The 102,422-nt window shown below is 49.8% G+C and overlaps 31 protein-coding genes across 31 annotated transcripts; 16 read left to right on the top strand and 15 right to left on the bottom strand.

Moving 5' to 3' along the window:
* Positions 1-5,541: 5,541 nt before the first annotated feature.
* On the bottom strand, positions 5,542-6,673 carry CDV56_108050 (LysM peptidoglycan-binding domain-containing protein; the record flags this gene model as incomplete). The annotated part of the gene is made up of 2 exons (XM_026761669.1): positions 5,542-5,995; positions 6,039-6,673. 2 exons carry the CDS (start codon positions 6,671-6,673, stop codon positions 5,542-5,544), a joined length of 1,089 nt encoding a protein of 362 aa, XP_026614600.1.
* A 1,771-nt stretch (positions 6,674-8,444) lies between these two features.
* CDV56_107798 (glycoside hydrolase family 18 protein) lies at positions 8,445-14,073 on the top strand (the record flags this gene model as incomplete). The annotated part of the gene is made up of 14 exons (XM_026761417.1): positions 8,445-8,612; positions 9,014-9,790; positions 9,872-10,394; positions 10,534-10,656; positions 10,752-10,860; positions 10,981-11,043; positions 11,137-12,866; positions 12,927-12,952; positions 13,009-13,290; positions 13,344-13,453; positions 13,521-13,586; positions 13,651-13,687; positions 13,765-13,951; positions 14,000-14,073. The coding sequence occupies 14 exons, from the start codon at positions 8,445-8,447 to the stop codon at positions 14,071-14,073; spliced, it is 4,275 nt and encodes a 1,424-aa protein (XP_026614599.1).
* Positions 14,074-17,089: 3,016 nt separating this feature from the next.
* Positions 17,090-17,737, top strand: CDV56_107660 (uncharacterized protein; the record flags this gene model as incomplete). The annotated part of the gene is made up of 3 exons (XM_026761279.1): positions 17,090-17,092; positions 17,144-17,345; positions 17,397-17,737. 3 exons carry the CDS (start codon positions 17,090-17,092, stop codon positions 17,735-17,737), a joined length of 546 nt encoding a protein of 181 aa, XP_026614598.1.
* Positions 17,738-18,476: 739 nt separating this feature from the next.
* Positions 18,477-19,047, top strand: CDV56_107602 (uncharacterized protein; the record flags this gene model as incomplete). Its single annotated transcript, XM_026761221.1, has 2 exons — positions 18,477-18,485; positions 18,541-19,047. 2 exons carry the CDS (start codon positions 18,477-18,479, stop codon positions 19,045-19,047), a joined length of 516 nt encoding a protein of 171 aa, XP_026614597.1.
* A 155-nt stretch (positions 19,048-19,202) lies between these two features.
* On the bottom strand, positions 19,203-20,827 carry CDV56_107532 (uncharacterized protein; the record flags this gene model as incomplete). The annotated part of the gene is made up of 3 exons (XM_026761151.1): positions 19,203-19,563; positions 19,617-20,721; positions 20,800-20,827. 3 exons carry the CDS (start codon positions 20,825-20,827, stop codon positions 19,203-19,205), a joined length of 1,494 nt encoding a protein of 497 aa, XP_026614596.1.
* A 561-nt stretch (positions 20,828-21,388) lies between these two features.
* CDV56_107444 (phosphoesterase superfamily protein) lies at positions 21,389-22,804 on the bottom strand (the record flags this gene model as incomplete). The annotated part of the gene is made up of 2 exons (XM_026761063.1): positions 21,389-22,189; positions 22,244-22,804. 2 exons carry the CDS (start codon positions 22,802-22,804, stop codon positions 21,389-21,391), a joined length of 1,362 nt encoding a protein of 453 aa, XP_026614595.1.
* Positions 22,805-23,744: 940 nt separating this feature from the next.
* Positions 23,745-25,556, bottom strand: CDV56_107316 (LLM class flavin-dependent oxidoreductase; the record flags this gene model as incomplete). Its single annotated transcript, XM_026760935.1, has 8 exons — positions 23,745-23,972; positions 24,025-24,202; positions 24,253-24,809; positions 24,854-24,913; positions 24,968-24,980; positions 25,032-25,221; positions 25,294-25,434; positions 25,481-25,556. 8 exons carry the CDS (start codon positions 25,554-25,556, stop codon positions 23,745-23,747), a joined length of 1,443 nt encoding a protein of 480 aa, XP_026614594.1.
* A 696-nt stretch (positions 25,557-26,252) lies between these two features.
* On the top strand, positions 26,253-28,829 carry CDV56_107155 (sodium:solute symporter family protein; the record flags this gene model as incomplete). The annotated part of the gene is made up of 12 exons (XM_026760774.1): positions 26,253-26,358; positions 26,404-26,467; positions 26,518-26,575; positions 26,633-26,819; positions 26,869-26,968; positions 27,012-27,095; positions 27,150-27,336; positions 27,386-27,436; positions 27,483-27,653; positions 27,701-28,019; positions 28,064-28,572; positions 28,620-28,829. 12 exons carry the CDS (start codon positions 26,253-26,255, stop codon positions 28,827-28,829), a joined length of 2,046 nt encoding a protein of 681 aa, XP_026614593.1.
* Positions 28,830-29,123: 294 nt separating this feature from the next.
* On the bottom strand, positions 29,124-31,253 carry CDV56_107044 (putative glucokinase regulator family protein; the record flags this gene model as incomplete). The annotated part of the gene is made up of 5 exons (XM_026760663.1): positions 29,124-30,024; positions 30,075-30,294; positions 30,364-30,457; positions 30,505-30,958; positions 31,021-31,253. 5 exons carry the CDS (start codon positions 31,251-31,253, stop codon positions 29,124-29,126), a joined length of 1,902 nt encoding a protein of 633 aa, XP_026614592.1.
* A 456-nt stretch (positions 31,254-31,709) lies between these two features.
* On the top strand, positions 31,710-33,200 carry CDV56_106950 (putative MFS transporter; the record flags this gene model as incomplete). Its single annotated transcript, XM_026760569.1, has 3 exons — positions 31,710-31,853; positions 31,900-32,107; positions 32,155-33,200. 3 exons carry the CDS (start codon positions 31,710-31,712, stop codon positions 33,198-33,200), a joined length of 1,398 nt encoding a protein of 465 aa, XP_026614591.1.
* Positions 33,201-33,281: 81 nt separating this feature from the next.
* On the bottom strand, positions 33,282-34,963 carry CDV56_106859 (MFS transporter; the record flags this gene model as incomplete). Its single annotated transcript, XM_026760478.1, has 4 exons — positions 33,282-33,451; positions 33,503-34,296; positions 34,345-34,620; positions 34,668-34,963. 4 exons carry the CDS (start codon positions 34,961-34,963, stop codon positions 33,282-33,284), a joined length of 1,536 nt encoding a protein of 511 aa, XP_026614590.1.
* Positions 34,964-35,781: 818 nt separating this feature from the next.
* On the bottom strand, positions 35,782-37,839 carry CDV56_106701 (Zn(II)2Cys6 transcription factor; the record flags this gene model as incomplete). Its single annotated transcript, XM_026760320.1, has 4 exons — positions 35,782-36,646; positions 36,696-36,832; positions 36,889-37,259; positions 37,314-37,839. 4 exons carry the CDS (start codon positions 37,837-37,839, stop codon positions 35,782-35,784), a joined length of 1,899 nt encoding a protein of 632 aa, XP_026614589.1.
* A 588-nt stretch (positions 37,840-38,427) lies between these two features.
* CDV56_106610 (HPP family protein) lies at positions 38,428-39,402 on the top strand (the record flags this gene model as incomplete). Its single annotated transcript, XM_026760229.1, has 2 exons — positions 38,428-38,706; positions 38,761-39,402. 2 exons carry the CDS (start codon positions 38,428-38,430, stop codon positions 39,400-39,402), a joined length of 921 nt encoding a protein of 306 aa, XP_026614588.1.
* Positions 39,403-40,347: 945 nt separating this feature from the next.
* On the top strand, positions 40,348-41,721 carry CDV56_106463 (uncharacterized protein; the record flags this gene model as incomplete). Its single annotated transcript, XM_026760082.1, has 1 exon — positions 40,348-41,721. The coding sequence occupies one exon, from the start codon at positions 40,348-40,350 to the stop codon at positions 41,719-41,721; it is 1,374 nt and encodes a 457-aa protein (XP_026614587.1).
* A 1,855-nt stretch (positions 41,722-43,576) lies between these two features.
* CDV56_106180 (beta-glucosidase) lies at positions 43,577-46,153 on the top strand (the record flags this gene model as incomplete). Its single annotated transcript, XM_026759799.1, has 7 exons — positions 43,577-43,703; positions 43,753-43,946; positions 43,993-44,045; positions 44,091-44,313; positions 44,362-44,608; positions 44,651-44,813; positions 44,860-46,153. 7 exons carry the CDS (start codon positions 43,577-43,579, stop codon positions 46,151-46,153), a joined length of 2,301 nt encoding a protein of 766 aa, XP_026614586.1.
* Positions 46,154-46,578: 425 nt separating this feature from the next.
* On the top strand, positions 46,579-47,259 carry CDV56_106108 (uncharacterized protein; the record flags this gene model as incomplete). The annotated part of the gene is made up of 1 exon (XM_026759727.1): positions 46,579-47,259. The coding sequence occupies one exon, from the start codon at positions 46,579-46,581 to the stop codon at positions 47,257-47,259; it is 681 nt and encodes a 226-aa protein (XP_026614585.1).
* Positions 47,260-47,339: 80 nt separating this feature from the next.
* CDV56_105953 (peptidase S41 family protein) lies at positions 47,340-49,551 on the bottom strand (the record flags this gene model as incomplete). The annotated part of the gene is made up of 5 exons (XM_026759572.1): positions 47,340-47,849; positions 47,894-48,758; positions 48,808-48,934; positions 48,979-49,233; positions 49,281-49,551. The coding sequence occupies 5 exons, from the start codon at positions 49,549-49,551 to the stop codon at positions 47,340-47,342; spliced, it is 2,028 nt and encodes a 675-aa protein (XP_026614584.1).
* Positions 49,552-51,368: 1,817 nt separating this feature from the next.
* On the top strand, positions 51,369-51,859 carry CDV56_105791 (uncharacterized protein; the record flags this gene model as incomplete). Its single annotated transcript, XM_026759410.1, has 2 exons — positions 51,369-51,735; positions 51,783-51,859. The coding sequence occupies 2 exons, from the start codon at positions 51,369-51,371 to the stop codon at positions 51,857-51,859; spliced, it is 444 nt and encodes a 147-aa protein (XP_026614583.1).
* Positions 51,860-54,824: 2,965 nt separating this feature from the next.
* CDV56_105499 (SDR family NAD(P)-dependent oxidoreductase) lies at positions 54,825-55,764 on the bottom strand (the record flags this gene model as incomplete). The annotated part of the gene is made up of 2 exons (XM_026759118.1): positions 54,825-55,651; positions 55,698-55,764. The coding sequence occupies 2 exons, from the start codon at positions 55,762-55,764 to the stop codon at positions 54,825-54,827; spliced, it is 894 nt and encodes a 297-aa protein (XP_026614582.1).
* A 720-nt stretch (positions 55,765-56,484) lies between these two features.
* Positions 56,485-56,866, bottom strand: CDV56_105418 (heat shock 9/12 family protein; the record flags this gene model as incomplete). The annotated part of the gene is made up of 3 exons (XM_026759037.1): positions 56,485-56,527; positions 56,591-56,783; positions 56,833-56,866. 3 exons carry the CDS (start codon positions 56,864-56,866, stop codon positions 56,485-56,487), a joined length of 270 nt encoding a protein of 89 aa, XP_026614581.1.
* A 939-nt stretch (positions 56,867-57,805) lies between these two features.
* Positions 57,806-58,387, bottom strand: CDV56_105293 (uncharacterized protein; the record flags this gene model as incomplete). Its single annotated transcript, XM_026758912.1, has 1 exon — positions 57,806-58,387. The coding sequence occupies one exon, from the start codon at positions 58,385-58,387 to the stop codon at positions 57,806-57,808; it is 582 nt and encodes a 193-aa protein (XP_026614580.1).
* Positions 58,388-59,088: 701 nt separating this feature from the next.
* Positions 59,089-59,991, bottom strand: atfC (bZIP transcription factor atfC; the record flags this gene model as incomplete). Its single annotated transcript, XM_026758784.1, has 1 exon — positions 59,089-59,991. The coding sequence occupies one exon, from the start codon at positions 59,989-59,991 to the stop codon at positions 59,089-59,091; it is 903 nt and encodes a 300-aa protein (XP_026614579.1).
* Positions 59,992-63,153: 3,162 nt separating this feature from the next.
* CDV56_104716 (putative CP2 transcription factor) lies at positions 63,154-65,487 on the top strand (the record flags this gene model as incomplete). Its single annotated transcript, XM_026758335.1, has 4 exons — positions 63,154-63,167; positions 63,230-63,898; positions 63,970-65,114; positions 65,165-65,487. 4 exons carry the CDS (start codon positions 63,154-63,156, stop codon positions 65,485-65,487), a joined length of 2,151 nt encoding a protein of 716 aa, XP_026614578.1.
* Positions 65,488-66,556: 1,069 nt separating this feature from the next.
* CDV56_103878 (ankyrin repeat and protein kinase domain-containing protein) lies at positions 66,557-74,346 on the bottom strand (the record flags this gene model as incomplete). The annotated part of the gene is made up of 8 exons (XM_026757497.1): positions 66,557-66,996; positions 68,791-70,522; positions 70,582-71,214; positions 72,888-73,061; positions 73,127-73,435; positions 73,486-73,781; positions 73,841-74,028; positions 74,147-74,346. The coding sequence occupies 8 exons, from the start codon at positions 74,344-74,346 to the stop codon at positions 66,557-66,559; spliced, it is 3,972 nt and encodes a 1,323-aa protein (XP_026614577.1).
* A 1,936-nt stretch (positions 74,347-76,282) lies between these two features.
* CDV56_103220 (uncharacterized protein) lies at positions 76,283-80,673 on the top strand (the record flags this gene model as incomplete). Its single annotated transcript, XM_026756839.1, has 13 exons — positions 76,283-76,317; positions 76,369-76,701; positions 76,760-76,918; positions 76,974-77,068; positions 77,143-77,204; positions 77,261-77,361; positions 77,429-77,843; positions 77,918-78,041; positions 78,116-78,385; positions 78,447-78,519; positions 78,798-79,572; positions 79,632-79,717; positions 79,773-80,673. The coding sequence occupies 13 exons, from the start codon at positions 76,283-76,285 to the stop codon at positions 80,671-80,673; spliced, it is 3,429 nt and encodes a 1,142-aa protein (XP_026614576.1).
* A 606-nt stretch (positions 80,674-81,279) lies between these two features.
* CDV56_103075 (uncharacterized protein) lies at positions 81,280-81,867 on the bottom strand (the record flags this gene model as incomplete). Its single annotated transcript, XM_026756694.1, has 3 exons — positions 81,280-81,373; positions 81,432-81,719; positions 81,767-81,867. 3 exons carry the CDS (start codon positions 81,865-81,867, stop codon positions 81,280-81,282), a joined length of 483 nt encoding a protein of 160 aa, XP_026614575.1.
* A 2,832-nt stretch (positions 81,868-84,699) lies between these two features.
* CDV56_102517 (putative dioxygenase) lies at positions 84,700-86,424 on the bottom strand (the record flags this gene model as incomplete). Its single annotated transcript, XM_026756136.1, has 3 exons — positions 84,700-85,692; positions 85,752-86,318; positions 86,374-86,424. The coding sequence occupies 3 exons, from the start codon at positions 86,422-86,424 to the stop codon at positions 84,700-84,702; spliced, it is 1,611 nt and encodes a 536-aa protein (XP_026614574.1).
* Positions 86,425-88,008: 1,584 nt separating this feature from the next.
* Positions 88,009-89,373, top strand: CDV56_102125 (putative endo-arabinanase; the record flags this gene model as incomplete). The annotated part of the gene is made up of 5 exons (XM_026755744.1): positions 88,009-88,820; positions 88,872-89,059; positions 89,106-89,134; positions 89,182-89,237; positions 89,283-89,373. The coding sequence occupies 5 exons, from the start codon at positions 88,009-88,011 to the stop codon at positions 89,371-89,373; spliced, it is 1,176 nt and encodes a 391-aa protein (XP_026614573.1).
* A 4,251-nt stretch (positions 89,374-93,624) lies between these two features.
* Positions 93,625-95,736, top strand: CDV56_101218 (putative MFS lactose permease; the record flags this gene model as incomplete). Its single annotated transcript, XM_026754837.1, has 9 exons — positions 93,625-93,765; positions 93,839-93,908; positions 93,962-94,009; positions 94,060-94,162; positions 94,222-94,463; positions 94,514-94,834; positions 94,888-95,145; positions 95,196-95,544; positions 95,595-95,736. The coding sequence occupies 9 exons, from the start codon at positions 93,625-93,627 to the stop codon at positions 95,734-95,736; spliced, it is 1,674 nt and encodes a 557-aa protein (XP_026614572.1).
* Positions 95,737-98,906: 3,170 nt separating this feature from the next.
* On the top strand, positions 98,907-99,704 carry CDV56_100595 (bZIP transcription factor; the record flags this gene model as incomplete). Its single annotated transcript, XM_026754214.1, has 3 exons — positions 98,907-99,011; positions 99,069-99,227; positions 99,303-99,704. 3 exons carry the CDS (start codon positions 98,907-98,909, stop codon positions 99,702-99,704), a joined length of 666 nt encoding a protein of 221 aa, XP_026614571.1.
* Positions 99,705-100,178: 474 nt separating this feature from the next.
* CDV56_100127 (uncharacterized protein) lies at positions 100,179-102,020 on the top strand (the record flags this gene model as incomplete). The annotated part of the gene is made up of 3 exons (XM_026753746.1): positions 100,179-101,158; positions 101,219-101,925; positions 101,974-102,020. 3 exons carry the CDS (start codon positions 100,179-100,181, stop codon positions 102,018-102,020), a joined length of 1,734 nt encoding a protein of 577 aa, XP_026614570.1.
* Positions 102,021-102,422: the final 402 nt, after the last annotated feature.

Below are 102,422 nucleotides of genomic sequence, written 5' to 3'. Positions count from 1 at the left end.
ATAGAACTAGCAATAGTTAGAGACACCCAGGGCTCACCCCCTGGCGGCCTTTGCCCTGATCAGGGATAGTGGAAAACGTGCAAGTCACGAGCCACGGCCGTAAAATATACACACACACACACACACAACTCCTTATAATCCTCCACAAGATCTCCATTTCCAAATCATTAGGTCGGGCGCCTGCAACGAGGATGAGATACATGCTGGAGCATGAGAGAACGTTTAAGCTGGCATAGAGTATGAAGCTGACAATGATCAATGCTAGTGTGGCGTGTTGAGGCAGCCAGTCACGTCATGGTCGGTTTACTAAGACTGAGAGCACTACGGTACAGTACAAGTTATGTGCATAAAGGACGTCCAAGATGCGGCCGGTTAGAGAGGAAAAGGACGAGGATGTCGAGACCTCTGCACAAGACATCTTCCTTAGTCCTATACTGGATCTTGGAATGGCCACCACGGATCCGTAATTGAAACCCAAGCATTTTGCTCCGTTATAGACGGGTTGGGTTTGTACACCGTAGACAGACGACAGTCACAGTTTTGCCTACCTGAATTTCCTCTGATTGCGAGGTTTGGGTTAATGGAAGCCCTCTATCGTCCATCCCAGTGTGACCTCACTGTGAGTCCGTCAATTTTTGTTTTGCTTCTTACAAGCGAATGTGAATACCCACGTAGAGCCTAGCCTGTGCCAGCATTCAGCTTCAGGTGCTGTCTTCGAGAATTGGTTTCGCAAGCCTATGGAATCTCAGGTTTTGCTAAAATAATGCCCCAGCCGATACTCAGGACCTCTAGTAGCGTAATGTTCCGAACGAGCGTTGAATCTCTGAAATGCGAGCTGCTATCGACTTTGGTGGTTGCAGTAACCTCCTTTAACCCCAAGGAACCATCTACCGTAATTAATGGGTAGACCTATCTTTGTGTTCGCCATTTTCATTATTTATCGGCTTCACCTCACCAGATAGAGAAATCGTTTTTCGACACCCCGGCCAGATCTCACGGGAGGCTTCTTCAACCTCGATTACGCGGAATAGACTTGCGGGCCTTCAAGATTACTAGTCCTGCCCGGCTAAGTGGAGTGTATGTCCTCTAGCCGAGTCCTTATATATAGGCATGTCTGACCTGCCACTGGATTCCATCAATAGCAGGATTTGCCACATGGACAGTTCCGAGGTTGACCTAGTACGAGAAATAAGCTGGCATCGGGCTCGTAACTGCTTCTATCGAACGGGTTACGCCCTACTCAAGGAGTTGCAAGAGATCATAGAAAGAGCGACTGATGATCTTTTATTTTTATATTATTCTGATCCATCCCTCCCCCAACAGCTCCCAGATTATAGAAGTGTAACTGATATTCTAACTAGGCTCGAAGAAGATTTAAGGCGTATCTCCGAGCGAGAGACTGCAGCGATCAAATGGTGGAACGAGCTGTGGGAACCCTCTAATTTCGAAACTAAGTCATCATGAAACTGTAATTCCTAGGCTCCGAAATAACAACTTAGCAGAAGGAGTGGGAAGTCTGGTCACGGACAAAGTTCACTTCGCGGTGAGCTCTGTCTCCTGGAGCGCAGGTCTCAATTCTCCAGCTTGGTAATCGGAGCTTCGACTTTGCATTGACACGTGCTGCAGAATATCTACGAAGGTGAAGCCATTCAAATAAACCTTGTGATGTAACTCATTGTAAGTCGTCGGGAGTTTATGAGACCACGACAAACACTTAAAGGGAAAGAATTGAGGGTGAAATATTTGATATTAAACCCCAAGTAGATCCAGCGACACTGTACCTGATGAGTATGATGTCTAAGGTTTGATTTCCTCCTTGGCCCACTGGATTGGATCAGTGCGGTACGTCTGGCGATTCCGTCTGGCCATCCTGAACGGACAGTAGCCAGGCAGAAGTGACTCGATCCGTTGTGATAATGAGCACAGAGCATATATTTACAGTAAGGACTTCGTCTGACCACATCCATCAAAATTGCAGGCAGTTGCGGGTGCCGGAGCATCCCAAAACACTATCCCAGACAGAATATCTACACCGCATATGCTCAACAAAGACAGAATGTCCATTATAGAACTGTGAGAAGGAGTAGTTATAGACTGGGGTGTCTCACGCGACGGCTTTACATACAAATTCAGATAGAAGGCGACAGGATGATGGCCACTAGCACTCGCCATCTCCGCCATGTCCCACCCTCTTTGGCATTTCCCGTCTAAAGACGCACCAGCCCTTACTAAGAGCGACATGATGTCTAAGTCACCCTTCTTAGCTGCCAACATGAGGGGAGTAAACCTAGTGTTATCTTTGATGTCTGTTGCAGCGCCTGTGTTGAGCAATGTTTTAACTGCCTGAGTGTGGCCTTGAGCCATAGCTATCCCAAGAGGGTTACAGGCTGGCCTCTGCAGGGTCGCGACAATCCCCCCTATGGACTGTGATCTATCTTGGTACAACCTAATAAGTATGTGAGGAGGTAGTAATTTTGTTATGCTTAGATGCCACTCCTGAATGGCATCTAAAATTAGTTCCGCACCCCAGTCTCCTGTATGTGTAATATCCAACAGAGCTCTTTGGGAGATGATAAAGCTAATAATGTCATTATGTCCTTTCTCTGTCGCCTAGGACAAAGGGCAGCAGCCAAATTCATCAGTCTGACTAAGCTAAGGGTTGAGCTGCCATAAGTACATAAACTGATTAATGCCTCCATGTTCTGCGGCCTAGGATAATGCTATGCGGCCAAGTAGGTCTACTGAGTTAATTTCCGCGCCAGCCTGGACTAGTGTTTTGTAAATCTTAATGTGCCCGCATTCAGCAGCGAAGGAAAGAGCATTACGCCTGTCTAGAAGAGTAGATTTAATGTTAGCACCTACTTAAATAAGTATTCAGACTATATCAATATCTCTATGTTCTGCAGCCTGAGCGAGCGCCTTTTTATAATTAGTTGCGCAACCTATTAGCTTAGCACCTACATGCCGCAGTTCACAAACTGTAGTAATATCTCTAACTAGCACTGTGAGCATGAGTGGAGTAGTGTTAGAGATATTTGCATGGTGTACATCAGCGCCTGCTTTAATTAGTTAGCTGCTTGATAATGGTGCTATTTCCTGTGAATGCAGTAATTAAGAGTGCTGTACAGCCTGTTATTATGGCAGATATACTAGTATTAGGCTTTGCTTGCAGAATCTGTTTAACTGACTTGTCCTGACCACACATTGCGGCAAGAAAAAGCGGCGTTTGTCCATATATATATGTCCATATGGTTAATATTAGCTCCCGCAGTGAGGAGTTATTCAATAATTACAACAAATCCATGTTCAGCAGCCCATGAGAGAGGTGTCTTACCCTCACAGTCAGTAAGGTCATAATTAGCCCCTGCACGTAGAAGCTTATTAACCACGGATTGGTACCTGTTAGAGGCCGCTATGGAAATTGCAGTATAGTCGCCGTGATTGCTTGTTACATCTATCTTCACATCTTCTTGCAGAAGTATTTAAATGATTTCATGGTAGCTGTTCTTTGCGGCAGCATATAATGGGTGATCCCACCCTTTCCAACCACTGGACAACCGCGTATTGACATTGGCATGATTTTCTAAGCAATGGAGAACAGTGCCTAACATGCCATTCTTACAGGCCTATATCTTTGTTAGTGGAGCCAGTGTAGCCCACTTAGAGGCTTCTCATCTTCCTACGGCCAGGGTGGTAGATTGATTAGGGAGAACAGTGCGAATAGCTAGTTGCTGTTATCAGGAAACAGACCACTCATGGGCGGTTGAAAGCCTATAAGTCATCTAAGTTGGACATCCAGCGTTAGCTTGTGCTTTTCTTGACAAAGATGGCCTTCCATCGATTGTCGAAATTGCTCTGAGTGATAGGGAAAGCCAAAACACATGGCACGTAGTATGCTAGTCTCCCTTCTGGTCACTCACCAATGACAGTCCGCATCGAGGGCAACCATTTTCTCAGGGCAATTGGTAATCTATGATTCGATCAGTAAGTCACAGTGAGAAACGGCTCACTCGGTGAAATATTGCTTAAAGAGTTCTCAGAAGAGCTGAGTCACTGGCGCTTCACATTTGCTTTAGCCGGAAGGGCGATCCGGTTATGTACAGCTACGGAGTACTGCCTGCTGACCGTTGGATTGGAGCATCGGCTAACGCTATTGAGCTCCCCCATAGCGATTATATTTCCGTATTCACCTGAGTCCGGGCGCTCGATGACCTCCTTGGAAAGACCAGTTGCGCCCAGTACCTTTGCGGCGCAAGTCTATGGTAACTGTGAAGAAACTTGCGGAATGATATTATGGTTGTCATGGTTGAGTCCAGGGCAAGCAGTAACCACCTATATTGGAAAGCTCAAGTTTATCAGATAGGAAGTCGTCCCAGGGACTTAGGAGGACATGCTGCTTAGGGCTCTGCCATGAGTGACATGACAATGTGGTCTGTGCATAATCAACTTGGAGAGAAGTCACAGAAAAATAGTTAATTATGCGACGAAGCATGATCGGAGATTCCTTCGTATTTTCGTAATTTGTGGTTGATATTGAATGCAACGACGGTGGCAAAGAAATCTGCGCAGAAGTAGTGTCAAGATCCAGGCCCAGTTCCTTAAGAGCAGAGAAGCCTACAAAAGATTTAAACTTGGGTGACTTTTCAAATCTCAACCATCTCCTCTGTCTTTCTAGATAGTCTGGCCCTTGAATTCTGAAGACAATTTGTTCCAGGCTTGCTTCATGAAGCACCAGCGCTGCACCTATCTCTTGTACATCAAGAGGTAAAAAATCCTCCTGGAGCTAAAAGAAAATGGAGGGAAAATAGCAGAAGCTTGTTAGATGTTTGCACACACTTTCGGTATCAAGGTCACATCCCGCAAGTGTTACACGCTCAAAAGGGAGACTGGATGCGGATAGTCCTATCTTGAATCCGTTGCAGTAATGCCCGTGTACATGCCGTTTGCTTTCTTGCCTATCCACCGTCTCTTATCCTTCTCTCCGACAATCATACTACTACGGTTTCCACAAGACTGCAGGGTCGTTCGATCATGATTATTTCATACGAGGCCAACCTTGCTCCATACTTCCCTGTAAAGGGAAGAGTCATAGCAATCGACCGTCGCCCAGCAGCAGATCACGGACACGGGTTAGGCGATACCGTGAAAGGAAGACTGGTTGACATTTTGCGATTCGGAAGTTATCTCTCCTTTGCTATATAGCTTGAACTTTCAATGTCTCTTCATAGCTGTATCTCATACTGGACAGGAACTCAAATTTCTAATTATCATTCACTTGTAATGGTAATGGCAATGTGTTTTTATGATCAGGAGAATTCCAATATATTGATAGATGTGGATAAGAACGGCCCTAAAAGTGTTTATAACACAAGGTTGTAGCTATGCGAAGTGACCAGACTTGAGATATCACTCAACAAATCTAGTACTCCATTCTCCTTTCTGAATTCACGCTTTTGAAGAACAGGGACAAGCACTAAAAAGTACAGGCATAGGTTGACTCTTTGTAAAAATGCACAGCAGCCGCTTCAACGACTACAGATGTTATTGTTCTTCGTTGTCTTTGCTCTCTTTATTCTCTTTGATCTCCGCTGCCGTAGCAGTCCCTTCCATGGCGGTGGTTACGTAGGGGTTTGCGACAGATGTAGCATTGCCCGGATAACTAACGCAGGCCTGGTGCCCGACCAGAACATTGAGATTGGTGCACCTAGAGTCGAGGACTTGATTCCAAGTGCGGAACTGCGTGATAGTAATGCCATATTGAAGGGCGATACTCGGGCAGGTGTCAGTAGCAGTAACATTGTGGGTCTGACAGCTCCCAATGACGCAGAGTGATCCCTCTGTTGGAAAGTCCATACAGCCGCTCTGAAGTCCATTATCAATCAGGAGCCGCCATGTGCTCACATTATTAGCTGCAGCAAACGTATCACAAGTGTCCCCAGGTTTGATCGCCACACTTCGACCTGGGCAAGATGCTGGGGTTATAGACGGCAAGGCACTGGTGTCCGATTTCAATGGTCAATGCAATTATACGAACGAACCAAAAGAGAAAGACCTGCCTGGTAATAATAACCGAACTTGGCGTCGGAAGCTCCAGATTAGAAAACCCACAGCTCGAAGTCAGGGAGGTGTACCGCTCAGCTAAATCTTCGTTGTAGAAATAGCCATTTTTCAGCTCTTGCTGAAACATTCGTATGCTGCATTCATCGCAGTCTGCCAGGGTAGTGGAGGATTGGAGTTGAAGAGCGCAGTAGTTTCCGTTGGCATCCTTGAGACAGCGTTGATGGAAATTAGTGATATACATGTCGGGGAGAACTACCGGCATGAATACGCCAGAGCTGCCAATGTAGCTAGTCGCGTTATTTGTGCTATGGTATTCATCATTGGCGCAGGCGGCTTCGACAGCTTGGCGGTAGGTTGCAATAGAGCTCTTACACTCATCTGTACACATCTGGTCCAGCATATCAGCCGTTAAATTGGCGGTTAAATGGTACATTGAGCCACCTGTCTCTAGCAGGTTACAAGACAGGTTTGCCGACAACGCGGCGTTGCACTCAGTTGAGAAAGGCAACCCGCCATCAGCGGCGAAAAGCTGAATCTGAGCCTCTGAGATCGCTCCATGCAGGGCCAGCAGTGCAGGCAACGCAAGCCAGAGCTGCCCAAGCGAGGGGGCCATTTGACCGTGAACGAAGAAGATTGACAGTTGAAGTTTGGGGAGACTGCGACGCGAAGGCTTTTTGACCGCTTCAGGCTGATTTTATCGGGCCTACTTCCCTCTCAAATCACAGGGGGAAAATCGAAGGTGTTCGCAACGGAACTGGAGACTTGAAATTCCCAGTTTGTAGAATCCAAGTAGATTTGGATTGAACTACAAACTACTGTTGTGTCCTTGTCTCAGGAGACGAGGGTCATACCAGTAGCCTGCTGCGCTGACAGGCCGCAACATGATCGAATGAAAACCACAGCGGCCTACCCCGAAGACCGCGCATAAAAACCAGGCCGTTGTCCCCTAGCCTCCCCACCTTCTTCTGAGTGCCGAGCTCAAATTATTTTACCTCTAGCTGAGGCTCTAGGTACACTCCATACTTGCTCTAATTAGTTACTGCTTTGTGGTTTAAGCTAGATACCGTGATGCCCGGCCTATTCACAAAGGAGCCATTTGACTCAGAACATTGGATCTTGGGAGGAGTGACACAGGTGCGCGGTGAACGCCGGTAAGTGACTATTATGTTTGAGAATTCAAGGTAGTGCAAATCCATGTCAACAATTTATGCAAGCCCATTGTGGATTCCTGCGGGCCTGCGGCTATGTGGATAGGTTGAGGTACTCCGTACGCTGTAGAGTTAGACACCATTAAAAATCTGAACTCTGAACTGATACTGTGGGCGGAAAGCCTCATGTACTAATAAACTCAAATTTATCTTTCCTTCTTGGCATATTATCTACCCTGGTACCCTGCTAGGTAAGTAAATCCTATGAGGCTTAGTGAAAGTAGTGAGGCACTAGTACTACGGAGTAGCCTCTTAGGTTTGTACTTGTAGCTAACTAACTATGTACTATTATAATAATGCATTGTTAGATCTTCAGGTACAATTAAATTAAATTTTACATAGAGGGGGGATTAGGTGCGTGCTTGGCAGTGTGGAAATTGCCAAGCACTCTCATCCAGAGTCACCGGTCACCGGAAGCTCAACACATCTAAGCTCTGACAAATGACAATACATCATACTTGGCAGATCATCGCCAAACTTTCCGGTCATGAGCTGGAAAGTATAAGACTGAGTCTGACGAATTGATCGGACTTTTGAAAGGATGTTTTCAGTTGCGAAGGGCCGTGTCCTCGGCCCTTCGCTATCTGGATAGATGAATATAAGCCCGAATGATGCTGCGAGGATAGTGCGGCATTTTCAACACGAGAATATTTCGCAGTAAACTAGCAACTCGCGCTAAAAACCCCATCTGGGCCCTGCCAAGCCAAACGAAGCGCAAAAAATCTTCCAAACATCTATGGTTCTGTAGGTATTTCCCATTTTAGTATAAAGGACAGGCTTACTCTCTATACTAGTCCGCACTCCGCAGAAGCCCCCATTTCAGGCTCCTACCTCTGGCCCTCTGGTATTTCGATCTAGCGTCGTCCATGTCACAATGAGCGGGTTAGCGGTCAATGGCGACCCATACTAAAAATGACCGGCGCTTCAGAGCTGACCAGAGTTCGGGTAAGGGATGGCTAGTCTTCTCCGAGGTTCAGAGCGAAAAGGCCACAACGAGAAGGGGGATGAAGAAGTGAACTGGCATAAATAGACGATGCTGTGCGTGATCGCCGCGGCATGGAAGGCGGACGACTCTCTAGAATCCATCTCAATGCACTATGCGAGCTCGTTATGGATTCCTGTGGCTGTTGCCAGTATTGGTAGGGGGACATCGACACTCCTCGCACCACAGTCACCATGCGAGAGGCGTTTCGCACCTTCCCTCTGTTACGCACCTGTCAGAAACTCACCTATTCACTCGCCGTACTGATGACTATACATGCGGACCGAACAAGGAGTGCAAAAACAAGGCATGCTGCGGTCCAAACAACGTTTGTGGATACGGCGAGCTCTATTGCGGCCACGGTACAACTGTTCTTCGCATCTTGATCTTTGTCACGGAAACCTAACGTATGGAGGGTAGGATGTCAATCGAACTGCAATGCTAAAGCAGAATGTGGCCAGGACGCAGCCACCCCAGGACAACTTTGCCCATTGAACATCTGCTGCAGGTGAGTTTTTGCAAGCTTTTGGTGTTAGGAGCACGATTAAGCTAATAATATTGGATCTTCAGCCAGTTTGGATTTTGCGGTGAGCGACCATACTCAAGGGATTGACCATTTAGGAGAACAGGACGCTAAGTAGAACAGGAACAACGGAAGACTTTTGTGGCAATGGTGAGTCCTTCCTGCTGCCTCAGTAACTGTCTCGCAAATTTTCTCGACTAACTTATCATTTATCTTTGAGGCTGCCAATCCAATTGTAAGGACCCTAACCGTCCTTCACCCGGAAAGGGCGGCGACGTGCGAAACAGAGTAATCGGATATTACGAGTCCTGGCGGGCAGATGGAAGCACCTGTGGAACGATGAGGCCAGAAGAGATACCCGTCGAATATCTACATCAGGTGAATTTGGCTTTCGTCTACATCGATCCGAAGACCTACCAAATCATCGACATGGACGTGTCTCTGGCAGACGACCTTTACTCTCGGGTTGCCAATATCAAGACCCGCAACCCAAATGCCAAAGTCTGGCTAAGTATTGGAGGTTGGACTTTCAATGACCCTGGGGTCTTTCAACCTGTCTTATCATCTATAGCCGCTAGCCGAGAGCACACTTACACTTTTGCCGGTAATCTTATGGAATTCATGGATAAGTACGGCTTCGACGGAGTTGATCTAGACTGGGAGTATCCTGGAGCAACAGAACGGGGGGGCCGAGATGAAGATGTCAAAAACTTCCCGGAGATGTTGAGGATCCTTAAGGATGAACTGCAAGGATCCAACCGGTATTCAAAGAAATGGGGAATCTCAATTACTCTGCCCACCTCTTACTGGTACTTACGCTGGTTCGATATTAAGGCGCTGGAAAGTGTCGTGGATGAATTCAACCTCATGGCTTATGATCTCCACGGCGTCTGGGATGAACTCAACCCGATCGGTCCTATCGTCTACGCACACACAAATCTGACAGAGATTGACTTGGCTCTGGACCTCTTCTGGAGAAATAATATCAGTCCTAGCAAGATCATTCTTGGCCTAGCAGTAAGCTTTTCCCTTTCGTTTACCCCTCCTTGTCCACCTCTAGCCACGCCCCTTCGTTAATCACCAAAGGGTTGAGTTCAGTTCTACGGCCGCACATATGAGCTTGTCACTCCTCTATGCGCTACCCCCGGGTGTGAATGGAGAGGGCCTGGCTCTCAAGGTCAGTGTACTGGGAAGGCAGGTATCCTATCCTATCGTGAAATCCAAGATATGATCAAAGAGAAGTCCCTGAGCCCTAAGTATGATGAGGAGGCCGGTGTCTTCTATATTCAATATGGCGAAGGTGGAGCGAACTGGGCATCCTTTGACGATGCCATTTCATTCCAAGCAAAGATTGATATGGCGAACCGATATGGGCTGGGGGGCGTCCTCATCTGGGCGATCGACCAGGACGATGATTCTCGTCGTGCTTTACAAGGGGTAACTGGTAAGGACGTGCCCCCAGCTCCTTCAGTCGTGGATGGATTTGGGGCTTTTTCCCTGGATCAATGTTACATGACCGACTGCAATCGGGAGTGTCAAGCGGGCGACGTGAAGATGACCACGCTCAACTCTGATAAGAGTGGTCGTGGATGTAATCGGAAGAAGGGAGAGGTGCGGTCATGTACGTCGAAACCCTTCTCTTTCCTGTCGAACCTCTCATTTGGTTCAACTTGTATTCTTCTTCGTCTTGTCTTGAAATATGGCTACAAACCTACGAGCTTGTGCTCGCTGGTCTATTTAACTGGACTAATCTGTTGTAGTTTGCTGTCCGGCAATGAATGCCCCTGACGCCTCAACTTGTCATTGGAGCTCCGATTCAGCAGACTGTCGGGGTCAATGCGGTGTCGGTGAAGTGACAATGCTTGAGGACGATTACGGCAATAGTGAGCACAGGCGATGCACAACGGGCAAAAAGAGCTGTAGGCTTCTGCAATTTCGCTTTCAATTATGTTCAAATCAAGAACTGATCTTCATGTAGGGTGTTGTCCCGCGACCAATGGCCAGCAAGCAATCGCGGCTTGTGAATATAGCCCGAGGAACAAGCCCTGTCCGAATGACAAGCCTCAAGAGTTGACATCGATTGCAGAGTGGGCCGGATCTTCTTTAGACGCATCCCTTCAATATGACCAAAAGTTTTGCTGCCCTCAAAAACCGGTATATATAGTCCAATATTCCCGCTTATTGTTTCGGGAAGCTCATTTTAGCAGGTATTTAAAAATTGTGGCTGGCATGGAGAAGGCTTCTGGTGCGCCAGCAACCAATGCCCTACGGTGAGTTCCTCCTTACAGTTGTGTCTCCGTTGACTTCAAGTTGACTCTGTCTGCTACCATCATAGGGCCAAGTTGAGTTGTTTGGTTTTTCAGGAGCACATCGTGGTCCGCCAAAGGCGTCTTCAGGCTGTTGGCTCGGCAAAGAGGCAGCCTTCTGCTGCGATCCTCCTCTAACTGGAGGTTCACCTTTTCTTCCAGTTCCGCTGGAGAATCTTTTCCGCATGCGGATTCGTTTCCCTCGAGTTATAATCCCACCTTCGCCATGCTCTTCGATAACCATCCGGATGAGACAGCCAGCAGTCCTGGCGAGGATCCGAATAAGGAAGCATTTACCTGGATTGTGATGGTTGGAGAGGAGGAGGATGTACAAAGCTTTGAAAAGCGTGACGGATCCCATCTGGAGTTATTCGATTGTCCGAATACGGCCGAAGATGACTTCAGCGTCCAGCAAGCCAGGGCCATCTGTGTGGGCGGCAGTCTGACAGATAATAACTGCGAGGATATCATGAAGGGAGGTGTCGAGGGCACGATCGTCCGCATGCCTGCTCATTGCGGTCCGGATACCTACGTTCGGGCTGTTCGCTTCGAACGTTCATCAAACCTCACTCTACCCGGCACGTTACAGAAGAGGTATGCACCTGCCAGCTATTCGATATATGATTTCCATTACGATTACAACTTCCAAAATCTCCGCCGTGACGGGAAAGAAATCTACTTTCGCGCCGATCTTTCCAGGGTGGCATCCGCTGGGCCCCTTTGCTCCATTTGGCATGGGATTCAATATCAAGGCATCTTCACAACCAAACCTTACTTCCAACTTGACGTAAGACTCGAGGCCGACGCCTACGTATCCGCCCAGGCCACTGTGGAAATGTCGCTGTCGTTGGACAAATTTCGGTACTATCTCCCTGCAACCCTTGGATCCAGCGGATTCCAGAATATGGGGGACCACCATCTCAGGGTCCTTGCAAGCCCCATATCTGGCCGCGGGGACATCGAAGCCAGGGTTGGGGGAGGATTACTCTACCATTTCCGGCCCACCGTTGGATTTGATATCAAATTGCAGTATGAGGGCAAACAGTACGTCGACACTTCCATCAAACTGACCACCGATGGCCAGATACGATTCGACACTGCCCTTTCCACCTCATGCAGCGCTGGCCTTCAGGTCGACATTGCGGGCGGAATGACCATGGACTTGAGTGTCGAAAACGCCCTCCCGGGGTGGAAAGACGAGTCTTATGCTCTCTTCTCCTTCAGTCCTCGAGAGATATTTTCAGGTTGCGTACCGTTCGAAGTTCTCGCCCGGCGCGAGCTTGAAGGGAATCTGTCGAATTTTGTGACCCGATCCGACATCACGGTTCCAAAGGACACCGCGTCGACATGCGCCTTCTCCACTGAGGGGGTGTATTGCGCTGATCGTGATGGAATCGACGATCCCGACCCCAACTGTGACTTGAGCGAACTCAGGTTGGACGCTCGATCGACCTATGACGAGGCGGATTACGGTGACGACTATCTCGCTGATGGATTCGAAGACGATGGTATGACGCGCCGCGGCGTCACAAAGCGAAGTGCGAAGGACCTCAGTTACTGCGATCAAAGAGGAGGAGGAGAGTATGTGGGATTTTTCGATACTAATAAAGGAACAATCCATTTCAGAAAGTTTCCCTCGTCCACCGAGCTGGTACGTGACTACAATCCGAATGCAGTGACTTACGACGCAGAAGATTTCTTGGACTGCAATAATTATGAGCTGGTTGATATCCCGACCCCAGCGAGGCCGGTGAGTAGGGCGGACAACAATGGTCGACAATATCATAGTAGGCTTCTCATTGCTCCTGCGCGTTATGTTTAAGCATAGGCTGATCTGCATGTCACAGGCGAGCACATCCTGGAGGCCCAGACGGTATGCAATTCTTTGTCTTTCGAATGTGGAAGAAAAGCCCTTTCTGACGGGTCCAGGTTCAACGCTTTTTCAACGCTGTGGGTAAAGCCTGGTCTAATGGCAAGAAGACAACCAAGAATCCAAACCCTCCTCCAAACCCCAACGCAAGGATGTTTACAACTCCGCTCAAGGGCAAGACTGATTTGATCCCTTGGTGCACGTACATGAACCTTTGGTGGAACAAGCCGAGTGGTCTCAAACCAAATGACGAATTGGGCAATGCATTTCCAGGATATCGATATCTCACAGAGGAGTTCGTTCTCTATGAGGGTACCTTGAACAGTGCAATCAAGCAGAATGTAAGTTCTTTCGAAGCTGCGATCAGAGCATTATTCGAGGCTCACATCTTCAGTGGTTCGCTGGTATTCAATCAATGGGTCAGGACAAAATTGATGAAGATATCGACAATCGAAAATGGGGCAAGGTTGCGAAAACATTTAAATTGCATATCCTGGGCTGGAAGTAAGTTATCGCTATTGGTCTCTATACCTCTATCTGGAGTTAGGAACGCATTGACTCATCTCAATAGGTATTATTACTTCGAGGATAATGTCAAAACACTTCTAAAGCAAGCAAGACGAGTGGAAAAAGCGCTGTAAAGCAACCTCAGTCCCTGCAAAGAAGAAGGTGATTTCTAACCATCGGCTATCTCGTTACAGGCGAAAATTAGATGACGATAACGGAATCAACGCCCTAGTAAGTACCCAACAAGTGCCCAAAGTTCTCCAGTAGTTCGCAATCCGCTAACAAGCGTCACTCTTTGCTTCCGGCAGGTCAAGGATAACAGAGGAAACTATGACAAACCGTACATTCCTCAAGGCCTCGCGGACCTTTGGAGAACCTGGGTCGAGCAAGAGCATGACCGTGTCCAGCACGAGGTCAAGGCCTGGTTGGAAAAATGGGTCAAGCTGGCCTACGACCGTAATCGACCAGCGGACCAGAGCCAGCACCTCTCTGAAGGTCAGTCTGTGCAGAAAAACCCAAATATCGTTAAGATTTTTGAAACAGCTTGGGCGGAGGTCCAAAACTTACGGGATTGGGATATCAATTGGGACTTTGATGCTATGGATACAGACGCTTGACAAGGCATTCCATCTGGATATACTTGATAAGCCGGATTACAATACAGACCGTCTAATAGTGAGCATTATTATTCGCAGTCAGATATGCACCATGCTCTGCCATTCTGGCCATCTTTCACGGGGTCGGTATAAATCATCCACCGTGGCCAGTTGCTCCCCTACGCGGCACAGCGAGAATTATCAGATCGTCTCGAGGTTCTGACCTTTCTCCTTGAGAACGTTGGCACTGAGTCAATCAACAAAGTCATGAACCAAGACCGTCTAGATGAGTACCCTCAAAAAGATGTATAGTTTGGAAAGCCGTGTTTCTCCCCCAATCATTCGTTTCCATCTGCTGCCAACGTTTCGTATTTGGACGTTTGATTATAATCGGGACGTTTGCCTTTGTGGTAATGCAAATTCAGTCATTCAAGCCTCTTAAAATTAGGCAAACCTCCATGAATGCTCTATCTATATAGCTTTCAAAGAATATTAGTATCTATAGATTGCTATACTTCCTTGGCTACAGGAATAATTAGGATTTATTCTTTCCCTTGACGACCCATTCTAGTTGTATCCTGGGGACGTGTTGGGGGTTCTTCTGCCAGGAAAAATAGTAGGCGGTAAGGGTAGAGCGTCGAATACTTTTTGCATGGTTGCACCCCACTGTAACTGTTTCTTATGTTCTACTGAACTATTTCACGCCTGCTTCCCTCCATAACAATCCTATTTAATTTTGCAATCCGACAATCTAGTTGTAGAGGACACATTCATCCTCAGAGCACTAAATGCCGTCCAGACGAGCACACCGGAAATCACGCCATGGCTGTGAAAACTGCAAACAAAGGCGGGTGAAGGTATTAAATGAAATCCCCTTAAAGCTCCATTTATATCGGCGAACGGTTCAAGTTGGCCGAAAAGCATACTGATCTTCGATAGTGTGATGAAACGAGACCAACATGCTCAAATTGTTCAAAAAGAAGTGATCAATGCAAGTACAAATCACAGGCTTTGGTGATATGGACAAACGGCAACACCTGTCAAGAAGTTTCCATGGCAATTGATCAGAAAGGCCTTCAAGAAACCGGGTCACTCATAGTGGAAGGCAGCAATCTGACGGGCCCTGCGAGATATAAGGGTTTCGGTGCTGGAGCTCTTGATGCACTGGAAGGACAGAACATATCAAACCTTTTGCCGAAGTCCGCACGGAAACACTGTCTGGCAGTCTCTTGTCCCACAGGAAGCACTTGTGGAACCATTTCTCATGCATGGTATATTGGCGCTCTCCGCCGTACACCTTGCGCGGATGAAGAATGAGTATCTGAAGCCAGTGTATATCAGCAGAGCTGCATCCCACCAGAATCAGGCATTGGCTAAATTCCGCCCATCACTTGTGAATATTAATGCATCTAACTCCAAGGCGATGTTCGCATATGCCAGCCTCATTACTGTCTACTCCTTTGGTTCTTCCCAAGAACCTCATCCTACTGACCTCCGGACAACCATAGATAGCCTCTGCCAGGTAATTATATTTGCGCGGGGTGTTCATCAAATCTCAGTGAAGGCTGCGGATACGCTGCAAGATAGTATGTTCAAGCCATTACTTCAGTGGGAAGGCTTGCAGCAAAATCTTACCGAAGAGGCACGGCTCACTTTTGAACATCTGCACGAAGCGATCCGTAGCCTGGTTTCAGGTGACGCCCGCCACGACTATTTCGGGGCCGTCATATGCATACAAGACGGCCTAGCTGAAATATTAGGGGGCTCCACGGCAGTAGCTACGGCGACCAGAGTCGCAATCAGGATGCCACCAGGGTATGTGGGGTTACTGCGCAATTACGACCACTTAGCATTGGTAATACTGGCATACTATTGCTCTGTTTTGCATCGATTGAGGCATAACTGGTGTCTCGAAGCCTGGGGCGCTCAGATTGCTAGCGCCATATGGTCCATGTTAGGTGGCCAATGGAGGAGCCTGATGCGTTGGGTGATGGAAGATATATTTGGGCCGGACTTCTCCACACAATCAGAGACTCTGTGAGACTTTCTGATACATAATGTGACCTAATCATACCCATCTAAATATGCACCTATGTGCTAGCAAAGAGCCGAGTGAAGTGTGGCGGTGGCCAATGAAGCAATAAAGAATGTGGCCCAGCAGATTGCACCAGTTTTGCATCCAGCGGTACATATCTATAATAAACACTCGAGGGATCACAAAAAGAACTTGAAGAAACTGTATTGACAGTTATTCCTTGATGCCTCCCCTCCTGCCACCCCTATCTACATCACAAGTGGAGTAAGCTTCCCTGGCCGAACTCAGGTGTCTGCTTCAAGAAGGTCAGCCTTTCACTGTGGCCATCTCTGAGATGGCCTAGCAACATGAGTAACTCCGCACTTTCGCCGGCTACTATTCAAGGTTGTTCGAGTTGCGAGGAAAGATGGAAGCTTTAATTCCCTTCCCTTGAACTCAATGAACCCGCTCCCCGATCAAGAGATGGCGCAGAAAGAGCCCACGATGTGTACTTGGAGGAATATCCAAGAGTATACTTTACAAGTTCAGGGGACTTCAACTATTCATGATCGAAGACCAGCTGATTCAACCAAGTGAATTGAATCAGAGACCGTCAAGAAATGCGACTGTACCACCTCCTCCGATGCCGAATACTCACCAGACTGGTATGAGCAGCATCAGTCCGGTCTGATACAGTCTCACGATATTTAACTGCAGGTTCGCTGGGTGTTGCGCAGCCTACATGCCATGATAGACAATGCCATAATTGTCATTCAGACTTCTACAAAGAACGCGCCTGAAACACAGGTACTGTCATCCTTCGACCTTGTGGATGTCTTAGACATCTCGTATGTCTTCTTGCTGCTATGCAGGGAGCCATTTCTCCCTCTTGAGTAGGGGTATAAATATCTCATACTTTTCGCTCTTAATATTGCTTCTCACATCGTTCAATTCTCCCCTCACCCATCTATATCACTATCTCATTTCCCCATTGCATTCAAACCGCATTTCAGCAAGTCGAATATGGTAAGTTTGACCAAAATTGAGAGTGTGAGAAATTTGCTAACCATATAGCAGGAGGACTACAGTGAAGAGCTCCAGAAGAAGATCTCCGGTCTCGGGCTGGGATCTTCCAAGGACGAGGTTCGTGACGTTTGGAAGCGGATTCTCGAATACCACTTCCCCAAGCAGAGCGCTGATTGCCTTCGTGAAGGATTCATACACAAGTACTTCAACTACGACAGCGACTTTCCGCACATTGGCATTGTCAATCCTCGAGGTGAGCATTCATACTTGCCCGTATTCCATGTCTATTGTCAGTCCCTGCCAGCCGCCGCAGCAGAAACACTCTTACCGGGTTCTAGAACGGATTGGCAAGCTTTGGAAGATGCGGTGAAATTCGAACTTGTCGGAATCATGTCACTCATCAAAGAGTGCAAGCCGAATTTCTACGCGGCCATTGTTGCAGGCCCATTGGTACGCTTTTGCGGTGTGAACAAAAAGGGCGAATTCTGGGATTTTGGCTTTGACGACGAAGAGGGAGCGTGGAATATCCACCACGATTACGATGCGATTCTCGAAGGGTTGTTGAAGATTCGGGCCAAAATTGACCCGGTGTGCTTTGTTCCCTTTGGCGTTTCGACAGTTTGCATCAAGGAGGAAGCCTGTTGAAGGACGGTGACAATGAGGCGCGGCGCGTACATGGATGTCGTTGTTGAAAGTCTTTGATCTGTCTTTACTGCTTCGTTGCCGTTGTTCTTGTTCCTGATTGTGGCCATGCTTTCGAATCTGCCATGTAGTATGGCAACCGTTCTAGAGTTAGGTGTTGCTATTGAATTTTATGTTAATTGTTACGGACTCTTATACTTGTAAATTCCCTATAATCCCAGTATTCATCCAAAGTGGCAATGTGATGAGTTTCTTGAAAATCGACTGTAAGCTATGGTACTTTCCTGTGCGAAGGATAATCTGACAACAAAACATGATTTCCTTCTCAAAATCCATCGACTCGATGATTGAAAGGTAAGACCCAGAAAGGAGTGCCATAAAATAATCTAGCAAGGTCTCTTAAACTCCTGAATATTCTCATTATCGAAATATGTTGTCTTATGATGTGTCGCACTTTTCTTTGTTGTCTTTGCAACATGCCCTACTCGAAACAATGCCACCTACAGTCCACCAAGAAAAAGAATACTGAGAATCAAACAATGGTCTTTCGACTCCTTTTATTGTCTCAGACACTGGAGATGTCTTCGGCGCTGTCGCTCAAGTCGTAGACCTCCCTGAGAAGGTCCATAAATACTGCATCACGGCTGCTGCTGGACTTTTATCTATCCAACATCCAACCTATTTCTCCCATCTTCTTCACCCTGCAATACAATAAACTTCCGATTTACAACGAGTTCAAATCATGGCCACGGTAAGTATTTGGTGCAATACCGCAAAGCTCGGAGACGTGCTAACTTGAAATCTAGGACAGATACACCGTGAGAGCGTGGGAGCAGATATCCTATCTGTGCCCCGGGTCAAGCCAGGATCACGTTCGGGAGGTGTGGAATTTGATCCTCAACCCTATTTTCCCACTCGTAACGGCTGATGGTAAGTCTTATGCTGTGAAGAACGAGGACGACCAAGATAGATTCCCTCAGATCTCCGTTGCTAATCTGAACGGTCGATTTGAAACCTCCCCACTCTTTACGGTCTACTGCATCGGATTTGCTGACCCTGACACGGATATGTGGAAGGTCTTGGAAGATGTGGTTCAGCTCGACCTACTTGAGGCCTCAAGCCTCTTTGAGGGAAAGCCTCGAGCAAGCCTTTTCGCAGCCATTGCAGTTGGCCCGATGGTACGTTTCTACCGACTGGATGAAGATGATTATTTCTGCTATGTTGAATATCGCGATAGGGACGCGTATAACGTTCATCAGGATTTCGATGTCATCGTTGAACATCTGCTCCAGATTCGGGAGGCTATGGCGTGAAGGGACTGGATGCGGGTGATCTGTGGCACCGTTGCTGGCTTTGGTTTGTTATTCCTGGTTGCTCTTGTCTTTTGTTGATGTTGTTCTTATTTCCTCAAATCCGTATACCCAACGGTCAACATGAAATCTCAAAGAACATCCATGACTTTAAAGTACTATATAGACTCTCGGTGTATTGTAGACGTGACCCTCTTCGGATCGTCTCCGGCGTCAACTGATTCCGGTTCCGCTTCGAGGTCATTCAATCTGCTCGTCGGTCCATCAAAGATGACAGCTATTTGTTCCAGCGTGTAGCCCTTGGTTTCGGGGTACAGAAAATATGCGGTGACACCGAACAGCAGCAGCATCGCAATGAAGACCAAGTAATACCTCCATGAAATAGCTTCCAGGGCGATGGGGTTGACGAAAGTATTGAAAAACGTAGCACAGATAGTGGAAATCCACGTCACAGCCAGACCTCGGGATCGAAGACGAAAAGGCCAGATTTCGCATGGATACGCCGTGAGCAATGGAGTCCTAGGATCACAAGAATAAGTAGGTGAGGTCAGTACGTCAAGACAGGAACTCACAGAGCAATGCCATAACCAGCAAAGAAGATGAAGAGGAATGGTATGACAGCGGTCCCCGTGGCTGCATGACGACTTGCTGCGAAAGACCCCGATAGTGCCGTGACGAGGACATAACTGATGAGCATGATCATGGCCGATGCAAGGGACAGTGGACGTCGCCCGAAGCGATCAATCAGCCACGCACCTACGATGGCAAACAGAAGATTCCACATCTGCAAGCAGGCCGATATCAGCGTCTGATTGCTGACGCTGGTCACCCCGACGGTATCTAGTATGAGAGCTAGATAGTATGAGATGACACCATTGCCTACCCATTGGGCGAAAAACCCCAAACTGAGGGAAATCATCAGTCGATGCCGATTTCCTGGAGTCTGGAACATATCTGCGTAACTGGCGCCCTTGTGAACGTCTTGCTCGAGAATCGTCGCGCGGATCTCCTGGAATTCGGCATCCACCACGGATGAGCGACGGCCGACGGCATGATATCGTGTTAAAATGGCATACGCCTCATCATCGCGTCCCTCTGAAATGAGCCATCGCGGACTCTCTGGAGCGAGAAGGAGTCCGGGCAAGGCGGCGGCCGGGAGAAGAGCCTGCAGAAGCGATGGAAGGCGCCAGGACCACGACGAGGGATAGGTTCGGGACGCGAATATAACCCATCCAGAGACGCTACCCCCGACATACCATCCGGTCATAAATAGCGAGTTCAAGATGCTTCGGTGGCTTGGGTGCGCTATCTCGTTGATCAGCAGGGGAGCCGCATTTCCGAAAAAGGCAGACGCCACACCCACAGACAGACGGGCCAGTAGGAACGCTGTCGGGTTTGGAGAGGCTGTCTGCAGTACGGAGCCCAGAATCAAAAAGATATAGCCCCCGTAGATTCCGGGTTTGCGCCCGAATCGGTTAGAGACCCAGGCTGCAACAGGGGATGCCACCCCGCAGCCAAGCAAGGAGATCGCATTGATCCATCCCAGTTTGGCGCCGGTCGGATAGTCCATGAAAATGTTCCATTGATCCAAGGCTTGCAGGCCATTCATGAGAGATCCGTCGTACCCATTGGCAGAAGAGAGGAGGACCAGGGAGATAATGATGTAGTTCAGGTACACTAGATGAGGTTGACAGTGCCATGCTCGATCTGCCGAAGGAGAAACAACAGCTATCTCGACCTTTCCAGCTGTCTTACTGTGAGTATTCGGGTCGGGACTTGCCATGGCCTGAGATCACCGGGGAATGCCGTGCTGGGAAAAAGGGGCAAAGCATGCAGAGAGAGGGTCGGGGACTGTCGCAGCCGTCCTTTGTGTCTGATACTGGACCTGCTATTTACATGATGAGATCAAACGCTATTGACTCGAGTACGCGTACCCGTTGGAGACATATTGTTGTCAATTTGAGGATATAAAGGAGGGAAAATCAGAACGCGTCGGCCATTGCTTAATGCGAAGTCCATTTTTGAACAAAGCAGAAAGTTTGCTGGCTCGAAGAACCAATTGCAGACAGAGAATTCAGCCACAGCGAGCTTCCAAGGCGTCCAGATCCAGTCTGGTGATCCAAGCGGAGAATGAGGAATGATTGTGGAGAAAGAAAAACCCGGGGAAGTCCGATTTAAGTGCCGAAGTCGGGGAAAGGCAGTTTCAGATGATTATTCAAGAAATAAGAACGCTCCATTTTTCTCATATTTACCTCTCGGAGAGAATAAATCGAGAGAACTAATATCTATGCTATTGTTTTGTCATACAATCCGATCACACCATATCCCATGCCTATCACCATTTCTACTTCCGGAAAGGAACTGCGGAAGGGAGAGCAGAGGGAGTGTTCTTCCGAGCATTGTGACGGATCAAGTGCTCAAACGATGCCGCATGCTCGACCCGAGGGGTGAAAGGCTCAAAATCCCAGAGATAGCCCAGTGTCCGCAGAATGGAGGCAGCCGAGTACGACACAGTCTCGCCGTGAGCATTGGTACCCTTCTGCTCGACCTTTGCTTTGGCAACCCAGGGAGAAATGAGCAGAGTCGGGATGCGACCACCCAGACGGTCAAAGGGGAAGGTGTAGTCCTCGCCACTGGGGGTGCTGAGGGTAAAGGTCAGGTTATCCGGACGAGGAGCGAGAGGAGCAGGGACGTGGTCGTGGAAGCCACCACTCTCGTCAAAGGTCAGGATGAAGAGAGTCTCCTTCCACTGAGGACCGCCGCGCAAAGCATCATAGACCTTCTTGATGAAGGCCTCACCGTCGGAGATCAGACCGGCGGGATGCATGGAGGTGGTGCCCACCCCGCAGCAAGAGGGGTTGATGTACGCCAATTCAGGCAGGGCACCGGCCGCAGCGTCGGTATAGAACTTGGCCAGGGGCTGGATCTTGTCTTGGTTGTTGGTGGCATATGTCCAGTTGAAATAGCCTGCATCGGGGCCGGTACCGCCGGCAGGGTCGACGTAGTTGATCCACGAGTGACCGGTCTCGGTCAACTGCTGGAAGATGGACCGCTGGGGGAACTGATGCTTGCCGAACGCAGCGTCGTTCAGACCGTGGCCGTAGGAGGTACCGGAAACCAGCGCAGCACGGTTGGGGTTGGTGTTCTACAGGAGTCAGATCAATCCTTCGAAGGGGACTCAGGGGTAAGGTGTACTTACGCCGGGAATATCGGAGTGCCAGTGATTGAAGGTCAGGTAGTTTTGCACCAGAGAGGTCAGGACCGGGACCTGCTCTTCGGTGTAGTAGTTCATGACCTGAGCTGCCAGAGTGGTCTTGTTCACCTTGGCGCCATACTTGCGCACTTGCTCATGAAGAAAGCCTTGATTGTGGGCAACCAACTTGCCCTCGGCGATCAATGTGTTGTCCGGATTGAAAGTACCATAGAACTCGATGTTGTTGCCATAAATGGCGTGGTCCGGGTCATTGGTGATCGAGTCAAAATCCTTGGCGCCAGTGCAGCCAACGCCCTGACTGGGGTCGGTGAGGTTGTAGGGGTTGCAGTAGGGCCCGGTGTTGACGGGGTTCTCGAGGCCCTTGATCTTCTGACCACCCAGGAGGTTGTCGAAGGACCGATTCTCCATTACCAGAATGACCACATTCTTGATCTTAGACTTGAGATTCTGGATCGACTGCTGCGAGTGCGCACTGGCTGGATGTGCAGGAATGGCCGAGGCGGCGGCCGCAAAGGCCAGTAGACCAAGAAAAGCACTGGGATGCATTCTGGCAGGCGAATCGAAAGCAGGTAAGGCTGGTCAGAAAGATGCTGCTTTCCATGACACTTGTCGAACGGTTCAGGAAGGCCATTTTATACCCAGACCCTCGTATTCCTCACCATCATCCCTACTTCAATCTCGTCCCACGTGCTCTGAAGACTCGCATTGAATAGTATCTTCGCCCGGTTAACCAAGTTCTAAGCGAAGATACAGCCTTGGCAAGATGTTGAGAAAAGAGATCTCAACGAGCGTTGGCGGAATGAGCCGATACAGCTGTAGACACTGTGGCCGTCTCCAATAAGATGAACCTGCAGAGGCACGAGGCGTCGAGAGAGTCTTGGCCTACATGGTGTATCGCTTGCCTGGAGGCGGGGAGGTAAAGTTATGCAAGGATTTAGTCGACTTTGTGCTGTCATGCTCGAATCAAGCAATGACTCTCGAATATGACCTGAAAAGGACACAAGATTGCTTAATGCGGATGGTTTCCTGCACAAGGCATGGGCCAAGCAGCCAATTTCAACAACAAGATTCGTCAAGCATGAATCCAATCACTGTTTGCCAAGACGGCTGCATCCTTTGCCCCTCACTAGACCCCAATTAGATGGCCAGAAACACGAGAATTGTTGACGCAAGATGATGGGGAACGGAAAATGGATACCAGAAAGGCTTCCCGTGCTGCTTCTCTATACAACCATTGGAAGATGACAACATCCTGCTGGGATGTCTCGGATACTAATGCAACCTCACAAGTTGACAATGACGATCGACACAAACCTCGTTTCGCTTACAGATTTCTAGAAGACAGAGTCTGTTAAGGATACACATTGAATCGACGGAGTCTCGAAGAGGAAAGAATCAGTTCAGAGCTTCAGGAAGGAAACTATAGCTCATTTGAGCATTCAGCGGGTCAACACATGTGGTAGATGTCATTGCACGTCCCAGTCTACTAGTTTTCGGGAATCTTATGATCCGCAGCGTCTACTCCCGCGTGCCAGCGGTACCTGGCCGCAGGATGATCCTCCGGGGGACCTGTCTGCCCCGGTTTGCCATACAGATTCTCCCGATAAGTTCCCCTTTCGACAGCATAATCCTCCCAGAACAGTCCGCGTCGACGAAGTTCGGGGAGCAACAAGTCGATGATGTCCTTGAAAGATCCTGGCTTGACAGCGTAGGCCTTTACTATTGTCAACTTCGATGTGATTGATCGTCCGTGTAGGCAAACTCACCAGGTTGAATCCGTCGACATCGGCTTCTCTCACCCAGCGTTCCATCTCGTCCGCTACTTGGGCCGGCGTTCCTACTGGAGTGGCACCCAGACCTCCTACTGTAATATGCTGCCCAACAGTTGACTTGGTCCATTTGGCGACTTCGGGTGTTGATTTGGACCAGCCTTCGACGGCGGAGCTACAGGCTCAGTTAGCACCATATCCTGTTTGATTGGAATGGAAGCCCACCGAATTGCGTTGCTCTCTACCTGCCGAAGCTCTTCGTCATCACCGTACGTGTCCAAGTTGATTCCTGTCCACCCGCCAAAGAGTGCCAATGCGCCGTCGATCGATCCCAAGCTGCGGTAGTACTGGAACTTCTCCTGTGCCTCTTCCTCTGTGCGGCCTAACACCGGGCATAAAAGTGCCAGGAACTTGATGCTCTGAGGGTCGCGTCCGAATTGTCCCTGCGCCGTCGTGCGTATCTCTGCGATATTCTTCGCAACCACTGCGGGACTGTGTCCTGCCACGAAGATCGCCTCCGCATGTTGCGCAGCAAACGTCTTTCCTGCTTTGGAGGTGCCAGCTTGAAGGATGACGGGCGTTCGCTGCGGGCTCGGTTGGCACAGATGCGGACCAGGGACGTTGAAGTATTTGCCTTCGTGGTTGATTTCGCGTACACGGCTGGGATCGGTGTAGATTCCGCGGGCCCGATCGAGGACGACAGCATCGTCACGCCAGGAGGACTCCCAGAGTTTGTAGGTTACTCTCACGTATTCTTCGGCGACAGCATATCGATCGTCATGCTGATCTCGTTAGAACCAAGCTAGCTGTCCAAGATCGGACCTACCTGAGGTTGCTGGGCATGGCCCATGTTCCGAGCGGCTGAGTCCAGATAGCCTGTGACAACCTGTAGTCCTTTATTAGTGCTCGAATTATAATTATAGGTGGAGAAAACGCGTACATTCCATCCCAATCTGGGAAAGCGACGTTAGCACTGTGTCGTGGCCAGATTCGAGCTCACATACCGTCCCTTGGACAAATGATCAACCGTCGATAGCCGGCGAGCCAAATGATATGGCTGCTCATAGGTTGTCGTCACTGTCACCCCAAATCCGATATTTCTCGTCGCAGCTGCCATCGCCGAAACCACAGCTAGGGGTTCATTGACGGGCCATTGCGCTCCTGAAGCAATAGCCGGAGCCAGGTTTCGGGGTCCTTTATAGACGTCGTAGCCACCTCAAAGATTTCAGTCGGCCGGGGATGGAATAACTTAGAAGGTGTAGGTACCTAGGACGTCCGCGATGAAAATGCCATGAAACTTGGCTGACTCCAGCAACTGTGCCAGCTCGATCCAGTGGTCTACGTCGTTGAACCGGTGTGATTCATCTTCTGGGTGGCGCCACAACCCTGGAGACTGATGACCGCTGCCTGTGATACATCAGAAACAGTCATGCAATGAAGGTTGAACCCATACACATCTCAACGAACGCATTGAGAATGAGAGGTTTTCGCGATCCGTCAGTACCGGAAGGGTCACTGGCTGCCGTCATGATCGAAAGAGCGACAATTGACTTGGAAAGAAGCAGGAAACAAGAGCTGGAAGTAGGGTAAATTCCTTTCCCTTCTGGTTGATGAATATAGTCTGATAGAGACCCTCACGACCGTGTTGAAGAAATCAGCATGGCTTCTCTTCCACAGAAGATTCAATCGGAAGCGCAATTAAATATATACGGATTAGATGTCTGAATACTTCCTTTACTGCCCCTCAGTTCCATGCGTATCCAAGTCTTGTTGATGGTCCCTGTTTGGATTCTCTATAGCATCAATGTGGGCCGCGATGGCGTGCTGCGCTGAGAGGAGGGGAACAATCACGGACAATCATATGAATGTCCCAGAGGAACCACCATATTAGACTATCAGACTATTTGTGGAATCTTGTATGGCGGAACCCTCGACAAAAAGAGTCTTGTTGATGACTCGTTGCATTTAGTGACCTCCCGGTGTCATCATGGGTCGAAGATCTCTTCTTTTCGTCAACCACGATCCTCATCGCGCAATTCCCTCGAGGCGTACCCCTATGCCTTTTATATCTCATCATAGAAGTGAGCGATCGTTGGCATGTTAGTGGGCGTAGAAAGGCAGACATGCCAGGTGCAGTATTCAGAGGCCCGAATATATAATACAGAAGTCTCATTAACCAGAGTCGATTGCCCACATTCATCCAACATCAATCACATTCGTCAATTATGGCAAGCCCCCGAGCCCCAGATGATGAGGTCGTGGTCCAGCCTCCTCTGCCACAAGTCGCCGGCTACCTGATAGTCGTGGTTCTGGGACTGATCATCGCATTGGGTATGTTGATGTCCCTGAACCGGGCACGACAGCTAACAGGAGCAGTGATGATGCTCATCACCAAGATTCTCAAGAAAACAGCAGGTGAAGATAACAAGAAGACAGAAATGTGATCCTCCTCCTGACACGGCAGAATTCCAAATACTTACTCATTGCCAGGTTTATGACCGCGAACCGAACCCTTCGGACTGGATTGACAGCGTCTGCAGTCATATCGGTAGGATATCCTCTCCAAGCGCCGCCACTGCATACCAAGGAGTAACCCGCTGGATAGTCATGGCTCTGGTCAACCGCCATGTTGGGCTCTGCGTTTGTTGGCTATGATTATGGCGTGTCGGGTCCTTTTTGGTTCGCCGCGGGCTGTAGTCCAATGATCGTCTTCTTCGCCCTGCTGGGAATCTCTTGCAAGAGGAAGATTCCTGACGCCCATACATCGCTGGAAGTTGTTCGGATTCGCTATGGTGAGCCTAGTCCTGCAGATGATCAAAAACGCAAAGCTGATGCAAAGAGGTCGAATCGCCCATGTGGTCTTCATGACACTCTGTTTGATCAACAACATCTTCGCTTGTGCCAATATGCTCTTAGGTGCAGCGGCAGTGATTGCAGCCCTGTAAGTCATCCACCTTAGGACGGATATGGCCTGACTTGAGTAGGACGGGTGTGCACATTGTCGCAGCCACATTCCTCTTGCCTGTCGGTGTGACTGTCTATACCTTTGTTGGCGGCATCAAAGCAACGTAAGCTGCCGATCCGAGCATATAAGGTCAATAGCGTCTGAAATTGCGATGCAGGTTCTTGACCGATTATTTCCACACTGCCGTCATACTTATCATTGCATGTTACTTTTCAATCAAAGCATTTACGGTTGACCAGGTTGGCTCCATCGGCAAGCTGTACGAGCTTGTCAAGTCGGCTTCTCAGCGGCACCCAGTTTCTGGAAATCATGATGCCACTTACCTGACGATGACCTCCAAAGGCGTGCGTGTCTTTCAAGAGTGGATTGAAGACAGTTCCTGACGATCCATAGGGCATCCTGTTCGGCATTCTGCATATATGCTCCAATTTCGGCTTGGTCATTGTAAGTCCTGCGCACAGTGTGGAATGCTCCTTGCTAAGCTCATCAGATGGACACGAGTTTCTTCATCAGAGCATTCTCGGCTGCTCCATCGGCAGTGGTGCCCGGATATACAGTCGGAGGCATTGCATACTTTGCCATTCCATGGGCTCTAGGAACCATCATGAGTTCGGTGGCACTAGGTCTAGAGAATCAGCCAATCTTCCCAACCTACCCACGCGTACGTAGCCTCCCGCATCACCATGAAAGCAGCTGACCAGATACAAGCGCATGACATCGACTGAGGTCAGCAATGGACTCGTCCTGCCTTATGCAGCCATGGCGATTGCAGGTAAAGGAGGCGCGGCGGCCATCCTTCTCGTCACGTTTATGGCGGTGACGTCGACACTGTCGGCGCAGGTTATAGCAGTCAGCTCGATCCTTAGCTTTGATGTCTATCGCGAATATTTCAACCGAAAGGCCTCTGACCGCGACATCATCCGTTCGAGTCATTTCGGTGTCATCTTCTTCGCGGCCTTTTCCGCTGGCTTTAGTACCATGCTGCACTACGTTGGCATAGACCTGGGATGGACCCTGTATATGCTCGGTAAGTGTCATTTCCGACTCCCTAGGTCATAACTAACCTCAAAGGCGTGGTCACCTGTCCGGGCATCTTCCCAATGGCCTTGACCATTCTGTGGCGCCAGCAGAACAAAGCAGCCGCAATCTTTGCCCCAGTGCTTGGGTTGGCAACCGGTCTTGGTGTCTGGCTCGGAACGGCCAAGCAGTTTTATGGCGCCGTTACGGTGTCAACAACAGGACAGATCCTGCCCTGCGTCTACGGCACCGTCGCCTCTGCCTTTTCACCCATCGTTTACTCGACCATCCTCACTCTCCTGCAACCACAGAGATACGATTGGGCGGAGTTCAAGAAAGAGAAACTGGCTCTGGAGGAACTCAAAGATGACCTCACAACAGTGCGCAGTCACCGGTCGAAGGGCCAATTGGACAACGGCCATGGTAGTTCTTCAGCACCCAACGCGAAAGAATTGAAGAGATGGGGCCGCATCGCCGCGTTCTGGTCAATAGCCACCTTCTTAGGACATTGGGTTCTGTGGCCACTCCCCATGTACGGTGCCAAATATGTTTTCGGCAAAACAGTAAGTCTTCGGGCAATCCATCTAAACAAGAGATCTGATCGTCTTAGTTCTTCGTGGCCTGGGTAATGGTTGCCATCATCTGGCTTTGGGGCACAATGTTAGTGGCGATTGTGTACCCTATCGTCGATGGAGGCATCCAGCAGATGGCACAAGTCTACCAAGGATTGGCCTGGGGAAAAGCATCGACAAGCACGCCAGTCGAGAGATCAACACCTTCGTGTCCATCAATCCTTGAGGTGGAGCAGGTAAAAGCCTAAGAGCAGCGTCGCACTTCACATGTATAAGTCAAGTCAAGTTTGGTCAATGGTGACCTTGGATACTCTACTTGTTTCCATCTTTGTGCAATTTCAACGAGATGTAAAAGACAGAGGCCTACGATGAAATGGTGCTCATCAAACCCCGAGTGTAAAGCGGCGAAATATATCCAATATCTATATAGAGCATACGACATTGCCTGACAGATTGTTTCCTTGCGATCACGAAGAACATGGATCAATGTAGAAGATTTCTATTTGAGTTGATTATAGGATTAGACCTTCACACTATACTCATCAAGACGATGTCAGATGTTTTGCGCCCAGCAGGCCTGCATCGCATATCCTCTCGACATAGGCAAACTTGACCCCTTTCTTCTCAAGGACATCCAAAAACTGGGCTTGATAAGCTTGGTTGTTGAGGATGCTGCCTGAAAGAATCAGACCAGTATACTCTCCAGGGACGTATCCAGCGCAACCAGGATCTAACAAACGTCCTACAGTTCGACTTGCCAAATAGTCAATCTGTCTACCGACAATGGCTGAGGCAGTGTCATCCCGTCCGTTCATGTTGAGCACCACTTCAGCAACACCTGCAATCCGAGTTTTGATCGTCTGTTTGTGCTGCTGAACCAGGATCTCACTGACAAGATCAATCTGTTTTGGCCCGCAGATGGCACATCCCAGTCGTTCAAGTACTCTTTGCACCAAACGTTCGAGAGGCTCGATGCGTATTCCGAGTCTCATCTCTTCGAGAACGGCTAATACATATTTGATAGCCTCCAGCCCGATTGCATATCCGCCCCCTTCATCACCCAGGATGTGTCCCCAGCCGCCGGATCGAGCCACTTGAGAGTACACGTTGCCATTGTCGCTTCGGTTGTACCGCATGGCGACGCTCCCAGTCCCAGCAATGACGATGACTGCAGATGAACAGTCTCGGTGGGGACTCGCAGCGGCCACCAGCAGATCCACGTCGTTTGTCAGTCGGACCTCCTTCTCAGTCAATCCAAAGCTCGCGCAGATCCTCGGCAGGAGGGACTGTCGGAAATTCTTCCGGTCAATGCCCGCCAAACCAATCCAGACTGACTTGAAAAGCGACTGGAGATTGCACTCTGAGGAAGAAAGGGCCGACAAGGAGTCTTTCGTAGCAGTCATGAGTGTCCGAACGGCGTCCTCTATGCCATTGCCATCAGTCCTGTCGCCGTCAGCAGTGGTTTCAAAGGAAAATCAGGTAAGAGGGCGTACAGATTACATGGACCTGTCGTCCCTCGCCCGACAACGGTGCCTTTCAGGTCCGCAATCACGGCCGCACACTTGGTAGCTCCGCCATCAATACAGAGTACATATTGTCTGTTTGTAGCAGGCGTCTGTGCATTCGTGACCTTGGCCAAAGGCGTCTCTAAAACCTTGGCGAGCACGCCACCAGCAGATGCCAACCTCTCCTCGCAGTGTTCAACCGGTTGTCCTGTTTCGGTCACGAGAAGAGCTAGTTTCACCCTCCCTTTGCATCTTGCCAGCAATGCGTCTAGATTACCGTCTGTCATACCACCACAACGGGCACTCAGCCTTCGGAGAATGTTGCGCGATCGTTGTTCCAGCTTCAGATTGGAGGCCACGAGATCTACCATCTTATTCCATCAATCCACGTTCTTCCAGCGCTGCTGCAAACACATACCATATTTCCATAAGTCTTGCCCGTCCGGATCATGATGCCAGTGCTGAGCATATTCAGTACCATCTTGGTCGCCGTTCCCGCCTTCAACCGGGTGCTGCCCGTCACAACTTCCGGCCCTGGCAGAGGAGCAATGAGGAAGTCGACTGTTTCAGACGTCCCCATTGCCGAGGGAGAAGCGCAAACCACACCGATGGTGAGGCAGCCGGTCTTTTTCGCGAATGCCAAACATCCGAGGACATATGGCGTACGGCCGGACGCAGCTATGCCGATGACGCTGTCCAGATCCGGGCTGAGCTTCAAAGCTTCCATATCTGCCTCACCAGCAGCGACACTGTCTTCGGCTCCTTCTTGCGCTCGTCGAATGGCAGCGTCACCGCCGGCAATCAGCCCGACGAACTGCGATGGGGGAGCAGCAAACGTGGGAGGAATCTCGGATGCATCGAGGATCCCGAGTCTGATCATCGGGATTCGGTTATCCACATGTTTCACGATGTTTTCTAGGTCGGCATGACTGACCTTCCACTGGTCCCTGCACCCACGTAGATGACTCGTCCACCGTTTCGCACGCGGGGAGTTAGCGCGTCAATGGCAGCGGCAATTTCGGAGAGGCACGGTGTCACACTAGGCGCGACACGGAGGTCCTCTTCGTTGATCAATCGGCACATCTCCAGGGTTGAGATCTGATCGATCTGCGCCGTCCGAGGATTGACGGCTTCGGTCTGCAGTTGTGACAGACTGGTTAGATCCATGTTGCACTCGTTCCATGCATATCCAAGAATTGTCTGGACGGAGTGAATGGAAAGATTCGCCAGTAGCTCCAGGAAGTGTATGGTTCTATATCCTCGGCTAGCCTCGTGGTCGCGCGGGGGTCACTCTCAGGGTTGCATTGTCTCGGTTAAGGGTGCCAATCTGGGGTTGTACAGAACACGGGCTGTGGAGAATTATAGGAACGGACATCCAATCTGATCAGGAGTGGTCAGTCATAGCGGAAGGATCTACATTCGAATATCTCTTATGAGTTAGACTTATCATCGCCCAAGGGATAGGCAAGCCGTGGCTGATAACTGGCTGGTTTCTCCGCGTTTTGATAGGAAGGGTCAAGGGTCACACAGGGGCTCATCATGGTGAATAAAACCGCTTTCCTCCCTCCTGTCTTCTTTTCACAATCGAGTGATCTGCCTGCCTGACTCAGTCTAGTGGTCAATATGGGCCACAATGAAATTCATCAAGATAATGCCGCCGTGGAAACTGGCGAAGGCTCCCCACCACGATCCCTTCCATATCGGATCTACACACACTCGTGGTTCCAGATCATTCTCATCAGCATGATCTGTTTCTGTTGCCCTGGGGTAAGATTTCCCTCCAACGACTCAAGTCACTCACTGAATCTTGCAGATGTACAACGCTCTCACCGGTATGGGAGGCTCCGGACAGGTCGACCCTACGGTTGCCGCCAACGCGACAGTGGCCTTGCTCGCTGCGACAGCTGCTACGGCTTTGTTTGTCGTTGGACCTATCTTCGACCGTGTCGGACCTCGAACGTGCTTGCTGATTGGAGGATGGACCTACTCCTTGTACTCGGGGAGTCTGCTGTGCTTCAACCGTACGAGAATAGTTTCGCCCCCAGTCATATATACTGACCCTGATTAGATACCGCCAACGGGGCGTTTGTCATCAGCGCCGGCGCCATTCTTGGTATCGGAGCCTCCTTCCTCTGGGTGGCTCAAGGGGCCATCATGACGACATACGTCCCCGAAGCCCAGAAAGGCCGGGCCATCGCCGCGTTCTGGATTATTTTCAATCTGGGCGGCGGCGTGGGATCCCTCGCCAGCTTCGGTCTCAACTATCACTCTCACAGCGGGACCGTAACGGACGGGACGTACATCGGACTGTTGATCATCATGGCCATCGGCTGGCTCATGGGTCTCCTGATCTGCCCGCCCGCTTCAGTCCGCGTTCACGGACTGCAACGCACCCCGGAGAGCGAGAAGAACTGGCGTCGAACCGCCAAAGTGACTCTCCGGACCATGTCTGACTGGCGGGTGCTCTGCATGATTCCCATGTTCTTCTGCGCCAACGTCTTCTACTCGTACCAGCAGAACATCGTCAATGGGATGACCTTCAACATCCGCACGCGATCCCTCAACGGGGCCCTGTACTGGATGGCGCAGATGCTGGGCGGTCTCATCATGGGTCTGATTCTCGACATGCCGCGGGTGAACCGACCGAACCGTGCACGGGTGGGCTGGGTCTTCCTCTTCGTCACCGGCATGGCCATCTGGGGCGGCGGATACGCGTTCCAGAAATGGTATGACCGGCGGAGGGCACAGGGCCATAAGCAGGACATCGACTACACGCAGGGCCATCTGTCAACTGGTCCGATGTTCTTGTATATCTTCTACGGGGCCTACGATGCCTTCTGGCAGGGATTCTGCTACTGGCTGATGGGGGCTCGATCGAATTCCCCCGCCGTGGCTGCCATCCTCGTGGGCGCGTACAAGACTTTCCAGGCGACTGGTGGTGCTATGGCCTGGAGGTTGAACGCGCTGGCCAAGCCGGCCATGACGCAGTTTGCCATGGACTGGGGACTGTGTATGGGCGCGCTGGTGGCTGTCATCCCGTCTGTATTGGCTGTGACACTGACCAGCGAAGTGCAAGAGGAAGTGACACAGGAGACGAAGATTATTGATGAATGATTGATAGTGAGACTTGAGCAGGGAAGCTAATGAACTATCATCGAGTCTGTCATTATCTGTATTGTGAAGCTCAGCTTCAGTCTATGTTCGAGGTACAGGTCCGATCCAAGAGACACAAAGGTTGGTCCCTGCAACAATCGCCCCGATAATCCACAAGGCACGGTCGTAGTGTGTGCCGTTGTAGCGGAAGACAATGGCAAAGACGATACCTCCAAAGTTGCCCATTCCTCCAACGATGCCAGAGACGATGCCTGAATCTGTTAGCGTACTGATTGACAGGATAGTGTCATTCGGTGGCTTACCATTAGCAGTTGGGTGCACGTGAGGCACAATGGCAAAGTTGGCCCCGTTACTGGCAGCGATGAAGAACGCCATCAACACCACCAGTCCAAACATCAGTCCCTCACTCTGTGGGTTCAACTGTCCGACAGCCAGTGCTGATGCTCCCATACAAACCCCTAGACAGACCAGCCACACTTTCTTGCCCCACACCGACTTGGTATACCGATAGATGAGATCTGCCAGGAAACCGCCCGCCGGACGGAAGACGACATTAACCAGTCCAAACATGGCAGCCCACCGGCCAGATTTGGTCTGGCCTAGGCTGGGAAAGTTCTTTAAGTAATAGGCGCCGAGAATGGAGTTGATTGCCAGTTCGGCGCCGAAGGAGCAGGCATACGGCAGAGCGAGCGCCAACGTTGGCAGGCTGAAGACCACCTTGAGTGCTTCTCTAAGTGTGGGCTTCTGGACCATTTCGTTGTTCTCAAGGCAGATACCAACAACCGGTTGCGCTTCGGGGTCGACGATTTGCGGCGTGGAGACACCTTTCTTCTCCGGCAAAGTGGAGACGTCGTTGCTGGACGGGGCGCCAGATCCGCTGGACCGGTGGAGGTCGACGATATTGCTCTGTACAATGAGATTGTTGTCTTGTCGCTGGGACCATTTGCCCCTCGGGGTGTCCTCGCAGAGGAACAGCATCGACAGGGCGAGTGTGACGATGATGATGAAGGGGACCACGTATGCGACACGCCAGGCGCGGTGCGGAGTCAGTCCTTGAGAGTGGACGAGGGAGTCATAGATGGCAGGCATAACGAAGCTGATGATGTGAGCTTCGCACGGAACAGGACTGGACGGGAGAACATACTAGGTGATCCCACCACCGGCATTGCCGAATCCTCCAGCCAGAGCGTTTGCAGTCCCCACCACGTTTTTATCGAAGAAGCCCGTGCACCAGACCTGACAGGGCACAAACGTCGCTCCGAGGATCCCGATGAAGAAACGTAGGGCAATCAGTCCTTGGGGAGAGGTGACGAGTCCGGCCATGACGGTAGGGATGGCACCGCAGAGGAGACATCCGACAAAGACATATCGGGGACCGAAACGATCGCACAGCGGGCCGGCAATAAATCGCATGAGAAGGCTGACTGTTTAGCGGAGACGACCTGGAGGAACTGCAAGGTGACTTACGTTCCCAAGAGAGCCACGATGTTGGAGTTGGCGACCTGGTCTTGGGTCATATGCAGGTCCTTCTTGATGGTGACGCTCAACTGTGCCTGTGAGAAAGGGCCATTCTTATGGATGTGGACACTGCTTACCAATGGAGGAAATGCATACCATGAGAGGAATGCCACCATGAAACCTAACCAGGAGAAGAAGAAGACACGGCCATAGCGATCGACCGGATTCAACAAAGGGATCGACTTTGCTTTGCGGTTGACCGGGTTGATCTCGGGGTTGGCAAATGCCAGCTTCAACAGTTCCATATTTTATTAACTCTGTGGACAATATGTGCGGAGTGAGCTTCAGTTGACGACTGTGTTTTGATTGTCTTTGTGTTCGGCTTGCAATTCATGATAGATTGCAACCGAGATGGCCGGAAACTATATAATGGTAGGCCGAAGCACCCAATATCGCAGTCATTTCATAGATACAAAGCGCTTCTATCTGCCACGGAGATGATGAAAGCTTTAGCAACAGAAAAGAGATGGAAAGTGGCTTATCCTCGACTCCTAGGAGATGCAGCATGAAAGAATCGAGTCAGAGCGGATGCCAAGCAGCCCGGGAAAGATGGAAGAGATCGGCCAAGCGAGGTGGAAAAGATTCATAAAGCATGCTGCAAGAAGCAAAAAAGTCAGAAGAGAAGAGAGAGATAAGGTCAGTCCTCAGGGTGAATGACTGCACGCTGGCAATATCCTAGCAAATCTAGGTTCATTTGTGGCAGCAGTATAGCCAGGAACCCCTTCCTTAGTAGTTCCACTGAGTCGCTAGTCTTTTGAATTATGGCCCTTTTGACTGGTCCATGAATCCAAGTGCTTGACTTTCGTGATATTGTGCTTGATAACAGTTCCCAGGGCTTTATTGGCAACTGCCTGGCTGATCTCCGCGGAGTCCAGCATTTGGGTTAGTGATGGAAACCAAGATAAGAGAGATAAAGACAGAGATAAGAAGAGGGCTTAATATATTTCCTCTGTATTTGTATGTACTTAGCGCCCTCCGAATCTAATCCATCACAATCCTTCTCATCGGTGTTAGTCACATTGCATGGGCGCGAACACAAAGTCAGCAATTGACTATCTCTCACTCAGAAAAAGAAGAGACCATGCACGCCCATTCTTTCAAAAAGGTCGTCCCAAGTGAGCGCTCCTTGCATGTTCCCTGAATGACTCTCCTTGTCTAGACGCCATGCCGACTGGAGGAACACTGCCGCATCAAGGGCGCTCAGGTCGCCGAGGCATCGACAAAGCTCCTGCAAAGAGCCGACAATGAACGGCCTCTCTGACATCGCCTCAGAACTACAGGCACTTTCCAGCCCCGCCATGAACACGGGCCAGAACATGAAGCGGCCCATCGACCTGCCTTTTTGGAGCGGTTGGTCCATCAAAGGGTGAAGCGTGCGGAGAAGGTTGCTCAGAGTCATGTTGACAAGGCACTGAACATCCGGGACGAGCCCTTCATAAATGTTGCATAACAACTCGTGAAGGATGTGCCCTTTTCCATGATTGAGGACTAATGCCCTGAGGCAGTAGAGCAAGGTAGCTGCCTGGAATGCAGCGCCAAGATCGGCCCAGCCCTCGCCTTCAGCGGCCTGTGAAACAAGGTTCAATCGCCTCCGTGGTCTCTGCCTGTCAACCCGTTCCTCGAGTCTCTCATTGTAGGATTCGAGGGCCCGTTCGACCCAAGCCGTGGGAGAGAATGTGATGATGCTGCGAACCAGGTCCAGAACAGCACTGTTCACGTGCACCATGTCGTCACAGGGATGGTGTTGAAGGATCCATCTGAGGTTGTTTGTATGGATGATACATGCTAAGAGCTCATTGGGGCATGGGAATCCTTTTTCAAGTCCGTCGCAATGTAGCCTCGGCAGCCAGTCGATATATCTCAGTTGCGACGGAGTGTCAAGTGGCAAGGACGAGGTGGCCATGAATACTGAGCTCATTACATCGATTCTGGATCTTCCATCAGTATAGTTGGATTGAAGAGGAGGGTCTGACTTACAGCATGAAGTTCCCTAAAGCATATCCAAGATTCCCAAGTCTTGTGGATACCAGCGCTTCAAATCCACCTTGACACGCAATGATGCTCTTCAGACCTTTAAAATGGATTTTCCAGCTGCAGAATGCCGATTTTTGAATCTAATGCCATATCCTGTGTCAGGACGCACACTTTGAGAACAAAGAGACATGCATACCTCGGCCATGAGCATCGCAGTAACAGTATGGAAAACCAGATCTGACCCCTCGGCTCCTGCTTCGGACAGATACCGATTCAAACCTCGTAACGATTGCGACCGGTGCTTGTAGATCAGAGCGCTTAACGGATGGCGAAACGACTGGAAAGGTTCCAATTCGCCATCGTGGACTTTGGCACGTAGAGCCCGGGATCGATTGAGGGAGATCAGACGCCAACTGGCCTGGGACCGAATTACTTGGTGTATTGCACAGACAGAGATAATGAGACTGAGCAAGAAATCGGGGACATGGGGGAGTATGTCGAGATCCATCCGGCTTGGGTTCAGAGGAGAATCTACAATGACCAAATCTGGGCAGACGTGGTCGTTGACTGCACAAGTCAGCTCTGCAGATCATGGATCCTGTACTTGCGGCCTTCTCATACAGTAATTGGAGAACTCTAGGACCAGTTTATGCATCTCGTAGTCTCTTGAAAAGAACGACGGAGGGATCTTTGGATCTGATCTCGAGCGAGCGACGAGCACGCCTGCTGGCAGTTCCACGGCGATTAGATCGAGCTCTCCAGTTACGACACCATCTCGACGGTGCTTCCACTCATGCGTACCTTGTTCCGCTTCGAGATTTTGATCCGATCGATGCGGATCTGATTGGGAACCGGAGGGCTGCTGAGGGGCTCCCTGCATGAGGAATAGCTTTGGTCGTCCTCGTTTCCTCTTTTCCTGCCCGTTGTCAAGGCTCTTGTTTGAGAGTCCTGGTGTTTCCGAAGAAACGGTGGATGTAGGCGCCACCCAGCGAATAGGTGTAGCCGAGTATCCCAGACATTCCACTCCTCGGGATATACATCGCCTACAAGACGGCTTCTCGGCATCACACACGATCCGTTGCCGTCGGCATGTGTAACATTTCGCCTTTGATTTGACGCTGGACCGAACAGGCTCGTTGCTGAACATGTTTCCAGTCACCAGAGCAGATTCTGGTCTGTTTCTGGTGTATTCAAGTTTGACTCGAGAAGAATGCTTAACCAGATCATTACCCCTCGCTTTCCATACTGCTTCTGACTTCAGCTGAAGCATCAGTCATTCCATCGTGGCTGCGCTCGTAAAAGGTCACGTGAGAATGTCTCAACCGCACTGTGGCTCAGCACCATTAAATATATTCTATTTTTTTATTGGACTCTTGCTGCTATTAATATTGAATTAGAATTTGCGCCAGGCTTGACTGCCATTTCCAGAGTTCCAAGGCCTCTGGAAAATCCCACTTTTTTCTTGCAAGAGCAAATTCAGTTTACGCACAAGAATATGACATAATCACTCCGTAAATTAATATTGCACCGTAAATCAATTGCTTAAAGAATTCTTAATGACTCCAAGGAACAACTTGAATTGGTGTTGCGCCTTCCATCCAATTCGATTGTGCTTTTTATGCTCTTAAAGTCTGCGCCTACTTTTCGTTAAGCCGAGATTGGACCGACATACCAAGACAGTTCATCTCCTCCTTGTCATTGAGTCAAACACGTGTTGGGGTCTCGATCGGAATGGATGATACATAGCATGAAGCTTCCCAGCGCTCAAGAGATTGATTTCGACATTGATCGATATCTCAATCGGTATCTTCCCCGATCACAGCTTCATCGCCTACCACGGCCCATCTCGCGGTTCCTAGGGTACCGGCATGTCCCTCAACCGGAAGTAGGCAATCTGCTGGTCTGCGCGTGGGCATTTGTGGGCGCGTTTACCGGATTGATTCTGGTGATGGGTGTATTCAAGACCAGCGAGACCATTCAATCGCATCATCCTCCGATCATCGTTGCCAGTCTAGTATGTCTACTCCTGCTGCTGAAGGCATCCAAAACACCATGCTCATGTTTCTAGGGCGCAACGGCCATCCTGGACTATCAGACAATACAATCACCGCTGGCACAGCCTCGCAGTTCCATCCTGGGGCAGGTGCTCGGAGCCGTTGTGGGAGTTGGGATCACGAAGCTGTTCATGCTACGATCAGACTTTGAGAGCCTACGATGGATCGCCGGGGCAGTCTGCACCGCTCTGGCGTCGGCCGTGATGGGCCTTACAAACACCGTCCATCCTCCAGGGGGCGCCACGGCGCTGCTGGCGGCGGTGGATCCCACTATCAGCGCGATGGGTTGGTTCTTCGTCCCGCTGGTTCTCATCGGGTCATTGTTGTTGCTGGGATGCGCGGTGGTGGTCAACAATATCCAGCGTCAGTTTCCCATGTTCTGGTGGACACCCCGGGACGTAGGTAAACAGAGGAAAGGCCCCGATATCGAGAAGTCCTCAGAGGTTCCCGAGGAGCCTCAAGTACGACGGAGGAGTCGCGCCGTGGAGCTCCTGCGGGAGAATGCAATCATCATCACGCCGCAAAACGTGGTGATCCCGGAAGGGTTTATGCTGGGGCTCGAGGAGAAGGGAATTCTCGAGGTGTTGAGGGATCGCTTGAGAAATCCAGTCGAGTACGATAGCAGTGTAGAAGACCACAGCAGTAGTGATAGTTAGCACTGCGTAAGGATACATCTAATTCGCAATCTTGCCATGTTATCCGACTGGTGGCCTTTACTTCGCCGGCTTGCCCGGACAATTGTCCGCTGGAGTGTCAATCCACCTTGCAGCGGTTTCTCATCCGAATATATATATGTAATGACTATGACAAAGTATTTCCCGTTTGGGTAATGATGAAGCCCTCCGCGGAGGCGCTGTACATTGCTGCCCGGCTGCCTGAGAAATCGGGCATATACTTACCTTATGCAAATGTCTGATTGGACATCCCTGATCACGTGCTAGTTGCCGGAGACGGAACATCCGGTTTTTTCCACTCGCCCGTCGGATCGGACAGTCTTTTCTAGAACCTGATCCCCTGGATAGGAACAAGAATGACAAATACTCGTCCCGTTGTGGCGTACAGATGGCGGATGAGTCAACTCGGTCTTATGAGGAAAACCGAGAAGATGCCGCTATCACTCCCTGTCTCATGCGTTATTCAATCCACACAATAATAGACTAGATTGATGAGACATCTCTCTCGACGAGACTAACAAGCATCAAGCGGGTGACGTCCATACAGTACCATGATGACAAACTGCCAATACCGTGGATTTGATTCATCGACTGACATCAGGTGGATCTTTTCCCATCCAGCCTAAGCCTTTAAGCCTCTTATAAGCAGGTGTAGATCCTCCCCCGCGGAGATATACTAGCCCGAAGCTCTTCCCAGGCACTAGAAAAGAAAGAAAAAAAAAAGGCGTCAAACGCCACTTGCTCTGCCTCGCTAGGGAAGACCTCCCAATATCCCGCAGTCGGCTGGCTTGGACTGGGGGAAAATGACCAATCTCTTCCCGAGTCATTCTCGTTCAATAGCTCATTAAGTACCCGTCGCAACCATCCCCTCCATCGCTTTTACTTCCACATACCTATCTTCTCTTACACCAAACTTCGTATCCCATCATGGACCGTCGTGTCGCAATCGCATCGCAAGTCGCCATCGCCGCTGTGGCCGGCTATTGCATCTACAGAGCTTTCAATGCTCAGCAGCAGCAACCCTCCCTCAAGGAAGCTGCCCCCTCTTCTGCTGCCCCTCTCACTCCCAAGCAGATTGAGATCATCAAGGCCACTGTGCCTGTCCTACAGGAACATGGCACTGCCGTCACCACTGCGTTCTACCGAAACATGCTGACCGAGCATCCGGGACTTAACAACGTGTTCAACACGGCCAACCAGGTCAATGGTCACCAAGCACGCGCGCTGGCGGGCGCCCTTTTCGCATACGCTTCCCATATCGACGACCTCGGTGCCCTCGGTCCGGCCGTTGAATTGATTTGTAACAAGCACGCTTCTCTCTACATCCAACCGGATGATTACAAGATCGTCGGGAAATACCTGCTGGAAGCCATGAAGGAGGTTCTCGGTGATGCCTGCACGGATGACATCCTCGACGCGTGGGCTGCAGCATACTGGGCGCTGGCGAACATCATGATTGACCGCGAAGGCTCCCTGTACAAGCAGAGCCAGGGCTGGACCAACTGGCGCCAGTTCCGTGTGGCCAAGAAGGTGCGCGAGTCGGACGAGATCATCTCATTCTATCTCACGCCTGTCGATGGCAAGCCGCTACCAAGCTTCAAGCCAGGCCAGTACATCTCCGTGCGCGTCGATGTGCCGGAATTGAAGTACCCCCAGGCCCGCCAGTATTCCCTCAGTGACACCCCTCGCTCGGATTACTACCGCATCAGTGTGAAGAAGGAATCCGGCCTCAACCCCCGGGCTCCCGGCGCCAAGCAACACCCCGGATATGTATCCAACATCTTGCACGACGTCACCAAGGAAGGCGACCTCGTTGAAGTTTCTCACCCCTGCGGAGACTTCTTCTTGTCCAGCACTGAAGCCTCCCACCCTGTTGTTCTTCTGTCGGCCGGTGTCGGCGTCACACCCCTGATGTCCATCCTCAACACCATCACCGATTCCGCCTCCAGCCAGCGCAAGATCCACTTCGTTCACGGATCTCGCAGCAGCCAGGCCCGCGCCTTCAAGGACCACGTTCAGGCACTCGAGAAGAAGTTCCCCAACCTGCAGGTGACATTCTTCACCAGCGCGCCGTCCGATCACGATCAGCCTGGCGTCGACTACCACCACATGGGCCGGATTGATCTGGAGAAGCTCGACCCCTCGGCTGACCTGCACTTGAACGATCCCCGCACGGAGTTCTACATTTGCGGTCCCGAGTCGTTCATGACCCAGATGGAGGACTCGTTGAAGGCCCGGGGTGTGGGCGATGATCGCATCAAGATGGAGCTGTTTGGCACGGGTGGTGTGCCTCGCAACTGACGTGCTCCCGCTTTTGTACTATACTCTGTTATGATTCCGTGTATATTAGATGACTTCCTTGATTGAGCTCATTCCCCGCTCTCCGCTGCTATATAACGTTATGATTGATGACTTCCTTGATTTGGTATACAATTGCTGTACGTCATTCGAGATCATTCATTTTCATGAAATTTAGCTACTCACCTGGTCAAAATAAAGTCCACATAGTGATAGGCGCGCCATGCCCTTTCAACCGCTTTGTGGACAGATCGCGGTATTGGTCGGTTGCATCCTCGGCCAGCAGTCATATCCAACTCACCCTTCTCAAGCGGTGGCGGTGTGTTCAACATTATACCTCTCTTTTGATTGCTCATTCTGTGCTAATTAACGGCACTGTGTTGTGCACAACATCATCTGCCCGCTTAGATGCCTGGCTATAGAACCAACCGCTATATAGTGGTGGGTTCAACTTGCAATTCTCTTCAGCCACATTGAGTCAATGAAGTCTGCTCGCTCTGGCGAATGAGCCGCAGGTGTGGCCGAACAGAGGCGTGATGACCACATAAGCTAGGCAGCGGCTGTCATAAGAGGAATCTTTCAGCGACGGGCACTTTCTCAATGGCGTGCCACACTCCACTTGTGATTGAGGTGTTGCTGTCTCCATCTCGGTGATCTAGCTAAGGTCTGATCGCCATTGGTAAGAGACGGTTCGAGCAACTTTGTGCCGAGGGGAACATCCGCTCCATCGGGTGAGAATCAACCCGACTGGGAAGATGTGGGGAAATCTCGGCAGAGGCTTCATCACAAGCTCGCTGACATGTTAGTGAAAGCTCCCAATCTGTCCAGACAGCCTGCATCTGTCTTTTGTAGCCAAAGTACTTTGTAGGCTGTTGCCTTCTGCTTTGACGATGCCAATTCCTTCGATCTCGGTGTCGATAAGTTTAGGCTGATGACTTACAGCACTACGAGCGAGCTATCAGGACCCTCAGTATGGTTACCGATACCAAGACGAGTCGATTTCTCCCTTTGCATGCGTGACCGGGTGGCATACTACTCTTGGTCATCAAACGCATCGAAGCATGCTTCGCTTTGAGCCTGGTGTTACCACAGTGGAGAAATACAGTGAACTATTGAAGCCTGCATTCTTGCCATTGGAAAGTAGCTCTCAGCCGAAGTTTTACCGGGAATTCCATCAGTACCTTATGTTCCTCGAATTCTCATCATCAGTGCGGAGTCAGAGACAGTCAATCGTCTCGGATGGCAATGTTCCGTCTGTCAATGCGAGCCGTGGTGTCTCAGCACGAACTAAGAGAAGCAAGGAAATGGTATGTGTCGATCGCATGCTGCTATTGGCATTGTTCATGCTTGAATACCCGTTATCGCCATGTCGGTGAATTGTGGAGATCTGGGGTTTGCGGGGAAGATGACAGGGATTGTTATGTGGAGATGCAATCAAGGTCATCAGGAAGAGTGTCAGTCGATTTCCACGTTAGTTTCAGATGATGATTGATAAGAATGTCAAAGAGGAGAATAGGGAATGTGTTGCTGCAGAGCACTTGACAAAACACAGGGCCAAAATAGGTTCGATGAGCGCCAGACTCATTTCGATGCGAATCTTACAGTCACCCTAAGTCAAGATGGTTGCCAAGCGCCATCAAGCTTATTCTAGTGATCCTGCCCAGTTTGGCACACTCCTTTGGTCGAATTCTGCCGGTGATAGTCCGAGTCATGCCCGGCTTTAACAACCGGCAGACAAAGTGGCACGGTCATGTTACATACCTGACTGAGTCGACATGAGGGGTAAAATGCACGACTATAAAGGGGCGATCTCGCTCAGGACTTCCTCACCAGCAGCAGGCAAGAAGTCAATATCAAAATGCACTCAAAGCTCGGACTCGCAGGACTCTTGGCCACTGCGTCTGTGTGCTTGGCTGCTCCAAGGGAGCAGAATATCACCAGCGACACTTACTTTTATGGACAGTCGCCTCCCGTGTATCCATCGCGTATGTCACTCAGCTTTTGCGTAGGCCCCATCGCTAATCTGCGAAATAGCTGAGGGAAGTGGAACGGGCTCCTGGGCTGCCGCTTATGCAAAGGCAAAGAGCTTCGTTGCCCAGCTCAGCCCAGAGGAAAAAGTCAATCTTACTGCGGGAACTGACGCCGATAATGGCTGTTCTGGCAATATAGCGGCTATTCCGCGACTCAACTTTCCAGGATTGTGTGTATCTGACGCCGGCAATGGTCTTGTGAGTGAATCCATGCAGCAATGCTGGAAAAGGCTAATCTCTGTAGAGGGGGACCGACTATGTGAGCAGCTGGCCTAGCGGACTACATGTTGGTGCCAGGTATGGTTGATCCCCAGTCGACCGGATAACACTGACCGTCCGCAGCTGGAACAAAGCTCTAGCGAAGCAAAGGGCAATACATATGGCCTCAGAGTTCCGTAAAAAAGGTGTCAATGTCATACTTGGACCCGTCGTCGGTCCCCTGGGTCGTGTGGCTGAAGGAGGACGCAACTGGGAAGGCTTCTCGAATGATCCGTACCTGAGCGGTGCCCTGGTCTACGAGACCGTCGATGGAGCACAGTCAGTTGGTGTTGCGACTTGCACCAAGGTCAGTCACCTCGACGGACTCCTGGTTCAGCAACTGACTTCATAACAGCATTACATCTTGAATGAACAGGAGACAAATCGTAACCCGGAAACCGACGATGGCGTTAATATCGCAGCAGTCTCTTCCAACATTGATGACAAGACCATGCACGAGCTATACCTCTGGCCCTTCCAAGATGCCGTCTTGGCTGGCAGTGCTTCCATCATGTGCTCATACAATCGTGTCAACAACTCCTACGGCTGTCAAAACAGCAAGACTCTAAATGGTCTCTTGAAGACCGAACTCGGATTCCAAGGTAAGTCTTCATCCCATTTTGCAGTTCAAGCTGACCGATTAGGATATGTGATGACCGACTGGGGCGCCCAACATGCCGGAATCGCCGGTGCCAACGCTGGACTGGACATGGTGATGCCTAGCACCGAGACATGGGGAGCGAATCTCACCACGGCTATTTCCAATGGGACAGTGGTCGCTTCGAGACTGGACGACATGGCCATAAGGTAGTCGGGCCCTGCGAATTCTCCAACCTCAAACTGACAAAGACAGGATCATCGCTTCGTGGTACCAAATGAACCAGGATTCTGATTTCCCATCTCCTGGCGTCGGTATGCCGGCTGACATATATGCGCCTCATCAGCGGATAATAGGAAGAGAAGCGTCTTTCAAGCAGATATTACTTCAAGGCGCCATCGAGGGCCATGTTCTCGTCAAAAACACCAACAGCGCCTTGCCACTAAAGTCACCTCAGCTGCTCTCCGTGTTCGGATACGATGCCAAAGGACCGGACACACTCAGCGCAAACTTCAACTGGTTGACATACAGCCCTGCCATTCAGGAAAACCACACCCTGTGGGTTGGAGGCGGCTCTGGGGCAAATAACGCTGCGTATGTCGACGCTCCTATCGATGCCATCCAGCGCCAGGCCTACGAGGACGGCACTTCCGTTTTGTACGATCTTTCATCAGAGGATCCTGACGTTGACCCTACCTCTGATGCATGTCTGGTCTTCATCAACAGCTACGCCACAGAGGGCTATGACCGTCCTGGACTCACTGACAATTCGAGCGATGTCCTGGTGAAGAACGTTGCTGGAAAATGCGCCAACACGATTGTCACCATCCACAACGCCGGAATCCGACTGGTGGGCGACTGGATCGATCATGAGAATGTGACTGCTGTCATCTTCGCTCATCTACCAGGCCAAGACAGTGGGAGGGCATTGGTAGAGTTGCTCTACGGCCGGGCCAATCCGTCCGGGAAACTGCCGTACACGGTGGCTAAGAAAGCCGAAGACTACGGTACTCCGTTGCATCCATCCCTGCCAGAGACCCCATATGGACTGTTCCCGCAGTCGGACTTTGACGAAGGGGTGTACATTGACTACCGCGCCTTTGACAAGGCCAACATCACCCCAGAGTTCGAGTTCGGCTTCGGACTGTCGTACACGAGCTTTGAGTATTCGGGCCTGCAGGTAAGCAGTCCTAAGAGATCTTCCCAATATCCTCCACCAGCCACTATCCAGCAAGGTGGAAACCCCCATCTCTGGGATGAAATCGTCACCGTGTCTGCGGCGGTCAAGAACAGTGGAGGTGTCGCCGGTGCGGAGGTGGCACAGCTCTACGTCGGCATCCCCAATGGTCCCGTACGGCAATTGCGTGGATTTGAGAAGGTCAGTGTCTCAGCAGGAGAGACTGCACAGGTGCAATTCGCATTGAATCGACGGGATCTGAGTACATGGGATGTCAAGGCGCAACAGTGGTCGTTGCAGCGGGGAACGTATCAGGTGTATGTTGGACGGTCGAGTCGGGATCTCCCTTTGACGGGGTCATTTACTCTGTAAATAGCGTCACAGTCAGTATATGAGAATAATAACAGAGTCAATGTGATAGGACTGTTCTTCTCGCCTTCTCCCTTGGCGTGTCGAGAGGCATGACGTCATTCATCGTGAGGTTTGTCATTCCTCCCCTCGATACCTCTCTATTTTCACCTTATTATCGATCAGTGCATGAAATTTAGGATAGCCATCACTACGTTGATCAAGAGCCTCGTTGAGGAAACACAGTTTGACACCCCCTGTCGAAGACTCGATACTGATTGTTGACGGATACTCTGCCCCCCCGCCGAGTCGCCGACCGACACGAACACGCCACGACAACACGTGAGACTCACCGCTATTTCTCTCGATCTGCATTGCGGTGATTGCTGATTTCCCATACCCACTCGCCCGCATCAGACGCATGTGTCACACGGTATAACAAAAATACTATGCCAACCGCCCTCGTCCTCATCTACCCCTCTGTCAACACTCTCGACACCAACGGCCCCATCGGCGTGCTCTTCCAAGGCGGCTTCTCCACCTTCATAGCCGCCCGTGACGAACTCACCACCTCCCAGGAAAATGTGACCCTCAAACGCGATCTCTCCATCGCCGAAGCCAAGGAGAGACTAACCGAGTATGATGTGCTTGTTGTTCCCGGGTCGCGACCGAACCATATCCTCCCGTTCATCTCCTCAGACGGCCATCTACACGAGTTGTTAGAGTTGATATCTGCGTTTGCGAAACTCGGCCCCAAACGTCCCGGGCCTTTGGGCGAGAGGGTTCTTCTGTCTATTTGCAGCGGGTCGTATCTTCTGGCGGCGGCAGGAGTCCTAGATGGTCTCACAGCGACATCACACCGGTTGGGGCTCGGAGCCCTGCGACAGCTATGCGACGAGTACAAGAGTCGGACACCAGGGGCGAAAGGGACAGAGGTGGTGCCGGAGGGCCCAGCGGGCACTGTACACTATGTCGATGCAGGAATGAACGAGTCTCAGGTGCACATTGTCACGTCCGGGACCGTCACCAACGGCATCGATGCGGCCTTGTACCTCATTTCGCTGCGGTCGGGGAGACCGGCCGCTGTGGAGGTGGCGGCGTTTATAGGGTATACATGGCGGGAGATGTGAGATCCGGGATTTGGGCGTATCGGAGGTCATGAAATGCTATTCTTGGACATACATATCCACTAATCTACGGCATTCTTATTCTACTGTCCCGCATCCCCAGTGGACTCGGACCCCGGGACACAGCTGCTATTCCCTCCAGACAAAGCACCTGCTGCAGCTCGCCACACCGCTTCTTGCGAGAACCAGCTCTCTGCTGTGTAGAACAGCCGACAGCCCGCCGCCCTGTAGGTGAACTGCTGGGGCGTCTCGTCGTCTCCGGGCGCGTACTCGTTGCGCAGGTTGACTCCTCCGCCGAAGACGAACGGGAATCCGTCCGGGTTAATGGGGATCGATCTGTTGAATTGCGCCCATTCTTGCGTTGACATCAGAGGGGACGAGCCATTCCGTAGAGACTCCCGGATCAACCCGTGCGCCGCTTCAACATAGGAGTAGATCCCACCGTAGGCCAGATTCTGGCCGCCGCGAGTGCCGCCGATGACCTGCATGGGTCCATACTGAGGTCTTCCACCGAACGCGACCGTCCGAACGCCTTGCCGCTGCATTCGATCTACAAAGTAGGCACATGTCGAGATACAGTTGCCATCCGTGATCTGCCCTGTTAGCGTTTGCCTTATCTTGGGCAAGCCGGACTTACAATGACAATATCCTCAGGAGCGAATAATCGCTGCGAAGGGTCCAAAGGAATCGGCCCGTATCCGGTGATCGGAGAGTGCGTCGTGGAGATGCTGGTGAAGTTGAAATTTGCATAGAGATTGGACAATGACGCCCCATCAATCTCATACGGTCCATACCAGTCCTCCAGCGATTTGTAATTGCCATCCTGGTTCGGCGTCACTGCGGCCTGCCAGGAAAACGGGTTCCCCTCCCAGAGCTCCAACTGCAACTTTCGATGCAACTGTGCCAGTCCGGAGAATGCTTTGCTCAGGAATTCTGCACCGGTGTGAGCACGTAGCCGAGTCGCTGTGTATGGCAGCACATCTGGAAAGAAGATGTGAAAGAGGTCCAGGCCGGAAGTCAAGCTCCCCCCGGGGTTGCCGGACAGGTCCACGAGAATCCTCTTCTTGCCAGCTTCGGTCGCATTTCGCAAGAAATCCACACTGACCTGCTGCAGGGTCGCGGGATCAACCGAGAAGGTGGTGACGGCTAGCACGCCCACGTCTTGAAGTGCCTCTTCCTGTGAGAAATATCCCGCTATCCCTCCGCCGTAGCTAGACCAGGTAGTGTTGGGATAGCCTGCGCTGTCGGATGCTGCCATGGCTGTCGTTGGAATTGGTGCTTTACGACAGCGGGCGTCGAACAGTGCGGTGCCATTGCGGAACGGGAATTCCAGTGGAATGAGGTCGGCTGTTCTCTGACTCTCGATGGTAGAGCCGTTGGCAAAGGTGAGGTTGAGTCGGTCGCCAGTCCACTTCTCTCCTAAATTCCGTGACCATAGACCATTATTGCGGGGCGTTCCCAGAGCGATTTGACTGGCTAGAGACGGGAAATTTGTGTTATACCTGGGTAGTTTGTTAGATTCCATCTACCTGAATGAGGTGTAGAGCTCACTGAGCGTCCGGGTCATGTAGAGCTGCCTCGGAGGAAAACGATTCAAGATATTGAGCAGCGTCCTGGCCATCTATAGAGACTACCGGCGAGACTGACTGGACTCCTCGGATCAAGAGTTGTGCGTCATCTATCCAGTCAGCTGGCTTCGCTTCACCGTTGAGAGAGACCGACCGAGCGTGTATACCTGCGGCAGCTCCAAACCATCTGAAGACAGAGAGACCAGAGGGACCGAGTTGGAAAAGCGAAAGAGCACTGTAGAGCAGAGCTGGAGAGTCAGATGGGCGTCATGTGCTGCATTGATGTGCTGCCGCAGATCGAGTTCGAAGTCCCAATGGCTGGAGTAGTCGTGACCCTGAGCCTTTTGCCTGATATTGTCCAGACCACCCAGTAAATCTGTCGACGGCATGGAATATTGATCTGGGGGATCTGCCAGAGTCAGCAATGTTTCGTCTGTAACGGTCACAGGCACATACTCTTCAAGTTCTCTATCGTCGATTGGAATTGTAGGTACTTGCGATATTCGTCGACAAACTTGACCGCATCGTTGGCATCGAACGGCATCGAAGTCAGACACCCATAGACCAGGTTTCCCGGGATTCCTTTGGTGGTCTTTGCCTGGGCAATCCAATCCGAGACTTGAGCACAAGGCTCGATTTGACGTCCATCATTCTGTATCCGAGATGCTTGAGCTGCAAGGCATGTTAGTGCCAGTATTTGCGATGAGAAACCCCATCGATAATGCATCGCGATGGTGAGCGATGGAAGATGGGGAATGAAAGTGGTTTCGTTTGTTTATCTGGGTTTTGACAGATGTTGCCGATATGATCCGTCATATTATTCACAGCCAGCTTCAGGGGCCACGAGGAGACTGATCGACACTTGATCTGGGGCAAATCTTTCTTTTTATAGCGTATGATGCGTTGCTGTGGAGTTGAGATCCACAAGAAAATTGAAACCATCATCTAGACCTGATTCCCGTGTTGATTTGGTGTAACCGGTTACAGGTAAAGACCTTGTCGAGACCTTTTGGTATAAGGTTGAGTAACCAAGTGAGGAGAAGTCTCCCTGACAACCTGTTGATTGCCTTGTCAAACAATACATTCTCCTTTACAGTCAATAATTGACTTTCCTATGTCACTTAAGGCGGATACCAACTAAACAACATTACTATCATATGTTGAAGTGACAGAGGATAGGGACTCTCACATCGCATCTTCCATCGTACGCTAGTCCCCTTCATCGCTCAGTCGAGGAACTTCCTGAGCTGATGAACTTGCTTCAGCGATCATCAACGCGCTTCTAATGTCCTCCAAATTTGTTGAGTCAAAGAGCCTATTATCAATCTTCCCAATCCTATCATGCTATGTCCACCTGGGAATCATCCAGCCAGGCGGAATGATTTTATGATGGCTGTGAAACCTGTCATGTCGCCTTGTGTACCATGGACACAATGTTCAAGCTGATGAAGGTGGTTCTCTCGTACTTCATCATCATGAATTCTTACTGACTTTCGCGGTCAAAAGCGCTGGGGAGCAGTTAGGACCAACGATACCATACAGATATCAAGGGAGGCGCCTCCTTGCTAAAGGGAAAGAAGGACACAGTCCGTTCCGACTCTCCCTCCATATCCATCCTGTTGTGCTCACTAGAAGAGGTGCTTGTTGAGCTTAGACTTTGCTTATATGCTGATGGAGAAGATGGAATCTTAATCAGCACAGCTCCCATGGCGCAAGTCAGCTAGAACAGAGGCTGACTGTTACATTGATATATCTACAACGCAAATATTTCTAGAGGAACCTGCAAATTCACGACGGCCACATCCTCAGTGGTTCAATGACACCTCCATCTTCGTCCCAAGCTACCACATCAAAGCCACAGTTGACTCTTCGAGTGGTTGAGTAGTCAGGGACGTTCCGGTCTCGCAGTGATTCTTCCTGTATCTCTTCTTCATCCGCGGGGGAAGAAGACAGCGTCAACATTTGGGAGCTTTAAGAGTGAACAACCAGTTCAGGATGTGTATATATTTCAGTGGCGTGTTGGAAATTTTGGTTTTTTTCCGTAAATCTTTTCAGTCAGGGGCAACCAGTCATTACTCAACTGGACCACCAAAATCTGCTAACATATTCAAAATTTCCAGTTGAAGTCAGGAATCATTTCCTCAAGCATTCTGACTGATTCCTTTATTATGGTGGTACGTATCTCCGAATCTCGGCTTTTTCTTACTCCCCGCTTTGATCTAAAAACTACCCAGACCCACGATACAGTCTAGTATCCAATGATAACAGAGAGCTTTTCTTTAGCCGTCTTGGCGCATGGGTAGCTCATGAGCCCACCAATCAACCGCAGCCATTCTGGGCCCTTGCTCAGGGTTCGCCCCCTCTTGAATCATGCGGCTCAGGGGAAATCCCATGGCAAAAGTCTGTGAGATGATGTGATGAAAAATATCGTCACCGACCACGCCTCAAACTATTATCCGAGGCTGAATCTATCTATCAATCTTCCATTCTTTCTCAGTTTATAAATCGTTCTCACCTTGATTATCTCCCACTCTCCCTGTCAGCATGCGCTCCATCTTCTATCTCCTCCTCCTCACATTCAGTGCTACTGTTCTGGCCAGCTCATCCATATCCTACAACAAATGGGTCAAGAATCTTCCCTCATGCATGCAATCTTGCTTCAACGACTTCTTTACGAATTTTGCTCAAGATAAATGCGGCAAGGGTGCCAGCACCAGCAGCAAGCCATCTGACATAAACTGCATCTGCCAAGCGGGCAGTTTTACGTCGAGTAAGGCGAATGCGCCGTCCATCGCCGACTGTGCATCGGCGAAATGCTCCGATGCAGCGTCTCAGTTGCAACTCGTCTTGGGTTCCTATACCCAGTTTTGTTTGAGTCAAGTCAATTCGGATGGATCGGTGCCGAGTTTAGGTATGTCGGTTCGATTCTTGCCGTCGAGTCATGCTGATCTTTCTCAGGGAGCACAGTGTCGGTGTCAGGCTTAGATGTCATTCTCGTGTCGGGCAGTATTGCCCTTCTTCAATGCGCCTTATAGCCGATTGTGTCCGTCGTGCTTGCTTTCTTGCCCTGTTGGTACGCTGCATAATGATTGATCTATTGCTTGGGTATGCGCGTCTCGAATGTTTTCATTCCTGTGACTCTCACGCGCATCTGAACATAAAGCAGGCAGTGCAATGTTGTCCGTTATTATGGCATTTCTCCGTGGTGAAACCCTGCATCACGGCACTGTCGAATGCTACGACCGACCATAGCAGAAATGAGATGTTGCCATGCTGTTAATGTCCTTTGAACCACACTATAGATAGGTAGCGATGTGAGAGTCAATGCCACATACCCCAGTGATCAGTGCCACTGACCGAATGCCGACGCCACCATCAATCAGCCTAAGCTTCTGTTTTCCAAATACCTGATAATCCTGCATTGTGTCATCCGGGACATCATGATCAGCCAGCTTGGAAGCATCTGCTTCGCTCACATGAAGCAAGCCTCACGCGCAGGCGGCACCAGGAAAATGCTTCCATTGTCATTGATCGCAGATAGATCCCCTCCATCCAGCCTGCGGATGAGAGTATGAGATTCCTGTCTCACCCTATCTGCAGATGCCTTGGCCGTTGCAACCTTGTCCATGGTAGATTAAATTTAAACCTCCTACAAGCCTCATAGGTATGAGTCGTGCGTCTGGCATTTAAGGGAATCATCAACAGCTTTGCTCCAATCCTCCATTACTCGGACGTTCGTTGGCTACCCATCTGGTAGTCATGATGGGGCCATTCGAGATGCCATTCTGGGGATTGGGGAGTTCCAAGCCGCAAAGAAACGAGAAATAGAGAGTCAAGATGCCCAAATATAGGAGGAGGGCGCTAAACCCAACAAACCGATATCAAATCCAAGGAAGTACATTTGATAGGCTCTATTGCGCTTGACCTGTTCTTACGCAGATTCCACTTCCATTCATTTGTAAATGGCAAGGCAGATTGCTCAATCTCTTTTTGAGAGCCTCTCCTCTTCTATCACTAATTGATGCACTTTGATGAAACAGAAAAAATATGAAATAACCTCCATGACTACCCAAGTAATGCATCTATTGTTGCACAGCCCTGTGGCTTAGCAAAGAGCGTGCCACGTGTACCGCCAGAGGGGGCTTCAAATTAACAGGCACCTGAACAATTCCAGAAGCTGAGAAAAGGACTGGAAAACTGCCAGATAAGGGACATAATTCTGCACATTCCAGCCCCAGCCCCAGAGAGATTGTCCGGCCCCCAACGGCCCCAACCTCACAGCTTTAGTGCTGATAGCCTGGCACAGCCCAAGCCAAGGTTGCTTCGAAAGCTTAGTTGGGACGAAATGCTTACATTTTCGATCTTAGGTTGAATTTCACGAGGGAGGTTAGCCGTGTCCATTCCTTCAGTATCTCGCAGTAGAAAATAGCCGTGACTATGTTGTATGATAGACATCCTCACCAGAAAAGTATATAGGGGGGCTCAATTCCAGTCCCCTACCATAATCAGACATCTAAAATTCCTCAGTCCTTTCTCTTCGCTTTTTTTTGCCGAATACCCGAACGCCATCATCAAAAGAGTCCAAATGTGTCTCCTTCTTCCACTCCTCTTCGCCAAAAACAAACGGGCACAGCAGAAAGCGGGCGACTCTGATTCCTACCCAAGACCTCGACCATCAATGAGAGAGCGACCCAGTTCACAAATGGTCAGAGAACATCATCATCAGCCGTATTCCCATCATGTCAATGTACGATCAGGAAGCAGCCGCTGAGCCACATCCATGTGAGCAGTCTGTATCTTCTCCGTCAGGTTCACTGCTAATAATGACTAAAGCGTACTCGTCTTGAAGTTACATTGAATAATGACCCTGGATCTATGAAGTCAACCATAGCTGGGCGGCGATGGACATCGGAGGAGTGGGACGGCCGATTGATTGAGACAACGACTTGAATTGTATACACTTTATCTAAAATGCATTGATCAGCGTGCAATCAGCACAAAATCAATTCTACCTTTTTAAACTCAGTAGCTGTAACGCAAGTAGTCCTTCGAGAGGCGACCCGTAATTTAAGATGAAGTGTCTAGGTTGATGTCTTGCTTTCATCGATGTCATTCAGACCAATTGGCACAGAACATTCAGCTCTTTGGGCAATGAGTATGCCATAATTATGCGGATCCAGTTCTCTGGTCAGACTCAGACCGCTGCCGCCCCTCCCATCGCTTCCTGACACAGTTTGTATAGACACTAAGGGCGAAGAGCGTGGCGGAGATTGCAAACATCAGATCATGCGTCCGTCGGTCACAGTTTACGTCCGGACCCAAGATGGTGCACCCTTTGTAGAAGAGGAAGCCGAAGGCAAAGATAGAAAGGAGGAATCTAGCCTAGTCAGCGCTGATCCGGGGATAAAAAGAGACGAATCTTACAATAGGACACTTACGAAAAAATGTTATTCCGATAAATGATTGGAATCGTATGGCCCAGGGAGTGCCTGGATGGGCCGAGTTTTCGGTACGACAATCCTCATAATCCAGTCCTGACGGTGACCCTGAGTTGCTCTCATTCCCATCAATATCGGAGATATCCTTTTTGTCGTTCAAAAAATGGTTTTCCATGCCGATCATAATGAGGGTCTCGCCGTGGATAATTTGAAGATGACGGAAAACAGAGCAAAGAATGAGAGGAAAGTCACTATATAAACCAATTCGCATCCCTGCTAGTAGGCTGCGCTCTCCTCAGGCTAGACTCGATGTAGGAAGGACCGCTGAAAAGCCTCAATGTCTCAAATGGACCCACAAGGCTTATACGAAGAGGTACGCCTGCTAGTTGGTGTAAAACCGGTAGCAATTATGATTGATAACAAAAGCAGAGTCGATTGGGGGGCATAGAATGTCAATGCCACAATTACGGTTGATCGAGTATGATCAGCAAATACTTAAAGCGTAGGAAGATACTTTGTGCATTATCAAGTCATCATCTCATTATCATACAATGGAATGAAGTTAAACAGTTCCAGCAGCAAGAACATAGCCACCATCAACCACAACAGTCTGTCCATTCAGGTACTGGTTGCAGACGGCAAACAAAATAGCGCTCCCCATGTCTTCATCCTTGCCGGGTCTTCCAGCAGGAACCTTGCCCTCGTACTGTTCCTTGGGAAGGGTACTCTTCTGCTTCTCGTCGCTTTCTTTGGCGGTCATTTCGGAGGGAAACACGCCTGGCGCGATGTTGTTGACACGAATCTTTAGGTTGGAGTCCGCGATCTCATGCGCCAGCATCTTTGTAACGTGGATCGCAGCCCCTTTGCTGGCGTTGTAGTGGAAGTGGTGCTGTGATGTCTTGACAATGCCTGAGATGGAGGTGATATTGACGACAGTGCTGGACCAGCCATGCTCAATGTCGGTTCCCTTGTTCAACAGGGGCAGGAACGCAGCAGTGGTGAAATAAAGCTGGGACACATTGGTGCGGAAGATTTTATCCCACTCATCAAAGGAGTTCGCCTCGTCTTTGAAGAGCTTTTGATGCAGTTCCTCAGCGCTCTGGCTGTCGGTGTCCTGTGTCTGACCAGAGATACCTGCATTGTTGACGAGGATATGCAGTGCTTTTTCCTTGGAAGAGATCTCGTCGACGAGCTTCTGGATAGATTCCTTGCTAGTGATATCGGCGGAGATGGGAATGATCTGCCCGGGAATGCCATGCGAGTACAATTCTGCAACACGGTCGAGCTTTTCTCCCGTCCGACCAGTGATGTATACCTTGGCACCATTTACAGCCAATGCCTGAGTGATCATGAGGCCAATTCCGGAACCACCCCCAGTGACGAGAGCAACTGTGCCGGTCAGTATCCATATCTGCAAACAATATGAGCAACATACCTCGGCCCTTGACGCTGAAGAGGTTTTCGAGCTTGAAACGCTGGTTGTGTTGCTGAGCGTCCGACATGTTGATTGATTGACGTTAAGCTTTTCTTCTATGCAATGGGTCTTGATTTGTGGTTATGTGGTGATTAAGTTGCGGTCGATCTTCATAGGTTTCGGTAGGGCACTGCCGTTGGCTCTATATAGATGCAAGTCTATATAGTGCAAGAACTCAAACAGGACCTACGTAGTATCATCATATTGGCGTAATTGCAGTGCATGTGAAGCCAAAAACCTGACTCAGTAGCTGGTGACGAGTCTAGATGTAAATGTGTGGAGAAGCTGAAGCAGGCTGGGCTTCATCAGCATGACGTATGCCATCATAGAGGTAGATGAATCTCATAGTATATTGCATTCATATATTCAGATAAATACATCCATGAGGATGGATAATAAATCATATCATTTTGCTTTCATGTGTCAAAGCAAGACATTAATCATAGGGTTAAAAGTAAGACATTGATCATAGAGGTATGAGCCCTAATTAGCCTATATGCTAGTATATGAATTCTCAACACAAACCAATTATGTCCCATATTTCCAGTATATTGTCTATCTGCATTCTCAGAGCCTATATCTTAACACTATTTTAGAGTGCCACAGGAAGTCGAAGAATAACTACCAGGGATAGAGGCAGTGGTTGCCAACATATGTTGAGAGTTGTCACGATTGATAGTCATTAAATTCAAAATACGCCGTCATAATCCTTGGTTACATCTAATATACAGTTGGCCATTTCTCATACTTAATGATCACCAAGTCCCATAGCATCCTTTGCCTTCTGGCCCCTGTTTCCAGACAAGTTAGCAGCTGATTAGCGTTAGATCTTTCTCCAGATGCGGGGGACGTACATTGTCTGGGTGCTGCTACCATGGGCCTGGTTGTCCTTTTCGCCGCGCAGGGAATCGTAGGCCTGCTGTGTGTACGACTTCTGGTTGTCACTCTGCGCGCTACCGGTCATGCGGTCAGTGGCGTCGGTGACGGTCTCCTTCATTCTGTCCATAGTGGACTTTTGGGAGTCAGGAGTCATCTTCTCCTGAGCCTCTGCAGCGGAATCAGAGCTGATCTGTTGGTTATGGGCTGAGGGACATACTGGTGGAGAAATCCTTGCGGCCGGTGTCAGACATGTTGATAGTAGTGGTGGATTGACTTTGTGGGATGATTCTTGATTTGATGATTCTGATTTTGAATTGAGAAGGCAAAGACTGAAAGGCATCCCTTCTTATATGTCCTGCAGGACGCAATTGACCATCAAGCAAGTAAGAGACAAGACGTCATTGCTTGTGATAAAGCATAATCAGGTATAGGATGAATCACTAATTTTCTGGGGAAGTCAATTATTAGGCTGCATCTTGCCACTCCAGTGTGGGGTAGTCAATGTGATGATTCTCTACGTCACCATGATCTTCGGTTAAAGTATGGTAGATCATTGATATCTTTAACATAAGCTTCTCTGCAGGGACTCCGCTAGAATCTATTACATGCTGATAGTGTCACTTGATCCACATTTGGAAGAGGATAGTACTTCATGATATAGAAGATATGTGTAGCTTGCCAAGGTACCTTGACTCATTGCAAATAACAAGTACCTCCAAGGCCTCCTAGATCATTGAATATGTCTATGAATGCATTTTTGCATCTCCCACTATTAGGTATTGAATGACGTCACCATTTCTGGATATCCCAAGTTGGATGCCCGAGAGGATAACCACTAATTACGTGAATAAGTAGGGATCATGACTAATTATGTATAAGCTATTGACTCTGGCATGAATCATTGCAGAATGTCAGTCGAAGTCTAGATTCAGTAGAGTATTCCCTCGCTATGCTTCTGGACAGGCTACTCTCAGAGGTACAATGAACAGAACCAGACCAAGAACAATTATTTTCTCTGTGGGAACTGAATAGGGTCAGAGCTGCAGGATAATAGATTTATCAATAAGATGTTTTTTGTATTCTAGTAGTTTATATGGTCCTTCTCATAATGACCTCCTCGATAAAGAGCGAAACAGGTAGTCAAAGTAGTCTGCAGGCTCTGGCACATAGACATCACCAGACGGAGTATATCACCGTCGCCGTCGCCCAAGCGTCCGCCTCCGAGACACAAAACTGGTCGGCACAAAACAAATGCAACACTCGTACTGCCCCTGGTCATTGGTACTGTACCGCACACAGGTCAGACAGACTCGATGCCCACACTTGGTGAGAAACACCTCACGACCATCGACTGCGACGCACGAATGGCAGAAGCTGGTCGGGCCGGGCAAAACCCCCAGCTGGATCCTCCGCTCCATCTCAGCGACAAGCTCCTTGCCCTTTTCCGCACGGGCGCGCAGCAGCCGCACGCGGTACTTGAGGGCATCCATTTTGACATCACTCGGCCGTTTCGATTTTGACCAGCCCGTCGGCGTCGGGATCGGTTCAAGCAACGCGATCGGCCGCAGCCTCTGTGCGACCGGGGTGGATTGCGCATGCTTATGCTCAAGGAGCCAGCGCCGGCGCAGTTGCTTGTTGAGGAGGAGGGTGAAGAGCACTTCGGCCGTTTTCCATGCGAGCCATTGCGACCGGTCGTCTAAGTGCAGTATCCTCGCATCTTGCTTTTGCTGTCGTTCTTGCGGCGTCGAGGTGGTGCCGAGGGAACTTGTCATGGGGGCCGCGAGCAGGCAGACAGACATGTAAACGAATGACAAGAGAACAAGCCCCTATGGCCCCGATTGACCTTGATGGAAAGGGAGACAAAGGGTCAGTTACTCTTCGGCCACCTGGGTTGACTAGCAGTGATTGAGCATTCTTTTATTGTTTGAATGCCATTGTTATATATCCATTTCTTGTCACTATTCCCGCTGTGGGTTTGCATCATTGGCCGATCAGCCACACTCCTTGCAGTTCCGGCCGGTTTGGAGCCATTGAACAGAGGCCTGTCCATCCATGGCTGTGCTGGAAGATATGTCCACCAGAATATCACCACAGCCATTGGCGGAAAGAGGAAATTCTCGCCTCAGGCATTCAACCATTTCGATGACGTGGTTGTCATGTGATGAGTTGTGGGGAGGCTCATGATTGGTCAATTGGGGCAGCAGTGGTGCGGAGGATGAATTCATCGATGAACTCATTCAGCTCAGCGAAGTCACACAATGCAGCGGAATTGGCGTAATAGACTGCTCGCAGCATTCGTTATGCAACGCCATATATTTCTGTTTATGGACAGTATAGCAGCCACCGTGTGGCTTGACAATCCAACCGCCATATGTCAACCTCACCGTCCCAGTTCCAAAGCTGATGTACATGCGATGTACGCCAGGACCAAACTCCATGACAGAAGACTCGCTACCAGGGGTACTGTAGCTAATCACAATTGAACAAAATCCACAAAGTCAGCACCCGACGTGGTCCACGGTGCGTCTGAAGCGATAGATGTCTTCATTGTCGGGGACTGTTGTTGCAAGGCATCATTGCCATTGAATAGAAGGGGCTGCGCCTGCTGCTGAGGGCACACAGGAGAGTAGGTACTCATTGATCGGGCTGGCGCTACAGCCGCACCGGCCTCCTCGACCATTTGAGCAATGTAGAATTTGAGCGGTGGGTCTTCGCATTGCGCGTGTTTCAGCAGTTCATCTTTCAGAGAGAGGAGTTCCGAGCGCATACGGTCGCGTTCCGAGAGAAGGCGCTCTTGCTCTGCTGACTGTTTGCGATAGAGGTTCTCCAGTTGTTGGTTGCGCTCTTTCTTCTGGCGGCGGCATTTGCTGGCTGCGCGCCGGTTGCGCTCGAGATATCTCTCGCGACGGGGGTCGTTCTTGTCGAATACCTTTGATTTTGAGTTGCGTTTGCTGGATTTGGCAGCTTTTCTGGGAGAAGTGGTTTCTGATCCTGTGGCAGCGGAAGTGGAAGTGGAAGTAGAAGTTGTGGATGAAAGGCTGGCGATGGACGAGCGCGAGGGTCGGGCGGAGTAGATGTTTGGAGTAATCTCAATCTCATTGGCGGAAGCTGGCTTTAGCTCCGGAAGTTGATCGTAGGTGGATTCCAGGTTGTTATTCTTGTCATTAATATTATTCATGCTGGTGTCTGTGCGTTTTGAAAGAAAAGCGGGATCGAGGATCTGGAGACCCTCGTCGCTCAGAAGAGCAGGGTCATAAGAGGAAGAATCCGCTGTGGGCAGGGAGAGAGCGGTTGGACTGAGGGTGGCCCAGTCCAGAAGATTGCCATTGGCTCCACTGATGGGCGTCTGCTCGGTAAGAAGTGTGGTGGTCGTCATGATACAGGTGATGCACTCGAGCTATGCAGCTGAGCAGCTGGTTATGTACAGGAGATGAAGAAGGTTTAGATAGCGTGATGGGAGCAAAGCTAGGATAAGAGGTAGAAGCCTAATTGAACAGGCTGATATATATGGAGTCAAGCATTCGTCTGTGCATGAGGCCGTAGCTGTGGTGGTAGCTATAGAGAATGTTTGAAAACCACCGAGTATCAATTGTCGAACCGGTTGCTCACTCTCTTTTAAGGATTCAGACATCCCAAAGAAACAGGGTGGAACAACCTGAAAACTCATTCAAGTGCTGGAGAATGTTTCCTACCCTACTACGGAGTATGTTATTCTGGACCAAACGCCTCCTCCCGCGACACTGGAGTCATCCAGATAATATTGATGTAACTGGACCCTGAGAACTCCGCAGAGAGAAGTCTAAAGAGCAGTCAAGCTCAGAACCAAGGAGAAGAGCTTTAACCCAGTAAGTAACCCAGTATTGCCATTGCCAAAAGAACCTGGAATAATCTTCAAAATTATTATGATAGGGGACATGGACTGACAGCTGCTCAAGGTAGGTGTTACATTGATGGAGGGGTGACGCAAGATCGCAACATCAGCCATGATTGGGCGGATGCGACACCCGGAATGGCGCTAGCGTTGGATCAGCGGGGTCAAGCTTCTTGGCTTACCAATCAGTAGTTGTCATTGGAGCGTGTGTGTGGATCCCTTGTCAAGAGTCAAAATGACAGCCCGTTTTCATGGATTGTGGCTGGCGAGACATCCGCGCTCCAGTCTCAAAACCAAAAGTTTATGATTTTGCTTCAGGAGCCTCATGAGTAAAAGGTCACGTCAGTGTGCTTGGGACACACTTTAGACAGAGTTATAAACCGGAAACAATCCTACATCTCTCTGCCACATGAGTTTTCGTCCTGAGGAACTGGGACAGACAGAAGTCAGAGCAAGGAAACAGAAGAAGAATCCTCAGCCTCTGATTCGCCGGATCTTCTTTTGGCCACTGGGCTCCAGTGACACCTTATCTAATCCATTTGACACTTCCGCTTTCCATCAGACAGAATTTCAGAGTTCCAGGAAGGACTCTGGGTAGGATGTGAGTTGACGTCACAACAGACGGTCAGTGTCAGGTTATCATGTACAGAGACTGGTTGTACCGGTTCCATGACCCGTCCGCTCAACGACGAGAGAAGGTCAGAGTGTGTGGAAATAACTCGGTATCTGCTTGTAGATCCCGATCTGGATCTGAACTTTGATTCTCGGCGATCATGGTCCTTCCTGTTCCAAATAGGACTAGAGAAAGACAGAACGAGGCATCTTTGATACTGCAAATCTGCAATGCACAGTCTCAAGGTGCAAAGGCAGATCAAAAGGAGTAGATTGATAATGCGGAGGTGGCGCAGATAGATAGGATGGATCGGATCGGGTCAGGGTCACTGTAACCACCGCTGCTCATGCCACATAATGGAACTTTCCAGTCTCAGAAACGTCGGAAGACCGACATATCATGACATCATGACACATCGTCTGCATGTGCTAGGTTGTCCTGTTGTACACGAGGAGTAGCATCCACATAGCAAACAATGAATGAGATGAGCGGGAAAATAACTCCAGCGTGGACTATGTCAGTTGGATGTCACTACAGTACTCGTAGTCTAGGGTTTTGAGTCGCTGTTTGTTGTTCGGAGGCCATTTGATGTCATACAAGACGTAGGACAATCTATGTGGATACATCTCTCGTTATTGCAGAGGCAAGGGTAGTAGTACCTTGAACGCAGGCCAACCGACCGTCCCTGACCGTTTGGGATAACACGGATCGATACAGAATCCTGCTGATAGCTCGAGTCAGGTGGCAGTTTACAGCGAGGGGCGTTCAGTTGACCTTGGCTATGCACGGAGTGTATTTTGCGCCAAGGCAAGCTCCTCTCATGTTGAATTCAGGGACAGATCAAGCCACATTATTGTGGAAATTAATGCTGTCATAAGATAGTCCTTTTGAGCTTTACCAATGTGCAGCAACATCTGAATTCGGAAGTGGCAAAGATCTAGATCTCTGTTGGCTGTTGCGCACTGTAACCGGATGAGTTCTTAACTAAATACTTAAACTGATAGATATGTAGATAGTTGGACCGAGAATTCTCCGTATATAAAAGTCATCGGTATCCCCAGAGTCAGACTATGAAACAGACCAGTGCGTGGCAAATGCAAGTAAGTCTAGACTTCCTTCCCCAATACATCTGGATATCCTGAGCATCATATCGTCCCAAAGGGCAAGACCCCTTGCATAAGTCCAGTCAGGTTCGACAGCCAAGAAGGGTGAAGTCAAAGTGGGATCAAGGAACCGTGCCATTTGCCGTACCCAGATAACCAACGGTCCTCCGGGATGACACTTTATTTTCTTTTTTCTTTTTTGTCTTTTTCCTCTTCCTCAGCTCTGTTCTTGGACTTCCTGTCTCGGCTGGAACTTCCGTCCCAATCAAGCGACTTTGTCTAATGCTACTGTCCACGAGGCTAGAGAAAATGCCCCACTGGCCATTACGCTCCTTTCCACTCACATAGAGAACTAGCAGAAGATAGATACTCTACAAGAGGCTGGCTTGCACTTGCAGACTGTAAAGCGGAATGGATAGATAAATCACAATCTTGAATTAAATAATAATCATATTTTTTTACCAACCGAGTTCGTGTCTCCTCGCCTTTTCCCCCCTCCCACCGCCGATCCCCAGGTACGTTCCGCCTCTTATAGTACCTAGCACCTTCTACCTTTCGAGACCCAAAGCATGTCCTGTTGTGCTGGTGTTTGCTGTGTGTCTGTGAGCCTGACTGGGCCCAGGGATCAGAAAAAGGACTGTGCCGTCCAAGTTTCCACGGTCCATGCCATCTATATCCAGCTGCCATTCCCTCCTTTCTGCTGCCGTTTCATCACTGGATGGGATGCTTCGCCTTTCGCTCGTTGTTCGCTCGGAGGAAGTCGCTCATTTTCACCTCCAGACTTGATGTCTGCCGGATAGGTTAAATTCTAACGGTCTACAAAATCGCCCCTGCTAGTCTACAATCCTCGTGTCTGTGGCATATAAGTCCCCCGGTCGTGGTGTTTGCAAGACCGTCGTTGTTGAAACACGTGCACGTCAACTGTTGGTGGTTGCTCCGGACTTGAGGAAAATGTTTGGCAAAAGGTTTGTTTATTATCTGGGATAGGAATGAGGTTTCGTTATTCCTCGAACCTAACCACCTCCAGGACGACGTCGCGGAAGCCTGGAGCAGAGCTCATCGGGGAGTTTCAACAAAAGTTTTCCCATGTCATCGCAGACCCCTTTCTCACGCAGGCGCCACTCGAGCACGCCAACGCGAAGCTCGCAAACCCTCCCATCCTTCCATCACAACAATACCATGCCCCGTTCAACGATTCCCTGGCGATCCCGAACGTAGTTGACTATGTCACTCATCCAGGTCAGCAAGTCGGACATCTTACTCCAACCGCTAATCAGATGTGCGCCGTAGTCCATAGTCCTGCAGGTGACCTTCACACTCCAACTGTTGAATGGAATCTGGCCAGCACGCCTTGGATATGGGATCAGATGCTCAGCGTACAGCCAGACCTTCAGAATCAACAACCACAACCACAACCACAACAACCAAATGGACACGCGACGACGGCAACCCGAGGTGTGGACGTCTTCGAGTCGCATTACCAGCATCATCTGTTTCAGAACATGGACCCGTTTGCGTCAAACCACATACTACCAAGCAACGTGTCGTTCGGTGCAAACTCAGACTACGATCCATTGGATACGTCGAATCATCAAGACTCATATACAGAATCGTTGGGACATGCCACGCAGCTTCCACTGCCGGTGGCCTCGGACGCGATCGATCGCGCCGACTTTCCCTCCAAGCTAGAGACTCCGTAAGTCCACTAACACTGCCACGACTGCAATCGGCCTACTGACTGCTCACCCCCCTCTTTTGACAATGTAGATTCCGCTACCGTGTCACTCTCCACGCTCCCACCGCTATTGCGGATCATGCGCATGAACCGCCAGTCACCTATCTCAACAAGTCCCAGGCATACTCGGTATCCATTGTCGACTCCACGCCCCCAGCGCATGTCCCCCAGCCAGTGAAATATCGCACGAGTGTGAGAATCAGCTTTGAGGAAGCGGCGCATCGATCGAACCCCGCCAGGTGCTGGCGGCTTTGGAAGGAAGCGCGAGGGGCGGTCGAGGCCCAGCAACGAGGGGGAAAGATGCGAGCGTTGGAGTTTGTGGACCTGCGGTTGGGATCGAAGAAGAACGCGCCCCGTATAAAAAAGGTGGACAGCGCCTCCTTTGATGGGTTTTGTGTAACCTGGACGGGCACTCCGGGAGCGGGTTCTTCCGAGTGTGTGGTCAATGTTCGCTTGAATTTTCTGTCTACGGATTTCAGTCTTTCCAAGGGTGTCAAGGGCGTTCCTACTAGGTTGTGCGTCAAGACGGAGATGATTGGCCTCGAGGATGGCACGCCTGCACCGGGAATTGGTACCGAAGCCGAGATTTGCTACTGCAAGGTCAAGGTGTTCCGGGACCACGGAGCGGAAAGAAAGCTGTCCAACGATGTGGCGCATGTGCAGAAAGCGATTCACAAGGTCGAACGACAAATCGCGCAGGGAGATATCGACGGCAATAATGGTCTTGGAAAGCGGAAACGCCGAAAGGGCGTGGGACACGGGTTGACCAAGAATCATACCGTGTCGATGAGCCTGTCTCCCAGCCGTTCCAACAGTCTGACGGGAATAGACGATCTGCATCGGGCTCTGTTCGAGCTGCGCAACCTCTTCTCGTCCTCCCAGCCAGTGAGCGTGCTCTCGCTGCAGGGCGATGTGCTGGATGATCCGGATCAATCACCAGTCTCTCTGCCTCGGGACTCTTCCACGCCTGTGTCTCTTGGACGAGGCAGTGTGTCGGAGACTGATGCAGGGGTCAACTTTCATGGCGACCTCGTGCAACTTCCTCGTCGTCCTTTCGGGAGGGAAGGAAGTACCGTTGAGCCGAAGACGGAATCTCCAGATCTGGTCTTCAGCGATCTAAATGGTCGATCTTCGCCGGAGTCGGATAACGGTGATCGTGCATCCAGCTATCGGCATGGTAAGTTTCGCCAGCACTATTGGATTGGATTTATGAACTGACCACGGCAGTGGCCTGTTTCTACGTGCGAATCCAGGACAACAAGCAGCAGGAGCCCTACTACCGCGCCGTATACCTCAGTGAGCGAACAACATCCGACTTCATTTGCCAACTGTCAAAAAAGTACAACGTCCATCCAGACCGTATCCTCCGTCTCGTCCATACCACGCCGAACAGTCTACGTATCGCCGTCGACGATGATGTCGTTGCGGAAATCCCCGAAGGACAGGATATGATTGCTCAATTCACCGAGGTTCCTGCTCAGTTGAGCAGCGACGGACAGGACGAGGGAGAGGGATATAGCACCGGGTACGAGGTTCAGTTGGTTTTTTAGACGCGTTCTGCATACTTGACATATTTTAGCCTTTTGCACATTCAGGGAACCTTTATATGACTCACCCCGGACGGGATTTGCATGACTGGTGATGATGTACCGTTAGACTTGCATGAGCATCTAGATACACCTACTGGATGGGTATGAACGCAACGACATGAAAGAAAAGATTCAGCATGTATAGCATAATTTCATGATGTACCCTGCTAGCAAGAGAAATACATAGCATCCATGCTGTGAAGAAAGTCTCCCAAAGCACACGTAGAGTCAAATTCCCAGCTTGTGCCGTACTATCACTAGTGAAACCTGAACCTACCTGTTGATGACAGCAGCCATACCCACTGCCATCTAGAATCTAGCTAGCTATGCTTTTATCGACGCAATCGGCATGTTTGGGAGTGTACAGTTTAACATGGTCACGCAAGAGCAGACCTGTAAGTCTAGAGAATGATAGATGCTATGGATGGACAACCACGGCAGGGTCCCCCCAAGCACCTCACTTTCTTACATGAGTCCATGACAAGTTACTTCTACAATCAGAACCCGGCTCAGTAAAGGCGTTTGACCTCACCCCATGGGGACTCCACCGTGGGCGTTTCCGTCCCTTCTTTGGTTTCCAAAGAGCCTCGCACTCTGCTTGACCATCACCCTCCAGCCGCGCTCCCTGAGGGCGTCGACAATGGCCTCAGAGCTTCCCATCAAGAGAGCCCGCTTCATGAACGCCGGGGTTTGATGGAGGTCGGCGGCTGACAGATGAAGCGTTTACGCCGCCGAGATGAACATCGCTTAGGGAAGAACGACAGTGTGGCGAGCAGTGCTGACTCCGACGGCCACTCGGATGCCACTTTCGAGACAGATGTCACTGAACCCGATCCCCAGCCGCCGGCGAGAAAACGGCGCAGAGTTGATCAGACTGACCCTCCCGTGCCAGCAACGTCCGACGGGCACCGGAGTCGATCTGTTCCAGATCCCTGAAGACTTGACAAGGCGGACGGAACGACTTTGCGGCGAGAGCGGATCAAAGCTTGGTGGAATTACACCAGTGTTTCCTCGTACTGACGGTGTGGTCTCAGTCTGAGTCGTCTTCGAAAGCTTGTCGGAGGTTCTTGTCATATTCTTCTCTGTCCGCCAGTTTGCGACCTGCAATATATCCAATGTTCTTTTCGAAGAAAAACGGCATCACCGACTGGAACTCCTCCTCATTGTCTTTGCAAAATAGAGGCCTGATATGCTTGCTAAATATCGTAAAAAGTCCTGAAGGGCTTGAGAGAGCCAGTGAATACCAGAAAGCTCCTGTTTCCCAAGACCGTTTCATGAACTCCGAGAGACGTAGCTGGGATGTCCCAAAAGTACTGCGAAAACTCTCTTCTTCCGTCGTCAGGGCTTCCATAAATTCCTGTCGGATTGCGTCATATTCTGCTGGATCCAATTGATCGACACCTTTGTCTGTGATCCAGTAAGGAGGTCCGAACATCTCGACTGGCTGAGCGCAGGTCCATTCCAAATCCACTAAGCATGTTATGTGCCATTCTGCATCAACAAAGATGTTGCTCCGATGAAAATCTGTAAAGACAAAGACAAAGGGACCCCTGCGAAATCCTCGATTGAAAATAGACTGGAAAATCGTTCGCATAGCAGTTAAAACGGATAGTTGGTAGGCACAGTCTCCAAGATCGTTGACAGCATTAGGTTGATACCGAAAACGATTGTCATGGAACCCAAGTATATCAACCACAGGAATCAACAGTCGAGTAGGTGTAATTGCGGGGTATCTCAGTTGGGATCCTCTCATTCTCCAACTGCTGGATCTCAACTGAGAGTGGCCGATTTGTAAGATGCAAAAACCCATCATTATCGATGATGAAGGAACCAATTCTGGGCAGGGGAATCCGGGTAATGCTTAAGAAAAGCCGGGAGAGGTCACGGAAGAAGTTTACCCGTAGCTTTGGGTCATGTTGCCCTTCCATCCATGTATTTGAAAGCATAGATCCACGTGTCTCTTCGATAAACTCAATCAACAGGTAGCCCTGGTCAACTATAGGATCTGTGCTTTGATGGCGGACATAATTTGACGGAACTGATTTCTTCAGCCATGATACGAAATACTGATGCAGGAGTTTGAAACAGCGAGGGAAGAATGGCAGGAATTCAAGTCGAGTGAACTAGAAGTTAATAAGCACAAAAATCACATACATTGGCTAGGGTCTATACCGTCTCGCCAGTGGACAAACCAAAGCCATATAATTTTGGGATTGGCACATCTGGACAGTTCTTTTGAAGCCATGCATAGGATCCTGCTTCGCATCGGACTTTCTCATCGCAATTTCCGGGCCTGAAACTCTCCCCGACGCGATATGGTAACGGAAATCGCATAAGAACACGCTTGCCCCAACTGTCAATCGTTATAGGGACACAGACGTTAAAGCTACCATGAAGCCAATCTTCTGTGTCTGCCACATGGCATTCTGTAGACGATCTCAGGCCAAGATGGTGGGTAACAGCAGCTTTCATCCATTCGCGTTTGTCATAAAGGCGAGCAAAGAACCCACTCTGTTCAGAATGGTATCCAAGCTGATGAAGAATATTGAATTCTTCGGTCTTGGCATCTGAGTACGTGATCTTCCGTCGAAGAAGTTGTCGGGTTCTAGGCATAATGACGAATTTTGGGCAAGAAGTCTGTGTTGACTGTTGATTCATGAATTCAGGGGATGCGAGTTCATATCCCAAGTCACGTGTTCCAGCGCCTTTCCCACGATGGCTGACCAATCAAAGTATCAGCTGGCCAATATCACGATGGTGAGGACTGATGAGAAGCTCCAGACGGTGATGATGGGCATTCCAACCTTCGAGGCTGACACGAGAATCGGTGAGTCCACGAGTCGGATGATGTTTGCAGAGTGCTTCAAATCGCTAAGCCCACCTTCCTTACTTTATCTTTCTTAGATCGTTTCCCAGGCCCAGGATATCGGACAGGTGATGTCCCAGGATAGCGAGGCAGTTAGAGATACGACGTTTCCTCTTCCTTCTTTGAGATTCAGCACTTGACCAGTCTGACAGGAGACATATCGTTTCTACAGTAGGTAGGTAGATATATCTCAATGTATGGCTGAGAAGTCAATAGATAATAACAGTTCAATGCTAACAGACTCACTACCTGTCCGGGCGGTATTCAAGGGCAAACTCCTTCGCTCGATATCCCTGACGTCAGAAATGATTCAGAACAACCTGCCGTGCAAACACAATTAGAAGGAAAGAGAAAAGACTAATGGTCGCGTCTCCTCCAAATGGAATACCACCCTTTACCACTATCAACACTCAGCCGTCGTGGCGCCCAAGCCCTTTCCAACAACTTGGTCATGGCGCGTTTTTTGCTGGGGACCGTAGAGAAATCTTCCTGCTCGGCGTTGTTCTCAATAAGCAACTTGGCGGCTCTGATGGAGTTCTCACTCACGGCACATCGCAGCGGCGTTGTTTGGAATCCATTGGGTCGGTTGACGTTTGCGCCGGCGGCAACTAAGGCCTTGAACTTGTCTTCGCACGAATCGTTATCGACAAAGTGCTTGATTAGCATCATCAGGGGTGTCTCCTGCTCGGGCCCTTCTGTCGGAATGTCGACGCCGACGGACTGAAACTGTGGAATTAACAGTCGAAGAAGTCTCACACTGACGTTATCCCAGGTCGCATAATGAAGACACGTGAGTCCCTCATCCGAGTAGACCGTACAATCTGCATGCCTCTCCAACAGCAGTCGAGCCATCTTGGTGTCACCGTTGCGTACTGCTATCATCAGGGGTGTTTTACCCTTTGCGTCCCTTGCATCGACACTGGCGTTGGCCTCGAGCAGACGCCGAACAACTGTCTCGTTTCCCAGAGTGACGGCAATTCCTAGGGGTGTGTTTCCGTCCTTATCGGGCTTGTCAATGTGTACATTCTGACCCAAAACTCTCTCAACGCCACCTAGGTCGTTTCTCTTTATTTCATCAACCAAGTTCTCCGTTATGATGGCGAGGCCCAGGTCGAGACCGAATGTAGTCTGGGACAGCGGATCGGACACGGACGAGCTTCGCGATTGAAAGGAATCCAGTCCTTCGGATTGGTATTCCGAAGTCGACTCCAGCGAGGACGCGGGTCGGAGGGGCCTGTGAAGAGCAACTTTGAGGCTCCCTAGGGCATCCTTGACTTTATTTGCATCCGGCCGATCGTTCTTGTTAATTTTCAGCATAGATAAAAGTAATTCTGCACAATTGCGAAGGAACTCGTCACTGTAAGCTCGACGGTGATGTGGTAGGTTCTTGATCCAGTTCTCGATATGCGGATTGAGGACCGGCGGGTCTCCTCGAGCGAAGTAGTCATCGTGATAAAGCCCAACCCCGTCGTCGTTCTTCTGACGGAGTTCATCCAACCTCTGAAGTCCCTCGATCCCGTCCAGCTTAAAGGCGAAGACCCGGACCAAGACGCATCCAAATGACCAGACATCGCTTCGTCGACTTATTCCACGGCCGGCGCAAACCTCCGGTGCCTGATAGGTGCCTTCCATTCGCTGTAGCCGGGTCATCGTCTCAGTGTCAGGATCCCTAGGAAGGCCATCAGTGCTATCTCGCCAGTCTAGGCGTTCGATGATTGAGAGACCGAAGTCGGTGATCATCCATTTCCCAACCCCATGCTGTCTTTGGGGCTCAGGGTGCCCATAAACCAGGATGTTGGCGGGCTTCAGATCCATGTGGTATCCCCGAACGAAGACGCCTAGTCGATTATGCAGGTGGTCTAGCGCATCTGCCAGATGTGTCGCTTCGTCTATCAGTTCGTTCATGTCGCACTGCTCCGGGGAAATCAGTCCACCCTCAAGGAATTTCTTGAGGTCCATTTTCGCGAGGGGGAAAAGAATGTTGAACTGGTGTCCGATGGTAACCGTCGCAATAGGGAGAACGATGCGCCTGTGCTGGGCGACGCTATCTCGAATCCTCTCAAGGTTTAATCTCTCTCGATCGTAGTCTAGCTTGGACCTGAAGAGTTTGCGAGCAACCTCGACGTCGGTCTAAAGGGGCCATGAGGTCAGCTCCACGATCACGACACACGCAGACACAAGGTTCATACCATATCATTCCCAGAGGGGTAATAATGTCTCGCAGCGATCACTTCCCTGGTGATCCGTCCAAACCCTCCACTTCCGCGAAGTTGGGATTCTGCTGGAAGAAACGGTAATCTCCAGCCATCCTCGAAACTCAAATTGCTACCTTCTTCAATATCTATCGGACAGAAAACATAGCGAGTATCGAAGAACAGGGATCCGAACACTGGGCCTAGAAATCTCTCGCTGGTCAGGGTCTGTAGAGTATAGTGTCGAATGCTGTGATCGGTCCGATCCAGCGTTCCATCAGACCCCCGATGTGAGAAAAGGATCTCATCAAACTGCGACCAGTCATCCCAGTTGACAGAGATCAGAATCGATATTGTCTGTAAGAAGTTTTCCCGGATATCTTGAATAAACGATTGCCGCGAGAAAAGGTCATGGTGGAAGAATCTCCGGAGCATCTCCGGGGTCCAAATCCTCGCTAGGCTGTCGCGAGGCGCGAAACGCTCTGCTCCAGAGTTGGAGGATTGGATGGCATTCCTCACTTGTGCTAAAAGCTCTCTTTGGAGTTCAGGAGGTGGATAACGTCGAAATGACCATTCCATTCTTCCCCACGGGGTCGGGAAGTCGCTAGATGAAGCTCCGCGGACACCAAGCTAAGGGCGCTTATTCTAGCCGTGTTATGTCAACACTATGCCCCTTATGTAACTGGACAGAGAGAATGGACCAAGGTGGGGCATACTTCCAATACAAACGGCTTATTAGTCCATGGCGGTTCTAGGGGGAGGAGTGGTGAACGCGCTCTCAGATGTCTTGATGATGTGTAAAACGAGCTGAGGCAAATCCAGGAAAACGCAGAGCGTCAATCAGAAGGAAACGTAGGCAGACATCCTTCCATGATCTTTCGCTACCTCAGCATGGGCTGTGGAGCCAATGTCGGGGGATCATGTGGGCACCAGCCACACAGCCAATGTCCTCAAGTGGCCATTCCCCCGTTGGGGACTTGGGATGGTTTGACGGTTTGACTGCACTAATGGCCACTAAAACAACCCAAGAATCCCCCCCCCCCCCCACGTTCGCGAATCGCGGCACTGGTGATGACTATTTTCCTATTCATTAGCCCAGATCGACTAATCTTACAACCTCCTCTCTTCAATTCCGTAGAAAAGGCAGACTTGTTATCGCCATTGCGTCCGCCTCCTGTCTGATATACCATATCATACCTAATTTATGATCATCGCTCACGGGCAAGGCGGAGTCCGAGCGAGCTTGTTCCATCATGAAACGCCAAAAGAGAAAAGTAAAAGAGAAAAAGAAAAAGAAAAGAAGAGACACAAAATAGAACTGATATCAATATGAATGAAGAAGAGGGAGAAGGCCCCGCATCCAATATTAGAAACCTTCAAGAGCGTCACTGGTCAACATTAACTAGTTAGTTACCTCGACAGCTGCTGACTCACCCTACTGCTTAGTCAGCACGCCGCGGTGCCAAGCCCTCCTTAGCGAGCTGGCACCTATCTCACCACACAGTAGAAGGATAGGTGAGTCCTTTTGAATATAACTAGGGTGGACATTGTTCCATTGCAGGTTGGATTGTAGATGGGATCTTATTCTCATCAAGCAAGCTGAAACCTCCATGCGACCGTTTTATGGCGTTGTGGGCATACAACCTTCCAGCCTGTGGACGTCTGTGCGGACATTGAAGGGCTTAACGGGGACAAACACACCTCAAAAGCAGAACAATCGCATAGACTGTCGTCTCCTGCAACTCAGCGCCAGTTTCTTCCAGTTTATTATTGGTCTTCATCGTCGTGTGGAAACACCCTCTTCCGTCTCGCGACACGATTACTTGTATGAGAAAATTACGAATCCGGCTTGATTTTGCCATCCCTATTTGAAGGAGAGGCGAGCGAGAGGGAAGCAACGAAGTCTATATATACGTGTATATGTATAAGCAAAGGGAGTTGGTGTTCGGGTCCATCATCATATGCAACCATTAAAAGTACAGGAATTATAAAAAACAGAACTCTTGTATAGACGCCAAATGTCTAGAGTTAAACCATACACTGTGCGCAGCAGAACTGCCGCATTCCAGCCAGCTCTCCAAATCTGTCGCTCAACTTATATCTTTCTGATGCTGTCACCGCCGACTAAAACAATACCAGGACCCAACTGTTAATATGGTCAAGGGGACCGCGAGTGCGACAAAAATCCAGAATCGATGCGAGATCTCGAAACCGCCAGCGGAGCCGTAACTAAAGAGGTTCATCCCAAGGAAGCTCTATCTCGAACGTCAGAATACCTTCCTTTGGTGGGTTTGGGCACTTACAGAGATAAAGCTGGCCGGCAGATATATCAAGGTCACCAGAGTCACGATTCGAATCGTGGCATTCCCATCTAACGACTCGTCTGTGAGCTTGAGAAGCTTGTTGTTGAGATCGAGCATCTTGTTGCTAATGTCTATCGTTACAGCTTGGTTTTCCACAGTCAAGGTAACTGCCAGCTACATTCAGTCAAGGTTAGGTAGGTAATCAGCGGCAACAATAATAGACGGTTTAAGTAACGCACCAGATCTGAGATGCCCCGAACTTTTCGTTCCAGCACATTAACACTTTCCAGGTTTCCCTCAAGAGATGTTATATGATAGGTTAGATCATCCGCCACAGTCTGGAACTCTTTATCAGTTGAGAATCCCTGGGAAAGGAAGAGTGAATTGATCTTCTCTAAGCGGTGCAGCGTTGTCAAAGCAACACCCAACCGAGAAGCCAGCGGGGCGAGTTTATCTTCCAGGTACTGCTGTTTGAGGAGGTGGACAAGTCCGTTCTTGTGGTCCTCTGTTCGGGGTTTTGAAAGGTCCAGAGTAAGTGCTAGATTCACCTGGCATTGTGTTAACCATTGGTCTCAATCGAGGATTATAGAACACATACAGTCTTTTCGATCTCATCACCTAGTGTTCGAATGCACCAGCGCCAATTGCCTAGGTAAGTGGAAAGAACAAGCAGATGCATAGAGAACCACTGTCTAAGAAGAGCTGCAGGGTCTGTCGATAGCATCTGTTCTATTCGACGCTGGAGCTTCGATTGAGGTTTTGCGTGAACTAAAATCCAGAGGTTCCCCGATCCCGACGGGTCATATCGATGAAAGATACAGACTTGGCGGATTCTCCACGAGGCGATTCCTCCTCTGTTATCATCTTCTGCATAGGTGAAGAGATAATGCATATCTAAGAATATTAGTGCGAAATGTCAAACCTAAGTTAGGCTGAATTGGGCAATACCGTACCGCACACGCCATCTTCTTTCTGCTTCACGTTCATACCTCCATGGCCAGCATCAGAGCTACGTGGTTTATCGCCAAACGAAACCACAAGGTCCAAAAATGAAGTATCAATGTCGTATTGACTCATGAGCTTGCGCAGGGCCTGTTCGGTAATGCCGGAGGGCCGCAGAGAGTTTTGACAGCATATTGACCTGGGGAATTATCAGACTGGATGCCACTAGAAAGGGGTCAAAGGAAACATGCACTATGCGGGCGGCTGGCTTCTGGGTATTTGCGATATGGGATTCAAATATCCGGCTGTCGGTTAACGAATAAGTCTTCTCCTGGTGTGAGCTGTCGAAAACATAGATATCGGACTTCTCTGGCTGAGAAGTGAAAGCTGGATAGCGCAGATATGGTCGTATTGACTCATAGTAGTCAGATCCAAGACCTTCCCTATCTTGTCCAGAGCCGATCGAAGGAATATCACCACGAGGAGTCACACGGTCCAGTTCGATAGGAACGGACATTATAGAGGAAGATCAGGGTTCCTAGAATCCATCTAGAAATGAACTGAAGTTTGAGTTCTGTTATACTGAAACTCGGCTGCTCTACCATACGGTGGCTTGGGAAGGCGGCCTACAAGGCATCACAAAAGGCAACTTTGAAGGCTTGCTTAGCGCCAGGAATCAACCTCTGACACAGTGGCGCAGTTGCGGAGTACTACACTATGATACATACACGAGGTCGCATTTCTTGAAGTGACTAAATGGGACAAACTCAGCTCAGTTTTTGTCTGCAACAGAAGCATACATACATGCAAACTGCGGCTACAGAATCAAGTTACCACTGTCCAACATTCGCATTTCACGGTCCGAATTCACACTGATCTATTGGCGAAGGTCACTACATCACCCGGGCGTCAGTAGGCGTGGGGCTGCATCGAATAAGGAATGAATGGAGGCGCATGCTAGAATGTCTTACGCAATTTCATCCTATGGGGAGGGCATGGCCCACAGATCAGCGATTCTCGCACAAGACCGTCACCACGGGAACTTACCGTAGTTACTTCTCTGGGGGCTTCGAAGCAGTATCGCCCATTGACATGCTTCATGGTACAAAGTGTGAGCGAGATGACAGCATTTGAGGAAGGCAGTGCTGGGTTGAACTTCTATTACCTGAACTTTGATGGGATACCCGAATAACAAGCGCAGACGGGCCTCAAGCTTCTCTTTCAGGATGTAGCTTGTTTCTTCCTCGCTGATAACATTCCTGACTGTTTGGTTCATGATCATAGAAAGATGTTTGGAAAGGTACTAGTGAACGATAAGACGGACAGGCGAAGGATCTGGATTCCTGGGGAAATGGAGCGACTGCCAGGTGGGCTGTGGGACCAGTGACGAGAAACTGGAGTAGTGGAGTACTTCCATACCACGGCAAGATCCGCCTGGGTCTCAACTGACAAGGTTGGGGGAAAAAAGGGGGCAAATGGGGCGGTTATAGCAGTCTCACCTCGGGGTCCCCGGGGACCAAGGGTCGGCCCTGGTGGGTTCCCGAGTGACTGTTGACTCGTTGATTTATATTATTGCCCTCCTTCGCGTCGGTCTCGAGTCCCTCAATTGTGACTTGTCAGTTGTCAAACGGACAGCCTCGTGCCTCACGAGGCGGATTCTTTTCCATGTCAAATAAGGCGAACTAGCAAAATTCCACAACCAATGAAACGTCAGAAGAGTGTGCTAGAAGGTTATACGCCTCGTATTGCAGCCTCTCCTGTCCTGGCAAAGTAGAAAAATCATACTCACAACATAGACGTCAATTCATTCTTTAATACTGATTTATAGGAAGAGAGTGGGCGGTTCAATGCGGTGACTTTGTCACCTCCTACCTAGTACCTACAAGTATACGTTCCCAACCTCCTCCAGAAGTCAACTGTAGTCTCCTTATGTGAATTACTAAAATGGCTAACCCACATATGGGAGCAAAAAGGTGTTTACTATGTCCGAAGTTCCAGAGGGCTTCGAATTTCGGTTACTATGAAGCTTGGCCATCCCATTGTTACAACAAACTGGGACGAGGAACCAAACATTGACTACGACTTTCCCCTGACCACCATAGGTAAACCGTAAATCATAGTTCTTGGGGTTGAAAGCGGGGAATGTCCATGTGCCATATCATGCATGCAGGGATCGTTCCCATAAGAGGACCAGGTTCTAGGCCTAGTGGTGAATGCAATGGTCCTGGGCCAAATTTGCAGATCTTGGTTTCAGCCTTATTTCATGATCCTCAGCTTCTGCCGCCTGGGATTATTGCTCTCTCTAGTGTAGTTATTTGTTTCTGCCAAATCATATATGGGATGAGGCATGGAAAAGTTTTTGAAACCCCAAAACCTTCCTGAGGTTGAATTATAGTTGCACCATCAATTAGTCCCTTGCTTACATAGAACGTGGTTGGGACACTACCCCAGACATGAATGGAACAGCTGGCGCCTATGCGGACCGACGGTGAATGCATTTTTCTTTTCTTCTATTATTTGCACTGAACTCTCGCTCAAGTTATCCCGATGACTTGGCTGATCTACCGAGCTTCTGTCTTTTGCTAACCACGCTCATATCTAGCAACCCCAATCCGTTGAGGGAACGAACAAACGGCGAGCTTAGGGACGATGTCCACAGGTTTCACCGCGACCACCAACTGGAGGATGTGGTCGATGTTAAGCTACTCATTAATGGAGCGCTCATAGCCCGGGATCGGTCGAACGTAGAAACTTGTGACCTGACCGTCCCCGAAAAGCTTGCCATAGAGTCCGAGCCGCGTTTAGGGCTCTTCCAACAGACGAAGGAGCTCAAGGTAGTCATCCTTACTACTGCATGCGCCGCGATTATCCAGTAAGCGAGTCTACACGAATTTTATTATGCTAGCCCCATTTACTAACCCCTGTTGAAGAGGCTGGCAACAGTCAACCATCAATACCAGTTCCAATGGGTGGAAATGCGACCTTCTCTTCGACTCGAAAACAAGGAAAAGCGATATTTCACTAAACACGTATCACAGCTACATTGCTTCTTTAACTGATGCAGCACCATGGATATCAGCAAGTATCATGTACGTCTTATTGCAGATCTGATATCATTCACCCACTAATGAACCTGGCATACAGCGGGACATGGCTAAGTGATCCCTTACAAGAAACCAAATATGGCCGCCGCCCCGCCCTTTTTATATCAGCAATACTCTGTGCAGCTTGTGCAATTGGTACGTTCATTTGCTGGAAGTGGTCTAGGCAATGAAAGCGGATGAAAACATGTCACTCTAATCTAGAGGTGTAGGGACCGCCCATTGTCCTACTTGGCAGACACTCCTGGTCTGTCGTCTCCTACTTGGGATTGGGGTACGTAAAGCTTACCACATACATATGGGTATTGGATGACAGTTGATTTCCGTCAGATCGGAGCAAAAGCTTCTATTGCTCCTGTCTTTGCAGCAGAGGCAGCAGCAGAACACCTACGAGGCCGCCTGCTGATGATGTGGCAACTATTTGACACGTTGTAAGTACTGGCCATGGGCTCCAGGCAGCTCCCCGCTCATCGGTCCAACCATTGAACTATTTTACAGTGGGATCTTCGTCGGGTTTGTCTGCTACTGGATCTTCGACCGCAGCTGGAGAGGGATTTTAGGGAGCGCTGCAGTTCCGGCACTGGCCCTCGTTCTGGTATTTTTGTGCCCCGAGTCGCCGCGGTTCCTCATACGAAAGCGCAACTACGCCAAAGCATTCATCAGTCTCCGTCAATTGCGAGGAACAGACATCCAGGCCGCCAAAGACCTGTACTACATCCACAGCCAGCTGCAAATAGAAACCGAGCTGTTCCAGGGTCAGCGACCAGAGCAATGGTGGCGAGCAGATTTGTACCAGGACGCGGTCGAGTCACAAACATTCTTCCAGAGGGTTCGGGCTCTTTTTACGGTTCCACGCAATCGTAGAGCCTGTGTAGCGGCATTCGTGGTGATGGCGGCCCAGCAGCTTTGTGGGGTGGGTATTCTATGCCATCGATGTCTACCTATGATATAGACCCTCATTCCGTTTCCGGCTGACAACAACCACAGATTAATGTCATTTCATTTTATTCTTCGGACCTCTTCCATAGTGCAACATCGCAGGATGAAAAAATTCGCCAGCTCGATTGTACACCTCCAGGAAGGAATAACCCGGTTGCTTGGCTCAACTTCGGTAAGCGATACAGATCTCCAAGGATCCCGTCTTTTCTATCCTGATAAATGACTGGGGAAACTGAGACATGCCAGGATTTGGGTTGGCCAATTTTCTATTTACGATCCCTGCCTATACATTCATTGACTGGAGGGGTCGCCGGGTTCTTTTGTTAATCTCTCTCGGCGGAATGTTCTTTACTCTTCTTGCGATCTGTGGCTTTTTCCGTATTACAGGATCCGACCAAGAGCGAGAAGGCCTAATAACCGCTTTCACGATTGTCGTTTTCACTCTCTTTTATGGCATTGGTGCCGGACCAGTCCCCTTCACCTTCAGTGCCGAAGTGTTTCCCCTGGCTTTTCGAGGTAAGCGTGTCGGCAGTCGATCAAGCTGACAATGCAACTCTGCTAATAACCACGATTGTAGAGGTTGGCATGAGCTTCAGCGTCATGGTCAATTTTCTCGGTCTGAGTCTTTTGATCCTGTTCAATCACGTCTCGTGAGTGCACTGCACTGCCACGTATGTAAGCGACGCTCAGCCTCGCCAATCTCATCAACTAATTGCTTGAGATTTATTACTCAGACTTATCCACTTTATCTCACTCCACCATTCCTTTGTTGAATTTCTGCTCGAGGTCTTCGACTTTTCCCTTATTGTGAAAGATTGCGCCAGCCATCAGGATAGACCACCATGGCTGAGATACTGGGTGTTGTGGGGAGCGCAATCAGCATTTTACAATTGGTGGATCAGACGATCCAAACCATAAACCGTGTGAGAGCTCTACGGGCTTTTATGGGAACGGTTTCAGACGACCTGGAGGAGTTTCTTGATGATATTGAGGTTGTGCAGGAGATCCTGATGGCACTGACGCCGGATATGCTTAAGGTGCTCAGTCTGCCGTTGGTAGAGCGCCGATTGCAGAGATTCCAAGCGGACCTGACAGTACTTGCATCTGTGATACAAAGCGAACGGGACCGCGTCGCAAATCGAAGATTGGCAAAGTTCAAGCTGTTTTTGAAAAAGGACAGACTGCAGAAGCAGAGGGAGAGCCTCGAAAATATCAGAAATCAGCAGACTTACTTCAGGTTGGTGGATATGCTCCGTGTCTTGTTGCAAGTTCTGGTGCTTCCTCTCGCTTCTCGTGTACTGAGCAGTCTATATCATAGTGCCCATGTTCGAAATTTGCGTTTGATAGAGGATTCAGCAAGTAAGACTGATATGAACACGGCAACTCTTCAAGCGTCAATGACCTGCGACAGCAATACTCGACGGCCAAAAGATCTCCAGCACATGTACGCTCGTAAGACTCGAGGGAGTAAAAACTTCTCGTTCCGCACACCCCTTTTTATTGTCGACAAGTTCTGGAATATAAGCATCACTGGAATCACCTCGGGCTGGAATTTCAGCATTCGGTCGTATAACGTCATACCGGATGACTCTGCAATTATCAGCTACTGTGCAGATGGCAACATTGAAGAAATTCAACGACTGTTCGACAATCGTCTTGCATCTCCATTCGACTGTGACAACCTTGGATGGACGTTGCTCCATGTATGTATAGTATCACGCACGGCTCCTCACCTCTGTATTTCATCTAATCAGATCTCCAGATAGCTGCTGGTTATCACCAAGTGGAGGTTTGCAAGTTCCTATTGCGGAACGGTGCCGATCCTAGCGTGAGGAACTGCGACGGAGAGTAGGTCATCGAAGTGTTACGACTGCAAAAGTGAAACCCACTGACAGACGTGCAGTACCGCTTTGGAGTTAGGTAATAGGTCCTTCATTCTGTGGAAACCACAGAATCCGCCCTGTGCTATTGATCTTTATCGTCTGCTCATCAGGGACAATCAAGATGTGCTGTTTGAGAAGCCCGACAGTACATTGGTTGGCAGGTCTCAGTTTGCAGGACCCCCTGAAGCCCTTACACTGATTCAGGAGTCCTTGTTTGTTAACTACTCTTCCCTACCTATTGAATTTCGTTTCACGCGAGCAATGTCCCTAGAAGGCGAGTATTTCAGCTGGATCAGCCCAGATATACTTCGCATCGCAATGGGCGGTGATGGCATCGACCCTGCTGCCTATAATCTAACCGACGAGTGTGGAAAAACCTTGCTGTTTCAAGTCGTGGCATTCATGGCAATGAATATCGCACGTTCGAAGGATGACAGCATATCGGGTTGGCGTGAGTTACTCAGGGAGGCGATCCAGGCCGGGGCAGATCTGTGCCAGATATCAACCGAGGACGGCTATCACTACACGCCCTTGATGGAATTTTTCTATTCTTACACAATTTACTCGGGGAACATAAGGCAAGCGAGATATAATTTTCACCATATACTCCAGCGTTGGGCGCTCGAGCTGCAGTCAGCAGGTGTTGATCTAGCTGTTTACGGAGCTAAGGAAAGTGCTCTTTGGAAATCCGGTGCCGTTGGCTCTTCTCTCTATATCTACGTGTCTTCTTCACGTTCTCGCCCGTCCCAACCCGATCAAGTGGGAGAATGGCTGGAGGTTCACCTGTTCTCCCTGAGCTATGGTCCCAATCCGGAAGATTGGCATGTACGGGTCGCCAATCCAGTGGACGAGCTGGTGGGAGAATTCTGGGAAATGATAGAGAGGGAGGAGGAAAATATGCCGGGCACATGGGTCGAGTGATCACTCGGCCAGGAGGGTCTTCCTCCTAGGGGTTCCCTTGATCAACAGACGTACATAACATTTGCAAGGTCAATCATCAAGGTCAATCACCAAGTGTCCTATTAAACTGTATGATGACAGACCCAATACCCACAGAAAAGACCTGTCTATGGCTCAGGTAATGGATGAATGCGCATGGGGACGTCCTCACTCAATTTCCTTGTGTTTGAAGGCCAATTTGGAAGATTGAGCAATACTAGAAACTCCCAACTTTGGCCTAATTTATATCAAAGACGTGACATTCATGATGCATTTACCGAACACAACATACCTGGTGCTTGAGAAGGATGTTCAATTTTCTCTGCTGGTAGGACGTATCTGAGCTGACTTTGATTACTCTGGACTTCCACAAGATGTTCTTCGAGTTACGTATTACGACCGGAACAAAGGTCTACCAGATTCTGATTTCTTCAACATGAAGCTATTGGAGTACACATGGGAACTTCACGAGTTTGGTCAGTAAAGATTCAAGACAATGTGTCATAGACATTGAGTCAGACATTGCTACATATAAAGTTGCCCTTGTCCTTGAACAACACAGAACCCCATGTGATACAACTAAGTACCTCATTGAAGCCATCTGTCTGTAAAGTACCCTGTCACAAAAGCATAGACTGCCTTGTGCAGTACATCGATGATCTGCTCATTGACAGGCCACGTCCTACATGCCTTGTCAGTAATCGTACAAGAAATGAACGCCAATGTTCGAAGATACGGACCATGGAGGAGCGCCGACTCCCGTCCAATTCTCGAGCGTTTGATCAATCATCAACCGGACGGAGATGAACATAAAGTCGGCAAACGGTCCTCGAATCCCGTTGACGCTCATGAATGCTCGAATGACGGCCGCAACTGCACCTTGCCCGTAATGCATGGCCATGTTCAGTCCAAACCGTTCGTTGTCCGGCCGGGTAGGGAAGGACAGTAGTCGCTCTAGCGTGTGGGCGGGGACATATGAGCTTGGTCGTCCAGTAAAGTATTGTTCAATCTTCTCTCCGACAGTCATTCTTTTCTTCAATTAGTTGGATTTCAGGATTTAGGAAAGAGGACATACGCTGCTACACCGAGCAGTCCTGCACCGCAGCCATAAAGGACCCATGTTCCTACGGGAAACGGGCGGGCGGGTTGCTCAGGCACAGTGGTTCGACGCGACATGGTAAGTAGATATTTAAGTTGAGGTTTTATTCTACCAGAGAAGAGATATTCAAGCTGAGAAATATGTGGTATGAGTTGTTACAGACGCCAATTCAAGATTTCTCAATGAAGACTCTGGGTTATGTCATAATGGCGACACACCTTGGCAACATCATCAACCAACACTTTATGGTAATAATAAATTCGCTCTGAATAGCTTCATATAAGGTTAGATATTCTACGGTATTATGGGATTAACTTACTAAAAGCACTCCAATCAAATCATTTGTTGGAATAATGTCCATCATGTTATATCATAATAGTTAAATTAGATCGGCACTTCATTGCCTCAAGGTGATAGATAATAGAGCTTAATGACTGCGCTGCCATATGCCCTGGGTATTCACCTTAATGTCTTCCTCTTACTATGTAATAAAGGTTGATGGCTATATATAACTACTAAAGCCATGTCACTATCGGAACTCCCCGTAAACAGGTAGATCTCTTTCACTATATAGTGCTTTCTATTGAATAGTGAATAGCATTACTGCTTTATACATTCACTTTTGCCATCTGAAGGATGTATATATAACCTCCTCATACCCCCTTCTTTTCCTTTGAACTCTCTCATCAGCAACGGTATCCAACCGCCGGACTGGAAAGGTGTCATCAGAGCGACTTACTGCATATACCTTGCATTGCGAAGCCTCTCTCATTTATCCAATTGACAGCCATGGATCAGACACTTTTATGTATCATGCTCCTGATACTCCTCGTTATTGTTTCGATTGCTCATCTTCGGTCGCTCTTTAGCATGAGGTGGTATGTCGATAAATTCGTCCTTTGAAGAGCATTGTATAAATACTGACACTAACATCTTATCTATAGGCACGACCCAAGTATCCCCTCTGCATCCCCGGCTCTTCGTGATTCTGGGGCTTTCTGGTCAGAAGTCTGAACCAATGGAGGACAACTACGATGGATTATCGACCCTTTCCTCGTACATTTCAGCTACAATGTCTGCTACGGTGTCTTCTGGGCAGGAGAACTACATCTCGCTCTGATTACTTTGCCACAAATCTCACGGAAGTTGAAGACGACAGCCACACGGATGCCTTGAGTTGGTACCTGATTCTCCTGAGTCTGATTTTCTCGCGTTGGTACGTTTTCACGGAAGAGGTATGTTCACAACCAAAGGACCTATCCCCGCGTTGTACACATTCTTGCCTGGAAATCATACTGACCTATCATGATACAGCTGTGGGGAAACAAGGAACAAAGAATGCCATTGTAGACTGGCTTTGAATGGCAGACGGAGGCACAAACAAGATGGATATGAGAGTAATGGCTGGGGGACAAGCCCTCGGAAAGCTTTTAACGGGGACAAATGGCTTGCAATACGGCGAACCATCATAGGCTTGGAACGGGGCCAATCTTTGTTTCCCATTCTGGGTCGCGAAAATGATATTGGATGTCACATTTCTATGCATTATGTGTCGCAAGTTATCTGTTCATGTGGCCAAGCTACCAAGGGAGTGAGCTCCTGGCTAATGTCGTGTAGATCAACGCCACGAATTAGATGTCTAGCTTATGAAGAATGAGAATGTAAGATGACCGTCACTCCTCTATAATCTTTGATATGAGACGTAAAGGACCCCAGGGGACGACATAATGAACATATCTCCTTATTAGCCAAAGCAAAGCCGCATCTGCAGAGGAGAGTGACTGTCAGAAGTGTGCTGTTTGTCAATGACTGAGCCCACCACACATTCCCAGCACCCTTTGTCTCCTGCTCAGCCCATACTTCTTGCAGGAGAGGTGTGGTAGTGCTAAACATGGTATCTGGTTCTGTCATTCCAAAAGAGGTTTTTAAAATCTACTTCCGCGACGATGGATCTCGCAATTCGCGGCCTGCAAAGAAGAGGGGCAGCAAGGCCTGCCTGGATACCATGCTCCCGTCGCGATACGCAATCTTCCCTGTTGACCAGGCTTGTTATTGCATCCCACCTGAAAGGTCAGCTAACTTGAGAATGATCCAGCGTCGGCTCCAATTACCATAACAGTATTCCTATCTGCGCCTGTGTCCTGCCGGACCTGATCCATCTGTCGATATCACCGCCAGCTTCAGTAACGCCGTATGCCCCAAAAAAGTGTGTGCGCCAATGTCCAAGGGCAGACTGAGTTTCCTAACATCCACTGTCAGTCAGGACTAAATGCAAGGAAGGTCAAGGAAGACCAATGTCTAGTGAAAATAGGATACATCGGTGACTGGCGGCATGCTCTTGTATGGATGGACATCATACTCCTCCATACATTGGATGGCGCCTACCGTTGGCTTGATGATGGTGCGCTTTGCTTTGGGACTACCGCTGTCATAGTGGGCAATGCAAACTATCTCATAGATGCCTACACTAAGTATGCGGCGAGCGCTCTTGGTGCATCGGTCTAGTCGAGAATATTGCAATAGCTTTTCTTCCTCTCACCACAACAGCCATGTACACCGGCCTCGGATTTCAATGGGCTAGCTCACTTCTTGCATTTTTGTCTCTAGCACTGGTGGCTACTCCGTTTGTGGTTCTCAAATGGGGTACTGCTATCATATCCCGCAGCCCGTTCATGAAAGAGGCTATCATAGACCGGCGAAGAGGGGGGGGGCGGACGCGTAGCAGCGGTCATTGCGTGATGGGATCTTGCCATCCGCAAGGGGACATGCTCTGTCCGGCCAAACTGTTAATGGTCTCGATATGCTTGGCTTGAAGTACTGAAGCACCGGCACCACGTCATTAACAGCAAGTCACAGTTTTTGTTAATAAACTCATCAGGATTAGTATATAGTTCTGTTGCGTTAAGCACTCAAGACGCGGAATAGTAATTTTCATGCAGCCCAAAACTGATCGCGTGGTTGTGTTCAGCCCTGCCGACCTCCGTCATCGTCCTCGCATCAAGGCAAACAAGGTAACTTGTCCCTGTCTCTCCGTTCAACACCACACTAAGCAGATATCCCGCATCCTCCGCCTCGCCAGTGCCGTCGGGGATGAAAATCGGCTCAGATGGCGTATGAGGTGCCGTTTCGCTTTCCCAGTACTCTACTGTTTGCGTCTCAAGATCGACCTTGCCGATTGCATCGAAGAAGGAAGTGCGCCCTCGGTTGACGGTGCAATAGTGGTAGCGCGCTCTTTTGGCTGCGAATCGCGGGTTGATCGTCGGAAGTTCGCCGGATTCAAATTCAAAGACACGTTCCGCGGCGGCAACTGTTCTGACGGTTGACTGTATGGGCACTCGTGGCAGGCGATAGCGGACGGTCATGGGGGTTTCGGATCTCTTCAACGCGAAATTCGAAACCTCGCCATCAGTCGACAGGATGTCTTTGTAGTAGGCTCGGTGCAGGACATCCATGTTGGCGTACTGCACCACGTCACAGATGATGTTAACGGTATGCTTGGATTCCGGTTCTTGAAAAGCATTGATCGTGTGAAAGGCAAAGAACGGCGGACTGACGAACTTGGCAACGACGCCTCGTTGGCCCCTGCGGTCGACCACGAACCACTGCGTTTGGGCAGTAGGATCGAATTTCATTGCGTCGAGCATGTTCCGTTCCCAGAGGATGGAGGCCCCGAAGCCTTTGAAGTAGGAGGGCCAGATGCAGAGGATGATGTAGTCCTCTGTCAAGAAGAAGGAATGGATATAGGCTGGTTTTGTCGAGATTGTGGCAATGACCTCTGTTTTGGATGTGCTGGCCGAAGTGCGGTATACACGAAAGGTGCCTCTCGCGCCCAGGTGCAGGTTGTAATTGTATACATCTCCGGTTTCTGGGTCGAATTGCGGGTGTGCGCAGGAGAGTTGTCCCTTCATCAACAGTCAGTTGCAAATGCTGCGGAAGAATTAGGGACGGGGAAGAGTAGTACCTTCAGTTCCGGGTGCAGCTCCTGTTGCGTGCTCGCAGCAAGCGGCTCGAGGGTCTCCGGTTCAGCATGTGTGATTTGGTTTGCATCAGTAAGACAGGTCAGCACCTTGAATTGCGAGGATGCCGGTACAGCAGGGCCATGTTTCAGCATGCCAGGCATGTTGGCGACCACGGTGACATTGGCGTTGACGAGCTGTGGATTAGAGTTGAATCCACTCGGCTCAAAGACGGTCTTCATCTTATGAAAGAATGACTCGCACGGGTCTCTCTTCTGGCCAAAGGTGACGGCCTTGAGATCTCCGGTGCGGCGTGCTTCCTCCATCAACGCGTCGACCTGGAATCGAGAGTTATAGAACACGCGACAGTTGCCGTCGTCCGTGGAGAGTATCTGGAATCGGTGCAGCTGTGCGAAGCCGTCAAACCAGTGACTGCGAGCATACGACCCTGTTTTCGAATCGACACGGTAGGTGCCGGGGCCATTGCGGTATAATGTGCCTGCGAGAAGTGGCGGAAAGGTTCCAGTCACTCGCAGTTCGACGGGCTCACGCTGCTCTCGGTCGATTGCCAGCTATTGGATTGTCAGTAAGGATGGCTTATCCCGAGCTTTGTACGGTTGTACCTACCGCAGCTTCAAGTGAGTAGCTCTTAGAGTCGGTCGCTGGTATGGAGCCCATGCTGCTGCTAAAATTCACTTAAGTCTTGACTATCTTAAGGTCTTTGCCATCGGTTTTGCGACCGTTTATATTCTATCAAATGAGATCAGATGCAACCGAGGAGCGGAATACCTCCACCACCGACGGACAAATATGCCAGCATAGAGTGAGGCTGAGATAACTTTAGGTGACAGCTCTAAGCAAGGATGAACAGGATGCTTATCCAATTACTGCCGACGCTTGGGCCTTCGGATTCACCCGCTAAAGGTGGTGGTCCCTATGTAATTGCTCGGCTTATTCTTTCAGGAGCGAGTCAGGTCCAATTGATGCTCTGCCTGAGCATTCAGCAGGTCATCTTGGGTGCCATCCATGCTTCTTTTAGGCATCCATTGTAGCCCTGGGACCAGTACCCAGTTGAGAGTCAACAAGAAATAATACCACCAAAGAATGCCTGAATCGACTCCGTCTAATACCATCTAGCTTATTCCAGCTTAGAGCAATGGCGGGGAAAACATATCACAAGTCATGCTTGGAGAGGAGATCCTTCGACAACAGGGACTCATACACCGTCGATTTACTCATATAGACGCAACTCAGTGCGGTTGGTGAGAGCCAGTTCAGGTTCTATCTCAAAAAGGGATACGCCGAATATCGTAGGAAATCCCATCTAGCTGAGGTATAATCGGAGTGATGTCCTGACAGAGACATAATCTCTTGAGACAGTGTAACTTGGCAAACTTCCACAAATTTCAATCCGGGGTCGAGGCATCATTAAACTGTCCCGACCAGTCTTTGCATCTAAGATTCTCCAACACTCTGGTGCAGGAAAGGTGGTCAAGAGAGCGAGGAAAACAATCGCGCGGCAGGGGCTCTTGTCCTAGCTCCGGACAAATGCTCCAACTATTGTGGACATTCTGGGCATAGGATTACAATTCCATCATAGGAAGCGCAAACCTTCTCGAGTAGAGTAATTCTAGACACTTGTCGACTTATTATCTCACTATCGAAGGCTATGTTATAGACCTATCGAACGGCGCAGGCTCAGTTTTGGGGGCCAAGGTCATGGCGTAAATTGAGAACTCCAAGAACAATCATAAGCTAACAGACGTTCTCAAGTCGTTTTCATCATTCTCTATATCTCCAAGAGTTGCTTTGAATGACAGATGCATAAATGCTATTAATAGCACGCTACATAGACCCGAGGCTTTTAAGGCTATTTGGGCTATACATTGGGGGCCAACAAGGCTGCGACACCATCAGGCTTGGACCCTGATGCGGCTGTTATTTGGCTCATATGAAACAGGACTGCTAATAACTCTATTCTTTTAAGTAGAGAGAGAATGGCAGGGAATCCAACGATCAACAGAGGGGCTGTGGCTTGGCATGGATCGGCCAATGATCTACATCTTGAAGAACGCTGTTGGTGTTGGATATCAAGTACCAACAGATGAGCCACAGAGTAGAATCAGCCTTGAGTTGGAAATAACGGCTTCATAGCGGAATCAAGATATAGAATTGTATATAAATTATATATAAACACTACCTTTGACATGATGTGCATCAGAATTGCCCACACCTTGTCAACCATCCTTGTATACCATCACCATGATTCTACTACAACTACTTCTATCTCTAACTTTGCTCTCTCAATCCCTCGCGGCCGTCCTCCCGCGATACAGCCAACGTATCCTCAATCCGACCTCCAACGACCTCACCAAGATCTTTACCTTCTCCAGTGACTTTCCCCCGCCAAACAGCGGCAACCTGCAAGTCCACGACCCGAACATCATCGAGGAAAATGACACGCTCTACCTATTCAAAGGTGGCATCCACATCCCCTACTGGAAGGCCTCGAGCATCTCCGGACCATGGACAAAAGTCGGTACCGTGTTGAGCAAAGCCAGCGTGATCAACAAAAAGAACAACAACCGGCCCTGGGCACCAACCGTCACGAAATACAAAGGACGATTCTACTGTTTCTACGCCATCAGCCAAAGCGGCAGCCAGGATAGTGCCATTGGGTACGCCTCCACGTCTGACCTTGAAAAGGAGTGGACGGACCATGGCGCGTTGATCAACACCGGCTCCGGGGAACATTCCCAGATCGCGCCGTACAAGAACACGAATGCCATCGATCCTGCGTTTCAGGTGGATGAGAAGAGTGGACAGCCGTATCTCATCTACGGGAGCTACTGGGATAACATTTACAGCTTGCCGCTCCAGGTGGACAAGGATGGCAAGCTGTCCATCAAGAATGAGCAGAAACCAGATGCAACGCACTTGACGTTTATGCCTGGGAACTGGAGACCGCAGGAGGGAGCGTACATGTCATATCATGAACCGTACTACTATCTCTGGTTCAGTCAAGGGATCTGTTGCAATATGGTTCAGGGGGGGTTTCCGCTCAAGGGGGAGGAGTATGTTACTTTTCCAGTTCCACTTAAGACGGCGTACTGACGAAGCTTCAGATATAGTATCCGAGTCGGTCGATCGGAGAGCATAACCGGTCCGTTTATGGATAAGTCAGGCAAGAAACTTCTCGAGGGGCACAGTGAGGAGATCTACGGGTCGAACAACGGGAATGTCTACGCGCCGGGTGGTGTGGGCGTGTTACCAGGCAACGGCAAGCGAGGGGATATTCTCTACCATCACTTTTGTGAGTTTCCCATCCTAGTGTGCGTCAGGTGCTGACTATCCGTTAGTCAATGGGTCTATAGGCTTTAAAGACAGTGTGAGTACATCGTTCTTGAATGCTTGAACTAGGCTGATATGTTACAGGACACCCAGCTGGGCTGGCATTATCTTGAATACAAGGATGGATGGCCTGTCGTCAAGTGAGTCTCCTTCTTTGCACTTAATGAGTTGGCTGACTAGATCAGGACGCAAGATCCTCCGGTTAAAGTGCCCGAGCCGATCAAATTCACCCTTCCTTCAGTCACATATATGGCTCAGATGGGTAAAACCTCATAGACTTCAACTTCTTCATTCGTCTCAATAGGTGGCGTTTTCCTGATTCTGTTTATGATATGTGATACTCCCGATGTTATGCGATATAGATTCTGTGTTTGTCCTCCAAATTCCAACTCTGAAATTCTTGTAAAGTTTCAGACTGTGAAGAGCATTAAAGCCAGAACACGGCATTCGTCCGGAAGTCTTAGCAGAGTCGAGAAGAGTATGAGCCTTTGACTCGATTGTCTGACTTGGTCATATTGTCTGGCACACAGAAATATACTTTTCCGCAATCTAGCTTGCCCCTACATGGCCACGCATAATCATAAATGTTTGATGACTGAAAAGGTTGCTCCAGATACAGTAGACTATGTGAGAATATCTTTGGTAACTATGTACATTCTGTCTACTTCCAGTTTGCTGATCTGCTGGGACTAAGCTTTTGGCAATCGGCAGCAGAATGCAATGCACAGGAGACAAGACCAACAAGCTTCTATCAACCATTGCAGTACTATCTTTATTGACATCTGTTGGATATATCTTTTCTCGGAAAAGCACACAGACAGTCAGAAGTGCGAGGTGATGAGCTACAAGCAATCCGAGTCCAAATCGTCTTGTGCCACGGTTGCAAGACTGGCTATTCTTATTGCTTCTCAAGACGTTAACGATTCACTACTCCGTAACGTGTGATTCAAAGCCACTTCCGGCAGTGGAGTATCAATAAGCCGGTCAGGATAAAAGACCTATGGCTGTAACTATCAACAGGATGCTCATCATGATAGGCCCTTAGCAACACTATTATATGGCGACTAGTCCTCCTTCGTTGAGCACGTCAGCAATCTACTCGAAGTCCTGCGCGTCCCGAACCTCATTATGGGACACTCTGCACCTGCCGTCTGCCTTGAATCACGGTTCCAGAATACTGTACGACAGACCATGTCATCCGATAACCAACATTAGTATCGGCTCTACGGTACCAGTATCACATCTATCCCGATCCACAGCGGATGACACTGGAGCATCTACCGCGTCATTGAACTTGTAACCTTTAAACGACCGGTTGCAAGTTCAGCGAGATATGGAGTTGCTTCTGGGCTGGCCAGTGATCTTTGTAGAAGAGGGTGACAGCTCGTCCATGAGATCAAGTCTGGATCTCAATGGGCGCGGGAGATTGGGGGGAATATGGTTCGGCGAGTACGGAAAGGGAGCCTTCGAGCTGCATGGATCGAAACGAAGGAGGTGACATTGACAGGTACCGGAATGGGAAGCCGAGAGAGTAGGAGTTCAATATCGAGGAAGGTAGCTGAAGGAAAGAGATCAGTGCGACACACTTCATAAGCGTAAAAGGGGTTCTGACCTTGAAACTCGCCGCTTCAGCCCAATTGCCTGAATCAATCAACGAGAGATCAGTCTCACCGGAATCCACTCATGGAAGGACGCGCCAGAACCTCAAGCCTCCAGGTCCCGGAGCATGGAGTACACCATAGACAGCAGGCCTGAGCACCCCGCATGAACCAAATCGGTTGTTTGGAGACGCACGAACAAGTTCATAGCTCCAGCGGAGTCCATGGGGAAGCACATGGCACAACCCACATGGAAAATATGATAGATAACAGTTGTGGTCAGATCATCTGCCACGATTGAGCCAGTTGGGTACGAAATTGGGTAGTTCGTGGCCACCGAACCAAATCAGAAACGGAAACAGCATGTCAAATGAACCAATCCATCGAGATGCGCCGCGATGCACTGCACCACGACCTGTGCGTCCAGGAGCTGAGCTCAAGCTCCCCGTCGCCAATTCAATGGAAACGGTTGAGCCACGCTATCGGTACGAGAATCATCGTAAACAAGCTGACAGGGAGTATGTTAGATGAATTCATTAAAGTGTTCGGCATCCCCAACCAAACTGGAGATGGACGGGCCGAGTTACCGGAGCTAGGACCGATTGATGCTTACTTTCTTACTGTGTTGGGCGTTTTCACCAATGAACGTGAATCGGGATGTTGTACAGGTTAAATTATTGTATACGGAGTAGATGCTATTGAATTGACCTTGGTCGCCGTTTGGTGCCTCGATGAGACTGTTGGCCCTGAATTCAGAGCAATTGTGCCATCCGTTGACCTGTTAGATGAGTGGCCAGCGTCTCTTCTTTCCTGGCCAAATCCTGTTTGCTTAATGTGGCAATCGCAAACTTGGAATGGCTGCTCACTGGTCTAAGACATTGATTGTATCTTGCCACATTGACCTCGACAAGGCTTACTGGTGTATCGTCGGCGCTTGAGGTCGGCCGACCACGGCCGAATGGCAAAGTACTCCGTAGTAGATGGAATGTCGCCATTCGCGTGGGGTAGTCAGCGAACTTAGTCTGATAATCTATGAATGTATTTTTGACCTGGAGAAGCGAGATGATCGTTGTAACAGGGATTGAACATAATGGGTCTGTTGCTATTACTCTTTCGGGCAAAGAAGGTCAAGAGAATCTATCAAGGTTGTGCCAAAGAATGCGTTCGAATCCAGCATTTTAGACCAAATGAAGCTTATGAATTGTAACAATATCTCGTCGTATTCAATATGTCACTGAGATGAAGAGATGACCATCTGGTGACTTCAAGTTGGTGATGCGCCACTGCTGACAGTGCTCGGCTAGGTGGAAGATGCGAATCCTCAACCATCAGTGGAGTCAGTCTTCGTCACGATCAATTGTCCCTATGAAAGTCTGACCATTCCTGTTTCAGAGTGTGGGGAGAATATCAGACGATTTTGCAAGTCATGTGCGTGGAGCTTGATACTGATCAAGTTGGTCTGAACTGGTCTGGTGTCTAGTCGGAGGCAGCCGAGTGCAGACACACCTCTTCATCAATTACTGACGAGTATTTGACCAACCTATGTCTCACTCACTGTACCGCAGTATCGTCAAACTCAAGCTATCAGACTCGGGACAGGTTTAGGGTCGGGTAGAGGCTGATTCCGAAGGATCCATCATTCTCTCTGTCAGTCACGGTGTCAAGAATCTGGTAGACTCCTCTTAACAAAAGCTAGTCTAAGCACTACTACTACTGGGGGGCAGATGATCCACAGCTCATCTCTGCTAAGCGAGAACTCGTGCCAAGGGGACCCGTTACTGCTAGAGTGACTTGGCTCCGGAGCCAATCTGTTTGAGGAGCGGAGGACGACGCAGCTGACCGAATGAGGAATCCCAGCAGCAAGGGCTGGTATGGTCGCTATTGGTGGCATATTGTGGTTCATGGCCATTCTCATTTGTATCCTTGCTCCTGAAATGAATGAGCTGCAGCCCGCGGGCCCGTGCTTGTGTCAGGCTGGACATTGTGGTCAACAGTCTTGGAATCAATTTGAATGCTTCTTCGGCAAACCGAGTGTATCTTGTAGACAGTGTACACAGACAGTACTATACTGAAAATGAGTCCAGTCATTCTTCACATGCCAGCTGATCTCCTGCTTTTCTCGTTCTTTTCCTCGTTGCCAAAAGCGAGAATAGAGCTAATCGCGAGTGTTTTACGTTCCTCCCCTCTGATTGGTGCAACCGGATATCAACCTTGCCTTAGTGGCGAGATATTCTTGATGAACCAATCAGATAGCGTAATTCCCTTCCATTTCCCCCCTTGTGAAAAGCGACACGGAGCTGATGCCGCATCGAGCCTTGACCTGTTCAGTCTAGCGCCCTCATTTCCCTCTTGCAGTGGTCTTCTCGGATAGCCCAGACCGACTCAGGACTCTGCGACTCTCGAAGCTCTGCCAAAGGAGTGGCACGATTTACTTTCATGGCATCCAGCCCTAACCCCTTCTGGATAGGGGCCCCTTCTTTGCCCGCAGTTGAATTCCATTTCCGAGGTTGGGCTCTGGGGTCTGGCACTCTGGGCGTCTGGGGTCATCCCCAGTTTGACACGCAGGAAACCCGGGAAGGCGGGCGTGTCTCCCGAACAGAAACGACTAGTCTAGTCTCCAGATTTCGGCCAGGTTGACTCTCTTTCGTGATTTTCCAGGGTCTCTGTCTCTTGGGAGAGGACGGAGCCAACGTGTGTTCAATCCTCCGTGCCAACCACAGCGTCGGTAACAAGCATCGCCGTAGTCAATGTGCGTGACACCCAGGTCGAAAAGGTAAAGCTAAAGGGATTATAAGAACCTCATGCTGTCCCACCCATCCTAGTCATTCACGGGTGCTTTTTCGTCTCCTCTCACTGTCGAATCCCTCCATCCGAATCAGCAATCTGGTCGTCGACTCGATCCTATTGTCACAGGATAACCACCGACAACATGTCGTCGACCGATGAGAAGTACGGCATCTCGGTAGAGCATGCCTCGCCCGGTTCTGAGACCGATACCAAGCCCGTTGTGCCCGTTGGCCATGGCGAGGCGGTCAAGCTCGAGGGTGCGAAGACAAGGAAGGTTTTCAATGTGAGTTGCATCCGCAGTCGGCCATTAACACCATCCTGAAACATTGAACCATGTTGACGAGAGAGTCGAATAGGCCGAGTTGTATGCCGCCATCAATGAAACTACTATCCCCAGATGGAGCAAGGAGTCCATCCACTTGTACTGTGAGTCTGGATACATTGACCACTGATATTGATACAAGGCTGACAACCGCTAGTCTGCATCTTCATCGCCTTCTGCTGTGCCTGTGCCAACGGTTATGATGGTGTGTGATATGGAGCCCTCGTCATTGACACGACCCTAATTCGAGGATAGGTTCGCTCATGGGAGCCATTCTCGCCATGAAACACTTTCAGAATACCTTCCACACCGGTCTGGTCGGCTCCAAGGTCTCCCTGGTGACCTCCCTCTACACTGTGTAAGTCTCCCCGAGAACACCCTGCCTGGAGGCTCCTGCTCATGCATTCCCATCTGCAGTGGTTCCATCGCCGCAACCCCCTTCAGTGCCGTTATTTCCGACAGGCTCGGTCGTCGCAAGTGTATGTTCGTGGGCGCCTGGATCATTGTCATCGGTTCCGTCATCATCGCGACTTCGTACCATCTCCCCCAGTTCTACGTCGGCCGCCTGGTCCTTGGTTTCGGCATTCAGGTCATGGTCGTCTCTGCCCCCGCTTACGCTGTTGAGATTTCTCCTCCCCACTGGCGTGGACGTGCCGTTGGTGAGTCGCCTCGCAATTCCTGAAATTTGACCAATTGCTTAATTGAGCAGGTTTCTACAACTGCGGTTGGTTCGGTGGTTCCATCCCCGCCGCAGCCGTCACCTACGGCTGTAACTACATCGATAGCGACATCTCGTGGCGTATTCCCTTCGTCTTGCAGTGCTTTGCCTGTGTCATCGTCATCTGCTCCGTCTGGTTCATTCCCGAGTCGCCCCGTTGGCAGATAGCCCACGGCCAGGAAGAGTCGGCCATTGCTTTCTTGACCAAGTACCACGGTAACGGCAACCCCAACGCTCGCCTCGTCCGCCTGGAAATCGAGGAAATGAGAGAGGGTATTCGTTTGGATGGTATCGACAAGAGATGGTGGGATTGTAAGTTCTTCCTTGTCGCAGACATTCAGTGCAGGAACTGATCGATCGTTCAGACCGCCCCTTCTTCTTCACCCACAGCGGCCGCTGGCGTTTCCTCCAGGTCATGATGATCTCCGTCTTTGGTCAGTGGTCCGGTAACGGTCTGGGTTACTTCAACGCCAGTATCTACAACACCCTGGGCTACACCTCCAGCTCCATGCAGCTGCTCATGAACCTGATCAACTCCATCGTTTCGGCCATTGGCGCTCTGACTGCCGTCGCCCTTACCGATCGCATGCCCCGTCGTAAGGTTTTGGTCTGGGGTACTTTTGGTACGTTCCTATCCCCGCTTCAGCTCCTGGATAGCCACTGACCATCGTAGCGTGCGCCATCACCATGGCCATCAACGCGGGTGTCTCCGAGCCCCTGATCAAGCAGACCGCCACCGGCAACATCAACAAGACCTACGGCCAGACCGCCGTCGCCTTCTACTACCTCTTCAACATCGTCTTCTCCTTCACCTACACCCCGCTGCAGGGTGTCGTTCCCGCCGAGGCCCTCGAAACCACCACTCGTGCCAAGGGTCTCGCCCTGTCCGGTTTCATGGTCAGCTGCATCGGTTTCGTCAGCCAGTACGCCAGTCCCATCGGTCTTCAGAACATCTCCACCCACTACTTTTGGATCTTCGTCGGCTGGGACTTGTTCGAGTCTCTCTGCTGGTATCTGTTTGGGTATGTCCTTTCTCTCGGTAACGCCGCAAAAGCTAGTCTGACTGGAATAGTGTCGAATCGCAGGGTCGTACCCTCGAGGAACTCGAGTGGGTCTACCAGCAGCCCAAGCCCGTCAAGGCCTCGCTCCAGGTCGACAAGGTTGTTATCCAGCCCGACGGACACGTCATCGAGAAGATCACTGACGAGGCTTAATTGTCGCTGGGGTACATCTCTGGTCAATGGAGGTGACTGTGCCGATCGCCTATTTGATGAAACGATCCGACTTGGTTCTCGTCTGATGATTTCATGACACGGCCACCTGATGGTGATGTATAATATGACTCGTGGACTCTTGAATATATACATTTAATTTGGACATTGAGGCCAGTCTGTCTTGGCATTCACTCATGAACTGTGAAATATATGATGTAGTGTCAACAACTTAAACTAGACTAGTCTAAAGTATCTTAATTCAGAGCGCATTTGCGTGCTCTCTAAGAAATCTATAAGAAAGTGAATGCAGCTAATGATATTTTAATTCACTCCTCAGAGAAATAGTAAGTTTTACTGTGTGGTGTAAGATCCGCTGTCCTATTTGTGCCTTCCCTAGCCTGAGGTATGGCATACTTCCCAAAACAGAAGGCAAGCACTCCTAGGTGGTTTAGCATCGCGCTCGAAGGTTCCTCTTCCTCTTCTCCTTACCTTCACAATTCCTCTCACTTCCATTCATTCTCAGATCTTTGACCCAAGAATACTTCTTTCTATTCACTGGTGTCAAATTCCAGTATACAAAGATATAAAGGGGTCTTCCCACTGAGCTTCCTTGCCTGTTGCCTCCAGGCCCTTGAAAACTGTTCTTCTCTTCTTCTTGTGGACTGCACTCGCTGTAGTTCCACATTCGTTATCCTACATTCGTTACACAACTCTTATCCACTGACGCTCGCTCTCTTTCTACATTCACAATACCAATTTATCAAATTCCGGTATGTTTGGATCGTCCCGGTGCTCTTCCTAGCCTGGTTCGTTTGTAAGGCTGTTGGGAGGTCTTCGATCCGATGTCCCCTGTATAATTAGATTGATAGACCCAAAGGAAGCTTTACCTGACACGTTCTCCCTATTTAAAAGATCATAAATCATGCCGTAGCTTTTGGCGAATACCATGATAGAATTTAATTTGATTCTGTGGTCGAACATACCCATAAACGCTTATGTGCAAGAGCACAATGAAACACGTCATGATTTGTCGTTGACCACACACAACATATACCTACTTCGTGTAGCTTCCTCTAGATATCTACCCTCAAACAGTCAAGGCTACTCTCTTGCGAGTATAAAGTCTATCTACAACTCTAACTTTTTTTTTATCACTGTTCTTCCTCAGGTGTGCCGGCAGAGGTCTCCAAGCACTCCTAAGTGGAAACGACCTCATCCGAGCTTCGTGGCATTCATATTAAAGTCACCATGTCGTCTACCGCTGCCTGCATATTCTTCTTTACTATAATACTACCCGCGCTACTTGGAGTAACATACATCATCCTATATATACCAAGGTATGTAGAAATTCACGAGAAGTACGTCGAATATGGATCACCGGGATAACAAGTAACTCATCTTTGCAGTGAGAATGTCGCCTCTGGGTCACGATCCATGTGTACATGTCCGAATGCCTGCCAGACCCACAGAGCAGTCACAAAGCCTCCGCCCGTGACAGATGCCTCTATAGTTGACTACTACTACAACTACCACTATCCAAATGGCCGCCAGACCGACAGCGAAGTCATAGATCCTCCGTCCTCGACAGCTGAGAGCTCTAGACATGACACGAGCTACTCGAGTCGTTCCAGGCATAAAAAGATGATCCGTGTGCTTTGCAGCGGTACATCGACCCCGGCGCGCCCTGCGGCTTCTGACTTGACATCTGCGCCATCCTCGGGTTCCTCATCGCGAGTACCGCAGCCAATGAACATAGGTCGTCCCAGGGCCTCTATCTTGAAATCGGTCTACATGACGAGTTCGGCATCCAGAATACCTCGGCCGATCAACTGGGACAGGCTGCACTGTCGGTCTCGGCCCAAGAAGGTGACATTCGGGGAAACCCGAGTGATTCGAGTCGAGATCTCAGAATAGACATTCCACCCTGCATGGTGATGTGGCACGATTTGATTTATTATTTATGGCTAGCGACATTGCTCCCATGTTTGTCCATCTTTCTTCCATACATTGTCTGCAAAGTTCTCAACTTCTTTCATCAAGATTGTAGCGCTGTTCTCCTATGATTGCTCTTAGCATTGTTGATCATTGTTCCTCTCTTGCAAACAACTGCAGTTCATCATATTCTATGTGTTCATAGTCGCTTTCAAAGAACAATTTATACGCGTGTCAGTGTCTTTCTATCAAATAGGCGTGCCAACAATTGACCTATAGCCGCTGCTGATTGTGCTTTACATTGTGTTGAACAGAGTCGTAACGGCCATTACCCACTCTCTGTCTTGTTGAACCCGTCCCCAATAAGTATGGGTAAGTTGTACTGACTACCTCCACCTTGTTTAAGAACAAGGACAGTGGAATACGGTTGACATCTCCCCTCGTCACAGAAGTCGAGGGCTGACTGATTGCTATGAGACCCGGACCCACATTCAGGATGATTGACAGAAGTTAGAACCCGAAGAGGACTAGATATTTGCCGGTTGTTCGACACAAGGTCAGCTGGAGATGGTAATTGCGATAAGGACGGAATCACAGATGCGCAATATTACTATTCATTCTCTAAGTTCTAGCATATTCAACAAAAAAAAAAAATGTTCTTCTCAGCTTTTTTATCTAAAGCTGTTCGATTTCGAGAATAGACATTAGCAACACGATACGCAGAAGCCCGACAGAGACAGAGATAGATTGTTTCGTACTAATTCCCTGCGAGTCTCATCATGAGGTTATCAGATCCTTACCGTGCGGCTATACTATTTATGGTCATGTCTTTCTCTCTTTCTGTTCGTTGCCCGGCGGAGTCAGATTGGCGATATGCAACATTGTCCAATGGATTCGGCTGGATGAGACGGTGCTCAAGCTTCACTGATCGCAATGAGACCCTGACCCACCCGACCATGACCTGATTCGTTAGTTGTCTGTCACTGCATTTCCGACGGATTGTCTAAATCGAACGGCTTCATCGACACCACAGACTAACTGTTTCGGGGCATGCCTCAGTTCTGTCTGCTTGGTCCATCGCCCTCAAGCTTCGACATCGATACCATGTAGACCTAGGTACTCACTGAAGGAGTTGATGGATTTTCATCAACATATAAGACTCTTGATATCTCCTTCGACAATGAGTATTCAACTCTCCCCAGACCAACTCCCTTCTCTCGTTCTGCAACCACCTCAAGATGGCCCTTCGTCCTCAGCAAACGCCCGGCCCCCTCCCTTTTCCGCCCCCATACATGTCCATAGCCGACGGCACCACCACACCACTGGACTTTGTCTACGGACTGGTAAGTACGCTAAGAAATGATTGGACTGTCCCAATGCTTACGAATGTGTCGGCAAAGGACGAATATGGCATCCACCAAGCCATCGATATAACCTCCATGCCACGAGGACTGACTCTTCCAACCACGCCTCCGGAATCCAATCCTCAGCACGAAGGCCACGGTCTGGATCCACACATCATCGACACCGTCCTGCAGCACGATTGCAAGACCAAAAATGTACGTATTTTTACCACTCCCGGCCCCCACTTGTTGCACTATCGCTCGGCGCTAACCTTACTCCATCCATCCTAGGTCCGACGGCGCATGCAGAACCGAGAGGCCCAGCGCCGGTTCCGCGAGCGCAAGGAACAGCAGCAGAAAACCCTCCAGCAGAAAGCCGAGGATCTCCAAAACAAGTGCCAGACCCTGTTGGATCAGTACACCAAGCGGACGGACGAGGTCTGCCGCCTGCTCAAAGAGAATGACGCTCTCCGGTCCGAGGTGAAGAACCTCCGCCAGCAATGGGAGGTGATCTCCACTATTTTGCAGCGGCCGAAGGGTTCTACTTCTCGCTCCCCGTCTGTTCTGACGGAAGAGTCTTCGCCGTCGCCGTCGCTTTGTTCGTCGTCGGAAAGGTCACGAACAGTGGATGACTTCTGGCGGCGGCTGGATGATTTCACCAATAATAGGGAAAAGTCCTACAGCCCTAGTTAGTTGTTCACCTGTCTTTGGCCTGGATTGTTTCACTTTTTCTCCTTAATGATGATATCCTTGTCTCCTTTTCTTGGCTATATAATCAGAAAAGGGCTTGTGGAAGGGAGTTGGTGATGTCTACCGGGCTATCTCTGCGCAACCAGTGCTGGCACATCTTCATTCAAACGACTTCTGCCTTTACTAACTGTGTACCTAATGCTGACAACTGAATTTGCGCCGTCTGGTTGGAGGGTTTTTATCAGCGACCCGTCCTTCCCGACCAAGAGTGAGAGCTGATTGGGTTACTACGAGAATGTGGCTTGAGCAGTTTATATAGGACAACATCAACGTGCTTCATCTGCTAACCCGAAAGGGAATGTCCTCTCTTCTATGTTTGGGATGGAAGGCAGTCACTCATGTAGTCATACAAAAGGTGAAGGGAACACTGCCTTTCAATTCATGATCGAGCTCAGTCAGTCCAATAACGCCCTCACCATGTCCTCTGCAGCTTCATCGAGATCAACGTCCTCGGCCGGCTCATCCTGGGGAACCGAGGCTTCACCCACGACATCCGCTAGCTCGCCTCCGTCTACAAGTGCCTCAAAAAATACACCCAAGCTCCGGGGCAGCTCCAAGCCCACGTTTCTGTTCATCGACGCGCAGGCCGACAATCCGCAGAATCCCTCGGTCAACAAGCAAAAGCAGGCTTTCCTCCAGCGAAACTACCACCGGAAAAAGAAACAAGCCTCGATTGAGAGGCTGAAACCTTCCAAACCATCCCCGCGCCTTGTCTCTGGTGGAAATTGGGATTTCCCGCCAGCGTATCCTTGGGAAGCCCTCGCTGAAGAGAATGAAGATCCCCAGTTAGACCGCCCGCAAGGGGCCTTTAACCGAGTGGCCAAAATGTCGGAGATGTGGTCTCTGAAAGCGTATCTGAGCCAGGGCTTCGTGGATCCCTTTTCCGCCTCGGCCGTGCAAATGTCCGACTCGATGAATCTGTATTTCCATCACTGTATGAGCTTCTCACGGTACGATGAGTTCACTGCTGACAAGACAGTCCGGATCCACACCATCGCCTCCTGCTACCCCCTCGACTCCGCCCGTATGAGCATCTGGTGGTGGCAGCGAGCCATCTCCCAGCCAGCTCTGCTCCAAGCGCTCCTCTTTCTCACGGCGGGCCACCACGCAACCCTCGAATCCAACAACGGCGTCTCCTCCACAGCCATCGAGAAGTCCATCAAGGACTCCCTCCGTCTCCGCGGGAGTACCCTCAAAAATCTGAACGATATCCTGCAAGATCCCATGAAAGCCGTCGCAGAGTCCACCACTCTCGTCGTAGCTTCGCTGGTGGCCATCGAGGCCGTGGACGCCAACTTTGACGCCCTGCACGCACACATGAAGGGTCTAAAGAGACTCATCCATCTCCTTGGCGGCCTCGACGCCCTGGACCACATGACCCTCTCCAAAATCTACCAGTTCGTGTCTCCCAATTCCCCATCCGATACCAAGAGGTAGAACTGAGAGAAAGTGCGCAGGAGCGACGTCAAAAGCGCAGCCCTCAAAAACTCCCGTCCCACGTTCCCCATGTCCGCGCGCTGGCGCAGCGAGATCCTCCAGGAATCAACACTCCTCCGCTCAACGGACCACCTCCAGGTCTCCAAATCTCTCGAGACACTAGGGAACAGCTTCTTCGCCGCACCGTGGTACCCGCCCTTGGACGGCAGCATGAAGACATTCCTCCAGGTCCTGCAGCGCCTAATCATCTACTTCGAGACCGCGCAGCAGCAGCCCTCGATCGTCATGCCGACGGACAACGACCTCTTCCTGGTGTTCGAGCACCAGCTCCTCTCGACCGTGTATGAGTCCGACGCGAATCCGCTGCAGGAGCCTCTGCGCCTGTCACTGCTGATCTACCTGAATCTGCGCATCTGGCATTTCCAGACCTTCCCCTTCATGCAGTTCATGGTCGAGGCTTTGAGGAGGAGTCTGGGACCGGCGTACGGACATGCGCAGTCCACGGCGTCGGATCTCCTCTTCTGGATCCTGTTCATCGGAGGGATGGCGTCGCAGGGCTATAAATGTCACCCCTGGTTCGTCAGCCGGTTGACGGAGCTGGCGCGTCGTCTGGATTTGATCGAATGGGAGAAGGCGAGAGAGACGCTTGGTGGATTTTTCTATACCGATCAGCCGGGCGAGAGAGGTGCAGAGAATCTGTGGAATGAGGTGCTTCTGATGGAGAGTTGTAAGTGCTTCGACGTTCTTGATCCGAGCATGCGGCTAACATTGTCAGACCCGTACATCGCCCCCAAACCGACGTTCCAGGTCCTCATGTTATGATGCTTTGAGAACAGAGCCGCCGGTTGGCTAGGAAAAGCTGCAGGACCACGACCGCATGGACAACATCACCGTTCTCGTGGTGCGTAGCTGAGGGTTCTGCTGAAAACAACGTCAGAGGAAAGTGAACATGAGACAAAGCATGCAACCGATGGAGTCAGATACCGTATCACTGCTTTTCTTCTTTTTTTTCTTTTCTTCTTTTGGCCCGCCTGCCCACCCGGGGGCTCGAAGCCCCCCCAAAAGAAAAAAGAAACACCGGCCCCCGGGGCCAAAAAAAAAAAGAAACAAAAAGACTATCTAAACTATCTATATAAACTATCTATATAAACTCTTTCTCTTATACACTACCGACACACCCAACAAAAGTTACTGTCTCACATGCATTCAACGCCGCTCTCAAAA

This window comes from Aspergillus thermomutatus (genome assembly GCF_002237265.1).
Source record: "Aspergillus thermomutatus strain HMR AF 39 chromosome Unknown NODE_90, whole genome shotgun sequence".
Lineage (NCBI taxonomy): Eukaryota > Fungi > Ascomycota > Eurotiomycetes > Eurotiales > Aspergillaceae > Aspergillus > Aspergillus thermomutatus.
The sequence above is the reverse complement of the archived record's forward strand: the minus strand, read 5'-3'. Positions and strand labels throughout refer to the sequence as shown.